We start from the raw sequence: 135,002 nt of genomic DNA on the forward strand, positions 1-135,002 counted from the left end.
TGTTATCCAGGTTTAAGGTGTCTTTATGCAATCTTGATTTGACTCGTTTGAAACAAATACATCGGTCTTTTAGTGCAAATGACTCAAACTTGTGGCCTGCCCTTTAATACCAAGTTATAATGAGAACTGGCCCACTGTGACCTCCTCTATCTGTAGTTAGATTATAGATAGAATATCACATTAAATATAATTGTTCAATATTATAATTATAGGTTACATGAATCACACTTTTACATCCACCCAATGCAAGGTTTATGCCACAGCTGCTCTAAATTAACAGCATTGGTAATTATCAAACTAATCTTGTATGTTTCTGTAATGGTTAATACACCAGTATGTAGAAGCTCTTTAACTAAAATATTATTATTTTAAAGCTAAAATATAATTAGTCTAATTATGTTAGTTACAAATGTTCAAATATACCGTTTAACAAAAAACAGAAGAAAATTAAAGCACATTATAATTTATTGATTGAGTTGTCAAATTATAGTTATTTACTTGCATTCCTGAACAGAAAAGTGAGTATTAATGGTTGAATGTAACATTTTTATTTTCGTTTTTATGACAGGTGGTCTAATAAATGTGTTAAGCACTGTATATATGAGCATGTTAAGTGTTTTATTACAATTGTGCATATGTTATTAGTTAATGTTCTATATCATAAAAAAAACTTTCACTCTGAAATTCTGTGAAATATTCATGAATATTTTTTATCGCGATTGAATATCGTGATTTCAAGCCAATTTCCCAAATATGTGATTTTTCCCCCCACAGATTGTTGTATTTTGAGAGACCTGCTCTAAGGTTCTGTGAGCTACGCACGCCCGGTGCTCTGATTTATTCACAAAACCGGTTACGTCAGCTATTCAGCGTAGCGCAGTGACGCCGTGTGTCGCTGGGCTTAAAGAGACAACAGCGAAATCATAGCAACTTGAGGGCAAGAAATGAGAAATATATCCACGAATGACAAGCCATGACCTCCGCCGCGCGTCTATAGCTCCACTTTAAAGGTAACCCTCTTTCCTTTGGTGATAGAAATCCATTCGAAAGCTGCCGTTTGTGACGACACCGCCGCACATTAACGTTCTCGCTCATGTTTCGTGTGCTAACTTGCTAAGTGACTAGCTAACCGAGCTAAGCGGTAAGAGATCCCCGGCTGCTGCCGCTGGAGCTGGAGTAGGCGGTTGTTGGGGATTAAGGAGTTGCCCGGCGGCAGTGGTCAGTGAAATGAAAATCGCTGGAATCGTACCTCGAAGAATGATTAGGTGAATCATGAAATCCCTTTTATTATAACGCTTGTATGGTTGATAAGAGTTACGACGTCGCCAGGGACATTGTTATTAAGCGTTTACTAACCAGCTAGCATAGGTAATGTCTATCAATTAATATTTGATGCTATGTCCTGCTTCGACTTGGTTAGTTGTGCGTTAATGTTGGCTCCTTTAAAGAGATGTTTTGTTTTAACAGACTGTTTGATGCCACAGCGGGTTTTAATTTGGCGTCGGGCCGAGAGAAGCGGTGTTTTTGGTACGTGCTAGCCAGGTTAGCTGTGGGACTTGGCTACAACATGGATGTAATTCTCTACCTTACAGCAGAGTTTGCTACTCTTGTTGCGGGTTCATGACACGGGGGGAAATGCGCAGGCGTTGCGAAATTGGCTACAACTGAACGATACCAAGCGGACTTGGTACTGCTAAATAACGCAAGAATAGTCTGAGTGGCCTTGTCCGCCGAACCAGTGACTGCAACGATACCGCTAGATGTTATGAACACATTCATCGGTGGGGGTTTGTTGCAAGATTTTAGTTTATTTTTTTTTACAATTTTCTTTTGGAGGGGGAATGTGGCTTACGTAGAGGGGACGCAGGTACGTGGGATCACCCCATATCTGACGCTAAATGACAGCTGCCAGCTAGTCAGTTAGCTATTAGCTATCATTAACATAAGCCTTAAGAAAGGCAGGTATTTGGCACCACCGACCAGGTGAACGTGGTCGTGTGGCCAGGGTGCAGCTGTTGAAAGTCCACCTGAAGCTTTAATTGTCGATGAGATTATTCATATTTGAGTTGGAAATCAACTTGCGTCGTGTCAATGCTAGCTTGCTAGCTAGTGGCATTGATCATAATTGTAGCAGGTTGTTCGAGCCACTGTCGGCTTCAACGTATAGTTATAATACTCGTCAGTGTTGTTTTATCCTTATTTGTCAAGGCAATTTTAGCACTTTTGAATGTTAAGCTAATCAGTGTTTGCAATAAACGACTGACATAAAAAATAAAAATAAAACACAACAACAACGTCAAAATGCTATGAGAGGCAATTCATGTACTGTAGATCTTTGTTTTTTTCCCTCGGTAAACATCTGTGTTGTCTTCCTGATAGTTTCTAGATACACGTCTCCGGAGTGTACATGAACATAACTGTACCTGCTTGAGTCTAGGTTGTCTGTTGGGGGTCCCCATCAGCCTCTTTTTAAATGGATTTTCGATTTGCACATAACATACCAATATAATTTGGCTTGTGCATGCAGAGATGGAGAAGTTAGTGTAATGGAAGAAAGGTAAATGGGAGTAAGCTCAATGGAAGTACAGTATCCAGAAACAACTTCTTTTAATGGTTGCTGGCAGGCTGCACACTAAGAGGAGTAATGCTGCCCAAACTGAGGAAATGCCAAGAGTGTGCAAAGCTGTCATCAAAGGGAAGGGTGGCTTCTTTGAACAATTTAAAATGTAAAATTATGATTTGTTAAATGCTTTTTTTTATCACAACTTGATTTCCTAAGTGTCCGTTCATAGTTCTGAAGTCCATCCATCCTTCAATATTAATTACAATGTAGGAAATACTAAAGGATAAAGGGAAAAAAACACAAAATGAGAGGTTGAGACCAAACTTTTGACTGGTACTATATATATTTTGATCTTACTCCCAGTATTTGCTTAACAGCGCTGAATGGAAAGACACACACTTGTACAGTGGTAAAATTGAATGGAAAACGGTTTTATATCCACTCTCCTGAGATTGTGGTGACCTGTAAGACTGAGAACCTTCAGATATGTGTTGTCTTGTTTTCCAACATGGCTATAATTCTATTTGAAAAATAAATGACCTGGATTAGTTTTAGGTTGTTCTTTTCTGTACCCTTTTAAAATTGTGATGCTATCTGGTAGACATGACATTGTAATTAATGCCTGTATATCTAGCATGGCAATCAGAATATAGATCTATGATTTTGAGTGGGTCTTTCTAGGCTGTGCCATGTTTAATTTACTCGACACATTTCATACTTCTGCTGCAAGTATAATTTAAATATAGGTTTAGATCCTCAAGGCTATTGCCTGCAGTATAAATCTGCCTGGAACATGTTGAATGCACAACAGTATTATATGTGTGAATGATGATATAAAATACCTTACAGTAATGTGCACCCATAATAGTCATATGTGTGACTGCCAGTGTTGTATTTTAGTCTATTTACTACAGTTATTTTTATTTGTCTGTCGGATTCAGCTGAGCTAGCAGTAACCCAGACTGTATGCAAATACTTCCAATAATATTCTTCCCACTGATGCTAATGTTATGATAAGATGAAGCATTACAGCAGTCATTGATCCATGTAAGTGCCTTTCCATAGGAAAAAGTAGCTGCTCATTGCTAGTGCCTGCATTACCTGCTCTTTTCAGCATCACCAACATCTTAGCTCATGGACATGAGGGAGTTGGCTCTCGACAGAGACGTCTACATGTGATTGTTTTCAAAAAGCTGTACAGACATGGTCAAATTACTCTCATTACAATTGTCTTCTTGTTTTTTGTGTGCATAGGTTTACATGTATAATACCCCTTGAACTATTAAACAGCTTAACATTATGGATTGAACATGTAGGCACTTGTTTCTAATTTTAGCATGTACTGATTTTTACTGGTTTAATTATGTGTAACGGAGTATTCACACACCTGCAAGAGCTGTTGAAGTGCAAGCGTGAAACTTACTCCTACACATGACTTAAATGCAATGTTATGATCTGCTTTATATCTGCTATGCTCCATGTTTTGGAATTTCCAAACTAGTTTTATTTGCAAAGTAGATTTGTTTTTCCTGTTTTTCTGAGGTCCACTGGAGAATATTAACACTCATATTGATTGCTTTACTGAATTTGCCTTGCACTGTCTGAAATAAGATCTCATTGCAGCTATTGTAAGGAATAGTCATTGTAGAGGATATAATTTGATCTTCAAGTAAAAGGTTTCATTTTCTTCCTGAAAATATTATCCATTAATGGCCCATTAGTGTTATGGGAACAGACAGTGATTTATTTATATGTAATGGCCAGTGAAGTTAATCTGTTGAGCATGGTGTAATGCTGACACACACTTGTACCTATATACATGGCATACTGTTAACTAGTTTAACTTCCTTTTAACGTCTTTTCTTGTTTACCTTTTCAGATCTCCCAATACCTCAGAAACAGACTTTCTCATCACTGTACTCGCCTGTCGTCGCCTTGCAACATGGAGTTTGCCTACCATGTAACTGAAGGCTGACCAGAAGAAAGAAGGCTCCACTGAAGATGTTCGCAGTTAGCCTTGTGGATCCCGTAGCTGGGTTTTGGAGTGCTTTTTTATGACTAGTATTGTATGTGTGTCTTTGGGCACAGCCTAGCATAACCTGCCTAATCCTCAGGCAGGGAAATGCTACTCTGAGACTTGTGGTGGAGAAACACGAAAGAGGAGACCCTTAAGGAACATAAAGGAAAAAGGGAAACCCTCATCTAAATAGCTGTTTTGATTCACACACAGGGATCTTAAGCTGAAGATTGGGCTCATTTTCCCAATGGTCTTGTGAGCATTGCACATTTTTAGCAGCAACATCTTTCCTCTGTCCTCAAAGATTTGTCTTCCTCCCTCTCTCTGAAGTGTCATCTCTCACTGTTATTGGCATTTCTATGGTTTGCATGGCTGGACAATAACCGTGGAGAGGCCAGGGTATCACAAGCTTATGGATTTTGATAAGAGAGGGGGCAAGGGAGAGACAGAGGAAGGGAAAAAGATGTCTAAGACAACAGGCAGCAGGACTGGACATGGGGGCCGGAGTTCAGGGACCAATTCTGGAGTGCTAATGGTTGGCCCAAACTTCCGCGTGGGTAAAAAAATTGGCTGTGGGAACTTTGGAGAACTGCGGCTGGGGAAGAATCTCTATACTAATGAATATGTGGCCATCAAATTGGTAAGTACATCCTCGAAGATGGTTTATAAACTGGGAATTCCCAGTTACCACACCACTGTTCTGATACATCTCCAATTACAATTCATATCCTACATGAATAGTAATACTATCTATCTACTGTTATTTACGTTTGCAGTTTATTTTGTGCTAAATGTTTTTTTTTGTCTTTTATCTCAGTGACAGATACAGGAAGTAAATTCAACCATGTTCTCTTTGTGTTTATGAAAAAGGTCAAGAATAAGCTTAGATTAGCATGGACATTTCTCTTATTGGCTGTTTTTTTATATATGGATTTCTCTTCCTTGTACAGCATGTCACAGTAAGCAGTGGTACTTTTAGTTCCTTAAATTTCATTTAAACTGATGATTTTAAAGTTTTGATAAAACTATTTCCTTTGTAAAAACTAAATCTTTTAACTCCTTATTTCCTCATTCAGTGGTAAATGTAAAATCACATCAAGCCACTCCTATAATAGGCTTACACCAGACCACCTGTTCAATCATTAATCTGCTTTGTCTTTTTTGTCAGTATTTGCTTTTTTAGTGTTTTGATTAAAAAAACATGAAACGTCAAGGTAGATTTGTTTGCTAATTTTTAGGGTAGCTTACTTATCAACTTTTTTTTGCACACAGACCTTTCTCTTATTGGGCAACGATTGATCGATTATTAATCGATTGCTGAATGAATGGTCAACAATCGATAGTTGATTAATTTGTTTGAGGATATTTTTTTTATGATTAAAACAAATTGGCAAATTATTCAGCTTCTGAAATGTGAATATTTTCTGGTTTCTTTTGCTCCATATATCATATAAATTATTAAAACTGGAATAATTCCGATTTGTGGACAAAATGATCATCATTTTGAGGTTTTGAAAACACTGATGGACATTTTTTGACACTTTATGGACCTAATGATTAATTGATTAAGTCCAAAAATAATTGATGGATTAATTGATTATGAAAATAATCGTTTGTAGCAGACCTACTTTCTCTCCATATCTTTTCTTAGCAGTAAATGTGCGTAAGCAGTTGTTTGCCCTTGATTACTGGCAGATGTTTTTTTTCTTTCTCGTGATGCCTCAATGTAAGTAAGGCCTTACTCAGACTCTAGTTAAGTAGTCATACTGCATCCAATGGAAGCACGGCGTCATCCTCACCACAACTACACTGGTCTGTGTATGATTATCCTTACATTTGTATCTCTGAGGGAGGTCATTATCTCTGAATGGGCATCCATTGAAGGTCTTGCTAACCACATAGAAGTCAGGGGTTGGCAAACAACTGTAATTGCAGTTCTTCTCTCCTCTGAAATCTGAAGTTGTGCTGCTTGCTGCCTCTCCCCCTTGCCTGTGAACCTCCCATCTGTTTGGGTATTTTTACCCTCATGGTGTCCAGCTATATCTGGATCTGGCATTAGGACCATAACACTGCTTCATGGATTTCGTGGCCCACTGATCCCAACATTTATCTAAATGTGTATTGGTGACAGGAGGAAGTGTGCTAATTGTGTAAACAAGCTCAACAAGGCCTGCCCTTGTAGCAGGGACTGTTGACCATTCAGGATTATTTACAATTTCAGATGGAGATTCATGTTTTCTTGATAATTTTATTGTTGGACCCAAAATGAAGAGTCAAATTTGCTCTTTTATCTCTATTTGACTGTCATCTCGAAAATGATTTCAACTGCATTGTCATTGTTTTAATAGTTTAATGGGCTGCTGTTGCTAGGCCTCACATGGATATGGCTTCTCCCTTTTCACTCTCGGGCTAACCCGGACTTGAGCACAATTGCCTTTCCACATGTTTCTCTCTGTGCCTGGTGTCAGAGCTCCCTGTGGTAACTGGGTGAATGTCACTGCCTGTCCAGTATGGCTCCTGTTTTGTTAGAGGCTCTTATTTAGATCCTACATATGGAGTGAAACAACTAACAGCTCTGTTATCTGTGTCCATCATGCGTGACGTGAGCAGCGTGTCCTCTGATGGCTGTCGTTGAGTCGTATCTTGCTTTTTGCAGTACTCTGATTTCGATCAGTGTATTTTAATAGTTATATTTTGCCTCAAATAAAGGCAAACAAAACTAACAAAAACAAAAAAAACTGTTGTTGTAGCCCTTATGTTGGACTTGTACTCTCCCAGTCAAGTCAAGTGGGGCAGTATAATGTTAAGTGGAAGTAAGCCAATTGATTCTTTGTGACTGGTTGAATGAATCTTGTTGACCTTCAAGAAAATCAATAATATTGTGATATCTAATTTTAGTTAAACAGTAAATTATCTAGGTGATTGAAATAGTGTACATTTTGTTATAAAGTAAGGAATTGTAGGAACACGGTGAAGTGTTGAAATCATGATAATCTCACAAACTAAATTTATACTGTTAATTAAATGCTTTCACCTTGTAAAAAGATGTCTGCCAGCATTACCCTGCTTCATTCCATGATCAGTGAGATGGAGATATATGGTAGGCCAGCCCAGTGCTCCAGCTCCTCTGTTAGTGGATCTGGAACTGCTGTGAATGTTGGTGCAAAGGGCAAGTGAGAAGGGGGAAACTGAAAGGTTGTCTTTGTTGGCAGGCCTTGTCGACACACAGTGGTTCAGTCTTTGGTTCAGCTGGGTACTTTCTCATACTGACAAACGCTTGTGTGATGGAGGCAGGACCATATAGCCACTCCTGTAAGTGCACTGTAGGCTTTCCTCCCAAGGGGAGATCCCAAGGCCTTAAAGAAATAGCATCATTTAATTTCTGCTGGCTGTCATGGCTCTCTCTTTAAAACTGCAACTCATCAACACCAACATCTCCATCAGTACAATCCCTGGCTTAGTGTTTTTTCAAAGCTTGGACAGATTTTCATCTACCCGAAAATACAATGTATTTCAGGCATGCTGGATTTAATCTGCAGTCTTCCCTTCTCTGGCCACAATGACACATTTCACATGTGGACTTCAGCTAATTAAGGTTATTTCCATGAGTTTTCAAGTTGGGTGTTGTTTGGTTTGTGATTGTGCACTGCAGATTTCCGTAATATTGAAGATAAGAACAAACGCATAGAGAACAAACAACAAATTATTGGGGATGTTTGTCAGGTTAAATAAAACTCTCCTCCGGATACTGAAATTACTATCGACATATTAATATGTTACTCATGCCAACGGTTTACTATGATTTATGTAAAACATGTTATCATTATTTCATAGTATTTCAAATTGATGACACTTTGGAGTTTTCAAGACGAGACGCATTTCAGTGTTTTTGCTTCTTTATGCTGAATTAAATAGTACTAGCACAAGGCCGTCACGGACTGTTAATCTTAGATCTCTGCAATCATGAGCATCAGTTTCTGTGCCACCATGCCATCTCTCCCTCAGATACAGTGGTATGCAAAAGTTTGGGCACCCCTGTACATTTTCATGATTTTCCTTTATAAATCATTGGTTGTTTGGATAAAAAATTTCAGTTAAATATATCATATAGGAGACAAACACGGTGATATTTGAGAAGTGAAATAAAGCTGGCATACCTTTAGCACTAAGTATTGGAAATCAAAATTGGTTTGGTAACCTCAGTGACCCTTGACCTCAGGTGACCACAGGTGAATCCAATCATGAGAAAGGGTATTTAAGGAGGCCAATTGTAAGTGTTTCTCCTCTTTGCATCTTCTCTGAAGAGTGGCAACATGGAAGCCTCAAAACAACTCTCAAATGACCTGAAAACAATGATTGTTAAACATCATGGTTTAGGGGAAGGATACAGAAAGCTATCTCAGAGATTTAAGCTCTCCAGTTTCAACTGTGAGGACCATTGTGAGGAATTGGAAAACCACAGGCACAGATCTAGTTAAGGCCCGAAGTGGCAGACCAAGAAAAATCTCAGATAAGCAGAGGCAAAGGATGGTGAGAACAGTCACAGTCAACCCACAGACCAGCTCCAAAGACCTACAACATCATCTTGCTGCAGATGGTGTCACTGTGCATTGTTCAACTTTTCAGCGCACTTTACACAAGGAGATGCTGTATGGAAGAGTCATGCAGAAAAAGCCTTTTCTCTGCACCCGCCGCAAACGGAGTTGCTTGAGGTAGCTAAAGCACATTTGGACAAGCCAGCTTCTTTTTGGAATAAAGTGCTGTGGACTGATGAAACTAAAATAGTGTTATTTGGCAAAACAAAGGGGTATTATGCATGGAGGAAAAAGAACACAGCAATCCAAGAAAAACATTTGCTACCTACACTAAAATTTGGTGGCGGTTCCATCATGCTGTGGGGCTGTGTGGCCAGTGCAGGGACTGGGAATCCCTGGAACAAATTTCTGGAATGACCATCTCAGTCCCCAGACCTGAATATTATTGAACATTTGTGGTGTGATTTAAAGCGGGCTGTCCATGCTCGGAGATGTTTTGTAAAGAAGAATGGTCCAAAATACCTTCTGCCAGAATCCAGACTCTAATTGGAAGCTATAGGAAGTGTTTAGAGGCTGTTATTTCTGTAAAAGAAGGATGCCCAAAATGTTTCTTTTGTGGTGCCTAAATTTATGCACATGCCTAATTTTGTTTAGATAATTCTTGCACACTTTCTGCAAATCATATAAACTCTAGTTCACTTCTCAAATATCACTGCGTCTGTCTGTGTCTATATGATATATTTAACCGAAATTTCTTATTCAAACAACCAATGATTTATAAAGGAAAATCATGAAAATTTACAGGGGTGCACAAACTTTTCTTTGGTGCTTTGACTAGTGACTGTCTCCATTGCTAAAATGTTTGTACCTCTTTACTTGAATGTGCAACATTTAGGTCTTAAAGTTTGTATTAAAGGGGCTAATGTGGGAAAAGTATAAAATCATTTTCAAAATTTAAAAACAATTATTGTTATAATTGATTAATCTATCGCTTGTTTTCTTGATTCATTGATGAGTTGTTTGATCCTTGAAATTTTTCTAAATTAATTGATTATTAATCGATTACTAAATTAATCAAAAATTTTGATAATCGATTAATCGGTTTGAATGTTTTTTTTTCTCAGATTTTTCAGTTTCTTAGATGTGAACATTTTCTGGTTTCTTTGCTCTGTATAACAAAAATCATTCAAACAATCATTTTTTGTTTATGGGCGAAGAAAAAGACGTTTGAGAACATCATCATTTTGAGATTTGGGAGACACCAATCAATGTTCAGTTCAAAATTTTCTGACGAATAAACAAGAAAGTAATCGACAGGTTAATCTTTCATGAATATAATTGTTTGTTTAGCCCTACATTTTTATAATGATTATTCCTGAGATGAGGCTTGACTCATGTGTACGCGCACACGACTTCAGTATATCTGTGAGGATGACATTCTGTTGGCCAGAACTTTATAATCACTCTTGTTATCACCTAGTTTACAGTTTGCATTCGAGAACCATGACACTAGCAAGAGTGTGAGACCGTGATCTGTAGTGTGTGCTCTGCCTCTCAGAGTAGGCAGGTTTCTGGGAGTTGTTTTTTAGGGAGACGGTCCTAAAAAAACTTGCAGGTAATATTACATGTTTTAGAGTTGGAGGCTAAAGCGGGGAGTTTCATAACAGGCACTTTGGAATAAATAAAAGGTTTTTAAACAACTGTGAATCACGCAAGCTACTCCAGGGAGTTCCATAACAAAAATAAATGAGCATAAAAGATCCTGTTTCACTAACACTACAGTAGAGAGCTACTTTTTAAAGATGACAAATGTGTGCATTATACAAGCTTTCTGAACTTAACAGCTAATCCTGTTATGAATATGAAAAACAGTCGTTCATAAGAGATAAAAAGCAGTGACCCATTTGTGGATGGTAATGGCTGTTAATCAGTGTTGTGGAATGCTCAAGTATTTTTTTAACACTTGACTTGTCTCTCACATTTTCTCTTTTTCTGATACTCGTATGAATTTACACTGCACCGTTTTGCTTTAACAGTCTTTGGCATCATAATTGAAGTGGCAAACTAGAGCCAAAAAGAACCAAACCAGAATTGAATAATGGTAACTTAAAAAGACCTGAAGCCAAACTGGCCTTAAATCAATTTTGAGTTTGCTTTGCTAGACAAAATGGCAAGGTTTGAGGTTATGACTAAGCATGTGAGAAATTGTAATATATTACTGCATGGTTATATAGTGCAGAATAGATGAAACGGCATCTTAAGCAGTTTAGATATAGGCCGCTGGACTTGTTTTATTTAAGCGCCAAGTATTAAGAACTGAAGAGGCCTCTTGCTTAAGACATGAAATGTCTTCAACTTTACTAACCTGACCTGAAAATATAAGAGGCCTTTTTCCACAGCAGCTATTATGCAGTGTGTTATTACTCTTAATAAACTTTATTGTGTGGGGCTTCAATAACTTTCTCAAAGAAGCAACTATATTGTGTCATGGCTAACAGACATGGCGTCGTAGAACACTTGAAAGCACAAAGCCATAGTGAATGGTCATATATACACCTGTGCTTTTCCTGCAAGGATGAGTCCAAATTTATGTTGTAAAACCAGCCATGTGATTTTCAGCTTTAATTTCAGGGTGCTAATGGTCACAACAGATGGATGATAGCATTTCTTGCCTGTTTTACACAAAGGTACACCCTGTTTGTGGGAAGTGATTATATGGGAGGAACACGTTTCAGATTAAAATGGCCTTCATACATTGTTCATCTTTTTAGGTGTGACAGTTGAAGCTGAAATTTAGGACTGTAACCTCCTAGTTCAATTTAGAATGTCACATATAATATTTAACAATAGGGGAATTTTCAAAAAATCCCAGATTTCTTTCATTTGTTTCCATCTAAATTTCCCAGGATTTTGAAAACATTGAAATGGACTGTTGAATGCAAGATGGTTGAATTCGTTTTTTTTAATTGTAATGTCATGAAAACCAGTGGTTTAATAACATTAAATGTTGTACATTAGGTTGACATAGACTAGGCTTTTTCCTAGTCCTACGATTGATACAGTCGCAGTGAACATTAAAATTGGAACACGTCTCTAAGATCCAACCAAGGCCTCACTATGATGCCAACCATACGTTGTAATGTAATTGCAGTGGAGGCCATTATGAGTGTTGACAGTCGGTATGTTTACATGCACTGTTAATTTGAGCCCTTCAGTTGGACTACTGCCCTTGTCCTAGAATACAAGCACTAGTGGGTAATTGGTTTATTGAAGTGTGTCCTGCTCCACTCTGCTGTTTTAGTACAATTTCTTTCGTATTAAGTTTACAAACATATTAAAGGTCAGGTTTTTAGTTTGGCTAACATTTTTAATTCAGTTTATAATAATTATTTTAATTTTTAGATGTAGTGCAAGTGTATGGAATGAGATAACATGGTACACCACAAATTAGCCTACTGTACAGGTAGAACTCTTTGTATTATATGGCCTAAATCAAAAATTCAGAGTTGCCTATGAAGTGAACCTATGTCCATAATTCCCCCACCCCATTCTGTACAAAGTTGCTGCAAAACATAAAGTTGATGTCTTATTCCGTAAAATTGAAGTAGTAACTGACAGCCACTCTTGGTTTCGGGGGCAGGTGATGGCTCATCTGGGTATGTTGAATCTGAGCTGAAACTGGAGAAGTGCTGGACACAGGCCAGCTGTTGCTCTTCCACACCACTCGGTCTTTAACGCCACCGTTCAACCGTGGACACCTCGGATCATCAGGACAGCTTAGAGAAACACACACTCACTCTGCACCCCCACCTCCTTTTAATTTCCATTTGTTACTGTCGTACAGTTAGTGTCATTAATACCCCATGAAGGCTACCAAATGGAGATGTGCTATGTTGACATTTGAGTTGTTCTAAGATGAGATGAGATGAGTCACACAGCCAGTTGTGTTTTGTGAAATGGTTTACTGGGAGTCAGGCAAAGGTCAGGGTCTATTCTGGTTCTTGTGCATAATTCCAGGTTTGTTACCTTGGACATGGCACATGTAGTTAGTCATACATAGGCACACAGTGATCATCACACTGGCTTTCCATAAACTACAACACAGATATTAATTGGTTTGTCACATGATATGATGTTACAATACCACACAGTTTATATTTGACAGTATGTCTGTGTGACCTAGTCAAGGAGAATGTCCTGTATTGCATCACAGCATAGCATCATGTCTCTGGAAAGATCTGACAAATGAGTGTGAGAAGTCAAGTTCTGTTTTTTTGGTCTTGCATCGACAGTGTGTGTTTGCTTGTAGTCTGATCCAGTATGTGGATCAAATGTGCATGTCTGACACTGACGCTATGTATGTAACTCATAGCAAGTGTAGCTAAAGCTGGCAAGATGTTAACTATAGACTACTTTATTGAAAAGATTAAAACATATTGGTTTCATTAGATGCAAAAGTGAAGGAATGATTATATACAGCACATTTTCATCTCCAATGTCCCGTTAATGTCCTGCTATCTATCCGGAATGTTGGCAACCTATATTTACTAACTATACATGACATCATCGGCAGTAAACCTGCTGGAAACTTCCTTCAGCAATATTGCACTTGTAATTTATATTTTGACTGGATATTAGATTCGTTAAGTATTTAGGCTGTGACTTTACTGTTGTGTCTTGTATTTGCCACCCTTTAATGTCCTTCTACTAACATGTTATCACAGTATATTTTTTGTTGTTGCTCTCTTTGCTCATTTTAGTCTGGCTTTGCAGTCATCAGGGTCAACTCTTTCTCAACTGTGTTGGTGCAGAGATCAGATTTAGACTAGATGACATCATACGCAGAGTTGGATAATCCTAGCAAGAGGACTTTGTGTGATGCTGATGGCTCACTCCATCCCTACAAGTGTACAGAGGCCACCAAAGGTTAAAATACAGAAACCATCAGCTAATCCGCAATGACATAATCACATATTTGTACAAGCTTCAAGTGTTTTTCCTCTAAGCAGGATAGTTGAAATGGCATGTAACATTTCCTCTCAAACCATCCCCAGCGACAGGATTGAATCTAGCCAGAGAATTATTTGCTGGTAGCACTATCAACAGATCTATAAGCCTTTTAACTGCGAGTACCGGAGAGCAAAGTCCACTATGGGTCTTTCCATGTTACTCTTGCCCATTGTCCCTGCAGGCTTTGTTGTAATTTGATTGAGAAGCTGGTTAATGATGGTGGCTGTAGAGGTGGACATATCTGTTTGGTGGCCTTTGTACTTTGCAAATAAATAGGGCTCCGCGTGTTTGATTAGATGCAAGAAACAATACTTCTGGTACCATTTAATTTCTCATAGTTTAATGCTAATAAGAGTAGCAGTCAATTATTGGCTTGACTAAACATATGAGATGTTTAATAAAGTGTAAAACTGCATGATGCAATTGTAGTAGTTGTCATAAGTCAGAATAATGTTTTTTTCTTTTTTAATTGAAATGATATAGACACTTTATTTATATATTTATATTAAATGTATATTTTGAACTCAAAAGACGGACCTTTTGTCTGCATTGAAGGTCAGCTTGGTTTCACATACATTGAATCGAACATGCACAGAAACGGAGACAGCTGCAGGGTGAACAGCCGAGTTGGACAGGTTATTGTAGCAGCAGGTCAGACAGGAGAGGACCCTTCTAGCCTGTGGGTCAGCTGTCCTGGACACTTGGCAAAAAGCTGTTTGCTGCATTATAGCACATAGACCGACTGCAACTCCCCCTTCACTTGAAAATTAAAATTTTTCCTGGAACAGTTTTTCATGATCTGTAGACATAAGAGTGCAGCATAGACTGTCGACAGTATGTGAATACAATAAAAATTGGTAAAATAAACCCTGGTGATTTCCTCAAGCCATATTACTACTGTGGAATTGGTTGTGAGGTAACTGAGAAAAGTCCTTGTCATATACAATGATGTGACATCAGATATTTGCAGCATAGCGCTGGTCATTTACACAGCCATAGCTTAGTCCATCTGCTGGGAATAGAGAGGACTCCTAAGTACGCAAAGCTGCCGTAAGCCTCGGTTTCCTGTTGTAAGCGGTTATAAAGCGTCCTGTGGGTTACTGCCATCTGCTTTGAATCATTATTTATATATTTACAATTTTTATTCCCTTTCCTCCCCGGCATGGCCTGACTTGTGTGAGACGTGCTCATTGACCATCGTTTATGTGGGAGTCAGATGACGCTGCAGTAGTTTCCCACTCCGCCTCTCAGATCAGTCACATGTCTTCCTCCCACCGGCTTCTACCCCTCTCTGCTGCCTCCTCTCTTCCACTCAGTTTGTACTTCCTCCCATGCACAGTAGCACCTTACTTCCCTGGCAGGCTTCCTTGTTGGCATTAAAATGCTAAAATGATCTTTCGATGGACTGAAGAGAATTATGTTCATACTGAATGTGAGAGGTCACGATAGTAGTTTGTAGGGCAGGTTAGAAACCACTTCAGTTAACATCATCATCATGAGGAGCATGTATGTGCTCTTTCATGGATTGTAGAGAGATGTGTATCTGTTGTTTTCAGGGCGTATTAAATCATACATAGGTGTGCACATCTGTGCAAGCACAACACAAAGTAATAAAATATAATATAACCATCAAAGGCTTGTTGTTGCTTTCACACGCATTTATTGGCCTTTACAGTGTTGAGAAAGATCAACATATTACAGTAAAGTATATCAGATATATGAGTCATCATACAGTCACCACCCGCCAGTAATGTTGAGACTCTGACTTCTTGTTACAGTTTTTTAGGAAACGGGCAGAGAGAGAGAAATTAGGATTGTATGTGGAACGACTAAAGCGTCCTCTGAAGAAAATCTAAAGTAAAAGCAGAGAACAGATTATATCAGATTGCGGGTATTTATAATAAAAGGATTAAAAGTCCCTCATTGTGTTGAGCATGGCACATTCTCCGTGTGCTCTCCTACATCATAATAGAGCGCAGGAGAGAAAGTGATCCTGATTTGATAACATCCTAATGGAGTGAATGTGGGAGCAGCCTTTCAGCTTTTAGTTTATGCAATTTAAAATACAAGTGCTTTGGAGTAAGATGCACATGGGAAACAGCTTTTAAGATTAAATCTCACGTCGGGCACCTCTTGAGAAGTTGCTAGGCTAAATAAAGTTGTAGGCGTTTTCATGTTCTATGTGGTGAAGCAAGCTTAGTACACAGAAGGTGCTGGCTTCACTCCCCTTTTCATTAATATTTTCTACCTTGATCAATGAATGAGGAAGTTTATGGAAGGCAGTGAACGAGTGAGCTTTAATTCCACTCAGCCTCAGTTTTCAAATGTCTAGTTTTATTTGACAGTTCAGAGCAACGGTGGATATTGAATGAATGAATATTTGTTACCTTCCACTGGAGAAACTTGAACCTGCTGTGTATGTTATGCTATAAAAGGAGACTGACATAATTACTGGATGACTATAATAACCATTCATTGATCAATCCTTGTATACTTGGATATAAAACATCAGTGCCTTTTACTTGTTACTTAACCCTCTTATGACCATTATGATATTCAGGCCACCTGGATTTATTTTGATTTTATGTGTGTAGAATTGTCAAAACATTTTCATTGAGTGAGTGCATCTGCCCTTTTTTCCAAGAACTCTTTCACTCTCAATATCGGGCAGTAATTCAATTGTTTAGGAATTATGGTACTGGGAAGCTGACGTCACAAACGTGTGATGCACTGGTGAATCTCGTCAGTGATAGGATGGTTGTTTAGTCCTGAGGGCTTCCATAATGACAAGTATATGGGCGCAAAGCTCTTTCTCTGATTTCGGGTATCTTCTGTGCTGTGCCACCCTGGACAGATTGCCAGTCCACAGTTTTTTTTAATTTTCTATATATCGCAAATGGTCGAGTAGTTATGGTTATGAGTACACATGCCAAATGGTAACAGAAGGGTTAAATCCTATGTTTGGTTGTTTTAATGACATGCCATTCAACTTAATTTGTCAGTTTAAGAAACAAGAGAGGATAATGTAAATCCCTGAAGTTGTGTGAAGCCAAAACTGGTCGGCAGTGTTTAAAAAGAGGGCAGCACAGCGAGCACTGACATTGTAGAAGAGGGCTTTAACGCAGGCTGTGGCACGGCCATTGAAGATTAAGCAAAGGAATTAACTGGGTGTGTGTTTGTTCTCTCCTCTTCACGTTTGTCTATAATGCCCTTGTCATCATGAGAGTGGGGTTAATCAGATAACATTTTAGGTTGGAAAGCTGAAGCTACCAATATAATAAACAATATGTCCAGTGGGTCGATTATCAGCCATGTCATCAGTAAAGCCTGCTAACATCCTCTCACATCCCACAGGTCTGACCCGAGACTTAATTAAAGTTCTATTAAGGAAAACCTTAAACTGCAGCTTAATTGTAGGCCGAGATAATTGTGTTGACATATATACATTGTTGTATCGTTGTGTTGTCTATAAATGTTCCTTCATTTTGTGAAAACCAATCAAATGTTGCTATTTCAAAATAACCAAAAAATTCTGTAATATTTTTCTGATTTCTTCATTGAAAATTACTTTCTTGGTAGTAAACTATTGGCTTTTAAGGTTTCCTCAGTACTGCAGCCTTGATACAGAAATTATAAGTTTAATTGTTTAATCCATCCATCTATACTTTGCGGTTTGTCATGTTTCTTTTAGGTCATGCTTAATAATTACTCATATTGTCAGTATTTATTGTCATGCTGGTAATTGTGGACAGTAATGTGATAAAATTCATGAATTAATTCAAATGATTACCAGACTTTTATTCATTTTTATTAATCAATCGTTTTAATTTAATTCTTGGTGTGTTATTGTTGTTTTGAAAAACATATAATAATTGAATGTAGAAACTTCTATAATAATGTATACATTGTGTAATAACCTTTTCTCTATTTTTTCCTCTTCTCTCTCAGGAACCTATAAAGTCGAGGGCGCCGCAGCTCCATTTGGAGTATAGATTTTACAAACAGTTGGGAAATTCAGGTAAGAGATGCCAACTGAGTATTAACCGCTGATGAACAGCAACATGACTGTAAACAGGCTCATTTACAGTAGATGCCTTTGTTGGAAACAGAAACTCATACTTGCCACTGCTGTTCTAATAATGACATCATAATGTAGAAATACATGCTTTGTACAAGTACATGAATAGAAGATGGCAGAGATGTAATAGTATAAAAGGGTCAGACTCAGTTATGGAGGTGGTTTAGTCAGTTGATTCGACTTGATTTTTTGTGCTTCTTCATCATCAACAGACATAGCTGGTTTTGGTTTGCTCTTTTGTCCAGTTCTTGTAATTGAACATCTTATTCAGGAATGCCTTGGTGACATAACAGCAAATGTAGCACACATTTAGGTTGTTTAGGTTGTTTTCTCTGAAAGCAATGGTCTTCAGTGAGTACTTGATTTGACCTTTATGTGACGGTTATTGCACAGCTATTGTTCAATCAAGTTTCCCCATGTTGTATAAGGGTAAGAAAAATATTTACCTTCTTGTACAGTTGGTTTCATAGTACACGTTATATTCATTTTTGGTAAATCACCTCAACAGATGGCAGAGGCTTGATTGTTCCACAACAATTTTCAGACCATGCAAATGTGCTATGATGCACAGCTGTGGCTCTGATGCAGCAGCTTTTTGCTCTGCTCTGCCTGGTCAGCTTGTAACAGGAGGAAGTCTGACAGGCATATTTTAGTTTTATAGAGTGCTGAGTCCCTTTGAGTTCAGAAAATGCAGAAAGAAGTTAACTGTGAAACGGGGCCACACTTTGAGGGCATGCCATGATAACTTATAGCTCAATGCTTGGCAGGCAGAACTCGACATGACTGTAGCTCGCTTCAGCTGTGTGCATTCCCACAGTGGGCATAGCCAGGCAGACTTCGTCTTGCCCCCTCTGTAGCTTGCACATGAGCACATACACATTTACTTGGCCAATACTTAAACCCTCAACAGTCAGTTTTTTCATCAGGAAAATTTTATATGTGAGTAAATGTTTTGTCCTTATTCTACAAATTTCAGAAGTTGCAGTGACCCTCTCTGTTCAACAAGTACAGCTGTAGTTTAGTGACACATGCCAGATTCTTGGGTCCTTGTGCCAAAAGCCCTCCACTGTTGATAAGGAGGTTGGGCGTTAGGGCAGTCCTTGACTATTTATAGATGTCCCTGCAATTGGCCTGTTATGTTGTGTCTACTTCGACAGAGAGCCCCAGAGCCGCACTACCCTCCTCCTCCCTGATTGAATGTGTGCTACCTGCAGAAAGGGGGAAACTCTTGATAGCAGGGTGTGGCTTATTTGTATTGATGGATAAACATGTTTTAATCTGGTCTCTTGACATTTCTAATCTCTCACAATGCATGCCCACACATACACCAACCCATGTGTAACTGCAGTTGCCATGTCCTGTGCCAGTTTCCTTGATAATAGAACAGGATTTCTCCAGTACAGGCTTGCCTCCCTCTGCATTTGTTTGTTTCACGCAGCTCCACCAAACAGCTCGTCAACGCCTGTATCTGTCACACGTGCCGTTGTTTCCAATCATTTTCAGACCTTTATTGTGGAATATTTGCATGACCAGCAGATCTGTGCTTTCGCACGTAAAGAGTCCTGGGATTTTATTGAGTACAGAGGTGCATTAAGTAGAAGTTTATTATTTGCGGCAATTTTCAAAGCCAATCCCTTTGTAGAACTGCAGCAGCACCGTCAAGCAGATGACCTCATAAAAAGATTATTACAATCTGTTACCCTCAGTTGAAATACACATTCAAAAGACTGTTGACATTTTTGCCAGAACTACTCAAAAAAAGTATAAAAAAGTTTAGATATTTGAATGCTTAAATTGTACATCTTTTAAAGATAGTCATACTTCTTCAGAATCTATCATGAGAAACCCCACACACATGAGTATGAAAGTAGTGTCACAAAGGGAGCAGGCACAAGGCAAATAGCAGAAAAGTGTATTCAGTCATTTTTTTTCGTTTATTTGTTTTCCTGATGGGAGTTGCAATAACCACTGCAGCCCAAGTTAAAGGCTGTAAATACTTGGAATAATCGGTAACAATAAGTCAAGTATTGACATTTCCTTCCTTTCTCGATGAGTGCACAACCCTAAGGCGTCTTGTGGGATTGTTGGACTTGTGAGCTACTCTATGTTGCATTTGTAGCTCCAGGCTCTGTCTGTGCAAGCCTGATCACATTTCAGCCTTGTGAAAAAATCTCCAGAGCACTAGGCTAATGGAAGTCACTACTACTGCTCCTCCTCCTCTCAAGGCACTCCCGCTCCATAATCTAAATCTTTAATACGTATTCCCTCTCCACTCCTCGTCTCCCTGGTCTTCTCTCTTCATGTCGTCTTCTTCATGGCCCTTAATTTTTTGACATCTCAACTTAGGACAACATTGTCTTTCGCTGTCATGATGCAACCTTCCCACTTGTTATGTGTTGTTCGAGAGGGCTCGCCTCGTGATACAATGGGTTAGATTGTCTCAATTTGTCAAGGCGGCAGCGGTCAGGGCATCGTTATGTTGGCCTGCAGAGAAAGGCTGACCATTGTCCACAAAGCTGAATGCAGCTTATAAGATTTATTTTCTGACACAAAATGTAATATGTAGCTGTTATTCCACACATGTATCCTGAGAGAGGTGATCAAGTTGGTGTTTTTGAGATTATCCGCTTGCTAAATTTATCATTTAGATTTTGAAAAGAACATAAATGTTGTCGGATCAAATATTTGATTTTGGGCAAGTAATGTCACAGTATATGTTGGGCTTTGAACTGGAATCACCACAAGATGTTCTTTGGGCTTTTTACCCCACCAGTCAGATTGCTGCTTACAGCTGCTGTAAAGCATAATCTTTATTTACATCCACTAGCAGAAGATTATAATGCACTGTACTCTCTTATGATGACTATGTTTTGGATGCACTCTAGATTAGGGCCTAACTGTGATGAGTCAAGTTCCCGGTGATCCTTTTCTCTCTCTTTGTCATCGTTATCATTACCAGGAAGATCCTATAAACTGGAGTATTTGTATGCCCATGCACACATAGTGTATCTTGTTGCCCTATTGGACCATTAGGGTAATCGGATAAATGTACCTGTAATTCCGTTTACATTCCAAATCTAGACAGACAGACTGTTGTGGAAGACGGACTCATTTCTATTCTCAAAAGTCATTTATCTTTAGCTCACACCAGTGTGATCAAATGTCCGTTCTCTCATTTCCTTTTTTTAATCTGTATTTTAATCTCTCAGACTCTTTCAGTCTGAGTCACCGTCTCTCCTTCTGGACTCTCACACCACATGAGTGCTGGTGCCACAGCGGGCATAGCAGCATTGATGTGGTGTCTTCTGGTTAGTTGGGTTCCAGGGATATGGTTGGCTTGTAGATACTGTGCCAATGCTGATAGGAAATGGCCTCCGGATTGCAGTATTGGACACATGACACCTGTGTGTGGCTGTGGCTTTGATTTTGTCAGAAGTTATTGGATATTTTCTGTTATTTTCTAACCCTTTACTGTAAGTAAAGATGTATGGCAAAGTTGAACCATCTGCATTCCTCAGAAGACATACACACAACTAAGGAGTGGGTGTGGAGGTTTATAATAGCAGTAACCCTTTTTTTTGACTTGGTTTCATTCACCTTTTACTACCGTTTGCTGCTTTACTTTGGTAAACCACACCTGCCTCTGTCAAACCTGTTGAGGTTAAATCATCATACTCTCCACAGTGTGAGCGAAGAGTCTCCTCCCATATTACATTTCTTAGCAACACCATGTTGTTGATTCATTTCAGTGAATGAAGCACCCTTACACTACTATGCCAATACTGTACATCATTTTAAATGAATTACAAAAAATAGCAAGTCAGGTTTGTGTGAGGCAGTGATGAAACTGAAGCAAAAGCAGATTCTGCTATATATGAAAACTGCACTGACCACATCACATAGTATCTATTATATCTTATTAATAATAATAAGATGATGAAGAAGTCATTAAACCAAAATGTAGCAGCAACAAAAAAACGATAAAGGGAATGTTAGAATAGAAAGTAAAAGGGGTAAGTTAAATAAACATCAATTAAGGAAATACAAAATAAACATTCAAATTAAATTATTTGATTTCATAAAAGGAAGTGTCAGAATAGTAATGGTATTGATAACTGTAGACATGACACAGCCAACTGATTGTGTTTGTGTTGGTGTGTGTCTCCACAGAGGGAATCCCTCAGGTGTATTACTTTGGTCCTTGCGGGAAATACAATGCCATGGTGCTGGAACTGCTCGGACCCAGTCTAGAGGACCTGTTTGACCTCTGTGACCGCACCTTCTCCCTCAAGACCGTCCTCATGATAGCCATACAGCTGGTAAGCCCGGGAATTGGGTGACATCATTGCCATGGATTCGGGATGATCAGGAATCAACAAATGCACTGACTAAACATTACTGTCATTACTGTCTAATATTAAATTCAGCTTTTGCAACATCCACTCTATAGTATTTAGTAATTTAACTTTCTAATATTGTATAAAACTATCAAAAACGTTTCCTCAATTATTATTATATTTAATTGAATGGAATGCCTTTTCTTTTCTTGTTTGAAAACTGCTTGATTTATAAAGTAAAAATCACTGTAGGCCAATCTTTGCTCTTTTCTGTTCTTGCCTAGATAACACGGATGGAGTACGTCCACACCAAGAGTCTGATATACAGAGATGTGAAGCCAGAGAACTTCTTGGTTGGGCGGCCAGGAAGCAAGAGGCAGCACACCATCCACATTATTGACTTTGGTCTGGCCAAAGAGTACATAGACCCTGAGACCAAAAAACACATCCCCTACAGGGAGCACAAGAGTCTGACTGGGACAGCACGCTACATGAGCATCAACACACACCTGGGCAAAGGTAAGAAAGCTACAAGGAAGTGCTTCAAGTTTGTGTTGCACACTTGTTCTCTTCATTGTACAAATATGATATTACCGCACCTAAGGGGTTTCCTTATTATGAAAACTTTCATGGTCATGCTGTAATGATTAATTTCTCTTTAATGCATCTTTCAGATTAGCCTTTTTAATGTCCTTATTTCCTAGATATTTTTGAAAGAGACTTTGCTATATGCTATTCACCATGTGCCACAGAGAGTTAACGGTGTGTACATTTTAAATCCAGCCTGTCACCTCAGGAGGCGATTCATTGATTAGTTCTTCTAGTTCTTGAAGGAGAGTGAATGAGTGGGTGGAGAGTTCTGTTGAAAACAATGGGAAGAAAACCTGCACACTGTTGCTTCTCCACTACATATTATTTGGCCAAGCCTCGTCTTTGGCTCATTTTGGGTTTCACTCTATGTAGTTTATTTTAATTCTTGAAAAACTGTAGATGTATGGTAAACATCCTACTGTACAGCTGCCTGTTTTTCTTGTCTGCTGGTTACATGATGAATTTGTTTCTCACATCTAATCTAATTTTCTCATCTTGTTCTCTTAATTCCAGAGCAAAGTAGAAGGGATGATTTGGAGGCACTGGGTCACATGTTCATGTACTTCCTTCGAGGAAGCCTACCGTGGCAGGGCCTTAAGGTAATGTTGTAAATTGTTTGACGTCAGGCATGTTTGCACATAAGGATTTGCATCACACTGCTGTAATCAACCTGGTGTTTAGCTCATTTACCCTTTTCTTGATGCACTTGGTTCTTTTATATAGAACCAATAATATCTACAGGAGAAAGCCTAGTTTTAACAACATCTTCTTGTGGGGATTGTTCACAGTCTCTCCATTGATGTGCCTGTCAAATGGGGAGCATTATAGTGGTGTTTATTTTCCACATCACTCTGAGATAAAAGCAAGGAGTGAAGAAAAACAAATATTCTCTCACCGAGTGAGCTCTATGTCCTGAAGTAATCCTCACATTTTTGTGTTTCTTATTAAAAGTAATTGTGAGCTGTGGTTTTCTCGTCCTCCCTCTGCCACTTTTTGTTTTTTGTCGTACCAGCTGATTTGGATGATTTTGCACTCATTCCCCTTGTATTATTAATTTCTCAGACAGTTTATCTTTTTTAAATGATTTTAACTCATTTATCATGTCCGCTGCAGTAGTGCTGCCTTTTTCCTAATCAAATATTCATTTACCAAATTGAATATTTGTATTGTTTTTGATTATATAATAAGATTTGGAATCAAATTTGATAACAGCCTTAGGTTCTTTTTCCCCCCCCACGTACACCACAACTACTTGCCAACAAACTGCCATATGCCATCACTTCACTATATTTGCAGTATGATTTGTCTCTTCTGTCGATGAAAATTTGTAGGACACTGTATAAACCGGGTTGCAGTGTTGCTGGGGCTTTTTGAAGTGTTCAATATCAAAGGTGTATGTAGAATAGACTAGAAAGACAAGGTGCCTCATTCTGAACATTTGTTATGTGGGAGGAAGCTCTCGCTTAGATGAATGTGGGGGATGTTTGGTGGCTCAGGCCAAAGCAAGTTCTCACCAACACAGTCAGCATTTAATCATAAAAGTATAGTGACCAGATATGGATACAACATTGACTGTTTATTTCTCTTCAAGGCCGACACATTGAAGGAGAGGTATCAGAAAATTGGGGACACCAAACGAGCGACGCCAATTGAAGTGCTTTGTGAAAGCTTCCCTGGTCAGTAGAACCAGCTTTCACCATTTTACTGCACATCTTCCATGTTTGGATTCTAGTTTTCTCTTATTTGACTATGTTCCCTTTTGTTACAGAAGAGATGGCCACCTACCTGCGCTATGTGAGGAGGCTGGACTTCTTTGAGAAGCCTGATTACGACTACTTGAGGAAGCTCTTCACTGATCTGTTCGATAGGAATGGCTATGTCTTTGACTATGAGTATGACTGGGTCGGCAAATCACTTGTGAGTGCCTCTCACTGAATCCACTCATCTCCCTCTTTGATTGGTCCTCCAAGTCTAATCACTGCAGTTGCTTCATTTCTTTCTCTCTAATCATTATGATCATGACTGAGTCCTGTTGCAAACCCTGTTATCCAAAATCCTACACATTTTAGGCCATAAGTACCTAGGGTGAAATTTGATGGTTCACTGTTTGCACTAGTGTGACCAGAAAGGATGTAAGCACTTTCACAACTTTCTTCTCTTTTCCACTCTCTTTGCCATTTCCCCCTTCTTCATTGGTTTATGTGACAGACAGAGCTGTTCTTCATTTGTGTAGTAGTTTTAGCATTTCGTCTCCAAAATGCGAGACGCGCATCTGTTAGCAGTTCAAGTTGGTGGCCTGGCCGAAAGTACATATGAAGGGTTAATTCTAAAGCTACAAAAACTAAAGCATTAATTTAAAAAAAGTGATAATACAATTTCACAAACATGCTCAACTGGTGAATTTTCAATTTCTGCTACTAAACATTAGACATTAGATCGGATCTTTTATCTCCTGTAACGAACAGTTGTTATCCTCACCTTTCAGCCCACACCGATTGGCCCCATCCCCAGTGACACGCCCCTGCCGCCCAGCAGCAGAGACAAAGCACAACAGCAGACCAAAAACCAGGTGAGGTCATCAACATTAACAACACAACAAACACCGCACCCATTCACCGGTCTGTCAGTCTAAGTGACTGACCTGTCATCCAACCAACCCTGTCATTCAAGTTCCCCTGCCAGGCCGCGTCCTACTGTAAGCACCTTCCTGGAGAAAATGGCTGCTGTTCACTTCCAGTTTTCCTTCATTCCTGGTTCTTTTTATCTGCTGTGGCAGTGAAGTCATCTTTGCTTGAGGAATTGTCAGACATCATGACTTGGAAAAAAAAAAAAGTTGCCTAGTCATACATTAACTGACGCCGTCATGAGACACACCCACAGTTTCTTCTGTGAAACAAATCCAGTTTTTGACTTCCATTTATTCTTTACACCATGCCACTCTAAGCTCCAGTCATTGCATGCATGAGGTGAAAATGCAAATTGCATTGTTCATACCAATGACACGCTATATATGCTTAGGGTGTGACAGGTGTAGGTTTTTTTTTTTTGCATGCTATCAGCGTCTTGTGATATAAGTTTGAAGATACTGAATATGATAGTTTTATTGTAGAAGCAATGTATGATATATAAAATCGTTCTGATTAAAAATCATAGTACAAGTCATGCTGAGGGGTCACTTTTCTCTGTAGCGCCATATAGGTGGTGCATTAAATTTATGACTGACTTATTACTGTGGACTCTAGCCTTTTTTTTTTACTGCTCTTTTTTTTTTATCAAGATTGGCTCGGTAATATCTTTGCCCTTTCTCTACCATGCTTATTAACTGTGAAACGTCCAGGTTGAACGGTCAGTCATATCATCGATAAATATGTACTGTAGACTAAGTATTGTAAAACAATATTGCCTTTGTGGATCACAACAGATAGATGACTGTTGTGTTAATATTCAGTGCTAGCAGAGGTGAACGAGGCCAATTTCTTTTACTCCTGCATGACTTTATCAGTGTGTCGATCTGTGCTTCACATAAAATTGTTTGCTTCCCTCTTCTTCTTTATTAACATAGTTTGTCTTAACGAGCCTGCTTCTGCTTGGGAGATGTCTTCTATAATTTTTTTTTATTCACTCCCTCCACACCTCTGCCCACACCCCCCCTCCCCTCCCACCACATTGCCTCACCCCTGACCCCACAACCCTCGTTCCCCTCCCCCCTTTTCCTTCTCACCACACTGCCACCACCTGCCTCCACCCTCTTTGCTCTTTGCATCAAGTCTCCTGAGCCCAAAGGAAGTGAGTCTCAGCCCACTCCCGTGACCAATAAGGAGACTCTGGGGTCGCACCTCACAGCTGAACGGCTGGGGGGTTCTGTTCAGGTACTGCTGCTGCTGCTGCTCAGATGGCTAATGCATGAGGCTATATATTTTTTGTCTGATCCCCCTCATTCCTCACAGACTTCACATTGCCTGCCCCTTCAGGTGCTTTTTGTCACCTCTGTGTGTGCATTGCACTGTTTGAATCCCAGCGTGTTTGTGTCCTGCCTGCTCTGTTTGCTCTCATTCCCCTCATCTGCTGTAGGCTGCTCATAAGAAGGGCCACGCAAAGATGACAGCCAGCAATCATTGTTTTGCAAGAAAAAAAAGAAAGATGCCAGTAGATCTTTTTAATTTCTGCCTTGCAACAAATATTTGAGATCTATTAAAATTGTAAATCTTATAAAACTATACTATTAAGTTTTGTAAATGCCTATTTCTGTGGAGTTCAGTGGCCTCTAAAATAAATATGGCACTATTATGCCACCTACTGTCTCATGATGAAATTGCAGCTTTTAAACTATAAGTTCACATTTTTTTTCCAAGCGTACATACATTGGAGTTGATGATGTCTAAATTTGTAATCATCAAAATGTTGAAAACATTTTTAATTATTTAAATACAAATGAATAGGTTGCTTTTGCTCTCACCTTCTGTCCAGTTCGTCTGAAACTGCTTTATGGAGTTAAAGTCTGGAGACTCTGCTGCTCTTCCATTATGTGAAGCCATTGTCTTGTTCTGGTCCAAAGTTATGAGTCATTATTTTGTAGATACACTCCTAAACAACCGGTCTGTAATCCTTTTGTTATTTTCCTTTTCATAAGTTTGAAAGAAGTAAGCAGAGTAACTTCCTGCAGTACAGTATTGTTATATAATGCACTAGAAGGCGTAGTGAAACAGTTTGTTCCAACGCTGCTAGACAGAGTAGGGTTGTGGAAAGTGATGATAGAAACAGTGTGATGATCAGAAAATGTATTCACAACAATATTTTTGATAAAATTGTCACAATTTTCCATATAACACTCATGCAGGCAGAAAATCAGAACTTGGAAGAGATTGAGCCTGACGCAGAACAGATAAACTGTGAACCAAAGAAAAATAAGAAAATCAGAGGGACTACTTCTGTTCCCTGTACATTGTTTGGATATGAAACGTCTGACATTCTAATTCCCACAGCAAACGCAAACACCACAAACTTTAATCACCTCCACAAGAATTGTGTCAAACATTACAGAGAGAGGTGCCACTAATAACACAGCCCAGGTATTGATGGTGCAGGAGGTTTTTTTGCTCACTCTCTGTCAAACAATTGTGATGATTTGCTCTGAAATGGAATATGAACCTATGTAGGGATATTGTATGTGACATGTTTTTATCATATTGCACAGCCCCATGACAGGGCCGTTGTAAATTATCAGCACCTAAATGAATTGTTCATGTCCAATTGTCTCATTTAAATTTATCAACTTATTTCAATTTATGTGACTTTTGTGTTTCCACACAGTTGCAGTAGAGAACCAAAATGAAAAGATATTTACTAGTTTTTTTAGAATTACATCCACTGCATCTGTGGTGTTTGTGAAAGGAATTTCGTCTGTTAGAAACAGCAGGAATACGAACAGCAAGCACAGCTTGTTTCAGTTTCCATGTGTGCATGTGAAGTACCCGACCTTTTTATTTTTAAAACAGACATGGAGAAATGTGGACATATCCTTTACATTTTGTTGAAGTTGCTTTATTGGGACAAGGCTACACGGTTACTGCTTTTCTCATTTGAGAAGGTCAATAGATGAAGACTGCATATCTCACATGATTGTTCATCTCCACCCTGCACAGACTCGGTGTACGTGTGTGTGTCATCAGTGTGTTGTGCTTTTCTGTTAATGCAGGTGATGAGCTCAACGAATGGCGAGCTGAACACTGATGATCCCACAGCCGTACACTCCAACGCTCCCATCACTGCTCCCACTGAGGTCGAAGTGGCTGATGAAACCAAGTATGAAAGTGTCTCCATGCACAGAAAACATCATTCTGTCTTATCTGGGAACCATGTGCATTTTATTGGATCTAGACCCAGCTGTGAATTGGAAGCTCATTGAGTCTCATTAGCTTTTTAAGTAACTCCAACTGTGTGTGCTGTGTCATTGTGAGCTTAGAAAGAAGACGGGAAGTCTTAAGGAACAAAAAGCTGAAACGGAATTAAAAATAGTATTGGTGTGTAAGAGAGTGTATAACCTCTGCGAAAACAGTGTATTAACATGCATGTTAAAAGTCCGATTTTAGTCGGACTAAGACAGTAATTTGGTTTTCTAATGTAAATCTGACTAAAATAGCGCTAGTCTTAGATGGAGTCCGATTACTCCTGCATGTATACGCTTAAAAGGTCTGGAGTTGGACATGGCGTTCTGTGCATCCAACAACATTTCCTCCCAAGTCCCAGAAGTGGGAGATGACGTATAAACTGCAGTACTGTTGCTTTCTTTGGACAACACAACAACCACAAGAGCTATGATCGATCTAATTTGTATCACGATTAACATGTACAGCAGGTACCAAACATACAGAACCAAAACGGGATCCATCTCGTCGTTCAATGTGTGTTTTTATGTGACGTAAAGGTCAACAGGAAACTGATTCAATACACAATAGCTTATAGAGCGATACAGCGCCACCTACACAAGGCGGAGTCGGACATACGCGGCCAATTAAACTGTGCATGTTAACATACTGAGCGCTACCTCAGGTGTGCCGGAACTTTCTGAAAGGATGTTTCTCGGTTGATATTCCAACTGTTCTCTTTTGTGGGAAAACGGGTAGCCTGGCTTTTTTGTGTTTTAAAAAAAAAAAGCATGCCAGTGATTTACATGTACTGTCTTCACTTCCTACAACAAAGTAAATGTGAAAACAAATGTTTTCCCCTGTATTCCTACCTTCACATCACTACTCTAATGGAATTGTTGCTGTGTTTTCCCGCAGGTGCTGTTGTTTCTTCAAAAGGAGAAAGAGGAAAGCCCTCCAGAGGCACAAGTGAAACAAGAGAATGGAGAGAACTTGAAAACATTGTGTCACTGTCAAGTTTTAAATGGAAGCAACTTCACAGATCCCCTTGCCTCTTGTCTCTTTCCAGCTTCCCCTTCACCTCTTTACTCCTCTCACCTTGTTCCCCCTGTCACTTTGTACCCTGCCTCACCGCCCCACTCTCTCTCTCTCTCTGTCCCTCTCTCTGTCTGTCTCTCGATCTCAGTGCTCCCCCCCCAGCTACTGACGAGTTAAAGGAATGTTGCAGTCCTACTGACTCCACAACAGACTCTTGATTCCTTTACTGACGAAAAATGAACGTACCTACATTACAACGGGGGGCTTGAGAGAAAAAGTAAAAAAGCTGTAACAATGAAACTCGAATACCGTGGCGTGAATATGAAAAAAAGATACTGTTTGAAACAGTTGTTGTATTCTAGATTCCATAAAGAACGTGTATTGTTCCAACAGCCAACTGTTGATCAGGGGAATCATGGAAGTGGTTCAAGTGAAAGAAATCTGCTCCTTAGGAAATTTCTTGTTTTCTTGTTTTCTTGTTTTTTTTTTTTCTTCCTTTGGTGTGTGTTTTGGGATCAAGGTAAAGAGGAAAAGGTGAACTATGCTGATGAGAGACACGGGAAGCATTTCATCTACTGTATAAAACAGAATTTGGAGGATTTTATGTATTATTTTTTTTCTTATTTTGTAATTGAATCCTCAGTTTTTGAAGTCAAATTCCTGCATTGAAAAACTTAATTTTATGTTGTAGTGTTCTGGAGTTCCATTCTTTTCCTCACTCTGGCTTTCTTTATGTTTGTCAACATGGACTTTGTAGCACAGTCACTGGCCTCAGGTACTGTGGAAGATTGAGAGGAACAGATATTAAGCTCTCTTATTATTATTGCACTTTTGGAAAAAAAGAAAAGAAAATGACGGTGGAAAAAACTTTAGGTTTGAAATTAACAGTTAAGAAAACGACTTAATAAAGACTGATCTAGGAAGAGTCCTTCACAACACTTATATCTGAGTTATGGCCGAAACATGTTGTTGATTTACATGAAAGGAGAAAGATATATCTTTCAATTTTTATTTCTTACATCAAAAATAATTTACCAGGAAATCATAGTTTGTGCCTTTCTAAGTAAAATGTTTAAAGCTCATGCGAGTGTCCTGCAATGACATGGATTATTCCCTGGATTATTGTGTGTTTGTGTTCGTTTGTGTGTGTGTCACCTGACAAATGCTGACCTTGTCGGGACCAGTAGTCCTCATAGAGACTAAAACCTGGTCCTAATGGAAAGGAAAGTATCTTATTGTCATTATACAACTGAAATTGTGAGGCCAGATGGAGGGTTGATCAGAGCTGATACGTCTGACTGAATGTGTCTTACGTTCATGCTTGTTTTGATGGGAGGAAACCAGAAAGCCCAGAGGGAACCCACAGAGACGCGGATAGAACACACAGGAAGATCCCAGACACCAGAGCACCTTCTTGCTGCGAGGCAACAGTACTAACCACTAGACTACTGTGTTGCCTAATGAGGCAGAGGCTCATTACTGAGGAACTGCTTAAGTTAAGGGCTAAGATTTTAACTGTATTTGGGTTAAGGCTATGGTTAGGCTTTTAGTGGTTAAGGATCACTGTCCAAATGAATGGGAGTTAATGCAGTGAAAGTAATAGCCGCGTGTGTGTATTTAAGGTCTGCTGTTGACGAGGTCGGTTACATTTTGTCTGGAGGTCACAGACAGACATGTCGCCCATTGAGGTTTTTTTTGATTACAAGGTACATCATGGAACATGAATGTGCTATTTCTGACCCTGAACAAAAAAAAAAGAACCTTGGATTCCAAAGTCAACGTGCACAAGACACACAAATCTGAAATGTTTTGCTCCTGTGAATATTGATGATCATCCTTTTGTCTGACAGCTTCTGTGTCCAGGATTGTTTCACCTGAAATCTGCCCTTTAATCTTGTAGGTCATCAGGGCTTGCAGTTTCTTTGGTTGTGTGTTCTTTAAAATGATACTCTGCGAGTTTCTATTGTTTTTTATTTCCTTAAAGATGAGGGTGTGGGTGTGTAGGAGGCTTATAAAAAAGGACAAGTAAGGCAGCATGAGCAAAGATATCAAGGATTTTCCATCTACACTGCATCTACTCGGTCACCGCTGATGGAGACGACCTGCAGCCACCCACTGAAGACGTGACCATACCTAATCCAGGGTAGGTGGGTGTATCTGTGTTCAACTGAATTCATCCAAATAGTCTAAAACTGTTTTTTTTTACAGTCCTCTGATGAGGAGCTAGTTGAACAGTTATGTGTTTACTCACACAGAGGTGAAGAGAAAGTGCTACAATGGGTTTGTGGCAACTTGTAAAAACCATGACGTGGTTATTTTTATTCTTCCAGACTGCTGTACATGGGGTAGTGTCATTGATCAGTTTGACAGTGTGGCTCGTAATAGTGGGCTGCATTTAGCAGCTGCCCAAACCAGGGTTTAATCGAGTCTGTGCTCAATGTCTGTTAGTTTGATCCTCTCTTTGCATCACCAGGGGCGTTTCAAGACACTTTGGAGGCTCCAGGCAAAATGGACCAGAGCAGAATTGAACAGGAACAAGCTGGTGGCATTTTTTGCCCGCTTAAGGTGTGTCATTGCAGTCTTTTACAGCCACAAACGTTAAGGGAGATCTCACAAAGTGGACGCGGACAGCACAGAGTATGACTGTTCACACCCGACCTTAAAATCCGTAATGGATGTATCTCCTGTTTTATATTGTGGTGGAGGCTGCAGTTAAATGAACTGATTCATGTAGAATATTATGAAACCGCAGCAGGTCATGTGAGCGGTAGGTGTCTAGTTCATCCTTAGGGTGGATTGTAGTTCAGGAATGTGGTCACATGCATCCAAATGTGTTTTTTTGTGACTGAATCTGAGGAGTTTTCAGACCTGGTCATGATGGGATCACTCAGAACAGATGTTAATACCAGGTCTGGATGGGATAAAAATCAGCTGTTCTCAGGGGCCTCTCTCTCAGCTCAGGTCTCTGTACAATTGCTTGCTTTGCTTTTCCATTTATGATGCCCCTGCGCATCAGAGGCCTAATTGGCCTGTTATGGAAAGAGTTATACACTATGTGTGTGAATAAGAGAACTTAGTCTCATTCGGTTTATCTGTTGTTCGCTTCTACTCTGAGTTTGGCCTCCAGAAAATCTGTGCAGGTGTGATGATCACTGTGAAACACAGGGGTGTCTGGGGGACGAGACCACCCTGATTAACATTCGAGATCCCCTGCAAGCCTCAAAGGCTAAATTTGAGGGGGGTCTAAACATGTTACAGTGTAATTGGAAAACATGTTTTTTTTTTTCCTATAGATTTTTGTAATTTCACTTTTACATACAGGATGGATACATGAGCTACATACATAATACACTTTGCATGCTTTCTTATCCTTTATGGCCAGACAAAATATAAATTATTTTATTTGTAATTTTGTATTTTAATTTTTAAGTTTGAATTATTTGCCTTCCAAATGGCGCTGTGGAAAAGGCCCACACAAGGCCACATCTGACAGGGAAGATAGCCAATACTGCAGAGTGGCACCTGTGGTGGTGACACAGTATTATTAATGGGTATTTTGCACTCTGGTGATATATTGGATGTACTTTACACCTGTGGTTGCATTGCACATGAATTCTACAAGACAGTTGGTGTGCTGAAGGAGAAGCAAGACAAAAACCTGGCATTTCCCAGGTGTCACATTTAAACGTGTCCTACAGTATGTAAGTGTTTGTCTTTATCGGGTGTTTTCGAGGTAAAAGTCTTATAATAAAAATATGAAATGCTCCAGATAAACTACTGTAATGTGGAACTTATGTAAACAACAAATGTCAGTTATAGTCAAACAATCATCCAATGAGTCCAATGACTATGCTGATGATTAGCTCCACGTGGATCTCTTTATTTCTCATGTTTTGCAATTTTTGGTTCCCCCAGTGACTTTCTAATCCTGCACACAGCATTGGATTGAAATTGATTAAGAAATTCTGAATTAAGTGATTTTGAACGTGGTGTGGTTGATGGTGCCAGAGAAGCTGGTCTGAGGTTCCTTGGTAGGAACTTGTTCTAGCCCAAGACAAACAAAAAAAAGTCCATTTGGACCATGGCCTCAACTCAACAGGAAGTCAGCCATTTTGAATTTGGCATCCATCCTGGCCAATTGCACACAATTGTTTTTGTTATTTGCTTAATTTTCTACACACTCTGGTCACATTCCTCAGCTCCACTCTGACCACATATCCTAGTATTTCTGATTTTCCTCCAAGTACCACAAGAGGAAGCTTGTGTACAAGTGGTGGTACACGTGCCATAGATCTGAGGTAACACTACTGACAGTACTCAGAGCACCTTCTCTGAACCACACCAGGAGCCGCCACTGCCTCTTTAACAGGTGTGTACCTAAAAAAAGTGGCTGGCAACTGCAGGTGGCCCCCAACACTCGGAGCCTGAGGGCTGTTTTTACTGAAATGTGCAGTGACCAGCCGCATCCCAGTCCCCCTTAAAAACAATGGGTGATTTGCAATGACATCTCAGTAGGAAACCTCCCTAAAGGGGCTCCACCTCACTTTAAAGGTACAATATGTAGTATTTATGGGTTTATATAACCCAAAATCCACTTTTTTATACATATTATGTGCTCCTGCATTATCTAGTCGCTGTATAATAGTTTTTGTTTCATTTTCGTAGTGTTTCAAAAAGTCATGTAAAATAACATGACCACGGACCGCGGTTGCATAGCCACTGTTAGCAGCGAGACGCCATGTTTCTACCGGAGCCTGTAAGGACAAACGCGAGAGAACAAAACAAGCGTCTCTTTACTTGTAGCGGAAGTCCCGCCTCCTCTCTCTCCGCTTCGTCTGCTACGGCCGCGGTAGCTCGCCCTCTCCCTCACCTCACGAACCTCATCTGCTGACACGGAGAAAGACGACGAGGACGACATTTGACCGGCTGCGGATACCGTAGCGCTCAGGGAAGGGAGGGGGTGAGCAGAGCAGCAGGTCTTTGTTGTAAATTTCAGCCTCTCCTCTAGATGGCACTATAAACTACTTATTTCCCCTTTAACCGCCGTGAAGTTATAGTTCTGCAAGTTGGCAAATTAAGAGGATTATTTGCAGTGTAATGCATATCTTTTTTACTCAGTTTATATATGTTTTTTTCCAGTTATTTACAGTATTTTATTGTTCTATATATTTATATTGTTTTATAATGTGGGTTCTTTACAGTGTAATGTATTGTTTTTTTACTAAGTTTATATAGTTTTTTAAAAGCTATTTACAGTATTGTATTGTTCTTTACATTTATATTTTCACATACTTTTTAATTACAAGGTTTTTCCATGTTATTTCATTCATTTCGAGAAAAAATTATTTTGAACTCATACATTTTTCGTTGGTGTCAGATTATCTGTAACATAATGGTGATGAACACTGGTTGGAAGGGCCCCCTGGGAATTTTTGCTTAGGGCCCCTACAGACTCTAGACTCGCCTCTGAGCGAGAGGGTCCAGGGACATCATGTCACGTCCCTGTTGTGAGGACACTGACCTGTCCTGTCTTATTGTCTCTCATGTGTAAACACGGGAAAGGCTGCCCTCTGGCGGCGGATGCGCGGCGCTGTGACGGTGTGGTCAGGCGGGACAAAGCACTTGTTCAGAGGATTCAGACTCACTGTTCGACACCGACCGTTAACTGTCTCTGGTCTCTGCTCGGGACTGGAGCTTCGAGCGGAGACGCGGCTTTTTTGACAAGTTGAACCCCAGATAAAGAGCTAAACATTAAAGTTTACCGTCTTTCTAGCGGACGTTTATTTTTGTTGGTGTTTTTTTTCTTCTCAGCGGTTCACAAACTTTGAGTGCAGCGAGGAGAGTTTTCACAGGAAACAGGGACGCGGGCCAGATTTCAGCCTCTTGCTCCCCCTCAGTCATCCTCAGGTAAGAAGAAGAAGAAGAAGACGACATTACAGGTGCATTATTATCTAATAACACTGCTCAAGCTGCTGCGTACGTGTGTTTGACTGAGGTTTTCACCTAAATACTCGACACAGGACAGGACAGGTGAATACTTATCAACCACTTTTAAACAATTTAGCTAATATCTCACTATGACAGGGCTATTCAACTGAAGCTTTTCTGAAGTCTGTCCAGCCAGTGGACCGGTCAAACCCCTGTACTACTATTTTGTGTTGTATGTACAGTAAACGCATACACAATGTTATACATTATTTAGCACTTATTTAATGAAATGGCTGCTACTATAGTGCAAAAAAGGTAAGTAACAAAACCACCAACATTCAGGTACAATACAATTTGGTTACAATTACAGTACCGCCAACATTTGGGTATAACAGTCACAAATGGCTCTTACAAAGTTAGAGGTAACAATATAAACAACATTAATGTTCAACGGCCGCAGTAGGCTGTTTTTGCAGAGATATAAGTAACAGTACCAATAATATTCAGGTACAACTGCTACAGTTGGCTCTTAGTGCAAAGTATTCTGGTACATACATAGGCTACGTACAGTTACAGCTGTACTAGTATTTGCCTAAAAGGGATGCAAAGTATCACAAAGTGTCCCGAAGTGGGAGAAATCGACAAATCTATGGGTTTTTTTTTTTGCTTTTTAATAACACATTCATTATTTATGGGTTAATGGACCACGGGCCAGTCCAAATTGCTTGAAGGGCCGGTTCTGGCCCCCGGGCCTTAAGTTGAATAGCCATGCAGTATGACCTACATGAGTATGACATACATTACATTGCACTGTACTGAAACTAATTCCTGTTAAACGCAACATTATATCACATATGAATCAATTATAACACTGGTTTCTTACCTTTCTCAGGTGATAGAGGTGAATGTAACAGTAAACACAACAGATTTAGAAAACACATATACAATTTTTGTTGTAAGTATTTACACTTTAAGAGTAACCTACACAAGGTTGGGAATCGGTATCGGTCCAGTTCTGCTCAAAATCACTGCATCAGCTATCGAAAAATATATAAATGTCAAATCTGATACAATCCAAATATCGTATATATATATCACATGCTTCACTATGCGCAGACAGTAAACATGTCAATAAAAACCAGCAAAAACGCATTTTAGCTGAGTCATGTTTGGGTTTGTTTGTTTCTTCTTTTTGGGAGAACTATATTTTTTATTGTTTGTTAGTTGGAGAATTATGTCTTTGAAATGACTCAGCACAAATGTGTTTTTAACAGCTTCATAGACCAATATCGGTATCGGCAGATACTTCAGTTTTTGATATCAGTATCGGACACAAAAAGTGGTATCCCTACTAATGACAGAGAAATGGTTAATTCTGACTTCTTGATTACAAAGCCCTGTTGTTGTTGTTGTTATAGTGATAGTTAGAGTTGTTGAGTCATAGTTACAGTAGGGACTTGCTTTGACTCCATACCACGTTTGCTTATCCGATACAGAAGCTGATATCAAAACCATGAGCTACATACAGTACTACATGAGATTACTGTAGTTTGTAAGGAATGTTGAACTCCTCCGCCCCCTTTCCCACCTGTGTCAGGTAACTACGGTGGCCTTTGCATTCCATAAAGGATATCTCTCTGCACACTCTGGCTTGTTTGTTTGTTCGGGTTGTTGCATGAACAAAGTGGTTCAAGATTGTAAAGCAAGGTCCTCACCTTAAGTACATATAAAACCTTTATTCTAAAGCTACCAGAACACATAGTACGTTCACTTCCTGTCAATAAATGGTTGCACACTGCGCTGTGTTGCATTTGTCCTCCAGACATGTGCAGCCTCACTCATGTTCTGGTCACATGATGTCGGGTGCTTCATGTCTCTCTTTACACCGTGACTGTTTTTGGTATCTGATCCAGTGACTTTGACCAGCGTCAGACTGATACTGAGCTCTGGACCGGCTCATATCCAGTCAGGACTGATTCATTACACTTAGATGCCAGATTATTAGGTACACACAGTTCACACTAGTGCAGATCAAGAAACTTTTTGTTTTCATGTGCAGTTCTTTTTTAGTTATGTATCTGTGATTTAATCCATAAGAAACACGTGTTGTGCTGCCCCCTGCGTCTCCCAGTCTACATGGAGCTGGAGTCTTATTGTTTTTGACAGATGTCAGACATGTGACTGTGTGAGTAGAATTCCATTATCAGCAGCAGATGATAGAGTCTCTGTGTTGTATTTGAGCTCAGGCTGCGGCTGGTGGGTGTGTGACCTGACCTGAGACTGTTGTCCAAATGCTCAGCTCTCTGCTCAGCATGCAGTTTTAGACAAACACCAATTGGTTATTACTGCTACTACTACACTGCTGCTGCTGCTACTGTCACCCCTTCTTTTTCACTGCACAGCAGGTGCGTTAAGTCAAATTACACTAGGTTTGTCCTTAATGAGCAAATTTATCTTTAGACAATCAGTGAGAAAAACACTGGTATTTTTGGTGATTTCAATGTAAAGTTGCCTGCTGGTTATTATTTAAACTTTTCTGATAGTTTCAGTCTGACAAACTGTCCAAAAGTTACAATATATTTGTTTTTGTTAAAGTAATTTAAAGGTAGTTGCAGCTCTAGATGGATTAAAACAGTTATTCCTGAGATTTCTGCCTCTACAGATTGGCTCTGCTGTTGACCGCTCCCTTTATTTTATTGCATTCTTTTTTTTTTAACCCCAGTCGACCATTATGTTTGGAAGGTTTATAGCAGGGATGGGCATGAATCTTCAAGTGTTCCTTTTATTATTAGATATTTTTTCAAAGATTGCACTGATCAAAATAATTGCTGTCCTATGTATTTTGTGTGTATTTTTTAGGTATTTATCACTATGTTCTTAGCCAGGGCAGTTTTTTATTCCCTGTGTTTTCATTTATTTTTGTATTTTTGAACCTTGTCTTTAGCCCAGTTGTGCTCTGCATACCTTAGAGCACACTCTGGATTTCTGTTTTGGTTTCATGTGGAGCGGTGAAACTGTGGAAACTGAATTGCCCTGAGTGGATAAATAAAGTTATCTGTATCTGTATAAGATGTTTTTAAGCCTCAGATCTGTGTGCACCAGAAGAGTTGTGGGCTTTAAAAACATATTTCCTAAAGTATGAATTATTGAAGTGGGAGTTTCACGTTGGTGTGACCTCTGTCGTTTGGCCTTTTTTTTTGGTAGAATTTCATTGCTCTGAAAGACCTTGACCCTCAGATTGTTTCCTGCTAGTTAGCAATAAAAAGCAAAGACTGCAGTAGTAAATAAACTACAGCTCAGTGGCTCGTGGGACAGCCTGTTGATCAACAGTGGACACCTGATAGCCCTCCACCTGTCCTCCCTGCTTTTCCCACCTCACTCCACTCTGGAGCAGCACAGAGGAGCTCTTGTGTGATCCTCTCTGGACAGTGCCCCAATTTTCCTTTCTCTTTTTTCTGTTTTTTTCCCTTTCCCCTGACTCCATGGCAACACTGTTCCTGTGACTATAGCAGCCTTGACTTATGCCCCTCCTGCTCCCAAAACAAAGGCAAGAAGTTATGGAGGGATGGAGAGAAGGGGGAGGAGATGAAGGAGATGAAGGATATGGAGGAATGAGGGAGGGAGGGAGTAATGGGAAGGTGTCTGAGATGGAGGCTCTGAGGCGAGGCCTCTGCTGCTGTGTGTGCCAGAGTCCCATAAAGAGCAGAGAGTTATAACCCAGGACTGTAGACTTGTGGGCAGTGCCAGTGACTGACTGTCTCTCTCTGTATGAATAAACCTGTGAATGGCCAGGCGCCTTCCTCGGTCATTACCTCCCTCACAAGATGCCTGATGAAAAGGAAGCAAAATGTGTTTTTGTTTTTAAAAAAAATCAGAGCTGTAGTTGTGATCGACTACTTCATATTTAAATGCTACTAACTACTACTTTACTGACAACAATATATAGTTAGTTTAAATATCCCTTAATGTCAATAATACACATGTTTAGAGACACAACACATAACCGCTGTGAATGTTTTCCCTCAGATATGTGACGTGTTTCTCTGTTTAACACCTGGTTATGTTTTCTGCCCATAAATTAAAATAAAATAAAATGATTTGCAACTTTTATCATGATCATGATAAAGTCGTCCCTGATTGGCCATTAGACTAAAATATGCCTTCCTCTAAACAATTAATTGGACATATTAATTTTATGTTTTGTGCAGCTGGCATTTCAAAGCTCAAATATTTAAATGTATTGTAATACAAAATGGAGAAAAGCAGCAGATAATATGCCTCAGAAGATCCACCACTAATGATTATGTTTAGAAGCTTCAATCTGCAAATGGAAATCCACCAGCATTACATCATTGAAATAATAGATGAATTAGTTCCTTTATTGTTGTTGTTGTTGCTGAATAATAGTTGTTCATGTCAGGTTAGGATTTCATATTGAAAATAAGGAAAAACTGTAACTCTTCCTTGGTGTTCTTGTGCCTTTTTCACTACATTTGTTGCAGCCCACGCCCTGTAAGGCTCCGTGCAGAAGAATGAGCATTGTTAGGTTGTGTACATTGTGTTTATCCTGTGACCTCCTCTGTGAGATATGTGACACAGAACAGGCAGGGACAACATTTTGTAGCTGGATGGATGGAGGGATGTGAAATGTTCAAAGTCTGGCTGCACATTGTGGAGGCTGGAGAGACACTCCTACTGTCTGTGAAGAGGCAAAAGAGAAAGTATTGTTGTTTGGCTGCACTCTCTGTCCTGGTACGGACTTCTCCACAGAGACTCAGATTTTACTGGCTCAGACCTCAAAGCTAAGGTCATTCCTTACAAACATTTAATATTACAGTATAGTACAGTAACAATGTAGTGATAGTATGCAAATTATTTTGTAATAGGAAGGAAATATTATTATGATGGTTTTATGATCTCTTATTTCTAATGAAATTTTCAGCTTGATGATATCAATGTTAATAGTGTGATATAATTATAAACCTGCTAATGAAAATGAATATAGGTTACTATCAATGTCATACCTTCACATGAATAATCACTATATTCTAAATGTGAAATTCACCCTCCTGTATAGCTCATACACATTTTCTATTCTTATTACCAAGCAAATATGTGCTAATTACTACAAAACAAGATAGTATCACCATAATATTAAGTCCCAATGACAAACTCATTACCATATTTTTACTGTGCTGTAATAATGCACAGTGTTGCCCATTCCTCTAATACTTGTTTTTCCTCTTTACATAAAGCAGGTACGCTGTGTGTGTGATAATCCTTGTAAAAACTGATTTCACTGAACCTGACAGCAGGAGAAAATTGCACAAACAACCCTAACTTGTACCGTCATAAATCACACTCTCTTGGAAATAGTAAAACATTTACACTGTTCTGTTACTCAGCCTCCTTACCAGAGTCGGTCACGCCTCACTTTCCCATATCTCTCCACGTACGAGTTATTACTCATATCAGTGCTGCTGAAAAACAGAGCCAGGCAGTTTTCAGCTGTTTTTCTTAAACTCTTTCTTTTGATCGTGTTTGTGTTTACAGTTCCCGGCGTCTTTTCAGCGATGTTCGACAAACAGCACTATGAGAGTCCGCCTGTTTACAGTCCTCCTTTCACCCCTCCATCCAACAACGGCTTTGGCCCTCCCGGCAGCTTCCACGGCCCTCCCGGCAGCCTCCATGGCCCTCAGAGCGATTTCAACGCCTACCCGCCTCCGCCTGGATCTTACTACATCGAGGACAAACCACAGCTCTTCTACAAATGGCTGTCACCTCCTGGGATCATCAAGGCTATGATGGCTACAGTGATCATCCTCTGTGTGGCAATATTCGCCTGCGTGGCCTCCACCCTCATGTGGGACATGCAGTATGGATACGGTATGGGAATGGGCTATGGCTCTGGGATGGGCTACGGCGGTGGATACGCAGGGGGCAGCTATGGCTCCGGATATGGAGGTTATGGAAGTTACGGAGGCTACAACAACAACAACAACTACTATGGCTCCTACATTTCTCCTTACTCGGCCAAAACCACCATGATTGCCATGGCAGCCATTAACTTCATCGGATCGCTGGGATTCTTCATCACCAGCTTCTCTAAATCCAACATGTTCCGCAGCAGGAAGTTCTTTCTTGCACTCTTGATAACCAGCATCATCATGGCCGTCCTGCAGGTAAACCTTATCTATAACTTACCTGAGATTTCTGATGGGTTCACATTTGTCTTAGTGATCTTGAGGGATCTTGTGGATTAGGGAACTCATATTCACCATTAACTATGTGCTTACTAACATATATAAGTAGCATACTAGCCATATATTATTAATCATTAAGCACATATTAACAGCTTATTCTACCTCTATTTCTTATTAAACAGAAAACAAACAAAATTCAGGCTGTGCTGTCAATACACATCATAAAAAGGAAAAAGTGGAAGTATGCCGACTCGTCAATCAAAGCCACACAGATTTCTCAACAGTGAAGCTTACGTCATCAGGAGTGGTTGTCAGATGGTAGAATAATCTCCTCCCACATCTTTGAATGTCACCGAAAGATAACCTGAGAGGATTCAACCTCTTGTCTCTTGGCAAATCTTTACACACACAGATAGTATGGTTTTTGCACTGCTGTTATGTCATTTGTCTCTGATCCGCATTTTAGTATTAGGTGTAAGTCCATGTGGTCACAGCATAAAACGAACACATCAACAGGATAGTCCAGGTTTGCACGACCCCCTGCCGTAACTTGGAACCAGCCTAAAATCAGGACACTTGCCCTCACTGAAAGCACAGCTGCCATTGGGGAACACAAGCCACTTAACAAAGACTCACCTACCTAACTAAACATGTAGCTACTTAAGCTTACAGTGTCTTAAGAATATGTTTGCCACTTTTTCTTGCTTTTAGACAGCCCGTTTCAAGTGGAAACTGAAGATCTCAAATTCCATAGAGAAAATAAGCTATTTTGTTGATTCTCTGCTTTCTCAATCACTTCTAGAGGCAGAAGTGTTCCTGTCAATGTGAGCTAAAAACAAGGCAGTCTAACGGCAAAATATTATACTTAAGAAAGCATAGATTTAATTTGATTAGCCTTTTGTCCATCCATCCATCCATCTTCTACCGATGTATCCTCCCCATGAAGGCCACAGGGTGCGCTGGTACCACTCCATAGTGCTGACATAGGGAAAAAGGTGGGCTACACTCTGGACAGGTCGCCACTCCAGGGCCAAATGGAGACAAACAAGGATCCACTCTCATATTTACGGTCAATTTAGAGTGTCTAATTTGCCTTATCTGCACGTATTTGGACTTTGGGAGGTAACAGGAGAACCCAGAGAAAACCCACGCACACACAGGGAGAACATGCAAACTCCATGCAGAAAGGCCATTATTTTGACTGGGTCTTGAACCCAGGTCTTCTTGCTGCAAAGACAAGAGTGTTTTCCCTTGTGTACCTGCTGGCAGCCATTCCTGGTGATGACTATACAAACATACTTCTAAAAACCACTTTAGGTTGTTACTTCATATTTTTCACTGTAGTGGTTCTGTGATAACATAGGAGGACATTTCATCTGAATCTTACATTTGCAACACTGAAAATGCTGATGTCCAATATTTAGAGTTCAACATTCCCACCCTGCTCTAAAATGAATGGTATTTTAAATGTGCATGTTTAAAAAAAAAACATCAGTAACAGGAATACAGGAGTCTTCACACAGCTGCACTATGTTCAGTAAAAGCACATGATACCGCTCAGTTGTTTACTCAATGTTTAGTATGCAGGGTGAAGATACTGTGTTTTTAGTTGTTTATCTTCTTATGTATGTGGTAATTTTGTCTTCTACTGCTCATATTTTTCTCTGCACACCATCACATTCAGTGTAGATGAAGGCATAACCATGATGTACCATCATAAGCAGCATCCATTAAATATGGAGAGATATGTTGTACTGAACCCTTTGCACTTGTTGAATGATAGGATATGATGTGTTGTCTTCACATTGATTTAAATACTGAGGAGAATAACCAGTGCACAATCATTAGAGATTGACATAATTGTAAAGATTAATAAATCTGCCTCTTGCTCAGGGAATCATAAACATTGTCTACATCGTTGGAGTGAACCCGATGGCCCAGGGCTCCTCCAGCATGATGTACAACCCAATGCTCATGATGTGCCAGAACATGTACCAGACCGGCTACTCACAGATGGGAGGAGTGGGAGGCTTCCCCATGTACAACCAGTACCTCTACCATTACTGCTTTGTGGACCCTCAGGAGGTTTGTAGTGTTCCTTGTTCTCTGTTAGCAGATAACAAAGGTTGGTCGAAAGAGCTGTGAAGGCCACAAACTATAACATTTAAACGTTCAACTATTTAGACTGCAGGACTAATGTTAATGACCACAGTGTTAAGGTTTGTTGAGTCTATAAGTTATTATTAAAATCAGGATAGTGTTTTAAATTAGCCAATATCACTAATTAGAAATGTAGAATGACATAATTCCTGATTAAGTGTAGCTCCTTACTCTTGAGTCCTCATGGGTGAAAAACAACACTTGTTGAACAGAGAAACCTTTCACACATCTGAGGTAAAGCCTTCAAAATGTGTATTTGTGTTATATCACATAGTGTGATACTGAACAAAATGTTATAGATCTCAATTCATTGACTATTAAATTACAATTTTCAGCATAAAAATTACATTGATGATGATGTAACTGCTCTATTTCTGTATAAAAGTGTTATAATGGTGCCTTTTATGAAGCATTTCTTACATCTTCAGCACATGTAATGTCAAATATGTCTGTATCTACTTGAGATTTTTCCAAATTTCACGCCCCATGTTTTTGCACTTTTAGGGAGTTGCTATGGTGTGTGGATTCCTGGTCGTTATCGCTCTGGGTGTCGCAGCCTTCTTTGCGTTCAAAACTCGAGGGAAGATCTGGCGCTACGGGAAACCAAACATCTACTGGGAGGAGCCTCTTGTCGCGGGGAAGGCTTCAGAAGGCCGAGATGTGGAGGAATGGGTAGGAGACAATAAGATGGTAGTGGCACTTAAATATGACTGGATTTACAGGGGATTAATGGAGAAAAATCACATTTGAAGTGAACAAGGTCACAGAGAGATTAAAATCCAGCTGAAGGACGGTTGGGTGAATTTAATGCCCATTTGATTAGATGATGAAATGATCAACTATGATTGTTTTTTCTGACTCAGCCTCTAAAGCAAAATGACAGACTTTTATTTTTGCTGCCTAACTGTTTGACTTGTTGCCACATGTCCAAGTAGTTTTTACCCATTTGCGAGATACAAAATAGGTAATTAGGTAGCCCATTAGTGAGGTAGTCATCTCACTTCAGTAATCATCAGTTATAAGGACAGGTTAGGTGATTGTGGTGATGCAGACTCCGTAAATACCCATGCTCACACTTGCACATTCTCTACTATTTTTAACATATAACTATCGTCTGCATCCAGATGGACTTTTTGATGTTGTACACCACTGTACGTGTCTCATATGTGTTCGTCGCACATCTTTATGAGCTGAAAGTCCAAGAGGATCCTCACGTAACATATCGATCTTTATCAGTTTATAGGATCAAGCAGGGAAACAGTCAGACATGAGCATTAAGAGCGTTTCCCCTGACTGAGTCACTTTGTTCAGGGTCAGAGCTGATAGCAACCAGGGTTTGTTTGCGCCAAGCCTGCCACCTGGTTTCACTCTGAGTAATCATTAACCACCTGAGAAGATAGGACGCAGTCAGGTGGTTTCTACAGAGCCTGCATTTGGGTTTTTAAATGTCAACAACACTCCAGTCATACTGCTCTGTTAGCTGAGGTATAGGCTAATTATTGATTACTGTTTTCAAATGTTGTGTACAATGAATGACAATGAGGTAGTTTAACTGAGGCTCAGAAACAGCACCAGCAGCATGTCTGGGCACTTTATCTTCAAACTAAATGTAACATAGTCCTGAAGATAATATATATGTTATGTGAATAGTTATGTTATATTTTCTTATAGATTATATCTAACATCCACAAACATATTCTGCAGCATGTAATACTTAACTTTGCTCACTAACGCAACTTAGAATTACTAGCGTAGCTCTATTATTTGATCACATTATTTAGATAAACATTGAGTCACAATTATTTTGCGCTCACTGAGAAAGGAACCACTCACTTACTCTGAGCTGTTTGGTATTTTTTGACAGTGTCAGTGTTTGTCTGTATGGAGAACTCGAAGGTTGTGAGTTCGATTCCTGGCTCCGCTAGTCTACAAGTCGATGTGTCCTTGGGCAAGACACTTAACACCACATTGCTCCTGACAGCTGTGCTGGCAGCGTGTGAGTGAGTGAATATGAAAGATGAGTGATAGAAAAAATGTATGAAAGTGTGAGTGAATGGGTGTGAATGGGTGAATGGAAACTGTAGTGTAAAGCAGCTTTGAGTGGTCATCAAGACTGGAAAAGCTCTATATAAACACAAAACCATTTACCATTGCCATATAAACACAGAGTCTAATAATGGAGCAGTCACACACAGTGATACACTGAAAGTGCACAACCCCAATGCTGTAAGGTCGCAGGTTTGGTCTTTGCAAACATGTTATTATTTTACAATTTTGTCAAATGTTCTCGAAACACCTCATGTAGGTTTTCTAATCATCCAATAGCCTTCTAACACGATTAGCAAATACAATGTACCATTAGAACACTGGAAATGGGCCTCTATACACAAATTCCATTAAAAACCAGACGTTTGCAGCTAGAATAGTCGTTTACCACATTAACAGTATACATACATAGAACTGTAGTGTTTCAAGTGTACATCTGGTGCTTTATAAAAAAATATGGCTTATATAATATTGAACCGGGCCAGGATTATTTTCCCCCGAACTTTTGATAGTTTACAAGTATAACCTATAAGAAATAAGTAACTAATGAATTATCTGTAACTTTGGCTGCAGCTTTTTCATCAGTAAAGGCAAAAGCACTCCTTTATGCAAACGTCCTTTAGCTGCTTCACCTGGCACTGTTCTTTGCTGTAGCTGCATCTTATTTTCTTTGCTGTATTTTTCATCATTTTTCCTCGGAAATCTTTTTAAAAATCTGTATAATTTGTGACTGACACTAACTTTACACCCACAACAAGAGGGAGACAGCGCATATCATTTGACAGGTTGATACAGTCATTACATCAGACAAAAGCATCAGTCTAGAGCTGATTAAAATTGTTTTGGTACGTGGAATGTGGGACAAATGAAGCAAATGCTGATACCCGATCACACATCACAGGTCTGGGAGATGATTGTTTATTCAAATATTTGAATTGTATGTGGACTATATGTACTGTAGATGGTGACATGTACACACTAGGACTTTGCTGCCTGAAGAGATCTGAAAAAGCAGGTCAGGCAAAGTGTGTCATCATTGTATCATGATGGCCATCACAGATATTTTAGCTGATATCTGTAACAGCTTACATAAGCAGATCTCTTTGTGTGGACGTTGAACCACTTTGTCCTCAGTTTCCTGATATAATTTCCACTGATTCCATGCAACAGTTTCTTTCCTTCCATGTGGAACTACCTGAATCTGTGCCACAGAATGAGTCATCCGGTTTGTTTGGCTCCTTTAAACACTGTGACAGTGACAGTCTCAGGCAGTGGTTGGGTTTGAGAGTTGACCGTCTCTGTTGCTGAGCTCGGGCAGGCCTGGCTCGCTCTGATGACCTCACACACTGGCCTCATTCAGCTCACCCATGGCCTGGTAGGGGTGCATTGTATCTGCTGCATGAGGTCATCAGAGTCGGGTTCTGCAGGGCTGCATGTAAGCACATTCTTCACATGGATTTATAACATCAATTTATTGCTTATGTATCTCTAAGCAGTAGCATAACAATTATTTGATAGACACATTGGGGCTGCACTGAATAATCAATTGATTATGATTTTTCAGCTTCTTAAATGTGAATATTTCTTTGCTCCATATAACAAAGAAATCACTGAAACTGAATAATTACTTCACTCCATGGAGTGGGAGTGAAGTATTGTTTTTTGTGGCTCTGTGTGTGCTTCTGCACTTGCACTTGCCAATATGACCAACAGAGGCCGGCAGAGGCTTGTTTTGCGCGAACTGGGTAAATTCTACCATCTCTGATTGCATTGTTTTGGTTTGTGGACAAAACAAGACATGTGAGATCGTCATTGAAAGGTTTGGAAAACACTTTATGGACCAAACAAATTTTACTTGTTATTTGCAGCCCTAATATACATAATTATTTCTTTCATTTATATTTTATTATAATATATTTATTATTATTTATATAACTGCTAGTGATCGATGGATAGGAAAGATTTTCTGAATTTTTCAAGTTGATATTTCTGGTTTGACACAATGTGTTATCTTAAAGGGGACATATGCAAAACCAACTTCTTAATCATTTAAATCCTTGTATTTGGGACTCTGGAGATCCTATCAGTTGGCAAAGTGTGAAAAAAGATGACTCACTCATGTTTTTGTGGTCCTCCTCAGTCTAAGTACAGGAGATAAAACACATTTACTTCCTCGCTCACTGGGACATCACAATGCGCTAAATTCCTGGAATTGTTGTCTCGCAGAGCTCCGCTTTGTCCGTAAAACACGCGAGAGTGCTGGCGAGGGCAACTTTATCCGAAAACTGGAAGTCCTACACAAACCTCCAGCCTCAGAGGATTTATCTGTCCAGTGGATACATTTTATATATGACAGCAATGTTCCTGATAGAGCCTGCAAATGATCACTTTTACAAATGCTAACTGCTGTTAGCTCCCAGTAGCCTCTGTGGCTGATGTCATTTCCTGTCCCATAAGTTTCTTATTAATTTTTTTTAATTATTTTTTTAATAAAGGTACTACTAAACACAGTGTTCTGAGCAGGGCTGTTTTGGCAGGATGATTGAACTGCTGTGGTGCTTCATCCTTATGGTATTTTGACCATGTTCATTAGGACACCAGGGAACTAGTTTAACTTGGAGAAATAGGGTATAATATGGGACCTTTAATCACAGCTGTTTAAGAAGGGATACGTTCTTTTGAGGAAATGTACACTTTATTAGGTGTCCTGTTTACCTAATAAATTTGTGGCGGTGTAGCAAAAGTGGCACCTGTCTTCTTCCCATCTGCTTCAAATTGTCTGCAGACCTTGTTGGTTAGGAGAAGTATCAGGGTAACTGTTCTTATCTGTGTTTGGGCAAAAACAAGACATTTTTGCTCAGATATTTTCTCTCTTTTTCCCCCAAGCATTTTCTGTAAACACTAGAGATATTGAACTTTTTCCTCTTGTTGAGTCATTAGTATTTTTAGTCTCCAGTGTTTCCACATCTCACCTCTCTCAGGTTGGTATCTGACTTTTTATCTGTTGCATTTGTTAGGGGTCGGTGTGGAGTGATTGGTGGGTGGGGAAGGGATTTTTTTGTTTTTATCTTATAAGTTACATCACTTTGTCTGAAAACTGATAGATCATCAGTTTCTGAAATACTCAGAGCAGCCAGCCCATCTTACACCAACAACTAAACCACATCATTTAGGCACGTGGACATAAATACAGTTGCTGTAGCATGTGCCATCATTGGATGCCATCAAGTGCCATCATTGTGATGTTAAATTCTTTAGTTATAGAGTTATATAGTCTGAGAGAGTTGTTTTCCAGTTACGCAAATCTCAATCTTTGCTTCACAGCTTTAATTTTTACCTTTTTCATGCCATCCCTCCTTGCTCTCTACTGGTCTCTCTCATACATGACCATCACCACGTCTCCCTCACTTGTCCTTTCTCCAGATTTCCTTTCAACAACATATGCACCGCTCTGTGTCTCTTTTCCGCCCTCTTCTCTTTGTCTCTGCAGGTTCAGGACTCACAGACATTCTTCCTGTGCGTACATACAGCTGCTGCTGTTGTTGCACACCCGGAGAGCATTTTTGAGATTCTCTCGCAGCTGCGAGCTGTGGGGCAATTCTCCCCCGCCCAAATACTCCACCCACCATGATTATTGTTTTGGGGGGCTAGGCTAATCTTCTGCTTCTGTCATGCTTCACCCGAGAGAACAGAGGAGAAGAAATTATCTTTTGTAAAGGTTCTGTGTGGTTGTGGAATAACATTCTCACCTCTGACCGATTACAAAGAAATGTTTGATTCACTTGAAAAGGGCTGGTGCTGGAGTTACAGATACAGATATTTAACTTGAGCAGAGGCAGTACATATCCTGCCTTGCAGAGTAAAAACATTTGTCATTTACTAACCATTTTCAATGTTATTTTAAAGTACAAAGGGAAAAAAAGAGGCTATTATTTCTTCATTTTAAACCCACTCACACACAGTAGTCCTTACACCAACATTGTTGTGGATCATGTTCTCTCTGTGTGCAGCTGAGGTGGAGAAACAATGGTGCTAATTTAAAGTTCAGATGAAGAGTCAGTGACCACCAGTGAGGCCTTCATTGTAAAGAGTTCAGTCACGCTTGACCTTTGACCTCACAGGAAGTGACCGTGATTAGATTTTCGTTTGAAGACACAAAGGAGGAATACATCCGTTCAAGGTGCTTGTGGCAAGTGAACAAAGTGAAGCAACAGAAAAAGAAGTGAAAGCAAAACATTTGTTTTATGTGCGTGTGTAACAAATGCCCATGATTAGTAATGGATGATATAAAAAAGCCATCATAAAAAGATAGAAAAACTTTATTAGAGCATTAAATTAGTTTTTAGCCTTTTCCTCATGCATTTTCTCACTCTGGATTAAGCAGCTATTCCACACTTCACTGTGGAGTTATTGGACTGCCGTTCAATGACATGCCTCACGCTCTGTGTAACTCAAAGCGCCAAGTCACAAACTTCCTGCCGTCGAGATTGCTTTACTCCACTCTTGAAGTCGATGGCTTTAAGGAAAGCGGAGAAAAATAATGTCTCCTTTGACGCTGTCCTGCTGCTTTGTGGGTCCTGAATTGTTTGTTTGTTTGTTTTTGCTGAGTCTGTTCCTCCTGTTTTTTCCCCTCTCGCTGTAGGTGAACAATGTGGAGGAAAGCCACAGTGTTCATGACGCACCCACCCTGCTGGTGTCGGAGAAGGGAGCTGGGCTGCTCAACGCCTCGGTGAACAGTGTCATCTCCTACACGCCGGCCAAGACGGACAGCAGCTTCTATAACGGGGACACTTACCACCACAATGAGTGGGTGATGTTTTCTCAGTTTGCTCTTTCCTTTTTATTCAGGTTTGATAAAGGTTACTGTGTATACATTCTCTTTTCCAGATATTCAAACAGAAAATCACTTCTATATGTTAAAAATAGTTCTGTGTCTTGCATTGTCACAGTCATTGTTATTTTTCTTAGTGGGGTTAACAAAAGGTCCAATCCATCCATCTTCTACCACTTTGTCCTCCACATGAGAGTCACGGGGGGAGCTGTGCCAATCTCAGCTGACATAGGGCGATAGGCGGGGTCACACCCTGGACAGTCCATCACAGAGACACAAACAACCATCCACTTTCACACTCACACATATGGTCAATTTAGAGAAAACTGGAGAACCTGGAGAACACCCACATACACATGGGGGGAACATGCAAACTCCATGAAGAAAGGTCCTTCTTCTGACCAGATCGTGAAAACCCAGGTCTTCTTGCTGCAAAGGCATGAGTGCTAACCACTACACCAACTGTGTGGCCCTTATAGCTTAAATCTTATTTCTTTAATAAGTAAATATGTGTGTACACCCACACTCATAAGCTCAAGATAAGCCATGGGAATGAAGAGGAAATAAATAAAGAAGTACTTTTAATTTAGTGTATTTGAGGTCTCTGAAGCAAAGGTACAGGACTAGATATCATACATCTGTAGATATTACATTTACAGTAGTTGCAGAATTTGAGTTTATTCTCTAAGTAATATCTAATAAAACATATTGTCCTTCCCACAAAGGAGAGCTGTGTGTGTGCGTGTGTGCGTGTATTTGTTACCTCTTTAAGACCTTTTTCTGGCACAAGCACTGATGTCAGGACCAGTAGTCCTCATGGAGATCAAAACCTGGTCCTAATGAGGCAGAAGCTCATTTCCAAAGCTCAGGCTAACGTTGGGATTATAAAGTGAATTGTGGTTAAGATTGAGGTTAGGCATTAACTGCACCACGTTAGGTTTAGGTTTAGGATTAGGCTGTCCAAATGAATGGAAGAAGAATAGCACAAACGTGTGTGTGTGTGTGTGTGTGTGTGTGTGTGTGTGTGTGTGTGTGTGTGTGTGTGTGTGTGTGTGTGTGTGTGGGGTGTGTGTGTGTGTGCGTGTGTGCGCGTGTGCGCGTGTGCGCGTGCATGTGCATGTGTGTATTTGTAAGATTAACTTTCCCTTGTTTTTTCCTCATGATCACTGAATTCTCTGTGGACGAGAAATGAGCAGAATGTTTACGACCTGACGTGTTTGATTTTCTTCAAAGGATTTTCTGTAGCACCTTATTTTTGTTGTCCTTAATCCTTCAGTGTGTGTGTGTGTGTGTGTGTGTGTGTGTGTGTGTGTGTGTGTGTGTGTGTGTGTGTGTGTGTGTGTGTGTGTGTGTGTGTGTGTGTGTGTTTGTGTGTGTGTGTGTTTGCACGCAGAGCAAACCGCTCTTTGTTAATCAGTGAAAAACAAGTCAGTCACTTCAGAAAGACTTCAGCGCTGCAGAGGAGAGCAGAGTACAGAGAATTATTATTATTATGCCGCTGATTTCCACTCTGTAAAGTAAACAGAGCCCATGTTTTTCATCAGCTTAAGAATGTTAGCCTGAAGACCTGCTGTGTCCTGACATCATGCTGCCTTCCTTTGTAAGAACTTGTAATAACTGCTTCACTGGATTTGGGTTCCTCCACAAATCCCTACAAATCTACAAAATAGAGTTTGTTATTAAAGAGCTGTACCTGCTTCCTGGTCACAGGGAGGCTTCTGCGTAGCACATGGTGAAAATTGTAGGGCATGAGCAACAATAATGATTAGTGGTTCAGAGTGTCCTTACCTTTCTCAATATTGTCTTGGTCATATCAGTGAATAATTGTTTTGTTTGTATTACATTCTGTCATTCTTATAACTCCTCCCTGATGTTCTTGGAGGTTAATTTTCTTTTTTCAATTTCTTTTTTCAAAACTTATGTTTCCAATTTTCTTTTATTTTATGTATACATTTTTTGATTGTTGATAAAACTTTAATCATAACACACCAAACAGTGTCTGGGTTCAGCAGCATATTTAATGCAAAGCATATGATCGGTGCTCTAAATCACGGATTCTCAATCCAGGTCCTGAGGACCCTGCTCCAACACACCTGATTCAAATTGACAGCTCATCAATAAGCACTGCAGACGCCTGATAATGACCCAATTTATTTGAATTCGGTGTGTTGGAGCAGGGAAAAATCTAGAACATGCATGGCAGTGGGTCTCCAGGACCTGGATTGAGAAACCCTAGATATTTTTCTCTCAAAGTGTCGACTTTTCCTTGAAGACATGTGTTTTTCCCGCTGTAGAAGAACTGTAGGAGTAACGTTGATGTATTTGACAGTGTAGAAAACATGGACATGCACGTTTCTTTCAGTTAATTTGTGTAGAGAATCAGTTTGTCACTGCCTGTCACTGTGTCTGTTTCCTGCAGGTACTCAGAGAGGGCCAGCCGACCATCAGAGGCCCTCTCCCATGAAGGAAGAACCAGCTCCAGCCCCTCAGAGGAGATGAGCGGAGGCCGCAAACCGTCAGCCAACAGGGGCAAGAGACGCAGACGTAACCCCGACATGGACGAGTCTCAGTACGAGACCGAGTACACGACCGGAGGAGAGACGGGCAACGAGCTGGACGAAGACGAGTGGGAGAGGTGAGCGTCGGTCGGAACAAGGCTGCACTTTCTTTCTCTGGATTACAGATAGAAATGTCATTAACCGTGACCTCAGATTGTAGATTACTGCAGTGAAATTCTGTGGCTCCCCTAGGACCAGACCTAAATTCACGTAATCTCAGGACATCAAGCTCATAAGGATGACTTGATTGAGAGGAGAACGCAGCTTGAAAACCTTGTATTTTCAATCCTTTACGTAAAAAAAACAGTGAATAAACAGATGCTTAAACAACAAAGAGTAGAGAAGGCTTCACTATTCACCACTCTGTCCGGCAGAGACGCTAATCCTCTGAAGCATGCCAGTTTATATGGACTGTACACAGGGATAACCAGAGAATTGGGCCAAAGGTACAACACATGCAAGTCCATGTAGTTCATGACAAAGAGTAATTACTTATTTGTACTCTCAATTTATCAAAACCAGCTCTTAAAACACACATCACTGACCTGTGCAGTTTTTCTCAGCAGGCTCAGCAGTGAATATGACTGATATAGTGAGTTTATCTCTGATGCTGATGTTTGTTTCTTTCTTTACGTCCAGTTTGTACCCAGTGATAAAATCTGATGTGCAGCGTCACAGCTACAAGGCAGAGTTTGATGCTGACCTTAGGGACTACAAGCGCATGTGTGCCGAGATGGACGACATCAACGATCAGTTGAACAAACTCAGTCGCCAGTTGGACACGCTGGACGAAACGTCCGCCAAATACCAGGTAAGACAGAGCTTTGGTTAAAGCTGCAGTGTGTAACCTTAGGTGATTGTTTGTTACCGTTGTTATTCTACCTCTCTTTTCACGAAAAGATTCTTTGTGTGCTGCGTCCTTCATCTGTAAACAGCAGTCAGACCTAACTTAGGGAGCATTTGTGTTTTTATACACCAGCAGCGCAGGGGCGGGTGGGGCCAAGAAGTGCTGATATTATATAGTTTAAAAGTTCTGAGTTCACAACATTGAAATGGGAAGAGACAAGGTTCATTTCACCATTCAGTTTGAATGTAGGAGATGTAATCAAATGTTTTACTCTCTGTTTTTCCTCAGATCGCCGCAGAGGAATATAATCACCTAAAGGATCTGAAGCAGGTGAAAAAACTTACTCAAGTTCTACATTTTGCGACACATTTCATGTTACATGTTCTATTTTTCAAGGCGTAGTTCGTAAGTTCTTGTTCATTTGAAGCGGCGGTGCATAAGGTGCTCACTCATAAGAACTGAAACACAATTCACACATGGTAATGATGTGACTGAGATGAGCCAGCTGAAAATGATCAATAAACTGGGTATCACTGTGGTGATTCACAGGGTTCTGGTTTGATTTGATTTGATATTCATTCATTTAGGTATATTTCAGTTTTACATACTAATTTGGCTTGTTTATGAAAGAGGTTCTCACAGAACTAATCCTGCAGATTGTATAAAATGTGAATCATGGTCCTGCTGTGGATGTTCACATCCACAATTGGTCTCACAATACAGGGTGTCCGCGGGGTCTTAAAACATATTAAAAGTTGATAAATCAATTTTGGGCAAATTAAGACCCCTAAAAAGTATTAAATAGTCTTAATCGTGATTTCATGAGGTATAAAATTTTGTCCATAGAGTTTGACTGCAAAAAGTATGCATGAATGCATTTATTTCCTTCCATGCGTTTGTTAAAAACAACGTTACGCAGGCATGCTCGCCCTGCAAGTCTCGGACCGATGACGTTGTGCATCTTGCGACTGCGAACGCACTCCTCCTGGTGCAAAATAATATCCGAAATCGTCCGAAATTGTGCTCTATAGATTTCATTGCAAACTAAAATTGTTTTGTAAGTTAAATATGTGTTGCTGATTACAGCTTGAAGTGATACGGTGTTAAAATATTCAGAAAAGGTCTTGAAAAAGTCTTAAAAATGTATTTAAATTTACTTCAGGATTCCTTCATATACCCTGGAAAAATATAGTTTTCATGTAAGCACGTTAGTCCGACTAAAATCGAGCTTCTCTTAGTCGGACCAACATACCTGGATGATGCGATTCATTGTCCGATTACTCCAGCTTAGTCAGACTGGAGTTGGACTTGGCATTCTGCACATGCACCAAATTTTCCTCCTCGCTCTTTAACCCGGAAGTAGAAGGAAGCGACGTGTAAACTGCAGTACTGCTGCTAAAAGAGCAGACAACACGACGTCGTTGGCGAGAGACAAAGCTACTGAGAAGACCCATTTTTGGACTGATGTACAGCAGGTACTAAAAACATACAGAACCACAGCACCCGTGTATGCTCAACCTCGCCAAGTTGTTCGATTTCCTAGTCAGACTATGGCCTTAGCTTGATTAAACTGTGCATGTAAACTAACTGACTGTCTCTGTATAAGTACATGTTTTGTGTTCTTTTCCCTGTCTAGTTCCAATAACAATCTCAAGTGTGTTATAACGTGTCATGTGCTCCGTCTCCTCTGTAGACACCGGACTACCAGTCTAAGAAGAGGGAGTGCCGCAGGCTGAGACGCAAACTGTTCCACATCAAACGCATGGTGAAGAACTACGACAAGAACCACTCATGAATCCACTGAGTCCTGAAAAACACTCACAGACTTGGCCCAAGACACACTCCAAAAATACCGCAAACTGACACACACACGCACGTTTCCATACACACGAGCATATTGGGAATGTAGCGCATGTTATAATAGTTCCCTAAAATGTGTGCTTCGTCTTTCTGATCACTAATAATGTGTCAATAACTACTTCTGTGGTAAGGAAATGGAAGCAGGACCCTCTCAGTTGTAGCCACTTCCCCATCAAACACTGCCAGCTCGTTTTGTGTCATGTTTGCATTCACCTTCAGTCACCTGTGATAACACAACACTTTGGTTTCAGTGTGTGTGTGTGTGTTTGCTCTCCAGACTGGTCGGTCACCGTTCTTTGTTTTATCTCCACAGATAAGAGGTGGAACAGTATTGTAGAGAGCGTAGTAGTAAAGGGGGTCGACTGTGTCGCTACAATTGATTACAAGCAGATATGCAGTTTGTTTTAACCTTTGTCACGGCGTTATTATCTTTGTCGCAATGGATTGTGCTTTTCTCACCTCTTGCGTCAGTGTTAGTCAAGTTTAAATGCTCTCTGCCACAACCATGTGTGTTTCTCCCAGAACTATGATATTTATATTGTTTGTGAGACCAAAAAGGGGATAAACTGGCCAATGAGACTCTTGTCACATTGGTGTTTTCTGTGTGTGTGTGTGTATGTATATATATATATTTTGTACACGTTTAATGAATCTCATTCATTCCACGTAGCGAGAACAAATTTACAGAACCTGTTTTAATAGACTCAGCAGACGTCTTAACATGTGTCATGTTGTTATCTGTACATAGTAAATACCTATAGTGGCTTGTTTTTAATCAGTGGTCATTCAATGTTTCAACTATGCAAAAACTTTTTTGAAAAAAACAAAACATTTTTACCTTATTTATCATGTAAACAAACTGGAAAACCACATTGAACTGTTTCTGACTGTCGATAAGCTGAGCACATCGTTTCATTTGATTATTTACCAGTGAAAATAATCGCCATTAGTGTCATCAGTAAAAAAAAAAAAATTATTTGTGTGTTAATCCACTTCATGTGAAAAAAGTCTTATGATCAACTGTAGTTTTAGACACACTTTTGATTTGTCATACATTTGTATTTTATATGGGGAGCATTGCTGTCATTTTACAAACCATTTGCGAGCCATTTATTTTTGTATGAATGTTTTCTTTGATGCTCTTTATAAAATACCATTTTTTTGTAACCACATGCTTCCATATGGTAGGATGTCTTTGAAATTGTTGAATACAGTAATAAACATTAATAATTTGCTAAAATGTTGTAAAGTCTCCTCCTTTTGTTTTTGTTGTTTTGATCCACTCTGGTTTCAGTATATGTAGTTGTGTGCATCTGCAGTGAGAGTCCACTAGAGGGAGCAACAGAACCTGCTGTGAAGCCACAGCTGCCCTACATTAACAGCATTGGTAATTATCAGATGATATTTTTAATGCTAAAATACAATTATTATTGTTATTCATGAATTTTCAAATGTAATGTTTTACAAAAAACAGTAAATATGAAAATGTATTAATAATATTAATATGTATATTAATATTAACATATTTATAAATTAATTATAACTAAATATTACATAGTTTGATATAGTATTAATATTAAAATATTTTTATTCATAATATAATAAATATAAAAATAAAATAAAAAACTGTAAACATAGTAAAGCATGTTATTACTTTTTGATTAAGATGTCAAATTATAGTTATTTACTTGTATTCCTAAACAGAAATATTTTTTTGTGGTTAAATGTTATTCTCGATTAATTTCTGACTTCTCAGAGAAGAAGCCCAGTGAGCCGGCTCCAATTTGGGTATAAAAAAAGGTGAACTCAGGTTGTTATTTACCAAAGAAATAACACGTTTTTGAAAGATTTCTCAAATATTTATGTTTCCTTATGTTAGACAGGTGATCTAACAAGTGTGTGTGTATGCATAGAGAATAAATCAGTGTGTTCACTATGCTTTGCGACTGTTTTATTAAATATGTTTTGTTTATTCCGTTACATACAGTGTGAACGCTGCAGACACTTGAAACACGGACATACTCGTGAATTAAAACGTTCACAGCTTCAAACACGTGAATACTCGAGTCACCCAGAGAAGGAATGTGCATACATTTATTTTTCAGTAATGCAAAAATAACCACCGGTTGCATTTTTCCTCTCACTTTGGCATGATCAAAAGGAACAAACAAATGTTTTAAATGTGAAGCTAAAACAGTCAAAATCACTAGAGTTTTACATTCCAACAAATAACACAGTGTGAGATTCAGGGAAGTCGCGGGTATCACAGTCACCATTGCCTCTTTTTTTTTTTTTTTTAAATGACACAGGTGACATTAAACCTCATAACCACAACATTGTCTTTCAGTCAACTTGTTTTTTGAAGACCTGCGGCGACACCGAGCTGCAGTTCATGGCAATAACACTCATGAACAGTAGTACCGTGCCCTTTGTCTCAGTACCAACAAACACACAAAACCTTTGCACCTCCACACATTCATGGTCTGACAACGACTGCTGTCCATTAGGGGCGTGCTTGAAACAGTGGAACAAAAACATGACAAAAAGAAAGAAACCTCTATCCTTATAAAATCAAAATACACAGTTGACTTTTCTGTCAGTGAGTCTGCAGTGAAACTGTGAAAGTCCTTTACATTGAAAAACAAACAAACACAATTTTGGCATCAGTCTGGTGGACAGACAGGACTATAATTGTTTCTGTGGTAATGATAACTTGATCCCTTTATATTTGTCTTTAGTACACTAACTGTTCACTATACAAACTTTTATATATATATATATATATAAAACACGAGGTAATAATGTTACACAGGGATGTGACTGATGAGCCAGGGGGCCTGAGCATATTCACCTCCGCTTCTTTTTTGTTTCTTCCTACTGCAAGAGCACAATGTTGTTCACTGTTAAAGGCGTAATTCATCATTAAAGGACATTAAGTTGTTTGCATTCCTCCTTGATTTTTGTATTTCGGGGATTACATCTCTGACACAAACTAAAGGCATAGAACAGTTTTCTTGGCCAGGATCAGCAGCCACTGGTTTCGCATAAACTGTTGTTAATGTCATTTTTTTCCACATGATTTTTGTGTGGATTAAAAGGGATGAAGCATGTTCCGCTACAAGGTTCACAGTTGCTGTGAGGTGGAGTTTTCTTGTGTCAGTGACAGCTTTCTTATTTTTCTTACAGTCTTTATATTCACTGTTAAGACAGGAGACCAGTACCAAATAAGCATGATCACCAATGTCGCTTTTCCACTCCATGGTCCCAGCACACCTCGCCTCGCCACACCACTGTTTTCCATTACTATAGCACTCGATGTGGGCGGAGTCATGAAACTGCCGTGACTAGTGACGTGTAAAGCAAGTTGTTTTTGGTGATACTGAACCATTAGAATCAGTTCATTAAGAAGATTTGCACTCCGTCTGACACAGTCACTGACCTGAAATACAGCGGCAGGGTTGTGATGTAGCTCGTCGCTCAAGATCGCCGGCTTTCAGCAGCGCTGTCACCAAACACACAAGACTCTTCTGTTAAATATCGAGATTTTAGACGTTTCCCTGCTAAATGTTGGAGATTAACGCAAGTTTTCAGGATTTTGATCGACAGTACTGTATTGTTCGACTTGATTCTCGTGTCAGACGCTCATGACTCTTCCAGTGATGACACTCGAATTGAGTCGTGCCGGGACCATGTAGCGGGAAAAGCGGCGTATTCCTTTAAGTACATGACATGCAAAATATTTGTTGTACTTTTCAGAGTACAGCACATGTCTTTACAGAATACATTTGGTATCACATCACAAACATGACACAGGCTGCACAACGCGACCCAGCTGTGACGACGTAAAGCTCCGTCTGTAAAAGTGGCACTGCTATGGCTTCATGTTGACTCAGAGACAGAGCAGAGGGGAGAATGCGCAGGCCTGGATTCAAACGGAATCACATATGAGGTGATATGGGAGGAGGTAGTACAGGCACACGGCCTCATGTCAGAGTCTGTGTTTAAATTAAAGCCCTGTTTTATGTCCAGAATGAGACAAAGAGCGATCAGATAAAAGTCATAGAAAACTGTCAAGTGCGGAAAAAAAGAGAAAACAATCAAAAAAAAAAAATAGGTTCCCTGAAAGCAGCTTTGGTGTTAGTACCACCAACTTCATGGGGGCCAATGAGGGAAAAACTGACCTTTACACTCAAACATGTTCCCAGGTTGTATTCAAAACATTCAGGTTTGTATTTGTTTCTAATCTTTGTCTCCTCTCCCATCTGATCTCAGTCCATCTTACTCTGGAGTCGCTGGGGGTTTACTGTCCTGGTACGTACGGCCAGCTGATGGAGCTCCCCGATAGCTGCATGTCTCGGATCAGCGTCTCGATGGGCGTCTTGCCCACCAGCCGCATGAAGAAGAGCTGGGAGATGAGGTTAGCCGGCACGGCGCGCAGAGCAGGGAGACGCAGCAGTAAGCGGCCGAAGCGCTGAGGCTGGTTGGGGTACTGCATCCTTTCGTACTCTGTCAGGGCAACCTGGGCCTTCTCCTGCAGGGACTCCACGTGAGCCGGGTCAGTCAGTCCACAAGCATCTGCAAGACAAGCAAAGTTTAGTGTCACAATATTGTCAGTTTTGTATTTTCATTTAGAATTTGTCATTTTTGCACACACACCAATTAGTGATAGTGAATTTGCCATCCTTATTACACACCAGTATTTCTTTAAAATAAAGCAAATCAGGATGTAAACTGACATTGTAAATGTCCTTGTTGCTGGGCTTTCTCTGAACCCAGAAACAAACATCACACATTCATACACAGTTTTATTTGTGCTCTGATGTAATGAAACAGTAGAGTCGCTCAGGTTGACTAACGTACCAGGTGAAAACAATGCAATGGCTTTGAGGCAGCTGTACTCGGCCGAGTCCACCTGTAGTCTGTTCAGCTTGTCCACCTGGTCCTGGAAAACCCTGACCTGGTCCATGAAGGAGACCACGCGCTCAGCGGACATGGGGGACGAGTGGAAACCAGCCGCTGCCAGCAGAGGAGCCATGTGCAGAGGCAGAGCAGACTGGGCAGCGTTCAGGATGAAGAGCTCGCTCCAGCTCAGCCTCAGCAGCGCCACCTGGAGGAACGATTGGAAATGAGCAAAGCGTCACTGTAAGTCTGTCATTTGTTTTATTTATTTGGGCCTAATGGGTTCATTTATTTCAACATTTTTATTGCTGTCCTCAAAGCACTGACTCCACCACTGTTTCAGGCAGAGTCTGGGGAATGTATGGAGATGTATGTACTGCAGTGCAGACTGCTCATGGACATATTTCCAGAATTGTTTTTCCCCAGACAGACTACAATCACTGATGTCTGTCCAGACATTCAGAGAATCTCAACAAACAACATGTTTGAAAAACAAATTATGAGACATGAGTTTTAAAGTAGTACTTTCAACAGTTCCTAGTACTGTAACTGATGTTTGATTCAAGTACCTTATTAAATATGACAATGAGATAACATTTACAGAAGCAGCTATCTCAGTCATAATGTCAGGTGTCATGCCTTTAATCTGTAAACTGGACTAGTAAATTCAAAGGGTTAGGATTAGAAGGTATGATTTTAGAGCCGTGGGAAAAGATTGAAAATACAAGTATAATTTGACTTCTAATCTGCAGAAACCCCTGGTTTTCAAAAAGGAACAAAAAAACATGCATACTTCTTTTTTTTTAACTGACCTGCTCTGAAACTGGCAGCTCTGGAAAATATGGGATGTTTCTGGCCCATTCAATAGTGCTAAAGAGGAGGCGTGCGGCCAGCTCACAGATGCTGTCGATGCCCATGACGGATGCTCCGCTGACAGACGCCTGCATCTGTGTCTGGCTGTAGGGAGGCCCGTAGCGGCTGCTGGGATACGGCTCGGCCCGCAGGAGCTGGGAGATGAGATCTGAAACCGGCTGCCCGTTGAAATAGTCGGAGCCAATGTGACCCGGCCCGGCACCTGCAACCCCGCCTACCATCGAGTTTGGACTGATCCCTGGGTGAGTCGGGGGGACCCGACCTCTCTGGACAGCTGCAGGAGGAGGAACAGGACAAGTGAGAATCTGGTTGTTGTGACCTTTCACTCCACAGAGATACAATCATGTTTTTATGAAGACGACAGTTGAAGAGACGAGAGAAGTGGAAAAACACGTATACACGTATTTCAAAAGAGTAAAACTTAACTGTGATTATTACACAGACACGCGTACAGTCAGTTACTTTAGAGGTAGAGTTTACACAAAAACAAAAAGATCACTTAGAATAGTATTTGGCTGAACAATTAATGGAAATTCTATCGAATGGCAATATTAAGATTTGACCTACACTCTAAGAAATAAAACTACTAAGTAGAACATAAGTAGAAGATAAGATTCTTCGGCTTGTCCTCATAGGAGAACCCTTTTTGGCTCCAGTTAGAACTTTTCATAAAGGTTCCACCTGGAACCCTTTTGGAGGGTTTCAGATGAACCCTTTATTCAGGAAAGGGGTTTTAAAGGGTTCTCTGGATCAAAATGGTTCTTACTGGAACCATTAGTGTTACCAAGAACCCTTGAAAAACCCTTTTCTTTGTGAAAGAGTTTCTCAGAAGCAAATGGTTCCAGGTAGAACCTCAGCCCTTGACCCTTTTGGAACCCTTATTTCTTACTTTTTATAAGAGTGTACTGCTATTTTCAAATGGCAGGAGGCTTTGTTAAAGCCAAAATGTGTGTCAAAATAGATTGAAGAGAACATTTTAGTTTCTCACAGATCCGCACAAATATGTTTTTTGAATGAAAATTAGAATAATGGTGTAAAAATGACCGTTCCTTCTTCATATCGCAATTGCAATTCCTGTCAATAGGAACATTTACCTGCAGCAACGACAAATTATAAGAAAATGTGACATTAAAATCACTGTATTTGTTACATAATTCCAGTTTTGTACAATAATTAAACAGCAAAACACCTTTGCTCTTGCAAAATGTGAATTTATGTTGAAATTGGATTGTTATGGTTCACATTTAATACAATTAATTACTAGTTAAATAGTTACTAATAGTGAGGTGCCCTATTCTTCCAATCACGTTAATGCACAACCACCTTTTTCGTGAAATATTAATGAATAGTCGTGAATATTGTGACTCCACCTCAAAAAAAAAAAAAATATGCCCACTGAAGCTGTCAACGTGGCAGTTTTTGCTAAAGGGGTTAAAGGTGAACCTGACATTTCCAGGTAATGTGGAAACAGTGTTGCCTGCGTCACAGCCACGGTCAGCACAGTTCATTAATAACCAGGCCCAATATAACCGCCGGCACGCTGTCACCTCTGTGCACGTTATGTGGTTTCCCCTGACACAGGCTGAAATACAAGCAGGGCCGGGTTACGCTAGAATACAATTACAGACGTCACTGTCAACAGAGACTTTATACTGAGTCAATGTGGCAGCACATTAGAACACTGAAATACACTGTGGTGTGTTACATTAAGACCAGATGGTTCATAGTCCTTAAACAATGATGCTGGAATCAAGAATTTTTTGCTGTGTGTCATTTTCACCTAAAACTGACCTGAGTTTTCTTTGACTGAAATAATCTTGTGTGTTTTTCCTGTTGCACAGATAAAGCATGGATGCCACCAGTTGCCCTCTTGTCCCTGAAGCACAACAGCTGCAGGGAGTCGAGCACCAGGGTGAAAACATTCTGTGGTTGACAGTATAAATATTGTTGTTGGATCACTCACTGGTGAATGTCATTGTTTTCTCTCTCTCTCTCTCTTTCAAAAGTGCTGTAAAATACTAATATTTTTTTGTGAGTCCGTTTCTGAATAATTGTAAATGTGTGTATGTGTTTTCCAACAATTTGTTGTTAACCACTGTTACCATGACATTTCATGACTGTAGTCTTATTTCATTTATTTTGCAGTATTTTACTTGCCATTGAGGACATTACACTTCTTAAACTTACATATTTACATTTTTGGTCACTGATAACACTTCAAATAACAATACAAATAGGTTACTTATTATTTACACACCTATCTGTTCTGGAGCAATAATAAATATTCATTTGGGGTTGGATTTGTTTTGGCCACCTCTAAAACTTTGTGTTTTAATCTCAGTCTTTGTCCTTGACTGCTCTTGAGGGTAATAAGGATATTTTTATATTCACTTTACTAATGCCTAAATACGTGCTATAACGTAAGATGTGGTCCTGTATACACCATTTATACTGTTTTCATGATTTAGAAAGAATAAATGGACATAACATCATGATTGACGGTTTTGTGGACACAGAAATCTGATTGTAAATTCCAGCTTTCAACTCAGACTTGTGTGGTTCTGTATCGGACACACAATGTCTGATATGTTGCTATGAAACATATGCGGTCATATTAAAATCCATGTGCTGAGCGTTGTCAACACTTGGAGCAATGAAGTCAAACTGGGGGTCAAACCGACCTACAATTGAGCTGTGATCAAATGCACAGGGGTCTGTATTGGGTCAGAAATGAATTCAAATTGATCAATGAGAACATATAGATGATTGAATAGATTGAATCCAGTGTTTAAAAAAACAGCAACAGCGAAATAACCATTTTTTTTTCTGTTATTTTATTTTCTCAACTTGCTTTTTATTAATAGTTGGTTGTGGTTTCTGAGGATGATGAGGATGACAGAACGCTGCCAAGCGAAGGAGTCGACTGTTTGCTTTTCCAACTGCACATTTCTCTGGGCAATATTTGATAAGTTTAAAATATTTATGATGCAGCTTTCTGTCAGTGGCGCAGGGAAACAAGCAAACTCACACTTAACATCATGCTCCCCTTGTTTTCTATCCTTTATTTATTAATTTATTTTTTTAATTTAGCGTTGTTTACAATGATAACTTTACTACTAGTTTAATTCCTGTGAGAGTTTCTGAGCTTTAGGGCTGTGGTTCATGATTATTTTAAGTAAATAATATCAAGTAAATAACCTGATTGGTCTTAAAAATTTCAGAAAATTGTGTAAAATGTTGATGACCTCCTCACATGTTTATTTTTAAAATGTGTTTGTATGAGCACTTGGGTGAAGAATGTCATCTTCTTAATCCTTCCTAATCCAAAATGAACGCATAGACAGAGACTGGGAAACATTTTATGTAATTTTAAACTAAAACATTATGGTTCTGCTCAATTTTGGACCTTTTCCACAACAGCCACGGTTGACGTTTTCTGTGTGTTCGGGTTCCTGCAGGTGAGCAGGGTGTGAAGCTAAATGGAACTGGGCCATCGTTAACTTGATTATTTACACCTGTGTTGTTGTTTTTTCCACAGCGCTAACGGTCAAAATGGCTGCTGTTCGAAGGAGAGTTGGATTAACGTCCCGTTTAAGAAGGCCACACAAGTCCGGGAAAGAAGTCATTACGGTGAGTCACTACATTCTCTAAAAACTTTGACTCAAACACACAACATTCCGCTAACAGTCATTTCGACCTGGTTTTTGAGCGTAGTTGAGTTCTGTGTGCTGCTCTGTTCACCTTGGACCTTTAGCTACGTCACATTAGTTTCGGCTCAGCTCGTTAGGAAGCTCCACAGAGCAGGGACTAAAAAAACACCACCTACCAGGTACTATCTCATATTTTAAAGCAAAAAACGTGTGTGTGGAACAGGGTTATAATGTAAAAACAAAACAAAAAAACATGGGTAGAGTCGAACTGAGCCGAGCCGAGCCGAGCCGAGCACGCATACAAGCCACGCCTTATTTATTTGTTTTTGTTTTAAAACTTCGCCTCCATTGTTTGGATCCAGTCTAAAATCTGTCGATATTGGTAATTGTCGTGATAAATGTAAAAGAAGCTAATTTAAAAGATGTTTCATTCTAAAAAATATTGTTCACTGTTGATCATAAGCTAGTTATTATTATAATGTTATTGTATGTGTAGAGCAATTTAATATTTATTTTATGGTCAATTTTCAAAATTTCACATTGCTGAGTAAAAACATCCACAGCAATAACTGTGTTGTGTCTCAACATTTGTTTGCACAGTACATCAACATTACATCAATATATATCTTACTTTGTTGTAATGATGTTGAGGGAAATGATATTGCTATAAATATTGTTACTGAATAAGAACGGCTTACAGATCAAATAAAAGTTGATTGCCTGTAACTGAACTACAAGCTCTCAGTTGTTGCTGTGCAGCTAAAGGCAATTTCTACATTTTGAACAAATGTAAATATTAAAGTCAAACTCTCACTTTGTTTTCAGTAGGAAAGCACAGCTCTCATTCAAACCTTATTTCCTGCAACAGAAAATATTTGACTTTTTGCTCCAAATGTGATATTTCCAGTTAATGCTAAGTTAGTTAGACCCCCTGGCATTGTCTGTTTTAACTGTGTTGTTTAATTGATCATTTTATTCCTGTGATACATTATTTATTATAATTAGTAGTTTGTTGTTGCTTATTCTTTATTTTCCATGCTTATATATTGTGTTGTCTAATATGAATATTAATTGACATCTATCTGATCTTATTTCATAAAGAAAAAAGCATTTTGAAAAAACAAATGTGCCTCTATTGTGAGTTTGAAAATTGTTGACAATTTATAGGAGGCGGTGATTTTCCTCTTGTTGTAAACTGGGGATCTTTAACCTTGTTGCAGAGGCACTTACATGCAGGTAGAGTATTCAGTGGTTTATTTTAGAGCCCTTTTACACTAAAAACTGCTACCTATTACAGAAGGAAGTGGCATTTGTGGCAAGTGAGTAAACCAAAACAATAAAATTGTGGGCTTTGAAACCAAAGCCATGAGCTAAATGATGCAGGAAGCTCTGTACAGCACAAAGACGGCTATAAAGTCGGGGCATCCCTGTCACAGTGTACAATAATTTGACTATTTTTAACATAAGGCATTTTAATTAATATAGTTTTGTGCAATTTCATCAGTAGCCTTAGATTTTGCGGCCTAGGTGACATGAATCACTCATAGACTTCTTCCCGCATTAATGAGTTTACCCAATAACCCTTAAAAACCCTTTAACCTGTTGTAGATGTGGACAAAAGGGTTTTGATACCTTCTTTGCGCATCCCAACTCGGAAACACTTCTTCAGCCGACAGTATTGGCACTGGTTGCGGTGATGCTGGTCGATTTGGCATTCTCGATTTGATCTGCAAAGGAAACATACCAAGGAAACATAAAACAAACATAGTCTAGTATTTCACAGTAATCTGGAAACTAAATTTAATATTCCCATGAATAAAGCGTCCCCACCACCACCACTGACCCTGTGATGTGTGAGCTGACAAGCTATCAAGGATGTGACCTTTGTAAATCATCAGCTCTACACACACGCACTCTGTTCTGCCAACATTTCAAACTGACATACAAAGACACCTTCAACTCAGACACAGTGCATTATTATGGTGAAGAAACGACTATATTCAGTAGCTGAGAGCTCTGTACGTCAGAGTAGAGAAGTGAGTTGCGACATTGTGTTCCTGTGGTAAAAGTAATGGGAATGTTGACCTTCTGAGGCAATCCATCCTCACATGACTGACCTTCAGGGCTTTCATTTCTCTTATTTGTTTTCTAGAACTGTTTGCTAGACACATCCAAGGTTGGAACAAATCATCTGTTGTTTCCCTCATGAATGTAAATGCCTTTTTAATAGCTTGTGGGAAATTTTTTTTTTAACTTTCTTCTGAACACTCAGCACACCATAATTTAGCTGTTGGCTGATTTAAGGACATTTCATATTATTGGTTAATTCAAAATGTTTTATTATTACACTTGGGTTATAATATATTTTACTTTGTGTTTTAATGTAGATTAATACGTCATCCAGTGCCTGTTCCTACAGCAGCATGCACTTGCGTCTTCCCAGAAGTGATAAATGTTGTCCGATCTATTCATTAACATTTATAAGTACTTTTAATTCATGAAAAGAGGCCTGTTACTGTAACTCACTAAACCAAAACAAAGTATGACATGAATATGAATCTCTGGTCAGTCCTCACCTGCAGGAGTAGCTGAGGTTTCGTCTGATGCTCCTCTTGAAGAAGCTCTTGCAGCCCTCGCAGGTGAACACGCCGTAGTGCTTTCCGCTAGACTTGTCCCCGCACACCACGCAGTCCACCACGCAGGCCTTGTCCTCATCTCCGACATCCACGTCGCTGCTCCCAGCCTGGGGCGATCCCTCCTCTACCTCTCTCTTCAGGTACGCCTTCTCCCCCAGTCCATTAGTCTCCCCATTAGGGTTGCCCCATCCCCCGCTCACCATGGCCATATTTTCTGAGACGTGCAGTCCTGTGACTGGATCATACATAGACCCGCCTGGTCCCCCTGGTCCCCCAGATCCCAACTACCCTTAAAGTGTAAAAATTGTTCCCAGACCTAAAGACAGTGGCTCCACGTTTGTAATTTAAAGCAAGTTTGGTCCAGAAATGTGATCAAAAGATGTCCCAGGCTCCACGGTGTTGACCTTACTCCCCTTTGCCGTCTGCTTAGACTGACCTGGAGGTCCTTCCCACTGCTGTTTTCTCTCTCTTCTTTAATCCCTCCGCTCTGTGTTCTTGTCTTTCACCCCTCTGTTTTCTGTCCTGACCTTTGATCAATGGCTCCCAAGGTCTGAGAAAACTTCAGACACACATTTAGTGGTTCAGAGTTCAGGCAAGAGAAAAGGGTGCAGCCTTGCTCTTTTCACAGGAAACAATAAATTACTCTCTCTCTCTCCCTCTCTCTACTTCTCTCTCTCTCTGTCTCCCCAGGAAAAAAGAAAGAAAGAAAAAAACTCCTCACCTATCCCTGAGCACAGTGGTGAGGGACAAAACAAGAGTCACTGCTCAAATAAGAAAGAAGGTCAGCCCCTCACTCTCAGCGCATGACTTTCTCCAAAAAGGACAAGCAACTGGGAGGAAAAAAAACACAGCTCCCCTTCAGGCAGGGTTAAACTGCCCTGCCCTCTCCTCCAACTTCTAAACTAGTTCAACCAGTTCCTGCAGTACAGAGGTGTTATCTGCTAATCTGAAGCAGTTCTAGTCCAGACGCACTCTTGACATGTCAAGGCTCTTAAAGAAGTTATAGCAAGGAAGAAGGGAATTGGGATGTTATATCACGCTGGAAATGTTTGCACACACTCCCCCAAAAAAACGGCAGTTATAGAAGGACAGCCAAGGAGTTTTTGTCCTTTCTTTTAATTTTCAGAGTGTGACTTTGGTTTTTACACACCACTGTTGTTTTTGGCTCAGGAACACCTTTGTGCACTGAAAATAAGCACGCACAGACAGTGGTTCCACACTTGGTATTAAAATGAGGAGTGTGGTGAGAAAGACAATCCACTCCTACTTCCCTCCAAGAATATGTGTTGTTTTTGCAGCAACAGAGTTCATCAAAGAAGTCCTGCCCTTATGTTGCTTGTGGTGAAATGATGTTTTCTTGTGGCTCTTCCAACTCCTCAGAGTCTGTGGTGTTAGCGGCTCAGATGTCACAGAAAAAGAAAACAAGCCAAAACAAAAGCAGAGTAGAACAATCTCCTCGGTCTCGGTTGCTTCTCTCTTTCGATCAAAGCTCCTCAGTGTTGTCTCTCTCCCCCCTTCTCTTGTTTTGTCAGTGCTTGTCCATCCACTAGAAACAACCAGAGGCCAGAACCTCTCTGCATTCCCTCTCAGCGAGTCACGGTGTACAGTTGCACTCTTTACTATTCTGCCTGTCCTTTTTTTCTTTCCGCCTTTCTTTCTGCTGGCCCTCGCAGGAATAAATTAGGCAAACAAGAGCAGGAAAAACATGGTCACAGACCTTTTAGTGAAAGCCAGACACTGCAGTGGAGAGAGCAGCTCAGAGATAGACTCCTCTCCAGCTCCTCTTGATCCTCTCTCTCTCTGGCTCTGTGTGTGTGTCTCTGCCTCGTTCCCTCCTTTAGAGAGAGTGAGCTGTGTCTGTGTGCTGAGGGATTTGACACTGCTATTCAAGCCCTGCCGTTGCCATGGCACTGGATCCCTTATAAGGCCAGAAGAGTCAAAGAGCACAGAGTGGGCTGCAGCCATGTGCACACACGCACACACACACTCGCGCACATACACGTGCACACACAGAAAGAATGCCTGGCCGCCTGACTGGCTGCCTGGTTCCCCCCCTGACCTCGGGCCAGCCCGGGAGCAAGGGGTAGTTAACCTCAACACTGCCATGAGACAAAGGGGGTGGCGGCCTCTGGTCGACGAACAGCGAGAGCATGGCACTCACGCTCATGTTCTCCACTCGGCTCTAATCCGTAAGACTTCCTCTGACTTTGTTGACCCAATAATAAGAGGGAGCGCCTGCTGTTGTTGAGCAACTTGTCAAAAAGGTCATATGATACGCCACCGGCTCCTTTTCACACCTGCTGCACACACTCACAGGTCAGTGTGAAGGAATCAAAAGGTCTCGGTGATGAACTGCTGGGTCCTGGGTGGTGCTGGCCATACGTTTTTATGCGCATTGTAAGTGATTTAGTATCACTTTTACAGGATGTTATTGGAGTTGGACGACCGATGAAAAAAGGGCAGTGAAAATCAGCAAATCCTTCCAAACAACTCAATTGAATTGCGGTCATAGTGCACAATTCTGTTTTATTTCTAAAATGGTGTGTTTAGAGCAAATGGAAAATGTACTGTGTCCTTCATGCAGTGTCTTTTAAACAGTGATTGCATCTGTATTCACTGCAACCACAGTCTTTTCGTTGCCTATATTTTATTCATCTTAACCAGGTTTTATGTCCTGGTTTCATGTTTCTGTCTGAAGTGGGTTTATGCAACACAGTCACTTGAGAAACGGCGAACTGAGAAAGGTCATTGTACTGGTGAAATGGTTATAAAGTTAATGTTTTGTCATGTCCCAAGTATAGAACACTGTCCACTGTCTTTGTCTACTCTATCTAAATTTCAGCCAAACACAGCCACAAACGGTTATCCACAAATTAAATATACTGTCAAAGAGGAACACATCGAGTCATCCATTTACTCAGTATCTTGATTTTTATTTTTAATTAAAACATTTGCTGCAAGCTAATCATACACACCCACGTAATTCACAGGAGACTGGCTTGTTTTTGTTTTAAACGGTGTACAACTGCTACTCTTATGTTATAAAACTGGAAGAATTCCCCTTTTAATTTAGATTAAGTACATTAATCAAGGTATAAACAAATGCAGGGTAGGACTTCACAGTGTGTGTGTTTTGAAACGTTTGAATAATTCCCAGTGTAAGTCCTCTATCGTCATGGCAGCAGGCAATGCTGCTGTGGAATCTTTGGCCTGCTTTGTCTGTCATACCAACAGCACCGTCATGTGAAGATCTCCACAAAAAAGGGAGGACAAAATAAACAATCAGAGCCTGAAACCAAGGTTTCCAATAACAGGCTTCCAAACGCAGCAGAGAATACCCACAGAGGAAGTATACACTACTGCTTACAAGCATGCGTGCCTATAGGAGCCTTTATGTACCAAAAACTGTTTGGTCATCACTGGGTTTTACAGGAATTCCCACCGAATGACAAAATGTGTTGTCCCTCGGACCTCTCTCTCTAAAAATGCGCAACTATCAAAGGAACACAAAGATCTGATAAAGAGTTGGCAGGAGTCCTGTTCCTGTCCAGGTTTTGTCAATGGGGTTAATTCAGCCTCCTAAATGTGAGCGTAAGGCAACTTTAGCCCACATCCGTCACAGTGAGACTCATTGTGCATGGTTAGGCCTTTTGTTTGGTTAAGAGGTTATGAGAGGCCAAGCTAAGCTTCTGTAAGTTGAGTTAGTGCTTTCTTTTAAGCCTCTGTCTGTGTATTTGCAGATGTCAGACCATGTGGAGTTGTGTTTTCTTAACAGCAACTTTAAATATGTGTAGAGGTGTGTACGGTGTAAATTAAGTATTAGCGCAACTGTCATATGTTCATACTTTATGTGTTGCAGTGGCTCTCTTAATTTTGGTGAATGAGAACAGTGTGAAACATGATCCTGCTTCGAGGAGGAGGGGAAAAAGACCTTTGAAGATAATACAAATGTTCACCATTGCTTGTATACAGACACTTTAGAGAAACGTGGTAGTATTAGTGATCTCTAGACAGACTTAACACTAGCTAAGTTAGCAGTTTAATTGCGCTAATACCGTAGTCCAACTAAAACAGGCAACCTTTTTACCTATTTTAATGTAGCTAATGAGTCTGAGTCAAGTCACCAGTCCTGGATTTGAGTACGACAACACTGCTTGTGTGTGTGTGTGTGAACTGTTGTTTGTGTTTCTCAGTTCACTTCACTGATAAACAAAACTGAAGACCATCTTGTGATGGAGTCACACTGGTTGTGACGCTTGTCAGCAGATTGATCATCCCATAATGTAATCTTTATACTTTCATTACAGAAGGTGACCATGTGAGTCCCTGTTTGGGGTAAGATGTGAATTATTTAGTTAAAGTTGGAGTGAGGGAAAAGGTTTTGGTTTGTCTCTCCACAATGGACAGAAGGTAGTGGTAGGTAGGTAGTGTCTAGTAGTGTAAGAATAGTTGGTGTGATCATGCCAAAATACTTTCTTGGAGGCACCAACTGTAGCAGGTATGACTTCTGAGGCTGTTTACTTTGGCACGTGCTCATGAAAATACACTGAAAAACGATCCAATACGCTCAAGATACAACTGTTATTTAATGTCGTTTAGAAATGTTGCTGTTTAACAAGCACAGTATGCGTTGCAGTTGTGTTCCTCTGCTCATCATAGAGTTAATGCTATCTTGGAGTTTAGGAAACAAAAATGTTGACACAGTAACAGGGAAGACGAGCCTCGCTGCTTTTGCAGCTTGAAGACGTGAGGAATAAAGTCAATAATAACTGTGACCGTGACATTTCGACACATCGCAGACCTTTCGCTCTTCTCATGTGGATGTATTTTCTGTAGGTTTGTAGTGAGATCACAAAAGGTCTGTTCATGGCGTTGCTGCTGCTGCAGCAGCTGCAGAGTTTTGTATTTGAAACATGTGTGTGACTGTTGTAGCAGTTGTATCACTGTGACCCCCCCCCCCCCCTTCTTGACATGTGTCTGTGCATATCTGGGTGTTAGTGAGAGTGTGTGTACCTGTATTTCTTACCTTTTAAGACCTTTTCTGGCATAAACACTGACCTTCTCAGGACATGTACTGTAGTCCTCATGGAGACCAAAACCTGGTCCTCATGAGGCAGAAGCTCAGTTCTGAGGAACGGGTTAGGATTTGATTTGCGATTGTGGTTAAACATAACTGGTTATGGTTTAGGTTAGGATAACACTTTGTTTTGGCTGTCAAAATATGGAAGTGATTGAAGTCGATGTGGTGTCCCAAAAAGACTAGCAGAACAAACCAGTGTGTGTGTGCGTTGCTCTTTGAACTGCAGGTCAGGAATGCAGCTGCTCTCAGCATGAAGTCGACTGTGGCGCAGTCTATACGTTTTCTCAACAGTCAGTGCAGAGTGAAGCAGATGAATGTTCACTGACACTCCCCTGAACACTGCATGCACATACTGTATACACAGAAATCTGAACATACTGACCTGAACCCACTGTTTTAGCCAGACTCTGCTTACATTTCTCTTTAGGTTTAGTTAATAATAAAATGGTGGCTAGTTATTTGTAATTTTTGTTTCTATTTGTTGCAACAGTAATGTTTGAAGCTTGTATTGACATCACAAATTAACATGTTCTGCTTTAACTGCTTTTACTACTTATACTGAGTGAATGACTAGAAAGTTTCTTACTGTGGGAAAACAAGATAATCAACTCTTTCTTCTGTTTAACGGTGCATAAACATTAGCTCCCATGAGTCCCTGATAAGGACAACCACATGGTTTGTCTTGTGTGTTTTTAGCTCCATTACGTTGATATGCTTTGTCAATGTGAAAAGTGAATTTCCTGGTCATGGAGGCAACCTTGTGCTACCAGATACCAGATGTTGGCATCATAGTTCAGATATTTATTAAAATATTCAACTTTAACCTATAGATGTAGCTTTTTTTTGTTCACAAACACAGGCAGATGTGATCTAATCATGACACATCACAGACAGACAGAGATGCTTTCATGAAAGGATGCATGTGACATCTCTAGCAGAGATTTTAAACTTTAAAGTCATGCTTTCCATTATATGGATGTTTCAGTTAAGTTTATGTCTTTTAAAACCTGGAAAAACACCAGGAAAGTGTATTGAGCATTAACATTACTTGTTATGTATGTTCTGCTCTGGCTTGCTGGGCTGTATCTGTTTAATAATAGAGTGTTTGTATGCATGCTTGGGCTGGACTTATGACACAGTAATCAAAAATGTAGACAATTAAGTTAGTCATCATCTCCACAACAGAGAGCTAAGTGTAAATTACAACCAAAGCTTTAGAAAACTATAAATGTGTACAAATAGCTGCTGGCATTTCATGTTTTTTTTGTTTTTTTTACATTCCCTGAGTTTGACCCCAGTTTGAAAAGATGAAAGCGTTCTCTGTACATGCTGCAGTGTGTATGTGGTGTGTTAACTGCATGAGCTTAAGTGTAAAGGAATTTGAAAACTGGGGTTAAAATTTAACTCTGGGGAGTAACTCTGCGTGAACAGGCAGGAGCACATGACTCCATGCTCCTTCCTCATTAGCCCCACTGCCCTTTGGCCCACAAGCCAGAGGAAAAGTCATCTTCCCCTCTCACCCTCCTCTCTCTCTCCCACCTTCTCACACACTCCATTTTGGGGCCTTTGACCTCGAACGAATGACGGAGCAATTTAAAATAAACAGGGCAGTGGGACCTGCCGAATAGAAAAACATCTGCTGGGGTGACTCCAGAGCAACGCACGGTGCAATCAATATTTGCCCTCCTCTCCACCCAGGACCTGCTGGAGGTGGTGGGAAACTTCCCATTTGGTGTGTGTGTTTTTGTTGTCATTCAAATCAGCTAACCAGTGTTTCCTGTGAACAAGATATCAACCCATTGTTTGTTGAGGAGTCAATAGGAGCAGTTACTGTAATGGCAGTGAAACCCCTGTTCTCCATGTGTTTGCTGAAAAGATAGGAAAGCATTGAAATGTGACTGGGACTGAGATAAAAGAAGAAAACAAGCCCTGGCCTCAATGTGACTCAACTACTTGATCCCTGACATTTAAATGATTCCACTTTTTATTTCTCTACATCAGAGGTTCCCAACTTATTTGATTATAGAGGCCAGGCAGCATTTTTACAAGACAAGGTGGTCATAGTGTGATACATAGTGACAGGCACAGCAGATTTTAAATGTCCAGTGTCTTGGTTTGGTACTTGCAAATGAATTCCCATATGAGTTCCAGATCCAGAGGTTGGAAATCCCATTTATTCATTTTCTGTTCTTAGATCATTTTAGCTTAAAGGTCCCATATTATACAAAATCAACTTTTGAATCCTTATATTTGGGACTCTGGATGCCCTACCAGTCGACAAAGTGTGAATAAAGATGACTCACTCATGTTTTTGTGGTCCTCCTCAGTCCGAGTACAGGAGACAAAATATGCGATGTTGACTACCGCATTCATTGGGACGTCACAAGACCGAAAACCGGAAGTCCGCAAAAAGTTCTATTCTTGGCTCCACAATGCAGCACAGAGTTCTACACAAACTTACAGCCTCAGAGGTCAGATGTAATTTCCTGTCCCTCAAGTTTCGTTTTACTTTTTTTTTTTTTATATACTACTAAACAGAGCGTTCTGAACAGGGTTGTTTTGGCAGGGTGACCTGCTGTGGTGCTTCATCCTTACGGTATTTTGACCAAAGCATGTCACAGACATGTTCATTAGGACACCAGGGAACTAGGTTAACTTGGAGAAATAGGGTATAATATGGGACCTTAAATATGTATTCGACTTTTTGACATAAACCTAACTACTTTCCAAGAAGGAAATGGCCAGTTCTGCCGCACAAATGAGCTTCATCTAGCTCTGCGGGCGGAGAGTGGATCTGACTGTAGACTCACTCACAGAGAAAGAGAGAGGAACAGACACAAACGAGCTGTGGATGTGCAGAGCAGCTGACTGTGTGGAACAATCACTCATCTGTTTTGTTCATTCAAGTAAAAATAGCCCTTTTATTTTACGATTCAGTTTAACTGTTAATCTTTAACTTGTTTTTTTTCTTCACTTCTGTGTTTGAACTTGACGAGGACAGGACCTGTTCTAGCCACATCTAGTGTCTTGTCAGGCCTTGGTTACTTTTCATTGACAGTAGTAGGCAACAGTGAAATGGCGCCATGTTAAACCTTTAACAGTTACAGGGCTCTCAAAACATTTCCGTGCGGAAGAAACTCCAACGCGATACACCCGTTTCTGTGTGGATAGAGCCTAAGTTTGTAATGATAGACCAGCTGAAAAATCTATTGCTTTGAGCTAAATGTTTTGCCCTCATTGTAAAATGATTACCATTGACAAGCTGTCAGTAATGTCAGCAGATAAACCATTTGAAAAATTAAGTTCTTTGCTTTTAAGTATCCAAGCAGCTGGACGTTGTCAGACAGGGCATTATCCTAACACTTTGCGCAGCCACAACAATTTGATCAAGTTCCCACTCCCAAACTTCAAGCTCTTGTAAATCTGTGTCCAATCTGTTGCTCCTGATGTGGCCTCCACTATCGGCCAGACATTTCCTATTAGTCGGCTCAGATGCTGAGGATGACAGAACATTAACCTAATCAGCTCAGTGAAGACGACTCAAATGCTTTAACTGGATTAGGTGGAGGCCACTCCCCCCCCCAGCCATCTTTCCCTTCTAAACACCTTACTGCTGTAATCTACCGCACACAAGCTGACGAGCTGAGTGACCTTATTAGCTCATGTGCTTGGTGGGTTATTTGTTGGTCTGGTTAGAACACTGATCTGTGGCACATTTAACCTCACCAGGTGCTGAACAGGTTGGCTATATCTCAGTTGGGTGGTAAGTTTTATTCAGGTGTAAAGTGTAATGGAACAGGGCCGGTTTTTTAGCCACATTAACTCTATATTTAAGAAGCTGTATTTAAGAAATGTATTAAGTCATAAAATGACCACAATATGTCATCAGAGATTAAGAAAACATGTTAACTGGAAGTACTGGCATCACAACAATGGTGCAGCCAGTTCACATTTCAAATTTCTGGACAGGGAGTGTAAGTGTAGCTCCTCGTAGACCCATCTTTTGGTTCATGTGGGTTAGCTTCTTCAAATACCTGGCAACTTGCACGTTCTGGGGAGAAGGGGGAGGGATGACAACACTCTCCAGTATGTTTTACTTTGGATTGCAGTACGTGTTTTAATTTTAAGTCTATACTTAATTCTCAAGTAGTTGTGAAAACCATCTAAAATATCTTAAATCACTGCTTTGTGTCTGGCCGGGAACCATTGTTGCCATTCACCACTGCCATTTCCCTCTTTTAGTGTTATCTTTCTAATATTATACTCTCTAATTAAGTCATGAAAGATCATAAGAAAACCACTATAAAACATTCTGCAAAATCTGCTTCACACATGGAGGTTTAATTTGTGTAATTTGCAGGCATGCGGCAGAAGTTGAGAAATGTTACATTTTCTAAGCTTTAGCGCTAGTGTCAGCCAATCAAATCATATAATACAAATATGCCAGTTTATTTTAATTGCTACGCAGCTCAAATTAAGCTCTTAGACAAGGTGGTTCACCCCACCGCCATCACTTAAGAACTCTTCAACACTAAACTGAAGTTATACTGTATATTTTATTTCTCGATGCTGGACTAACACAGAAAGAAGAATATAAACGGCACAAAACATGGCAAACTTTATGGCGTTAAACCCATTTTTTAGACCGATGAGGAGACACATTTGGTGATCAGTTTAAAGTGGATATTATATAGATTTTTGTTTCTTGTCAGATGATGACCCCATTTTGGTCCTCTGTGTTTGATAGTCTTTCATGCACTTGTAGTATCCCACTTAATCCTTTAACTGCTCTATTTGGAGTAGCTCCTGTCAGAATACTCCTGTCAAACTCTTTATGTAACTCCCTTACATTTGCTTCCCTCTAGCCCGCCGGCTCATTCTGCTTCAGTGGAAGGACCTGGGCCTCGTCTTCACATGCTAGGTGGATCAGAGAAGTCGTGACACATTTAAAATTGGTAGGAAATACAATATCGTACTCAGGGCTCCGCTGCAAAATATCATAGGACATGGCAACACTTCCTGGACTATTTTAAAGGTCTTCCATGTAGACAGTCTAAGGTAGAAGCCACCTAATAACCTAAGGCTAAAAGGGGGCGTTCAACCCCCAAGCAGAACGGAGACTCTTCATTCAATAAAATTAGTCCCAACTAGTGCTTGTATAATTGGACAAGGGCAGTTGTCCAATGGAAAAGCATGTGTGGAAACGTACCAACTGATCTGCTAACCTCAATAGCTTCCCCAACATCAAGCCCAAAATCAGACACGTCCACTGTCGAGCATTGACGCAATGCCTACCTGTGAATCCGGCTTGAGACCTGAGATTATGCTCACTCTGGCATTGATCCAACAGGGTTCATTTCAGGCATCATTCAAACGTCTCAATGCTGACAAGCAAGCATGCAATCCCATAATAGGATCTTAAGCACGCAAAACATCACCTCAATTGGACTTGTGCCGTTTCACCACCCGTCAACATTGATATGTAAATAATATGTAATGTGAGGTTTCACAGTGGAAAGCTGAGAGGTGGTTATCACTGTTTGAGGCGTTTGCTGTCATTACTTGAGTGGGTGCGAGCACAGAGCTGATGTGATAAGCCGCTTAATTGAGGTCAAATCTCTTTTGCACTGCTCCATGCCAGCAGCACCCCATCGTCCTGACCTCTCCACGGACAGACTGGGGTCAGAGAGCTCGAGCGAGAGGCAGCAGGTCAGCATGTCCGCTTCCCGCAGCACGGAGCAGAGAACAGAGGCAAGTATAAGGAGGAGGAGGAGATGAGAGTGGATATGGAGTGGTTGTGACAGGTGAGCTAATGGCTTTGAGAAAGAAAGGGCACAGGGATGAAGGTACAGGCTATGATCTCTTTATACAGCTTACACAGGAACATCTTATTAAAATGAGGAACGGACACAGAGAATAAATGACTTGACCCAAAACCCCTAGGTCACGCTCCCCCCTCACTTGTGCTTGTGTGTGATTCCTTCCACCCCCACAGTGATTGACAGCCTCTGTCGTTGTTTGATAATGCTTTGGGTAGTTTTCCCAGGCACTAAAAAGCTCAGAGGACTTGCGGTTACATGTGCGGGAAAGACTCTTTGAGACTTTAAAACTTTCACCAAAAACTACAATCATCCAGTTTTCATGCGTTTTGTTTAATTTGCTTATCTGACTTAGTCATTTGAGCACGTACAAAAACTGTACAGGTATATCAATGGACATTTTATCACATACATACAGTATCTGCACAAACTTAGACAGATTAGATTAGACCTCTTACACTTTCATGTTGGGTCAAGGTTAAGTTAAGGTGGTGTTAATTCAACACAGAACTTTTGAAGCACTCAGTTATATTATTGTAAAATATTTATTGCACTCCATTTATATATATTTAAGTTAAGCTTACTATGTTCATTTTACAATTGTGATAAAAAAAGAAAAAAAAAAACTCAACCAAACATAGTCCTCGGTATCACACACAGCACTTGAGCTACATATTGGATTGTGAAATCACTGTTTTAATTAAAGTGAGACTGTAATAGTGAACACATGCAGTGATTAAAAGTGACTGAATGCATTTAGGAGAACAACATTTCTTTTCTTGTTGCCTAATCTAATTCTACCTTCGATGTTTTTTCCTCCTTTGATACAAGAGTCACCCTGAGGTTACAACAGTCATGTCATCTAAAAAAAAACAAAAACCTTTGATGAACTCTGAGGCTCAGCGCAGACCTTAGAGAGAAGCAACACAAAATGGGACGATAATTGTATCATCTGCTCTAATGGCAGCTATTACAACAATAGCGACGGTGACCTGGAGGTATGGGGGCAGTGCAGAGGACAGGCCCTCTGCACTGACCTCTGCTCGGGAAAGGGCAAGCTCAGGCAAGAGTCAGGGCGACAGGGGCTCGCCACCTCGTCTGGCACTCTCAACCTTCCATTCACGGGACAACACAACAGCCAGGCATCGTTGTGACCCTGTGGGCGTGACACTCAACCTTTGCCTTAACCTCCTGACCACTGGTCACAGCTGCAGCTGACCGGCTCGAGTAGGTCAGGGCACAGGGTCGGCTGGAGGAGGGAGAGAGAGGGGACAGATATGATTGAGAGATGAGTGAGGACAGAGAATAGGCGACAGGGGAATAGCAGCCAAATTGATGTATCGGTGAGATGTGAAGAACAGACGATGGGTATGAGGGAAATTTTATATATATAATGAAAGATATAAACATATAGAAGGTGGATTTACCCAAATTAATTGCATATTTCTTTTCTTTTTTTTAAGATTTATCTGTGTTAAATTTGCACAGGATTGGGCCAAATTAAATTTTTTATTTATTTTTTAAATATGATTTTCTTAAATATATTTAACATTATTCAGATGGTGTGGAGTAACTATTGTGAACTTGAAGATGATGGAACTGAATTGTTTAAATTAACCCGACTGTATAACACCCTGTTAAACCTGCAAGCTTCCGCTGTGAAACAACCTCTGCTGGGAGAGCTAAAGGATGGATGGATGGATGGAATATGTTTCTTTTTGTTTTACTACTTTGTATGAACTTTTTCTACATTTTCAAACTCCCTGATGTGTATTATTCATGTTAACCGTTCATTATCACATTATCTCTTTTACATTTTCTACTTCTTTGAATGAAACAGTCTTGAGTTGCACAGAATGCATCCTGTAATGACACCAAGGGCTCAAAAGTAGACAAACTGTCGGCATTGCTAGATACGCTTACAAATAAGAGAACATTTTACTAATTTAACTTTGGTAAGGTGACTCCAAAAGAGCGAGGAAAAAAGGCAGCGAGAGCGAAGTAGTGATATCTATGAAATTACAAAGGGGACAAATGGACTGGCCCCACATTTTGTGTGCACATCAACCATTGTTCTGGCCCCATCCCCCTTCTCACTCAGCATGGGCAGCTAGGACAGGCTTTGAGTCAGCTTGTATGGGAAAAAGCACATGTGAGTCCCTGAGGTCAGTGTTGAGGTTCTCAGCAGGTTCACTCCATGAGTCTGCCTTACACATTCATGACTACAGGATTATTTCTCTGAAATAAGGCATGGATCTTGTTCTGCTGTGTGTGTCCTGTTGAACAAGTTAAGCCCTGGAATCCTGTTCAATTTGAACAGGGGGTAGTTCATAGTGTTTCAAATGTTCTTCTGCCCTACATACTCTACATTTACTCCTCCAGAGACTTACAATGAATGCCTGGACTGACAGCTCCAGGTGTCACTGGCATCGTTGACAGTGGCAATGCAAAGACTGTGGATGCTGTGTAATTACCTAGTTTGTGTATAGTAGACGACTCATCAGATATGTTAACCGGGCTCTAGCGATTCATTTCAGCTGTTACACTGAGCTTGTTTTAACATCCCTGTCCAATCTGCTTTTAGCCCTTGGAGCCATCTGGGGACAAGCTCTCTTCCAAGGAGAGTTGCCATGACACTTAATCATCTCCATTTATAAACAGTTTATGTAACTGTGGACAAATGACTGTCTACACTCAGACTAGACCCCAGTTCTACTCACTTCTGGTAATGCTTTGTGTGGTTAGATGAAACGTGTTTGCTCATACAATTGCAGGTAAAACCTCAATAAGGTATGTGAAAATGGGTTATCTAATCATTAGTTAATAATGAACTGATTAACTGATCATTGTTTTTTTGCTTTTAATTTACCAACATTAACTTATCTTTTAGTCATATATTCTATGTTCCCTGTCCAAAGACTCATTTTGCTCATGCTTCCCAGCCTGACATTCCATTTATACTTAAATACTTAAATGCATGTTCATGTTGGAGTGGCCTTTTTGCAGATGCAGGCAGTATGAATCAATATTTATAAAATATTTAGTACTAAGAAATAAACCTAATGATGATTAATTGATTAAATTACCTTACCCAATCTTTACAAATGAATATCCTTTTCTATTTTGTTATTAAGCAGAATTCATCAGAGCAGAGAAGCAGTTAAAACTCTATACTTTTAAATGCACACTGTATATGTATGTTGATATGTATAACATTTGGCCATTGAAATGATGGATCCTCTGACCTAAGAGTCACAGAATCACAGCACAGTCTCCTCCCTCCTCCACTCCACGGCCTCTCCTGCCATTTTCGCTGCTCCACTCTGGTTGTGGTAACTCTCTGTCATGGCTGCCACTTTCTGCTCCAGCCTCCATACATGCTCCCGGTACTTCCTGCGAATCTGCCGGTATGAGCTCAAGGCTTTGCTGCAGCAGTGGGACAAAAACCAAATGATCCCAATCAGTTTGCTTTTTTGGTATCAGTTTGGGTGCAGAAAAAAAAGGCGAGGGAGACACTTCTAGACACTATTTACCTGTGAGCTTGAGTGAGCCGAGCAATGTGCTCTCCGTTGTTGTTCCTTCTGTGTGAGGCAGTGTCGGGGAGAGCTGTGCTCAATGAGTCCTGAACTAAGGCTAATCTCTTCTTCAGAACTTGTTCTCTGAAAAACAACAACAACAGATAGAACAGGAACATACTGTCAGCACTGTTTTTCTGTTTTTTCTTGAGGTATTGAAGATATGTCCTGGCAGATAATGCAATATCTATGTAAAAACAAAAACAAACAAAAACTTAAAAGCTTTAAAGGTGTCACTGACCTCAGACGAGAGTGTTAACATAGCAGTACTTTATTTTGAAGTACTCATTAGACAAGAGGAAGGATGCTCTCTGAACCATCAAGTGGAAAGAAAGAACTAGAGGCTCTTTATATGTGCAAGGTCTGCCTTTCTGCTGATATGGTTCCTAAGCAACTGGTCAAACTGTGTCTCCATAAACCAGACTTGGAAAGGATTCATGTAACATAGACTATATTCATCAGGTACCCGTTTCAAATCTTCATCAGATTTTTCCACGTTATTATATTGTATATAATAGATGCCATAAAGACTTTTGTTTAGTGGTGATCAGTAATCTGGCGGAGTAGTGACTAGCCCTGGTCAGCCTGAGGACATTTTTTGCATGGAGTTTGCATGTTCTCCTCGTGTGTGTGTGGATTTTCTCGGGTTCTCTGGTTTCCTCCCACAGTCCAAAAACATATAGAGGTTAATTAGACACTCTAAATTGATCATAGAAATGAATGTGAGAATGAATGTTTGTTGTTTGTGTGTTGGCCCTGCGATGGAGTGGCGACCTGTACAGGGTCTGTCTGACTTAATAGTAACTGTCTCTTCCATCAAGAGAAATTCAAATGTTAGTATAAGATTGAACATGTTTTTGATCTCTAAGACCTCTGGGAGTTTTCCCTCACATCCAATGCATCATCAGTTTATATTTATGTATATATTAATATATTTAGTATTCTACACCATCTGGTTTGTGCACATCCTTTTTAGAATGAGGACATGTTTAATAAAGTGGTTTTACAGGATCTCAGACTGAATATCTCACCTTTGCAGGACGACCTGCAGCTCTTTAAGAATGGGTCTGGTCCGAGTCTCGGCACTGTCTCCGTCACTCGCCGCTTTAGCTGTGCTCTCACAGAACCTCTGGAATATGACATTAAATACAAATGATCTTATTCTCCATAGAGAGAGAGAGAGAGAGAACATTACACAGTCCTCACAATCATTTAAAATGAAGAAGTGATGGCTCATACCATTTCACAATATAACTGAATTCTGGGAAAGACATATTTTGCTTTTTTCCACGTGGTCTTTTGACCCCAAAACTGTATCTTGTGTAATACTTTTGTGAGGCCTCAGCCTTTGAGGTGGGAACCACTGATATAGAGGTTGAAAAGGAACAGTGCAGAACATTTTCTAAGCTGGGTAGGCTGATACTATTTAGCAGAACAAAGTAGGAATCAGGCGTGTACAGGAGTGCCTTTAGATAAATTTGTCTTTTAGGCCAAAAAATATATATTGTTGTGTAGAAAAAAAAGCCACATTTGCAGGGAAACTATAACCTTTTTGTGCAAAACACCTTGAAGTTTCCGGATAGCTAAACATGTGAGCTGGACAGAGAACTGTGTTTACCAAAAAAGCTTTTTAGTTCTCATCATGACAATGATGCGTAGAGCAAAATATAATCAGAGCTGCGGTGACAGGACAGCCCAGCTGAAGACCTTGCAGAACCAAAATATCCATCTGAGCCTGAAGGGATTCTGCTTTGGTGTGATTTCCCATGAGAAACACCCAGATCTGAATCGGGTCGGTCACAGTAGACCAAAGTCCTGTTCCCTATTGGCCATTTCACCTTGACTTTGTATTATTTTATCATTTTAAAAAAGCCTCTGTTGCCGCTGTACGTGTCTGTCCTACCTGTTGTTCAGTCTTACAGTCCTCCAGCTCCTCTCTGACACTTTCAGGGACAAACACTCCAGCTGCTTCCTGAGCTTTTTGGGCCATTAAACTCCACTCAAGACACCTCAGCTCTTTCTCTTTGAGGCGGATTAGTGAGCGCAGATCTGACATTTCCTCCTGAGCCAAAACAATGAGGACATAAACCATAGTGTATAAACAGTTGAAAGCATAAACGGCAGAAAGTAAAACTGTAGACAAAGAAATGTCAAATAAATATATATACGTTGAAGATGTTAAAGCTGTAGTGTGTACATTTTAAAGGCAAATAAATGTCTGCTACATTCGACAATTGTCCAAGTTCACACAATGCAAATCAAGACTATCAGCTCCATACTACTCTCTGTTTTTCACAGTATAGCAGTGTTTTAGCGACATTCCCTCATTGCACATAGAGTGATGCATTTTATGTAAAAGTCTTTATGTAAAAAGGTTATTGCTGAATAATCTTGCTAACATAAAGATCAACAGTATGGGGAAAATCATTTTGCACTTGGCTGAGATAAATCAATAAGTAAAGATGATGCAACATACAGTATGACGATTGACCTAAGGACAAAGGTCACCTATCTGTCATCGTGTCCTTCCTGCTAAGTTTTTTTCCCCACTTCCCTACTTTAAATGTTTTCTGCACATGGCTGGATTTTGACCTTTCACTATACACAAATATAGACACGCACAACACAGCTGAGCTCCTACCCGGACTGAAATGAGTTCATAGAAAAGGGAAGCCTTCTCTTTCTTGGCATCAAGAGGTCTGACATTATCTTTAGTCACATGTCCTCCTCTCGACCCAGCCGAGTGACCCATCTCGGGGCTGAGATTGCTCTCCGCTTCTGGACTTGGTTTAGGAAGACAAATGGCTGCCCGCTCCCTCTTCAGGCTCTCAATTTGCTGACGCAGAACATCCTCTCGGTTCACCGGCTCAGATGTTCTGCAGGGTTACACATAATTTGAAAATAAATGAGGTCCAGGGAAAGAATTTACATACATTACATGGCAAAAAAGAAACCATCTAAATGGAATATGGAAATATTTTTCGAGGTGTTATTTTTTTTATCTAGCTGCACCTGTTATGATGCTTAATCATGTTACAGCACATAAAAACCATCACCTCTGCCCTGCTTCTGTCTCCTCTGTGACCCCTGCTGTTGAGAAGGAGGTGGACAGCTCTTCACTTTCCATATCTCTGTGCTGTGATGATGGACTGTCAGGCTGCTGCTTGTCCCCAGCTGCCTCTGGTGAGAGGAAACACACACAATGTATGACATTTAGACCTGTTGCATATATAAGTGTGTGAGTGCACACACGTGAGTGAGTTTTAATAGTATTAAAAAGGTGCTATTTGCACACCTGCTGGGTCTGTCGACAGAGGAAAGCTCTGCTGCTTCTTGGCCTCATAGAGTGACAGGAGCTCGCTGTAGGCCTCTTCACAATCCTCACTGTTGATCATAACCACAAAGAAAAGAGGGCGTGTCCACACAATGAAGCCCAAGCATACATTCAATCTTCACTCAAGGTCTCATTCACGTTCTTGCAGCTTTATTGTCTTCTTGTGCACTGTCATTGTGTCTTCCCAGGGTGTGAGCACCACAATCGGCTGATCATCAGCTGCCTAGTAGCGCTGCAATGCACCTAACTTGCTAGTCTGTCTTTTTGTGGCTGTCCTTTTAAAATATGTTGTCTCTTTCTGCTCTCACTCTGTTGTCATGCACACCCTCGTGGCATTTGATCATGACATCACACATAGGAATCTGAACTCCTATTGAACCAGTAAGTCCAACTGCAGCAGCTCAGGAAAACACGTCCCCTGTGAAAACATGCCCACTTCATGCAGATTAGGTCTCACAAGACACTGGACCTAAAATGTTGGGGTTGTAAGGGTTACAATTAGTGGGGCAGTATTGCAGTCAATCACACTGTTGTCCACTCATATATGAACATAATTGACAAGAAAGACCTACAAGTTGTGGTTGAGCCCATTAACTCTTCAGGAAAATGTTTATGGACTAATTTTCCTTTAGACTTCCATTAAAACTCAATTATTCTTGCCAGTAGAGTCGCCTCCTCGAGGCCAAACAGTACATTCATTTGTCCTGGTTGTCTTCCAAAGTAAAGCGATATGTGCAGGCCCTCCACCACCCCATTCCCACCAAGTCTTCATCATTCTTCATCTTTCATCATTCTCATCAGGTCACCAACAACCATCACCACCAGTGTCTGGACCTCAGGGTTTTTCCTAGTCGCTGATCAGAAGCAGATGTCCTCGGCTTAGATGTCTCCCCGATGTCTCCAAGCACCAAAGGCACATATAGACTTTCAACAAATTGTGTTTGATCAGCACTTTATTTTGCTCAGTTTATGTCTTTGACTTGTCTCCCACCAGACCTGTGCTCATTCATTGCTTTGAAACATGTCTGACGTGATTGTAAGTCTGACAAAGAGTACACATATACACTGTGCATGTATGTGCAGACAGGTGTTTTTGATGTGTGTGTGTGTGTGTGTGTGTGTGTGTGTACCAGTTTTTGAGAGCCATCTGCAGAGCAGAGCAGTCAGACTGGAGTCTGTGCAGTGTAATAATAATCTGGTCCGACTCTCCCTTCCTCCGCTCCAAAGCTGCAGTCAGACGTTCATTTCTGGCCTTCAGCCTCTCGATGTACCTGCATAGAAGGAGGTATTGAGAGTAAATACTAAAAAAAAAGAGTAATACAATTAATAAAGTGGCTGTGGAAAAATACTGGTTGTTAAACCAAAGCCAGTCAATGGTGTATGGCTTTGTAGATGTAGTCCTATGTCATATTCCAGTAATATTCTTTTAAATTTACCAGGTCATAAAGGCATATTTTATGCAGGTCACATGGAAAGAAGGTCCACAGGCCAAGGGCCTTTCTGTGTGTTCTCCAAAGCAATACAGATTAACAATGTAGACTTTACATGTGCCCTGAATGTGAATGTTGTTTGTTTATCTGTGTATGTTGACACTGTGGTGATATGTCCTGAGTCTACCCTGGCTGCCGCTCACTCTGTATCAGCTGAGATTGGCTCAAACTCTCCCTGTAATCCTAAAAGGATAAGGAATGAGTGTGGACTCATTTTTGTTTGCAATGTATTGCGTCTGCCAAAGAGGTTATGTATTTGGCCATCTGTGAGCAGCATAACTCCAGAAGTAAAGGACATATATGGATACAATTGTCTGAGGACGTAGTTTAAGGCTCAAGGAAGAAATTAAGATTTTGTTGTGAATTTTCTTATAATCAACTTTGTGAGATTGTGAGAAGTGTACTGACACAGAGGGAAACCTTAGAAGATATTAGGTGAATAACTTTTGTATGATCTACAAAAATAACTGCAGGCATGAATAAGTTAACAATCCAGTTCACCTGCTATTTGTGAAAACACTTACCTTATTAACCTGGTGATTTAAATACAGCTTTTAAAACCCTGAAGCTGCTCTTACTTCTTTCTTCTCAAAATAACTTCCCTTTGTTACAAAGTCAAATATGCCCCAAAGTGACCTAAACATCACAGGTCTCTTTTCAGACTCACCTGTTCAGTCGCTCGGTCTCGGGCTCTGGGCTGACGGGGCTGGGACAAGGGCTGCCTGAGTTTACGGAGCCCAGCGGAGATCCATCTCCACCTGTGGACAGAGGTGTTAAAACCCTGGCTGTTCTTCTGTGGAGTAAAGGAGAACCAGGAAAAGGAGGAGAGCCCACATCTGGACTGAAAGTCCCAGCAGTGGGCCGGTAGGAGGGTGAGCAACTGCCGGACCTCCAGGCCTTATGGAGACCCACCAGCTGAAAGAGAAGACAAAACAGAATCAACCACAACAGTAAACACAGATTGGTCAAAGTGGATGTTTTAGCTCCATGAACAAGAACATATAGCTCCTTGATGGATGATCTTTTCTTCTAGAAATGAATGTTTTTGGCATTTATCATTAAGAACACTGACACCAAAGTAACCTCCACCTTGTACTTTTCTTCCTCCATTTGGCTCATGGCGTTTTGTGCTCTGCCCAGTTCCTCCTGGTGACTGTACAAGGTGCTCCTGAGAGCATAGTCATGTTTCCCCAGGTCCAGGAGTTCTCCCTGATACTGGTCCTTTGGCAAGGCTGATATCCCCAACTCTCTTTCCATCTCTTCCAGTATCTGCAACCAGTGAGCGAGTGTCACCAAACAGGTGGATGATAGTATAAAGCGAAACCTGAACATTTCCATTGTTTTTCATTCTGAAACCTTAAATGTACTGTATTATCTCTCTGTCATGCCGACCTAGCGATGACTAAATATCAATGTCTTTGTTGGGTAGTTCATTTTAATTACAACATAATTGAACATATGTGTATGTTGGCACCTGAGTGGATTTAAACCAGCTCTCATGGGCTGCTCTCAGATGCTCTCTGTGTTGGTCCAGGTCAGAGGCTGTGATGGGAGCAGCCCAGGTCCTTCTACAGCTGATGGAGTCCTCCACTGATGATAAGACCTTCTGCAGTTTTGTCCAGACTACACCACTGCCCCCTGAAGGATGAAAAGAAGAAGTGCAGTCAGTCATTTTGGACAAAGAGGAATATTTGACATGCGGGAATAACATGTTATTATGACAAAATATAAAATTGTCTTATAAATATTCTCTTTAAGATAACTTGTGGTATTTTATAGACTTGGATATGGAGTATAAAATGAGTTTTTGTCTTTTCCTGGTGGAAGGAAAGATGCATAGCACCGCAGTACAGGTGTACTGAACAAGGACAAAAATGTGCACCGACTGACCTCGATCAGTCAGTTGGACCTTAGATGTGGCAACAGAGGCGGTTTGACTCTCTGGGCTTCGTCTGACCAGCCTGTGAGACAGAAGGTCAGGAACCAAAGGTCTGGATGGTGCTGATGTTCTCAGGTCCCCTGGGTCACTGCAGAAGATGAGTAGAAATCTTTATGACATGATGCAAGACCAACATAACACTGTATTGTCCCCATACAGGTATTATTTAAGGACTCAGTGGTGCAGTATAAATCATAATCAATGAATAAAGAACATACATATCACAGTAAGTAAATAAATAAATGCTAACTGCTGATAATGCACATAATCCTGTAATGCACTTATATTGACAGTTCTTTATGCCGGTGGCACTATATAATTTAAAATGCTGATAGAAAACTGTACAAATTGGTTTTAATGTTGTATAAATGTTGCTACTCTGTTTCTTCCTCTGGATGGTAAAACTTGTATACATTGTTCATAGTTTATGTTGAGACTAGGTATATTCTGAATATGATGGTGATTGTAAAGACAATATGCAGTAATCATGGTCCCACAAACATTTTAATCAGAATGAAAATCCAAAAATAAATAAATCAAATCAAATCAGACAATGTTTATAATTTGACATTTCAGTGTTGTTACCTCGGTGCCTTTAGTGAGCCCATCTTCTTGTTGAGTTCAGCGATGATGCTGAGCAGTGTGCCCACCTCAGCCTCACACTGAGCCAGTTCTGCTGGTGAAGGCTCTCTGCTCACAGTGGGGTCAGAGACCTCGGGGTCAAAGTTCATTTGGTCAATCATCTCCCGGTCATACCCTGAGCCAGCATCCAGGCTGTTACATCTCACCAGGAAGGAGTCCTGTAGGAACAAGGTGGAATGCATTAAAATAATTTAGTTAAAGTAAATTAACTCTAGATCTTTTTTTTTTTAATGGTTGTACTTGTAATTCCTGTAAAAACATATCCAATAGAGGGTGGTTCTTAATCAGACATTGTTGCTGTGCTGTTTAGCAGCTATTGTTTTGAGCTGCGGAAAAGGGGGGAAGCTAAAACATCCTGATATCCAACTTCCTGCCTTGCAAATATTTGTGGACCAAACCATCTTTTGTTTTACACAAAATGCTTAGAGAATGAAACTTGACGTTTGACCAGAATACCTCTATATTTAACACTCCTGTAAACTCATGTCTATAAAAAAAAGATTAAGAATTCACATCACCATTCTTTTATTCCTTATTTTATTCATACAATATACTGTTCAGATGATAGTCTCCAGTGCATTTCAAATTTCCTATCATTAACACCCAACAATTTATGCTAAACTAGCACAGATTTTTAGAATTCAGTTACAAAGAACTGCAACACATCAGCAAAGAGAAGTTAATTTGCTGCAAATTATGTTGAGACCATTTTCACAGTGTGACAGATTTGTCCCACACTCCTCACTAAGATGTTTGTCACAGTCAACTTTAGCGGACTTCAGGTCATGCCTCTCATGTTCAACGATATTATTCTCAATACTTCATTATAACTTACCTCCATACTTGAATCCTGTGGCAGTGATGTTCCTGTTTTTCTTCACTGACTTGCAGTTAAACCTTTGACAACATGAAGAGGTCCACTATGTTTTCGGTCAGACACTGCAGTGAGCTCCTTTCTGCGTGTCTGCCTGTTTCATGTGATTAATGAAGTGAATGGAAAACACTTAGAAAGTCATCCCCACCCATTCCCTGTCGCGCCGTGTCCTTTCCTGTTTTGTCCACAGTTCCCATGCCTTTTCAATAGTTGCCTGTGTCTGATAGTTGACTATGCTGTGAACTCTGGGTGCTCTACACACACAAAAATGCCAAATATTTCTATGTAACGTGATTGGAAACTGGATTCACACTGAGTTTGGACACTTGAAATCACAGCTGGAAAGATGAGGAATTGGAGCAACTCCATTTACTGTATTCCATCCATGCTTACAAGGGATTCATTATTTTTCATTAATTTATTTATTTAATTTTAATTGTCATCCCTGCAAGGTATATAAGGGATTGTTGTCATTACCTGTTTAGCTTTGGAAACAAATCAAGAAATAGTTCCTCGTTCATATATATATATATGAAAATGATACCTATTTCTAGCCCTTTTCATTCAAATTCAATCCTTTACCTCAATTTCAACCTCAATTCCTATAAAATGTCACTCTCAACCATAACATATGTGATTCATCTACCAATAACCAACGTTTATAAACACATAAACTCCATTACCCATAACCCCATACGACCGCGCACTTCCGGATTTGATCATTTCCGATAAGGAAGTTGTTCGTTCAAAACAAATGTTAGCTCGTAGTTGATTTTTTTCCCCTGCAACTTTAAATGAGAGTTACGTTAATTAAGTCCTAGAAGTGTGGTGTCCGTCATCTAGGTAGGTGTACTTACTTCTTCTTGAAAAGTCAAAACATTTCCCTTTTCACAACTCGTCTGCCTCGACGTAGTTTAAATAAGAGCTAACTAATGCTAACAGCTAAGACGATACTGCGTTGTCAACATGACAGATAAGCTAGCACCTTTACAGTGCTATCCTACTTATGTTGTGTTATGTATACGATATGTTTCATTCTTTACTCATTGAGTGTGGCAGTAAAATGGCTGTGTTTGGCTTTATTTATGTTATTTGTTGCTGGTGTTGGTTGCATTATAATTTACATGCCAGATGATGTGAGTCAAGTTAAATATTCATTAAATTCTGACTTAACATCCAAATATAATTCTAATTAATTAATTAATTTCTTGCAGGTTTATCCGAACACATGTGTAACGACAAATTCAAAACATGTTGTTGTAATGAGGTAAAAACAAATAGATAAAGCGAATAAAGAATAATCTGCAGATTCAAAAGTGATTTTGCACCGATTTATATTATATTATATATTATATGTTGAGCATTTTAGGAATACACAACACAGCATTTAATTTTTCCGTTTGTGGGATATTTATATTTGGTACGTTTGGTACGTGTGGATTAGATTAATAATCGCATGCATGTCTACCTCATTCTACTTTGTAAAGCTGTGGCAATACTGGGCACAAAGAATTTCATTACTGATAATAATGCTGCATCGTTACGAGTACATGACGAATAAAGAATCTTGAATCTAGCACAAACAACTCAGAGTAGTAGTTGCCAATTCACTTCCAAAAGGAGTGGAAGTTTTTGAAAATTAACGTTACAATACACGGGTTTGAAAATACATTTTTTGGAGCATATTCATTTCACGGCTCACATTTGTGCTGTGTCCTGTTCCTGTTTCATTTAGACCTATTCTTTTATTGCATGTTCTTACAGCAGTAGCTCAGTGAACACAAGTAGTCAGAGCTAAAAAAAAAGAAACAAAACAAAAACACTTGATTTTTTTACTTGGTCTGATATAATATGTTATGTACTACTCTCCCATTCAATTTACATAAATGTTTGACCAATCGTTTTCCACAGCCAAACTAGCTCCTGAGGCCATCATCTCCACCTCCTCAGTAGACCTCTGTATCCATGGAGACACCAGAGCCTGGTCCAGCAGATGGAGAGGAGCGTCTGGTGGAGCTGCGGCCTCGCACACGCTCCAACCCTGAAGGTGCTGAGGATCGTCGCAGTAGCACAGGGAGCCTGGGAGGCAACAGTAACCCAAACATATCTCAGCCTGCAGTGGGCAGTCGCGTGGAGGGCGAGGGCGAGGCATCGACCAGTGACAGTCCTCCGAGCTCCACCACCACGACTGTCTCGACAGCTGCAGCTCAAACTGTAGTTCCTGTTGCAGTTGCAGTACCGGCTACAGCCAGTGGTGCAGTGTCTTTGTCTACTACAGCCGTGGCAGCCAAAGAGAGGCCGAAGCCCACACAGCAGCAGCAGCAGCCCCCCACACTCACTACCTCCATCCCTCCACCAGCAGAGTACCAGCTGCGAGTCCCCCGTGTCAACTGCCCTGAGAAAGTGGTAGGTTTATATCACAGTTACAATCCCACATTAACTTAAAATGATCAACCTAAGGTTTATGTTGTCTGATGTTGTCTCCTTTGTAACAGATTATCTGCTTAGACCTTTCTGAAGAGATGTCTTTGCCAAAGTTGGAGTCTTTTAATGGGTAAGGGAACAGAAAGGTGCATTGTTATCTTACATTTCTATTGTTTCATGTCTCTCATCAGTGCCTGATTTGATTGCATTTCCATTTAGGTCTAAAACCAATGCCCTGAACATATCTCAGAAGATGATTGAGATGTTTGTCAGAACTAAACACAAGATTGACAAACGGCATGAGTTCGCCCTGGTTGTAGTTAATGATGATGCCCTTTGGGTGAGTCCAGGAGATTTTTAATGTCCTCCAGATATTACATCATGCATAGCCTTTTTGATGTTCTGTGCATATTTCCATTTGTTTATGTTTTAATATTTTGTCTTATATTTCTTTTTTGTATGTAGCTGTCAGGCTTCACATCTGACCCCAGGGAGCTGTGCAGCTGTCTGTATGATCTGGAGACCAATGTGTGCGAGTCCTTTAGTATCCTTTACTTCAAAACAAATTATTAGACAATAAAATAAATTTCATAGGACACATACACTATATGCACAGGGTAATAAAGACATTATAGTCGTTTTATCCTTAACTTTGCTCTGTAGACCTGGAAGATCTTCTTAATGTAATGTAAGTGGTGTTTGATACATACCTTTTTATTTGTTTCATAACACACATAAAACATGCAAATGAGTGATATTTCCTCTTGTCTTGTCCTGCAGTCGTCAGAAGATTGAACTTCCGTTGACAGAGAATGTTCAGACCATTCCACCCCCTTATGTAGTGCGGACAGTGCTCATCTACAGCCGACATGCAGGGCAGCTTCAGTTCAACTCCTCTGAGGCCGTTAGTGTAAGTACAATGCTGCTGTCTGTACTTATCACATGTTCAAATGACAGATATAATACTACTTGACCAGTCCAACTGTCCACTTGGATCCACTTTTTAATTTTGGCCTGGTCTCCTTCCTCTTAACTGAAATAGGCCTTTTTTCCTCCTACAGAAAATGCTACAGTCTCCATATTTTTTCTTTGATGTGGTTTATCTGCACAATGGGGTGGATGAGCAGGGCGATGAGACAAGTTGGAGGGTGAGTGGAGCAGCTGCTGGAGTTGTTTTTTTCAGTTGTAGTTGTATTTGCGTGACATGGTCTTATAGTTAAGATTACATTTTTCATTAGATTACAAGAGAATTGTAAAACTTCAGTTCAACATCTGTCTCAGTGGTAGCAAGTCTTGCCTGTTGGAAATATCCTCTTACTTGTCCAGGTTCCTTCCACAGTCCAAAAACATGCAATAGTGTGATTAGGTAAATTGGTCACTCTAAATTGGTAGGTGTGAGAGTGGATGGTTGTTTGTCTCTATGTGGCCCTGTGATCGACTGGTGAAAATGGATTGATGTATTTAAGTATAGTAAGTGGAGTTAAATCATTTCAACTTTATTGCTTGATATAATCTGAATGTCTGTCTGTCTGTCTCTGTCTGCAGGACAACTATACCTCTTTCTGTAACCTGGACTCCAAGGGCATGTGCTATCGCTTTGAGGTTTCCTTGTGTGGACCTGCCATTGAGCTTCACAACTGCATGGCCAAACTTCTGGCTCACCCATTACAGAGACCTTTCCAGAGTAATGCATCTTACAGCCTGCTGGAAGGGGAGGACCCCCAGGACGTTGAAGCAACGGTCTAAAACAGACACATTATGAAGCACTGCCTCTCTGTGAAATGTATACACTGTAGTTTATCAGAGAAAGAGACACATTTTTTTAAGTACAACTTATTATTTGGGTGTTTTTTCCATTTACTGCTACAGAGCAAAACATTTTGAGAATACCTTGGAAAATCAGCAAGTTACTCACACGATCATTGTGTTTTAGCAAAATAATGAATGAGTCATTTGTTGTTTTGAGCTGTAAAATAAATAAATGTGATTGTTAGTGGTTAAGTCAGACATTGCTGGTGTCTCCTGGGGAGGGAGAGATGAGGTGGCATCGCCAGACTGTCCAGACGCAGAGCACTACTAAAAAAATGCAATTAAATAAGAATAAAAAGTAAATATGATGGTTAATTTATCAGTTGTCTTAAACATGCTCCCTTACTACCTTGTTTTTACAAATCTATCCCACTCTGATTTTTCTTTCATCCTCAAAAGGGAAAAATCAATCAATGCCTGTGCCAGTTTTGCACAGCAGTCTTTGGGGACTGTGAAGTAGTGCTCTGTAACATGATGTACACAGTACACTCTGTACTGTGTTATGAAGCTAAAACCTTGGTTTGATCTCCTTCCACATTTAGTTTGTAATTTTCCAGCCTTGTTACCTTTTTTTTCTTTAATACTTCTTTTATTTTGAAGTAGCTGTTTTTAATTATTCAACTATGTTTGACAGACAATGAAAGAATGTACAGTAATATAGATGTGGCCTGATTTGATTTAAATATTTTGCTTTGCGATGGTGATGTCTGTGGTGTAGGCTGTTATTTTGGATAAGGCCTCGAGAACAGCCGGCCAAGCTGCACTTGAATCAAAGTATGAGGTAGCATTTTGAAGCTTCTTGTTATTAAAAAATACTTTTTTAATATAAATAAATTAAATATTTAAATATTTAATCATATTTTCATGGTCACAAAGAGTATGTGTTCAACTTTTCTGGTTTTGCTTTCTACATTCTTGTCAGGAGATGGCAGCAGAGTCCCTTATGAAATAAAGCCAACTTCGAAGTAAGAGATCTCCTCATCACCTCTGCAGTCTGAGTGAGTGGGGAGAAAATACATGTATTTTAATATTTAATACTTTTAAGTTCTTTTTTATGATAAGTAACTTTTTAGTTTCAGCCTTTATTGTGTAGAGGGCTGAATCTACAGGACTGTATGACAGAGTGATTAAGCGGGTATTGTCGCTATTGTCGAAAATATAATCTCTTATCCGCTCAAAGCTTGAATATAACTTATATTTTCCTGTCACTTTAAAGGCTTCTCAACTTATAAAGTGTTTGTTATCTTAGTCTATAGTCATTAGGTTTCCTGTTGCTGATCCAGAGACTGTCCTGATTCCTGATAGTCACCCGTTTATACTGTCACTCTAACATGCCTTCATAAATTAGTCTTTTTCCGGCGACGGCAGGTTGTCAAGGAGACAATGGGGAGCAGGAAAACCCTGGGCTCGGAGGACCTTTCCCCTTTCACACCCTTCCCCTGAAGAGCAGACTGCTCCTCACGTCATCGATGCTGATAACACCGCAAGAGGGGAGATCTATTACATCTGTACTGCAGGGAAAATTTGTTATTCCCTCATCCCTGAAGAATGACAGGTCCCTATTGTTTTCATTCTTTCACTCCTCCACAGCCATGACTCCTTTCCGTGCTCACTTGGAACAGGATATGGTGGAATTTCTTTTTTGGCTGGTTGTTTTTTTTCTGCTTTTACTTCTTAAATGGTTTACATTGTTCGTCCTCAAACGGGGGGGGGTATTATCAAGGATAGCTATATTTAAATATCGCACTCATGAGTGATCTGTCCTTTTTTTCATATTATGTGCATGCAATGAAAAATAACTAGGTACTGCACTTTAGTACAGCTGTGTCATACATGTCCTCATATGTGAGTATTTACATTTGAGGCTGCTTTATACCACGTGTCAGAGCTCAATATGGTCCCCACTACAATTATCTATTATTATTGTTATGCCCCTTCTTCACTGGACTTTTATTTTCCATGATCTAGATAACAACAATGATCATTTCATAAGGCAAAAACAGCCATCCAAATATACAAAGTTGCACCTGAGATGGTTGGTCCTGCTGGGGGTTTAGGACGCTGAAGCAGGTGCCAGTGGGAGCAGGGTTAAGAGCACATGTGGATAAATCATCTGGGTACTTTCCAAAGATAGTCTTTCCTTTGTTCTTTTCTTTTTTTATGCTTCCTCAACATCTCAGGATGGACTCACGGTGGAAACAGAAGACTAACTTTAGAAGATGCCCAGCTGACTTGAGTAACTCATGCTACCTCATGTTAGATTCCTCTAAACCTATTCCAATGAATTCAGACTTATGATAATGTCCTATAATCACATGCATGGTAAAGGACATTAAAAGCTTTTATGACTGATAGGAATAATATGCTGTCACAATGATTGAGGGCGCAGTAATAGGTCGTAAGAAAAAGGTGCAATAGTCCATTGGTTTGAGTCGATGTTTATTGTTCTTGTTTTAGAGTGGAGAAAGAAAATAAAAGAGAGTGAATTAAATAGGTAACTAAATTAAATCATTCATGGGCGTGTATTCAGCAATATGCCTTTGTTTCAAATAGTAGGAAAAAGTAGGATTGTATTGGCTGTGGTGGATCAGGAGGCTGTAACCGTGACAGGGGTCAATGAGGGAGGAGAGTGAGGAGGGAGGGGAGGTGAGGACTGGGCCAGGATGCCCTGGAAGTGTGCCTCCAACAGCATTTATAAACATGGCCCTTGACACACCTTAGGGTCATTGTTTACATCCATCTTTACATGCCACTTCTGCCTGTGTGTTCCTGCACAGTGGAGCTGTAGAAGAGACGGAAACATCTCAGTGTACAGCATCTTCTTTTTGTGCTCTGCAGGACAGAACCAGACGGGGAAACCTTGTCGGCTCTACCAACCAAGATCTTTTTTTTTTTGTTCAGACCTTCAATCAACCAGCTGCCACCATTTCACCTCCAGCAGTCATGTACAGCTCAAGCTACTCCCAGGGCAAGTTTGCCCTGGATGCAAGGGAGCCCCTGCACAAGTCCAAAGGAAAAAGCTGTGGCTACTACATGAGGATTGTCTTCTTCTTTTCCTCCTTGATCCAGTCTCTGATCATCGTGAGTCTGGTGCTCTTCCTCATCTATGGACAGCCAGAGAAGTCTGCAGCGGAGAAGATGGTCAAGGTCAGTGGTTTCTTCTTATTCAGAAAAAGAAACTCTTTACTAAAACAACCCTAGCTTAGATTTTATCTTTTAAGACACCAAATACTTGTTTTTTTAATCATAATTTATGTCTGTTTTAGTTAATCTCAGAAAAATGTTTTTTAAATGTCCACATTTTCTGTAGAAAGGATCAGTAAGAGACTTCAAAAATGTATTCCACTGCAGTTTGCCATCACTTCGCAGTGTTGTGTCCACATGTTCAGAACAGTCGTGACGGTGCTGAGTAATGTGAATGTTGTCTGTGAAGGACCTGGAGCAGAATTTCAACCAGGTGGCTGACCAAAACGTCCAGCTGAGGAAGGAAAAAGGCGAGCTGGGAGCACAGCTGGCAGCTTGTACTGCTGCGAAAGCTGCACTGGAGAAAGAGATGGCGAGTTTCAAGACGGCTGCTAACCAGACAGAAATGCTGCTCAAAGCAAAATTAGTAAGTGAAAAGAAGCTGTTGTGAGAAGCAGGTCATGCTGCAAAACTGTATCATAATCCTTTAAAAAGTCTCTACATCAAGAAGACATTGAGTTTGAAGGGTAACCTAAACATTGGCACCCCTGTTGTCATTTTAGTTTTCGTCATAATGGAAAAATAAATAATTCATACACAAATCATGGTATTTTGTAATATATATATATATTTTTTTACCATTTACAGCTCAACTGTGTGAAAATGAGTGCAACAACACTCAGCGTGATGGGTCGTCGTCCCACTCCTCCAATCCAGATTCCCGTTGTTCCACCTCCCAATAGTACGTACTCAAAATATATATTTATCTATATATCATTAAAACAGTGTCCTGTTGTGAAATATAGATACTGTGGCAATCATTAATATACAGGCAAATTAACATTTAGGTTGATTTTAAGTCAAAAAAATATTATTACTGATTCATAATTTGCAAATAATGCTTAATAAATCCTATAAGACATTAAAGCATTTTTGAGGTTATGGTTTAGTTGTTATTATAGTTTATTATACACATGCCATCATTACATTACATTACAGCACAGTCACAACATGGTAATAGTATGGTAATACAGAGGTAATAATTAGGTAATGCAATCTTATTTCTAATGCTATTTTCTGCTTGGCATAGCAATAATAATAAGGTGGTCGTGAATATTACATTAACAGTATGTTATTTCCAAAGTAAAATTCAAGAAATTAGAATTACTGTAGGCTACCATCAGTGTTATCCCTTCCCGTGAAAATGTTAATGAATCAAAATGAATAATTGCCATATTCTAAAGATATTCTAAAGATGAAATCATCCTCTTTTTTTCACATTTTTTGACACATTTGTCTCAAATGTGAAAGTGAAAGAATGAACCAAATAGATTAAATAATACTGTATTTAATGCTGTTCCTCCAGATGAATTGAAGACGTTGCAGAGCCTCAACGCTCAGCAGACGGCTATGATAAATCTCATTAAATCAAACTTCAGCCAGACGGTCCAGTACCTGGTCCAGGAGAGAGACAACGCCCTCAAAGACCGAGACACGCACCACCAGGATGCCATCAACCTGCGCAGGGACAACATCATGCTGAAAGAGCAGTTCACAACCTACACCAGGTACAATCCTCACCGTTTGTCCGTCTACAACGACACACGCACAACAGAAAACACACTCAGGGCTTTTTTTCTTTCACCAGGAAGTGCAAGGAAGACTTTGCTCAGTCGTTGGACGGCATCTCGGCAGTCGCCCGGGACTTTCTGAACCGCATCAACAACCTGTTTCCACACCAGCTGACCTTTCACCTCAGCTGTAACAGTCAGCAGGAGCAGATGGAGAAGATTAAAAACAGCTGCACGAACTTGTCCAGAGACGTGGAGAATAAGTTCCAGGTGTATCTGGACAACGTGGGCAACAAGGTGTGTGTTTTATGTGTGATTGTTTTATTTATATAATTAATGGATGATATTTTTTATAAATTCTGCTCAGTGAATGAAGGAATACGTATTCCACACATTCAGTTACAGTGAAGTCATTCAGTTTATAGATCTCCATTTTTACTCCGTGGTGGCAGAAAGATGTAGAGATTAAATCCAGCTTTTAAAATCCTCCTTTACTATGAAGCATCAGCACACTGCACTTACCCAGTGTGTCACTTTGCCCTCCGACCACTGTTTTTGTGGGTTTTTAGTATCGAGAGCGAACACTGAAGTTGGAGGAATATTCCTAATTGAATAGGGAAACCGGTTTATCTGGGGAGGAAGTCTATGTGCTGCATCACTCGTAATAACTCCAGCTAAAGAGAAAGATATCCTCTGGAGGTGAACGTGGGGTCAAAGCAGAGGTGAAGTCTGCTGATACAGCAGCACCCTGCACGTCCCTGCAACAACAAAAACACTCACTCAGCAACTCTCTGGACTCAACTCAAGGGTCAGGGATCACAGTTTTGTTTTATTCTTCACAGTTTTTTATTTGACACAATCTTTTACAGTTATTTTCATTTAAATATAATGGTTTCTTAATATCTGATCACACTTCATGGTCATTTTATGTCCTAATATACTGATTTTCTGACATAAAGCACCTTTCATATGTTTAGCTCTTGAAATATAGGATCACCGGCTTCCTAATAAATGTTTCAATTCAAGATTTTGTATCACAGTGGTGAAGTGGGGACCAGTGGTGCCTAACAGCAACATGGTTCTTAGTTTGATGTGGTTTTTTGGTGGTTTTTCTCTGGGTACAGTCCAAAGACTTGCATGTCTGAGTTTGATTAATTAAGAGACTGGACTTAAGAGACTTTTCTTACCCCCACCCACCCCTGCGCTACTGGTGGATACACACAAACGCTCTCTGAGTTAGGTCTGATAGTTTTGCTTGACAGACACAGCACATAAACAATGTTCCATTGTGTATACTTTGTGTACTTTATTAATTTAAATGTGGAAATGGATTTTCCATTTAGTCTTGTTTTTCTTTTTTGTTGCTTCTCTTTCTCAAATGATAACTAAGGCTAATGATATTAGCATTTCAATATTAATCATTTCATTAATATTTCATTGAATGTTCAACATCAGACTAGACATAAAACTGTATATTATCTGTATCAGTACAAAACGGGGCCTCAAACTCAAATGACTTGTGGGGCTACTGAACGTTTAAAACGGTCAAAATAAGTGATTTTTCTTCTTCACAAAGGTTGCAGAGATCCAAGCCCTGTCCAGTCGCCTGGAGGTGCAGCATTTACACTTGACGTCGGACCTGCAGCAGTGTGAACGTGATCGCATTGAGAAGCAGGCTGAGGCGGCCAGACAGCTGCAGGACAAGCAGAAGACTCACGATGACCAGGTAGAATAAGTTTGAGCATGACTGACATTAGTTTGCTGTTAGCTGTTGATTGCCAAAATCATACTGGAGACCAGGGGTCTCAAACTCAAATGACATGTGGGCCTGTGTATTCCACATAATTTCAAAATAAAAGTGTTTCTTCTGATATGGAATGATTTATAGTTCACATTCTAAATGTAAGTTTGATACCTCTGCAGTACAATAAGAGAGATGGTGGTGTAAATGGATCCTTTTCACATTGTTTAACACAATTAACCGTGAATATATTTGTTCAGGTGGAAAGATTACTGATGGAGCAGAACCGCTTGAGAAAAGACAAGACGCTGCTGGAAGACAGTGTGGCCCTGAAAGACAAACAACTGCAGACGCTCCAGCAAATGGCACCTGCGCAACAGAATTCAAAGGTAAACACACACACACATTCTTGTACTTGTTGCATACTGAGGACTGGGTTGCTGACAAAGTGAGGACCAGCATTTCCACTTTATAAATCAACACAATAACAAATATCTACTTCATGAATGACATCTATATAGAATTACTGGTTGCAGTACCATAAAATGTCTGCAGGTGGAGCCCCAGAGCAAAAAGGGCTGGAAAACTTTTTCGATTTTTTTTTTATTTTTGGTCCAAAATTTGACAAAAACGTCATACTATACTATGTCAACCAAAATTTGAAAAAATCTTTGTCAAAAAAACTTTGGTCCAAAATTTGACAAAAACGTCATACTATACTATGTCGTCCAAAATTAAAAAAAAAATTTTTGACCAAAAAAAAAATTTGGTCCAAAATTTGACAAAAAAAATTTGGTCCAAAATTTGACAAAAAAAATTGGTCCAAAGTTTGACAAAAAAAATTGGTCCAAAATTTGACAAAAACTTCACACTATACTATGTCGTCCAAATGTGATTTTTTTTTTTGACAAATTGAGTATAGCATGTTATAGCAACCTAAGGAAGTGATTTCAATGAAAACAAAGTGAGGACCGGCCAAAATGTCCTCACTCCGTAAAAATGTCCTCACTTTGTTGGTTAAAAACCCTCACTGGTCCTCAGTATGCCGCAAGTACAAGAACACACACACACACACACACACACACACACACACACACACACACACACACACACACACACACACACACACACACACACACACACACACAGACACATGTGGATAATGTATAATATGGACAAAAGAGACACAGTTCACAAAATACAAAGATTTCTGACTTCACAGTTGTTCTTGTACAGTCAGACGAGGCAAATACAAGTGTGGTGACTGACTGAAATCATGCTGACACACTCTTATTTTGCGTCTCACAGCAGGACAGACAGACTGTACCTAACTGGCCTTCTCCTGGTGCACACGGCATCAACAAAACTCCAACGGTAAGATTCAAATCACAATACAAACCTATTCACTGTCATTGTTTGGTGGGTTTTTCCACCACAAGAGGAAGGAGATCAAACACAAAAAGCACAACAGGGAAGGGGCAAAATTCACATTTTGAAAACCTCATTACTCATTATACTGTCATGATTGTTTGTGACCATTAATGTTTTGCCTTTCAGGTGAGATGATGATGAGGAACCAGTGGAATAATAACTGAAGGAACCAGAGGTGCATCAACAAGTGTTAATAAAGTAAATGTATATATTCCAAACACAACACACTTCATCAAACAGACACTGTAAATAAGAACGACTCAATGATGACACAGTCACTGCTGTAGGTTTGTGCATGCTTTGTTTTGTTTTGTTTTGTTTGAAACTAAAGATTCATTTGTGTTTTTACTCCAATCTGAGTTCAAATGGTGACAGTTTAAAGAAAAAATAAGTCTTACTTTCTCCTCAGGTAAATGTAAAAAAAACATGACACTGGTGTAAATATTTCTCTTGTGTGTCACTCACTGTGCTTTATGTAGAAACCTAACACTGGAAAATCATTCTATTGCAATAGAAGTAAAAATAAAGTCAAAACAAAAACGATATTGTCTCCAGAATTTTGTTTATTTATGGTTTGAATTTTTTTTTTACAATCAGCCTCAGGCTTTGGCGCAGCAGCTATTATAAATAGAACCCTCTCCAAATAGCAGCATTTATATTTCCTTCCAGTTCACACGCACGACAATACACACATCCATCAAGCCATAAACATGTCATCGTCACACAGTCATTTCATCGTCGTACACAATGTACAGCGTGACCGAATGAAGGGAAGGAACGACGCGTGGAGACGTTTAGACTCTGAGTTCATCTGCTGTCATGGTGCATTTTACAAGTACAGTAGTTGTAAGAACTGCTCTCTTGTTTAACTGCTTCCTTTCCTTTCATAAGCACACACACAGTGCTGCTGTGAGAAGCTATTTTCACTTGGTGTCCATAAAAAAAGAACAACTTCCTGTTGCAATTGTGTTCAGTATGAAATAACAGCAGTAAATATGTATAGGCTAATGAGGGTGGATATTGTATTTTATTAGGGTCAAGGCATCAGTTGATATGGTGTGTATACTGTGCACTTCAAGCCTAAAGAAAACGTGTTTTTAATGACTTTAATAACCCACATAAGTAATATTCCAATCAATACTTTTTTATTTTGAAATCTGTGGTAAAATTCCATCTGGTGTGGTCGTTAAAAACATCCCAAATAACACAACTGAGAGTTAAATTCAGACAATAAAACAACACATATTTGAGATTCCTTCCATGTTAGATAAGAAAACACATGAGGATTAAAGTCTCACATGGCTGCTGTATCACAGGTGAGGTTAGTGGTCAGTCTCCGCCTCCTCCTGTCCTGAGGAAATCCTTTGTTTAGCATGAAGTGTTTCTGGTCACATCACGGACCAGACGGCACACACACACACACACACACACACTCGCGCACACACACACACAATTTAAATAGGTACAGGGTGGAACCGGCTGTGCTGGACATGACATGTCAACTCCACATCTCGGGAGAGACATTCATCAAAACCGGAAACTGACAGGATAGAAGGCTGAAAGCTGCAGTTCTGACAGAGTCTCACACAAAAATCAGTTAAACATTCAAGGTTAGAACTCATAACAACCATTGATCTTTTATAAAATGTGTAAAAAATGTTACTTTTTATATATAAACAAATAGACTGATCAGCTCCACTCAACTCTCTCAGGATAGGTAGGTGTTTTTAGATCTTGTGTCACCTGGTGACATTCCCTCCCTGCACACAGGAAGTGTTTTTTTTACGTAAAGTGAGAAACTGCAGTCAGTTTAGAGTGTGAGTGAAAACACAAAAAAGCCATCACAAAAAGTCTTGTAGCAGTTTGACAAGATAGACTTTTCTTACCCCCACCCACCCCTGCCCTACTGGTGGATACACACAAACACTCCCTGAGTTAGGTCCCTATCTCCCTGAGATAGTTTTGCTTGACAGAGACTGTTTTCAGGACACAGCACGCAAATAATGTTCCATTGTGTATAATTTGTGTACTTTATTGATTTAAACGTGGAAATTGATTTTAATCATGTTTGACTTGACTGATTATTTTGGGTTTATTCCATTTAAGCGTATTTTTTGGCTTCTGTTTATTTGGTACAATATTAATCCTGTTATTTGTAGGCTGATATTTTTAAATAATCGCAAATGATAACGAAGGCTAATAATGGTATTAATATTTTAATATGAATAATTTTATTAATATTTCAGTAAGAGTTCAACATCAGACAGACATAAAACTGTATACTTACTGGTCAGTAAGGGGCTAAAGGGCTAACATAAATTATATTGCAATATGTCATCATGATTATTGCAAAAATTATATTTGTGATAACATTTCACAGTTTCAAAATAAAAGTGTTTGTTTTGATATGCAACAATATTTATTGTGCAAAATTAATCTGTAAATTATGTAAATAATGCAGCTCATAACAGCTCATGATATTGATATTAAGTGGCGGGTCACATTAAATTGATTCTCTATTGTATTGTATAAACAGTCACTGATTTTCAAAGTTGTGGTTTTAACAACACAAAGTACCACGGCCACAAAAGGCAAACAAAGCCACAAAAGTCAGCATCTGTAACTTGCGTGTGAGGACTTTTAACATGAACTTCCCCGTGTTGTAATTAATCAGTGAGAACATGAAAGAACACACACAGAAAAAAGGGCTGACACAGCAGTGAGGAAAGATTAAAGGTCAGGTAGCAGAGATGGAGTGGACTGAGATAAAAAAAAAAAAAAGGCAGGGAGACGGGCAGTTTCTCTGGCGTACAGTCGGGTGAATGTCGTCAGAGGCTAGGAGCGGGGAGAAGGGTGAGGAGGTCAACAAGGAAACATAAATATTTTGATCAAGGCCAGATTGACAGGCGAACAAAGGGCACACGGAGCATTGCCCTCCAAAAACATACCTTTTCCCACAGAGCTGAGGAGGGACATTTCTATACTGTACATGTACATGTTCATATTTTATGAAATGGTTAATATTATTCTGCTTTTTTTTTGTTGGTCTTTGTGAACAGAAAACCTTTTGTACGCTGTGTCCTTCATTTGTAACCTCATGGAGGATTTACAGGGGTGGGCGAAGCAAAAGGACATATTTCCTGTTCAAATACTGAACGAGGTTTTTATGTTTTGAGTCGTGGAATTCTCCTCTGAATCTGTAATGGACGTGTCTTTGTGTTTTCAGTTGAACCCTCACCAAGCCTTTCCCCCGAACGAAAAAGAAATCTGAAAATCCTCTAACGTCCAAACCTTAAATCACAACTCTGATCAACACACGAGACTGAGTTCAATCATTTCCCTGCATGTATACAGTGCTCGACAAATTTATTAGACCACCTACCACAAATCTTTCAAAACCTTTGAAACTAAACTGCAGCAGACTTTACTCACAGTGTTGTGACTTTTGTGCCGTGGCCCAAGAGCCCAGTAATCGCCTATCAAAAGGTTTCAAATCTTATTTTTATATCATGACTTAAATCTTGCCAAACACTTGTCCAGCAGATGGGGCCTCTGAGGCACCTGTCATCACACCAAAACTATTTCAGTCTCAGTTTTAAAAAAGCATCAACAGATAAACAAACATGTTTGTGTCTTGGGAGCAGAGGTCATTCCACAGCCACGAACACAAATATCATTCTCTTCACTCTCGAAGCCTGGCACCGCACCGAGGCTGTGCCCTTTTGTCCAGTTTTCTTTATCGATGCTCTGGGACGTCATGAGAACACCACAGCCCTGCTCTCCAAACAAACCCATCATTTATTACATGTTATTCGTGTTTACACTCTCGCTCATCTGACTACTTCCCAATGCAGAAGTCTTTGAAGATTATATCTAAGATCTCCTCTGCCCCAACTCTTCCAGTGATCCGGCCCAGGCTAGTGAGAGCCAACCGGACACCCTCTGCTGCTAGAGCAAGGTCAGTGTCACGGTGCTGTTTGTACTGAGCCAGAGCAGCCACGCACTGCTGCAGGTGGGCCCTGTGGCGGGCCTGGGTCAGGGTGGGGGCTCCAGACAGAGGGTCGCCACACCTACAGAGGAAGTGAGAGAACAAAATGAACCAGAGCAATAAAACTCCTCTTCTGACTTTGTGCTTTCTTTTTCCAAACCAAAAACACCAGCACCTTCTACACAGTCTTTCCATTTGCAGCACTAATGTAAAGCTTAACATTGAATTGGTAGGAAATTATATGTTAACGCGTCATTTACGTTTAATTGTGTACGACAGGTGTCATGCAGCACAGTCGGACCGCAGACGCACTGCAAGTGGTGGAAATCCGGCATTCAAAAAACGTTACGTTATACGCAATGTGATGTCCGTTTCATTTCTATTTAACTTCAGACCTATGGTCTTATTTGCCTTTATTTATTTATATTTCAAAAAGCAGCTATACACCGCAGTGAAATTAGTTTCAGGTTGGATATTCAACGGGCATTCGCTCCAGATCTAGCAGCACCCTCCTCCGTCTCCACCCAGGGATGGGTGCACATTTTTTTTCAAAAAAATTGTCAGATTTTGGACAACATAGTATAGTATGTAGTTTTTGTCAAATTTTGGACCAAAATTCTTTTTTTTTTTAAATGGTCAGATTTTGGACGACATAGTATAGTATGATGTACTACATAGTATAGTATGTCGTTTTTGTCAAATTTTGGACCAAATTTTTTTTTCAAAAAATTGTCAAATTTTGGACAACATAGTATAGTATGATGTACTACATAGAATAGTATGACGTTTTTGTCAAGTTTTGGACCAAAAAAATGTTTTTCAAAAAAATGTCAGATTTTGGACAACATAGTATATAGTATGTCGTTTTTGTCAAATTTTGGACCAAATTTTTTTTTTCAAAAAATTGTCAAATTTTGGACGACATAGTTTAGTATGATGTACTACATAGACTAGTATGACGTTTTTGTCATGTTTTGGACCAAAAAACTGTTTTTCAAAAAAATTTCAGATTTTGGACGGCATAGTATAATATGTCGTTTTGGTCAAATTTTGGACCAAATTTTTTTTTTCAGAAAATTGTCAAATTTTGGACGACATAGTATAGTATTATGTACTACATAGAATAGTATGACGTTTTTGTCATGTTTTGGACCAAAAAAATGTTTTTCAAAAAAATGTCAGATTTTGGACAACATAGTATAGTATGACGTTTTTGTCAAATTTTGGACCAAAATTCTTTTTTTTTTTTAAATGGTCAGATTTTGGACGACATAGTATAGTATGATGTACTACATAGTATGGTATGACGTTTTTGTCAAGTTTTGGACCAAATTTTTTTTTCAAAAAATGGCCTGATTTTGGACGACATAGTATAGTATAAAGTACTGCATAGTATAGTATGACGTTTTTGTCAAGTTTTGGACCAAAAAAATGTGTTTCCAAAAAATTGTCAGATTTTGGACGACATAGTATAGTATGTCGTTTTTGTCAAATTTTGGACCAAATTTTTTTTTTCAAAAAATTGTCAAATTTTGGACGACATAGTATAGTATGATGTACTACATAGAATAGTATGACGTTTTTGTCAAGTTTCGGACCAAAAAACTGTTTTTCAAAAAAATGTCAGATTTTGGACAACATAGTATAGTATGTCATTTTGTCAAATTTTGGACCAAATTTTTTTTTTCAAAAAATTGTCAAATTTTGGACGACATAGTATAGTATGATGTACTACATAGAATAGTCTGATGTTTTTGTCAAGTTTTGGACCAAAAACATGATTTTCAAAAACATTTTCAGATTTTGGACGACATAGTATAGTATGTCGTTTTTGTCAAATTTTGGACCACATTTTTTTTCCAAAAAATGATCCCATTTTGGAGACATAGTAGAGTATGAAGTACTACATAGCATAGTATGACTTTTTGTCAAGTTTTGGACCAAAAACATGATTTTTTCAAAAAAATTGTCAGATTTTGGACGACATAGAATAGTATGACGTTTTTGTCAAGTTTCGGACCAAAAAACTGTTTTTCAAAAAAATGTCAGATTTTGGATAACATAGTATGTAGTATGTCGTTTTTGTCAAATTTTGGACCAAATTTTTTTTTTCAAAAAATTGTCAAATTTTGGACGACATAGTATAGTATGATGTACTACATAGAATAGTCTGATGTTTTTGTCAAGTTTTGGACCAAAAACATGATTTTCAAAAACATTTTCAGATTTTGGACGACATAGTATAGTATGTCGTTTTTGTCAAATTTTGGACCACATTTATTTTTCAAAAAAATTGTCAGATTTTGGACGGCATAGTATAGTATGTCGTTTTTGTCAAAAAAAAAAATTCAAAAAATTGTCAAATTTTGGACGACATAGTATAGTATGATGTACTACATAGAATAGTATGACGTTTTTGTCAAGTTTTGGACCAAAAACATGATTTTCAAAAACATTTTCAGATTTTGGACGACATAGTATAGTATGTCCTTTTTGTCAAATTTTGGACCACATTTTTTTTTCATAAAATGGTCCCATTTTGGAGACATAGTATAGTATGACGTACTTCATAGCATAGTATGACTTTTTGTCAAGTTTTGGACCAAAAACATGATTTTTTCAAAAAAATTGTCAGATTTTGGACGACATAGAATAGTATGACGTTTTTGTCAAGTTTCGGACCAAAAAACTGTTTTTCAAAAAAATGTCAGATTTTGGACAACATAGTGTATGTAGTTTTTGTCAAATTTTGGACCAAATTTTTTTTTTCAAAAAATTGTCAAATTTTGGACGACATAGTATAGTATGATGTACTACATAGAATAGTCTGATGTTTTTGTCAAGTTTTGGACCAAAAACATGATTTTCAAAAACATTTTCAGATTTTGGACGACATAGTATAGTATGTCGTTTTTGTCAAATTTTGGACCACATTTTTTTTTCAAAAAATGATCCCATTTTGGAGACATAGTAGAGTATGAAGTACTACATAGCATAGTATGACTTTTTGTCAAGTTTTGGACCAAAAACATGATTTTCAAAAACATTTTCAGATTTTGGACGACATAGTATAGTATGTCGTTTTTGTCAAATTTTGGACCACATTTATTTTTCAAAAAATGGTCCCATTTTGGAGACATAGTATAGTATGAAGTACTACATAGCATAGTATGACTTTTTGTCAAGTTTTGGACCAAAAACATGATTTTTTCAAAAAAATTGTCAGATTTTGGACGACATAGAATAGTATGACGTTTTTGTCAAGTTTCGGACCAAAAAACTGTTTTTCAAAAAAATGTCAGATTTTGGACAACATAGTGTATGTAGTTTTTGTCAAATTTTGGACCAAATTTTTTTTTTCAAAAAATTGTCAAATTTTGGACGACATAGTATAGTATGATGTACTACATAGAATAGTCTGATGTTTTTGTCAAGTTTTGGACCAAAAACATGATTTTCAAAAACATTTTCAGATTTTGGACGACATAGTATAGTATGTCGTTTTTGTCAAATTTTGGACCACATTTTTTTTTCAAAAAATGGTCCCATTTTGGAGACATAGTATAGTATGAAGTACTACATAGCATAGTATGACTTTTTGTCAAGGTTTGGACCAAAAACATGATTTTTTCAAAAAAATTGTCAGATTTTGGACGACATAGAATAGTATGACGTTTTTGTCAAGTTTCGGACCAAAAAACTGTTTTTCAAAAAAATGTCAGATTTTGGACAACATAGTGTATGTAGTTTTTGTCAAATTTTGGACCAAATTTTTTTTTTCAAAAAATTGTCAAATTTTGGACGACATAGTATAGTATGATGTACTACATAGAATAGTCTGATGTTTTTGTCAAGTTTTGGACCAAAAACATGATTTTCAAAAACATTTTCAGATTTTGGACGACATAGTATAGTATGTCGTTTTTGTCAAATTTTGGACCACATTTTTTTTTCAAAAAATGATCCCATTTTGGAGACATAGTAGAGTATGAAGTACTACATAGCATAGTATGACTTTTTGTCAAGTTTTGGACCAAAAACATGATTTTTTCAAAAAAATTGTCAGATTTTGGACGACATTGTATAGTATGTCGTTTTTGTCAAGTTTTGGACCAAAAAAAAGTTTTTCAAAAAAATGGTCAGATTTTGGACGGCATAGTATAGTATGTCGTTTTTGTCAAAAAAAAAAATTCAAAAAATTGTCAAATTTTGGACGACATAGTATAGTATGATGTACTACATAGAATAGTATGACGTTTTTGTCAAGTTTTGGACCAAAAACATGATTTTCAAAAACATTTTCAGATTTTGGACGACATAGTATAGTATGTCGTTTTTGTCAAATTTTGGACCACATTTTTTTTTCATAAAATGGTCCCATTTTGGAGACATAGTATAGTATGACGTACTTCATAGCATAGTATGACTTTTTGTCAAGTTTTGGACCAAAAACATGATTTTCAAAAAAAAATTCAGATTTTGGACGACATTGTATAGTATGTCGTTTTTGTCAAGTTTTGGACCAAAAAACAGTTTTTCAAAAAAATGGTCAGATTTTGGACGGCATAGTATAGTATGTCGTTTTGGTCAAATTTTGGACCAAATTTTTTTTTTCAAAAAATTGTCAAATTTTGGACGACATAGTATAGTATGATGTACTACATAGACTAGTATGACGTTTTTGTCATGTTTTGGACCAAAAAACTGTTTTTCAAAAAAATTTCAGATTTTGGACGGCATAGTATAATATGTCGTTTTGGTCAAATTTTGGACCAAATTTTTTTTTTCAGAAAATTGTCAAATTTTGGACGACATAGTATAGTATTATGTACTACATAGAATAGTATGACGTTTTTGTCATGTTTTGGACCAAAAAAATGTTTTTCAAAAAATGTCAGATTTTGGACAACATAGTATAGTATGACGTTTTTGTCAAGTTTTGGACGAAAAACATGATTTTCAAAAAAATTGTCCCATTTTGGAGACATAGTATAGTACAACGTACTACATAGCATAGTGTGACTTTTTGTCAAGTTTTGGACCAAAAACATGATTTTTAAAAAAATTGTCAGATTTTGGACGACATTATAGTATGTCGTTTTTGTCAAGTTTTGGACCAAAAAACTATTTTTCAAAAAAATGGTCAGATTTTGGACGGCATAGTATAGTATGTTGTTTTTGTCAAATTTTGGACCACATTTTTTTTTCATAAAATGGTCCCATTTTGGAGACATAGTATAGTATGACGTACTTCATAGCATAGTATGACTTTTTGTCAAGTTTTGGACCAAAAACATGATTTTTTCAAAAAAATTGTCAGATTTTGGACGACATAGAATAGTATGACGTTTTTGTCAAGTTTCGGACCAAAAAACTGTTTTTCAAAAAAATGTCAGATTTTGGACAACATAGTGTATGTAGTTTTTGTCAAATTTTGGACCAAATTTTTTTTTTCAAAAAATTGTCAAATTTTGGACGACATAGTATAGTATGATGTACTACATAGAATAGTCTGATGTTTTTGTCAAGTTTTGGACCAAAAACATGATTTTCAAAAACATTTTCAGATTTTGGACGACATAGTATAGTATGTCGTTTTTGTCAAATTTTGGACCACATTTTTTTTTCAAAAAATGATCCCATTTTGGAGACATAGTAGAGTATGAAGTACTACATAGCATAGTATGACTTTTTGTCAAGTTTTGGACCAAAAACATGATTTTCAAAAACATTTTCAGATTTTGGACGACATAGTATAGTATGTCGTTTTTGTCAAATTTTGGACCACATTTATTTTTCAAAAAATGGTCCCATTTTGGAGACATAGTATAGTATGAAGTACTACATAGCATAGTATGACTTTTTGTCAAGTTTTGGACCAAAAACATGATTTTTTCAAAAAAATTGTCAGATTTTGGACGACATAGAATAGTATGACGTTTTTGTCAAGTTTCGGACCAAAAAACTGTTTTTCAAAAAAATGTCAGATTTTGGACAACATAGTGTATGTAGTTTTTGTCAAATTTTGGACCAAATTTTTTTTTTCAAAAAATTGTCAAATTTTGGACGACATAGTATAGTATGATGTACTACATAGAATAGTCTGATGTTTTTGTCAAGTTTTGGACCAAAAACATGATTTTCAAAAACATTTTCAGATTTTGGACGACATAGTATAGTATGTCGTTTTTGTCAAATTTTGGACCACATTTTTTTTTCAAAAAATGGTCCCATTTTGGAGACATAGTATAGTATGAAGTACTACATAGCATAGTATGACTTTTTGTCAAGGTTTGGACCAAAAACATGATTTTTTCAAAAAAATTGTCAGATTTTGGACGACATAGAATAGTATGACGTTTTTGTCAAGTTTCGGACCAAAAAACTGTTTTTCAAAAAAATGTCAGATTTTGGACAACATAGTGTATGTAGTTTTTGTCAAATTTTGGACCAAATTTTTTTTTTCAAAAAATTGTCAAATTTTGGACGACATAGTATAGTATGATGTACTACATAGAATAGTCTGATGTTTTTGTCAAGTTTTGGACCAAAAACATGATTTTCAAAAACATTTTCAGATTTTGGACGACATAGTATAGTATGTCGTTTTTGTCAAATTTTGGACCACATTTTTTTTTCAAAAAATGATCCCATTTTGGAGACATAGTAGAGTATGAAGTACTACATAGCATAGTATGACTTTTTGTCAAGTTTTGGACCAAAAACATGATTTTTTCAAAAAAATTGTCAGATTTTGGACGACATTGTATAGTATGTCGTTTTTGTCAAGTTTTGGACCAAAAAAAAGTTTTTCAAAAAAATGGTCAGATTTTGGACGGCATAGTATAGTATGTCGTTTTTGTCAAAAAAAAAAATTCAAAAAATTGTCAAATTTTGGACGACATAGTATAGTATGATGTACTACATAGAATAGTATGACGTTTTTGTCAAGTTTTGGACCAAAAACATGATTTTCAAAAACATTTTCAGATTTTGGACGACATAGTATAGTATGTCGTTTTTGTCAAATTTTGGACCACATTTTTTTTTCATAAAATGGTCCCATTTTGGAGACATAGTATAGTATGACGTACTTCATAGCATAGTATGACTTTTTGTCAAGTTTTGGACCAAAAACATGATTTTCAAAAAAAAATTCAGATTTTGGACGACATTGTATAGTATGTCGTTTTTGTCAAGTTTTGGACCAAAAAACAGTTTTTCAAAAAAATGGTCAGATTTTGGACGGCATAGTATAGTATGTCGTTTTGGTCAAATTTTGGACCAAATTTTTTTTTTCAAAAAATTGTCAAATTTTGGACGACATAGTATAGTATGATGTACTACATAGACTAGTATGACGTTTTTGTCATGTTTTGGACCAAAAAACTGTTTTTCAAAAAAATTTCAGATTTTGGACGGCATAGTATAATATGTCGTTTTGGTCAAATTTTGGACCAAATTTTTTTTTTCAGAAAATTGTCAAATTTTGGACGACATAGTATAGTATTATGTACTACATAGAATAGTATGACGTTTTTGTCATGTTTTGGACCAAAAAAATGTTTTTCAAAAAAATGTCAGATTTTGGACAACATAGTATAGTATGACGTTTTTGTCAAGTTTTGGACGAAAAACATGATTTTCAAAAAAATTGTCCCATTTTGGAGACATAGTATAGTACAACGTACTACATAGCATAGTGTGACTTTTTGTCAAGTTTTGGACCAAAAACATGATTTTTAAAAAAATTGTCAGATTTTGGACGACATTATAGTATGTCGTTTTTGTCAAGTTTTGGACCAAAAAACTATTTTTCAAAAAAATGGTCAGATTTTGGACGGCATAGTATAGTATGTTGTTTTTGTCAAATTTTGGACCAAATTTTTTTTTTCAAACAATGGTCACATTTTGGACGACATAGTATAGTATGACGTACTACATAGTATAGTATGACGTTTTTGTCAAGTTTTGGACCAAAAAACTGTGTTTCAAAAACATTTTCAGATTTTGGACGACATTGGTTCTCAAAGTGCGGCCCGGGGGCCAATGGCGGCCCGCAGAAACATTTCTGGCTATGACTTTTTTGTCAAATTTTGAACGACATACAATAGTATGAATATTTTGTCAAATTTTGAACACACTCTAGTATGAGTTTTTTGTTCAATTTTGGACAACAAACTTTACTATGAGTTTTTGTCAAATTTTGGACGACATACAATAGTATGAACTTTTTATCAAATTTTGGACCACATACAATAGTATGACTTTTTTTGGTCAAATTATGGACGACATACAATAGTATGACTTTTTTGCCGAATTATGGACCACATACTATAGTATGACTTCTTTGTCAAATTTTGAAAGACATACTATACAATGACTTTTTGTCAAATTTTGGACGACATACTATACGATTACTTTTTGTCAAATTTTGGACGACATACTTTTGTATGACTTTTTTGTCAAATTTTGGACGACATACTTTTGTATGACTTTTTTGTCAAATTTTGGACGACATACTATACGATTACTTTTTTGTCAAATTTTGGACAACATACTTTTGTATGACTTTTTTGTCAAATTTTGGACGACATACTATACTATGAGTTTATCATCAAATTTTGGACCACATACAATAGTATGAACTTTTTGTCAATTTTTGGACGACATACAATAGTATGACTTTTTTGTCAAATTTTGGACGACATACTATACTATGACTTTTTTGTCAAAATTTGGACCACATACAATAGTATGAATATTTTGTCAAATTTTGGACAACACACTCTAGTATGAGTTTTTTGTTCAATTTTGGACAACAAACTTTACTATGAGTTTTTGTCAAATTTTGGACGACATACAATAGTATGAACTTTTTGTCAAATTTTGGACCACATACAATAGTATGACTTTTTTTGGTCAAATTATGGACGACATACAATAGTATGACTTTTTTGCCGAATTATGGACCACATACTATAGAATGACTTCTTTGTCAAATTTTGAAAGACATACTATACTATGACTTTTTGTCAAATTTTGGACGACATACTATACGATTACTTTTTTGTCAAATTTTGGACGACATACTTTTGTATGACTTTTTTGTCAAATTTTGGACGACATACTATACGATTACTTTTTTGTCAAATTTTGGACGACATACTTTTGTATGACTTTTTTGTCAAATTTTGGACGACATACTATACTATGAGTTTATCATCAAATTTTGGACCACATACAATAGTATGAACTTTTTGTCAATTTTTGGACGACATACAATAGTATGACTTTTTTGTCAAATTTTGGACGACATACAATACTATGACTTTTTTGTCAAATTTTGGACGACATACTATACTATGACTTTTTTGTCAAATTTTGGATGACTTACTATAGTATGACTTTTTTGTCAAATTTTGAACGACATACTATACTATGAGTTTTTTGTCAGAAGTTGGACCACATACAATAGTATGAACATTTTGTCAAATTTCCGACCACATACAACAATAGTATGAGTTTTTTGTACAAATTTTGGACAACATACTATAGTATGAGTTTTTTGTAAAATTTTGGACCACATACGATAGTATGACTTTTTTGTCAAATTTTGGACGACATACTATTCTATGAGTTCATGCTCAAATTTTGGACCACATACAATAGTATGAACTTTTTGTCAAATTTTGGACGACATACTATACTATGACTTTTTTTTCAAATTTTGGACGACATACTATAGTACGAGTTTTTTGTCAAATTATGGACGACATACTATAGTATGACTTTTTTGTCAAATTTTGGACCACATACAATAGTATGACTTTTTTGGGTCAAATTTTGGACCACATACAATAGAATGACTTTTTTGTCAAATTTTGGACGACATACTATACTATGACTTTTTGGTCAAACTAAGGACGACACAATAGTATGACTTTTTTGTCAAATTTTGGATGACATACTATAGTAGGACTTTTTGGTCAAGTTTTGGACAACATACTATAGTATGAGTTTCTTTGTCAAATTATGGACCACATACAACAGTATGAACTTTTTGTAAAATTTTGGACTTTTTTATGTCAAATTTTTGGACTACATACTATAGTATGACTTTTTTTCAAATTTGGGTCAAGGTACTATAGTATGAATTTTTGGTCAAATTTTGGACGACATACTATACTATGACTTTTTTGTACATTTTGGATGACACTTTTTTCTCAAATTTTGGACCACATACTATAGTATGACTTTTTTTGGTCGAAATTTGGACAACATAATATAGTATGACCTGTGTCATTGAAGATGAAATAATGAGGGAATAGCCCACAATTGTCCACGAAATAGCTTTTCAGTCAATTGTCCAATTACTTTTGGTCCCCTAAAAAGTGGGAGGCACATATAGAAAGTGTTGTAATTCCTACACCGTTCACTTGATTTGGATGTAAATGCCCTCAAATTAAAGCTGAAAGTGTGCAGTTAAAGCACATCTTGGTCGTTTCATTTCAAATACATTGTAGTGGTGTATAGAGCCAAAATAAAGAGAACTGTGTCGATGTCCAAATATTTAATAGTCCTAACTGTAGTTTAAATGCTGTGGAGGAAATCAGTCCTCCTGATGGGAACTTTCAAATGAAAACATGTAGCATGATAAATAATGATTATTTCTGCTTACAGAGTTTTGACACTGCTGTGCAGCATGGCCAGAAAGTCCTGCAGTCCTTCATTAGTGTGACATGAGATCAGACAGACAGGAGGAAGTCCAGAAACCTGTCTCATCTCCCTGTCCAGCTTCTGTCTTTCACACTCAGGCAGTAGATCACTTTTATTCAACACCAGCAGGCACCTGTCTGAAGAAAACACAAACATCAATAAAGTTTTTTTTAATCTTTTTTACACCAATGACTCAAGTATTACTTACTCACTCACTTACTTGTTATATTTTACTAGAGAAGCTCATGTACTTTGTTATCAGGTAATTATGTTGCATATTTAAATCATGTGTTTTGTGGAGCTCTACTACTACTTTTTCTACTACTACTACAACTTCCATACTACTTCTTCTACTACTTCTACTACTACTTCCATACTACTTCTTCTACTACTACTACAACTTCCATACTACTTCTTCTACTACTTCTACTACTACTACTACTACTTCCATACTACTTCTACTACTACTACTACCGTACTATTTCTACTACTACTGTACTACATCTACTACTACTGTACTACTTCTACTTGAACACTGCAATTTCTATACAGACCTGCTACTACTACTTCTTCTACTACTACTACTACTTTTACTACTACTACTACTACCATACAACTTCTACTACTGCTACTACCATACTACTTCTACTGCTACTACTACTACTACCATACTACTACTACCGTACTACTACTGCTACTACCGTACTACTTCTACTACTACCACCATACTACTTCTACTACTGTACTACTACTACTACTTGAACACTGCAGTTTCTATACATAACTACTACTACCACTTCTTCCACTACTACTAGTAGTACTTCTACTACTACTACCATACTACTTCTACTACTACTTCTTCTAATAATACTGTACTACTACTACTACTACTTGAACAGTGCAATTTCTATTCAGAACATTTACTATTGTGAAATACTCCACCACCCAACATTTTAATGATGTGACAATGATGTAACAGATTCCAGTAGATGACCGATGACAGGATAAATTACATTTTAGAGCCAAAAACTGAGTGGTTGAATTTCAGGTCATAACACAAAACTGAGGACTGAAAACAGTGCAGGTGAAAGAGACACAGAAGTTGGCTGGACATGATACCTGTCTCAGGCTGCTCCTGGGAGGACAGCACACTCCTCAGGTGTGTCTGAAGGATGTCTACAGCCTGCTTAGCATCAGTGGGAAGGTGAGCACAGTCCACAACTACAAGAGTCAGATCTGCCTGCTCCACCCTGACACAAAAAAAACCCACACACAGATAGATGAATGTTTTAAGGATTTGGAACAACTGTGTTTTGTTGAATTGTACTGCAGAAGAATAAATAAGAACTGCAGTCTATGTTCCACAAACAGTATGAACAGTGATGTTTATATCATTCATGCTGAATACTCTACGGTGCTGCACCTCTATCTCTCTGTGAGCTTTCAGCAGCAGCAGCGGATGCTTGTACTTACCATGTCCTTCCTGTAGTGACCCCGGTCACAAGCCTCTGGCCTGCTCTTGGCACAAAAAAAATTCCCTGACATGCTGTCCACCCTTCCTATACACTTAAACAAACAAACAACATTTTTTATTCTATCATTTTTCCTCTGATTCTGTTATGACTCAAACGATTTCGATAAAGTCACCGATTTACAAGTGAATGATTACAATCAATTATCCATGAATACAACTGGAGGGAGTCATTGTTCCACTTGAAACTAGTTGGAAAGCAGTCATTTAAGATCTTATTTCCAGCTGATGAACCTGCCAAGTACTTTGGCAAATATTCACCATCACAGGGCCACATGGAGACAAACAACCATGCACTTTCACAATCACACCTATCGTCAATTTAGAGTGTCCAATTTACCTAATCTTCAAATCGGTATGTTTTTGGACTGTGAGAGGAAACCAGAGAACCAGGAGAAAACCCACACACACTGTGAGAACATGCAAACTCCGTGTAGAAAGGTCTTTGTTCCGACCAGGTTGCAAACCTGGGTCTTCGTGCTGCAAATGCAAGAGTGCTAACCACTTCACCATGTGGCCCCCAAATCACGTCAAATCCAAAACAACGTCATTCTGGCAGGAATATGTACAGTTTAAAGCCACAGACACATACTTGCAGAGTCAGTTCACCATTAGTTTTGTAGTTTTAGCAACACTTTTATGTCACCATATAGAGTCATTATTTCTGAATTACTTGTTAGATGTTGGAAAACAACTTGTTTGCATTTTTAAAATAATAAATGTTTTCATGTTAAAGTGTCAAGTATTTAGTGTGACCTACACTTACACTTGAACAATGGCATGGGCCTGGCTCTCTTAAACCTGGAGTGGAACCCTAATTGACCCTGGGAAAAAGCTCTAATAGACCAGCTTTACTAGAGACAAGCTTGAGCAATACATTGAGTTAAACTGATTGAGAGCTGATTGTATAATCCTATCATTTCTAGACGTGTTCTGCATATATTCACATTATTGATAATTTATTTATGGCACATACGCTTGTTTCCTCATATGTCGCTCTCTTTTTACTGTGACACACACGCACGCATGCACACACACACATCCTGCTACTCGACTGAGCACCTATACCCCCACGCAAATTTCCCAGAACAACACCCTCACTCCCTCGGACAGGAGTGCAACCAGCTGCACACATGTGGCCCTGCCCATGCACACGTGATGCGTGAAGATGAGATAACACCTGATGAAGATGTGCTTTTACGTATGCTCCAGCGAACAAACGAGGCTCTTCTCTGACCATCCTGAGTGGTGAAAAGAGCTTAAGACCTCGGCCGAAATTTTTCAACTTTACCTGTGATTCTGTTGATAAATCTCTAACCAGTCCTCTTCTCTGAAAACGAAACTGAAAGAGTTTCCCTGTGTAATCAACAAGGACTGCCAGAATCTAAGACTTTTACTCTGTACTGTATTTACAAGACAACATACAGTGTATGTTAGGCAACTCATCTCTTTGTCGGCTAGGGAGAGGTAGAGCGTTTTTACCAGATCCTCAAAGATCTCAAAAGATCTTTTACTAGCTTGAATCTCTTGTTTATATTTTATATTACACACTTTTATTGTAATGTCTACACACCTCTGGACTCATATATAATGTAAAGTTTACCAGAGTGAGTTTATTCAAGTGAAGATACTGGAATACTGCATGTCTGGCATAATGTCTACTCTGATGGTTGTGAAAAGCACTGCTGGATATATACAGTGTTTCACCAATTTATTAGACCACCTGTCATAAAAAAAACAAAAAAACATATATTATAGAAATCTTTCAAAAACTGTTATTGTTATTTATTCGTCTAATACATTTGTTAAGCACTGTATTTTTTTTATTTCTAATATATCATTAAAGTTGTTCTGAGATATTCTGCTTGATCTCTGTCAATTTAAAGTGATCAGTAAAATGTACTGTAAATAATGGATAGCCATGTTACTGCCGTAGCTGTGGTATTTATGAACAGTTCTTACAAAGACAGGAAACGTTCAGTCATAAATCAGTTATTAATCAATGTATGGCGTGAGCTGTAGGCGTAATTACGTTTCCTTATGGTCTCCAGAAACATCTCAGTGCACATGGACAAGTGTGTGTATCGGGGTTGATGCTGGTATGAGTCAGTGAGTCTGCCTGTTTGTATATGATGAAGTGGTGATGACGACCGCTACCACCGCTGCTATTCTTCCCTGGTGTAAACAGTGGAAGTGGCTGTTAGTAAATGGTTGTGTATGTCCAGGCTCTATATTACACATGAAGAACCTCTTAATGGTGGAAAAAAATATCGTTACACAACCTCCTGAGTGTGTTTGTCCCATGTATTTATAAACGTGGCTCAGTAATAAGAATAAACTCTGGAGGTTACATAGACATCACAAAAATATGACTGCATGTTGGAGGGAATACCGCTGACTTATTTCTTCCTTTCTTTGTTTCCAGTGACATAACGCACTGGTCCCAAGCCTAATTTGTCCTGTTACTCATGCAAACAGTGGCTAACGCAGCTACGCAGGACTGCGTATGTTATTGTTTTGTACTGATAAGCAAAGTTATAAAACGGAATTAAAATTTCCTCCCTACCTTTCCCGAGCTCGGCGGACTCCCTCTCTTTCGACCACGTCTGGGCTGTCTCTGAGGCCCGCTGTGTCACTCAGCAGGACGGGGAAGCCGCCGATGTCCAGTGCCGTCTCCACTATGTCCCTGGTGGTCCCAGCCATGGGAGACACAATGGCAGCAGGTCTCTGGCCTGTATTTAAAAAAGCACAAAGGAGGTGACGTTCAGCATTTTTCAGCAAATCACAAAAAGGCCAAAAATCCCCAATGTGTTTGTCAAACTCAAACTTGATGACTTCCCCAGCAAATCTGTGGTTAAGACATGTTCCTAGTGAAGACAACACCTGAACAGCTAAGTAATTTAACTAAGTGATTTCCCTGAACAAACAAACATTAGAACCCAAGTAAATAGTCAGTGTCTTCAGGGCATTTTTGCCATGGAAATACAAACTGAGATTACCATTTGCTCTAGAGTTGTAATGATGATTTATAAAATTGCTTCAAATTATATATTTTGTTCAGCATTTTATGAATAAGAAATTATTTCTCTGCTCAAACTAAATGACATAACATCCCTGACACTCTTACCTTTCTAATATTGAAAGCTCTATTGTTCAGAGTGGATATAAATAAAGTTGATACAGTACTTAAGTTCCACACTGTCCAAACACTACAGGAGATTTTTCTTCTCATGCTTTTCCTTATTCTATACACAGGGCCGTTTCAATGACTCTTATGCCAAGTAACTCTCATTATTACTTGAAAACTGTCTGGCCAGACTGAAGACTTATCAGAACAGGAACAGATAACGGGGCTTTATCTTAAATTTGATAAATACACCTATTATTCTGATAGGAAGCCGTGAGGACCCACAACTGAGTCTCCACTCTGGATAGTTTATGTAATGGCCTTCTTAATGATTTCAGGATACAATTTCATAAACAAACAGAACTCCGTGCCATAAACAACATGGGATTCATTAGGCTGATACCAAATGACCCTAGAGAGTGATTTATAATCAGAGAGGAAAAGGCAAACACAGATTACATAAAACACATGCAGTGTTTGCTTAGATCTACTGTATATATGTGCCAGTATGATACACAGTAATGACTTTTCATTATGTTCTTTACAATTTTCTAAACTGTGATTCCAATAGCATCTGGTGCATGGCAAGAATCAGCCTCGAGAATCGGTAGAATCTGTGTGAGGAAAACTTAAAATATTTGAATTAAGGAGGAGTTTCAACTGTTCACAGGTAGCTGTTTCTGTGGTCATTCTTTAAAATTATACACGTTTTTACCCTTTCTGTCTCTACATGAAAATATTTATCTTCCATTAGTAAGTATAGTCCAATAGTAACACGGTCAAAAGCAGGATAACTGGTATTTTCCATTCTATGGTAGAAATGTGGTAAAAAAAAAAAATGGAAATATGATCATCTACAATTGAACAAACTCAATCTGGTAACTTAATAAGAGGAAACGCTGGAGGACATTTAGTATAGGACACTGACAGTACTTGATTTAAAACTGATTTATTTCAAGGTCAGTGTGTGTCTCTTTGTTTAAAATTGACCCCCCTTCAATATTGTTCCCTCTGCAGCCATTCTTTCTTTTCTTAACCATGGTTGATGCAATAAGAAATGTGTATGTGTGTGTGATATTTCTTAGGTCCTCTTACAAAGTGTGTTGAGCAGACTACTTTTTCCCGCATTCGTAGCTCCTGCGATGACCACCTGAACGCCACTGCGAAGCCGCTCGCCCTTCCTCTCGTCCTTGAGGTGCCGCTCCATCTCTGCTTGCAAATTGCAAACCGATGTGTCCACTGCCGGTGGTGAGAGGGAGACAAAGACAGAGAGGGAACAGGACATGACGAGTGGGTCGTGTTTAATCTCACTTTCATGTCCTTGAAAAGGGAATTTCTGTCCTTTGAGGGAAAAAGACCTGTCGCCCTGCTCCTGACACTCTGCGTCTAGACAAAAAATGGGTCATGGACGTGTCTCTTTCCCCTTTGACTGAAGCGGAAAAACGTGTTTAACAATACAGTGCGTCAGCAATTCATCATTTTTCTGACAGAAAATAAATTTTACCTGTCAATGGTCCTGCAGTACATTAAATACAACATATGTGGAATGACTTGAGATGAAACCTTTAAAATGTATATATAACAGAAATCATGTCACTGCTGTTTCTTTGTCAGTGATAATGGAAGTGAAATTATGCCAGATTTTCTATTTTTGGGCACCAGTCTATTATTATTTGCTCAGAGGCAAGCGCCAACATTTCCTGTCACCAAAACAAATAGGAGTTCCCAGGGTTTATTGTGTCGAAACTTCACAACATCTGAGGCTCTCTGAAGAGCTCTGCCAGTGCCAGACGCTAGGCGACAGGCTCAGGGGGGACATCCCTCATGTGCACAGACACACACGCACACACAGACACAACCTTATAGGGACTGTGAGAATGACAAAAGTGGCAAGTGAGACAACATTTGGGCTGTAGATGGTGGTGCTGGCAGCACTATTTCTGTGAGTGGCATGGCAGGTTGTCTTTGAAGGTAAGACGAATGCTTTTACCGTCCCCCTGGTCTTCTATCCACACATCCTTAAGGAAATTGCCTTTTGAGCAGTCCGATGTCTATGGCTTCTCCCCGCTGTGCAGCAACCTCACACGAGAGCGTTAGAAGATCCAAACAGGAAAGAATTCAGGCTCCTCTCTCTTTAGACAGCGACAGAACCTTGAGACCCGCACACCTCCCCTCTAAAGCCCCAGAGATCACTGTCCTGTTATTTTTCTGCAGCACACAGGACAAAGTTCACCACACATACGTACCTTGGTTTAAAACCCCATCCTCAATTAGCTCATCCTCACTGAAGTCGATGAAGGCCTCAACATGAGCGAGACACTGTGAGACATGAAAAATAGAGATTAGAGATTCAATTCAATTCGAATATATCTATTTATATATAAAGAATATAAATACAATTACGTTAATTTGAAAGAGCTAAAAACACAGAAAATGTGGATGCAATGAACTGGAAACAATTGTACAAAACATATCAACAAGTAATACAGTCAATATGCAATGTAAAGAATAAAAAACAGTTGCTTATAATAAAAATGAGAAAAACAATTATATCTTACAGCAGAAAAATATACAGACAGACTTAAAATCAATTCCAGTAAGATTTCCATGCTTATTTGCTTATGATTGATTTTGTGTTGTCTGGTCCATCATTATGCCTTAAACTGTCACTGTTGTCTGTTAACTTCTCCATCAATAGGATTAAAAATGTATATTTAAGGATTTCTTAAGCGCTCACCCATAAATTTATTCACTTTAGATACCTTTTATACACTGATATTAGATTAAATTGTTCTTTTACATGCATATTTTTGAGACAGACTAAATCAAGAACATAGAGTGTGAACCACACCACTGATCACTATCGTGATTGACACAGCTGAACATAAACACAATAGTAGTATAGCTGCACAAAAACAGGAAGCGTCAGATGTCCATACTTTAATCCTTCCACAAAAGTGGGAAGCCAACTGTGACAAAAACAGCATTGTTTGAGTGTCAGATAAGCGTTTGACCCAAAGCATCATACAGATGGTATACCTCTGATTAAATGGATTTCCAGAACTCTGGATACAAAATAAAGGCCTGTGCAAATTGCTTCTAGGAACTGCCTGAAGAAAGCTGCTGACAAGCAGCTAACCAGTTTCTCATGGGAGAAGACCAGGCCCGGTTTGGTCTGATCGGGTGCCAAAGTGTTGCAAAATCACTTGTCCACATTTTCTAAAACCGCACGCAGTGGAGGAAGATTTGGCTCAAATCCACTGAGGTGAAGTGGTCATGTGCGGTTAGTGACCCGCTGCTCTGTACGAGATGCAAAAAGGAAAATGCAGCCTCTGTCAGGATTGGATGTAAACAGGATAGACATAAAATCACAAATGCCACCACAATGTGAGACACAACCTTTAGTTCAGTTGGACTTCTTTTGAATTAATGTAAGAGGATAAAAGTAAAGTCTTTACAGCTTACCACTTATATCCATGAAGTGAAAACTGTACAAACAAATCCAACAAATCCCATAAAGTAAAATGAAGCACTGTTTAGATCTTATGTCGCTCAGATACATTGCCCCTCTCCCACAGTAAAGACAGAAGAGGGCAACAACAACTCTGCTCTAGTAAAGTGAGATATGGCAGCAAGCAGGTTGGGATATGACTGAAAACAAAAAGAAGAGCCCACTAAAACTTTTGCAAGTGAATTATACTGATAGGAAAACCTGATCGTTGAGCTATTTGATGAGATAAACCCTTTTTGGCCGCAGCCGCCTCTGTACAAACAAATGCTCCCTCAGTCTGATAGTTTTACTTCACAGAACCTGTTTTCAGATTAAGGACGAAAGATACTCAGAAGAGTGGAAAATACTTTATATGGTTGTTATTTGAGTGAATAGCAGCATGTTACAATGCAGACAATGCCTTTAAGTACGTCTTGTTCTTTAAAAGTCAAAAATAGAGCTGCCACTCTGAACACTTACTAGCGGCTTTCCTCAGGAAAGTCCAAATTAACAGCTCGACAGCAGTGACTCAGAGTAAACAACCTGACGGAACATCTAACATTCTCAAACTGTTCCTTTACAGAGTGACATAATCACATAGTGATAGCAATGGTCTTAGGGCTGCAACTATTGATTTTCTTCATCAATTATTTGGATTGGATTGAATTTGGATAGGTTAACAAGAGTTTTTGAAGAGTGCAAAAATCACAGAAGAGGTACTGGGCCCCTTCGGCATGACTGCACCAAACTGGTTGGTAAAATAAATGTTAAAAAATAGAACACTATAAAGGATTAAAACACTTGGTTCACATTAACATTGTACAGTTACAATGTATAAGTATAACGTAAACTTAGTACACACAAAACCTAATAGTTGCGTGTGTGTGCGTGCATGTGTTTGACAGCTTTAGTATTGAAGCTGTTCTTCAGTCTCATGGTGTGATATTCCAAACATAAAGTAAAGGTGGCCACTAACCAAAGATATTCAGTTTACTGTTAAGAGGAGAACATTCATTCTGAAATCAGAGAACTCAGAGACTAAAACTAATTATTGAATCACTTTACCAAAATAAATGGTAGGTTCCAAACATCTTCAAAATGATAAACACCAACAAGTTGAAATTGATGATTGAATGTTCATGAACTAAACTTTGACTTTTGTTTTCCCAGAGCTGAAAGTGATGCAAAACAAGTATCTACAGTACATCGATATTTTTGATCCTCAGTAATGAGCAGAAAATGCACACGCTGCACGTGCTACAACACCATGGAAAACAGGAAGCCTCAGGTTCCCAGAGGTTAATCCATCATCAGTGTGGCAAAAAAGCAGCTGCAGAAGTACAAAAAAAACGGAAAGCATTGTGTGGGAGTGAAACCACTGAGATGTGACCTACAGCCATAGTACCTGCGGGTTGTTTCCAATATTGTTGTCGGAGAAACACTCGATATGATCATGGACAATGTTTCTCCAGGGAGAGATTCAGGATTCAGGATCGTGGCAGCTTGTCAGGATCTTGTCAGGATGCCACAACCCAGGCTAATTCATAGCAGAACAGAGCATTGTTTTTTTTAAAAAAAGGATTTTCTGTTGGAGCCTGGGTCCACCTGTCAGTTTGTAGCTTTGGTGGTATAAAAAAAATACAAAATCGACGAACATCTAATCACACTGAAGACTAACGCAAATTGAGCATGATTATAGGTCAAAGTTCAAGTTCAAATGTCGTTGTTTTTATTGTTATTATAACAACAAAAGAACAGATTAGATGAATAAAGTGAGCTCCAGTGCAGATGTAAACACCTCTTGTTTGCATGTTTGAAAACCTGTGTCACTCTGTCAGCGCTGCATGTATGAATGACTGGTCAACGTACCCGTTTTAGTTTGCGGCTCCAGTTCTGATAGAGGCGCCCCAGATCTCCTGACATCTGCCTGAGGGCCTGTCTCCTCTGGGCTTCTGTCTCGGCGTGGATCAGGTCCCCGAGTCCTTCCACCTTCACAAATCATGATACAACTTAATATTTAAAACGAACTACAAATGGTGCATTTTTATGGTGAAATACTGTGAATGCTTACAGTACATCTATTTATTGTAATTGCCCCTTTTTTCCCATTGATTATGTGTGCAATATACAGTATGTATACTGTATAATATATAAGAAAGAAATTTTATTTCGGTATTATTTACAGGACATTATCACAAAAAATATCACATGATTGAATACAGATTTGTATTCCTGAGTGATGGTTGAAGAAGCTCTAAAAGAAACTCATACTGGGATAATTATTGTGACTAAATTACAGTACTGCTCATAATAAAAAGACACATTTGCAATATTTATCTTTTGATAAGTTACTTGACTCTTTACTGCTAATATTTCCCTGAATGATAATAAAATATAGTATTTTATATACACAATATCCAGTATAGTAAAGAATACACTCAATGAGTCCCAAAGCTGTATTCACACGTTTTTGCAAAAAGAGGGTGTGTGTGTGTTTAATGTTCTTCTACCTCTGTGAGACCCAGTTTTCCTGCTTGAAAGGCCCTTCGCGTGAACTCTCCAGCTTCAGCAGGCCTCATGCCAGGCACGCTTCCTGAGAAGCACAAACACAGCATACAAACATGCAAAAATGTGCAAGGTACAAGGAGAGCTTGCATCATACACACGAAGTGCGCACGAACACACACGAAGTGCGCACACAAACACACAAACACACACACACACACACACACACACACACACACACACACACACACACACACACACACACACACACACACACACACACACACACACACACACACACACACACACACACACACAGGAAGGAGGAAAACGTGGGTTCAACATGTCACTTGGGGTTCACGTGGTATGAAAAACAGGCACAACTGTGTGCAGGTTAAAGAGGTGACATTTTTCATTGTCTTCTCAACACTTTTTCAAGTCACATCAGCGAGAGACAATGGTGAGCAAAATCATTTAGCAAATGGGGTCATGGTCCATTCACAGCAGCCAAAATAATTATGTAATTATCATCTAAATATTACTGACAAAACCTTTCAGGTACAAAAACTGTCACCAGCATGTTGCTGTATTTTCTTTCCCCCTTTTTCTTATTTAAAGCGGAACTAGACCGGAAGTTCCTATTATCGCTGTTTTTTTGGTGTGTATCTGCGTCATTACCTTGTTTAGCCCTGACGGTTCAAAACAAACAGTTCAGCCATTGCTGAGAACGTTGTGTTTTATTGTAATCTCGGGGCTCAACGAGATCACTGAAAATCCCGTAAAAGTTACGTAAGCAGCGGTTCTCCTGAACAACCGATCGTCCTGCTCCGGGCGGTAGTCCGGGCACATCCGGTTACGTACATTGAACCGCAGAAGAAGAATAACGTCCGTTGTGGAGGTGTTTCACGAGCGACAGTGTCTTCTGACTCTGGGTCTGACTCCGGTTTAAAGTCATAAAAGGGACTGCGGCGGGGAGTCGTGACGAAGCTATTTTTAAACACTGTTAAAACAATGTTTTGATAATGAGGAGCAGTGCATCCGCCGTTCCAGAGGGGGGCGCTGCGCTTCTGAGAACGGATGTGCTGGATAGTACTGGCCAATCACAAGACTCTGTCTTCTGGGGGTGAAAGTTCACTCTGAAATCTCGCAGCAGAAAAACACTGACAGAAAAGAGGATTTCTATCGGCTAGTTCACAGCAACTAGGAGGTTTTTGACCATAAAAACAAGTTAATATATGTAAGTAGACCTCCATAACTAACATTTATGTGCAACAGGACCACTCTATGTGACCTTTAATTATTCTAGAACAGAAATGTATATTAACTGGTGACAAGCTCTGTTAACATTTCTGATTATGTAATACTGCCCCCTGGTGGATCAGAGGGAGAACTGCAGGAACTGCAGTTGGTTTTCTCTTTTCTCGTTTTCTTTTTTAAGTCACAGTGATGCACAGTTGCTGAACTGGACCATATTCTATGTTTAAAACCTGTATGTATGCTTTAAGAAATCAAGTTTATGAAAACAATTATACAATAAAAACCCTGTAAAGTCAGTGGATGTACTTAATTATCAGCCTACAATCGTCATCTGGATGTTACCTAGAGCCTGAAGAACAGCAGTAATGACAGCAGTACCACCATGGATGTGGAACTCCACACTGTCCTCTCCTGTGAAACTGTGAGGAGCTGATGACATGAACACAAGAGAGAAAACAACAAAAAAATGTGTTAGGTGCCAAGTGACAGGAAACAAAACAAAATGTGTCATATTTGTACTGGTCTCTGATTCTTTTGTTTTATCTGATTTACATGGAGTAGGGGTGGAATGATGAGTGATTGGCAGGTGGGTGGTGGTAAGGAGGCTCTGTTTTTATCTTGAGAAGCATTTTGAGTTGCATGGCTTTTTATGAGACATGCTATATAATAAAGTCTGATTGATTGATGGCTCTCAGAGTACCATACTATAGTTAAATTGTGAAATTTGCAACATTCTGCTCACAAGATATCAAGAAACAAACATCCATCCATCCATTATCTACCGCTTTATCCTCATGATCTTAGTAAATACATAGTCAAGCAAAGTCATGAGCAAAGAGTCTTCTAAAAGCTCTGATTTGGGATGTCCTGTATATAATGGGTATGTCATGAGATCACAATTGTGTGTGTATACACTGTAAGAAAGAAAACTGACCAGGAAACCAGAGAACAAGTCCACGGTCCAACACTTCTTTGCCTTTGGCGTCTGTGATGCTTCTTAACAAAGCTTTGCGTGGAGGAGGCAGGCTGCTGTGTGTGAGCCCGGCCATACGCCTCAGTGCTGTAGCCGAGGCTGGACCACTGACTCGCACCACCGCAACACCACACCTGCCATGACCCGATGACAAGGCAAAGACGGTATCAGCATCAGCCAGTCCAGCTGGAACGCCATCCCAGGAGGACAGGAGTCTGCAGGGCAGAGTTCCTCTGCTGGGGATAAGAGAATGATACACTGTAACTAGTCAAACATATACAGTGCTAGTACTCTCTTTTTATATATTTGTTCTTATGGATGCATTGTATTATATTGGCAGACATTGGCCTTAAAATGAATTATCCGATATCAGTAAACAAGCCAAGATCTGCCGATATGACTAATGACTAAAACAGTAGGCTGAAAAAGCTGCCTTGACTTCTATGCTAGTGCCCCCTACAATTATTATTATTGTAATGCTTGTTTATTTAAATGTAAATGTTATATATATCTGCTGTGAAATAAGTATGAAAAATATTATGGTAATTTTACTACAGAAGAGACTAAATTATATCTACAGTTCGACAAAAGGAAAGACGTGCATATCGGTATCCGTTATTGGCCCATGCACTCTGGATATATCGGCATATTGGACATAGGTCAAAATTAGCATCATACACATTATATTGTATAAATACAAATCTGTTGAGTGTGATATTGTAAAAGGACAGCTGAAAAGTACACACCTGAATATGAATAATAAAAAATGCACTTATAAAAAACAGTTATGTATGAAATAAGAAATACAGGAGAGTAAAATACATGAAATATGATACCAGGTGATTTAAAGTTAATGGAGGAATCTTCATACTTTAGTCCATTTGAAAATATAAATACACGGAAAAAAGTAAAGAGGCCAGTAAATAATAGTTGAAATTGATATAAGCTGACCAACCTGATCCTATGCGTGTGGACGGCAGCTCTCATTATTCCACGACAGACAAATGAAAACATAATTAAAGGACAGTGATACTAAATATTTCACTCATGGCTCATTTGTTAGAGACGAACGACGGTACAAAAATATGTTCCGTCCTTGACAAAATCATGATGTCAACCGTCAGCCACTGTAAGTGTACATTTTCGACGTAATGTTATCTCGTGAATGTCGACAATTAATAATTATGTGATAAGTTTTCGCATCCAGTGTGGAGAGTCTAACCTCACTTTCATGCATCTAGTCGTTACTCCCTCTGCTCATTGTGATTGGTAAACATTTTCCATAACCGCCACTCTTTCTATGTTTCTATTGGTTTTTAACCTGTCAATCTCGACTAAGTCACGCCTACGGTACGTGGATAAATGTGGTCCGTGTAGCAACTGAAGGAGACAAAAACATTGACTCGATATATAAATCTATACTCATTTAGACAACAAACTCAGACTATATTGACTTTTATTTAATCACTTTGATATATTGTTAACTAAACATCTGTACGGAGGGCATTCAAATTCAGCGTCAGATAGCTTGACCACGGAGAGACGAGTGTCAGATAGTTTGACCGCAGTTGATAAACACACTTTTATTATTTATTTTCTTCAAGTCAATTTATTTTTATTTGTTTACTTTGTATTTGCTTACATCCTGGTTTGATGAAAATAAGTTATTGTTATATTTGTAAAACAAACCTAAGTGTGTGGTTCCCCCTATTGGCGTGTGGGCGTAACGGTTAGATTTTAATATTGAACTGAGGACAGTGAGGCAACCTTAAGAATTAAGTTTGACCACTACAAACAAATGTGTATTTGTGTTCTTGTTGTAAAACTCTCTCAAGAAAATTATTAAAAGTGTTGTGCAAATATTCTTTTAGTTTAAAATAATGTATAAAGCGAAACAAATGAGACAATGTGCACCTGAAACTTATGTAAGAATGTGGCCAAAAACGGTTACTACATTCAAATTCAAAATACAGAGGTCTTTTAGGTTTTGTTTTCTGATGTATAACTGGCAACCCGTGGTTGCTCGGCAGCTGAGACTCTACTGACTGCAATGATTGGTAGATGGCGGTAGGTGGCACCACATGCCAAAACATGATTTCAAAACATAAACATGATTTGCAGTCTGCAAAAAAAATGTTTTTAATGCAAATATTTTGTCTGTACTGTTGTTGTTGGTGAGTTCAGTTTGTTATATGAACATTATTCCTGAGTCTCTGTGACATATTAGGAGGATTTTATGGCCAGTTGCTTTAGATTTATTACATAATGCACCTTTAACTTCCTTGTGTTTTAAGGGGCATGCAGGCAAATCATAAATAAGTATAACAATTGTATTCTTCTAACTCTCCTTTCCAATCATGAAAAGTGTCTAATTGAAATATGTATTGTGAATGTACCCCTATCATAACAGGGGGCCCACGGTTGGTGTAGTGGTTAGCATTATAGCCTTTGCAGCAAGAAGACCCGGGTTCCTGGGTTCGAGCCCCGTTTGGAACAACTTCGGAACAAGGGCCTTTCTGCTAGGAGTTTGCATGTTCTCCCCGTGTGTGCGTGGGTTTTCTCCGGGTTCTCCGGCTTCCTCCCACAGTCCAAAGACATGCGATATGGGGATTAGGTGAATTGGTCACTCTAACTTGACTGTAGGTGTGAGAGTGTGAGTGAATGGTTGTTTGTCTCTATATGTGGCCCTGCGATGGACTGGCGAACTGTCCAGGGTGTACCCCGCCTATCGCCCAATGTCTGCTGAGATAGGCACATTGATTGCTTGATTTATTGACAGTTGATTTCTCTGTAAAATTCCATCACACTTACACAAACTACAGAGTATAAACAAAATCTTATAGACTGCACTTGTCCACAGACCTGTGTTCCCTCATGCAGCTCCTTGCAGCTGTCAGCCCATCGCGTGGTGAGTAAGCACAATTTCTCACATATGAGGTGCTTCTCAGCCAAGAGCCATACAAAAGAGGGGGGGAGGGCGGGTTGCCAGAGCATATCTGTGGCTGCACCAAAGAAACGCAGCATCGTGGAGGGTTAAGCCAAGGAGATCGACTACGTGCATGCTGAGGAGGCTTGTCCTGAGGCTCGGGGAGCAATCTTTAACCTGGGATCTCAATAATTCATGGAGCGCTCAGTGTGTGCACAAAGCATGACAGCAGCCGCCACCTCGCAGCTGTTGAGCGCCATCAATACATAACAACCATCTCTGTCTTCTGACCACAGAATGACTGTTAATTAGGCAAGTGATCTCATTAAAGATGACTGATCATTTTGACTGACAGAAAGTCTTACACACATAAACTGTGAACCATTACGCACAGTGGTAATTCTTCATTAAACTGTGTTCATAACATCTGTGTTTATTTTGAAGGATGTGAGTTTGTACAGGGTGTAGACTTACTTTGGTATTGGTTGACTTTTGTTTGCCAAGTTTGAAAGATATATGACAGCAGCGAGGAGGCGTACGGCAACACAGTGAACTTTAAAGGAGGATGTCAGGCTTCATGTCATCAGTTTGTTGGCGTGTGTGACGCCTTTAATGGGCCTAAATTTGGACATTTACAACACATCTGCTGCCTTTCTGCTGTGTACTCTGGGCTGACAGGGGATATTAATTGTCCCTAGAGCTGGGTGTCAATAAAAACTTAATCTATGCACATGGTTTTTTTTGCCTTAATAAATCATAATGTATTGAATCTTCAAGGACGGGGTGGAGTGCAGTTACACTCAACGGCAGTGGTCTGGACCTGCTGCATTCTATAAGGCTGTGTGAAAACCTATGTTCTCTGTTGCTGCCAGAAGAACGACTGTTTTTTAAATCAGTAAATCCCTATGATTCATGAAGGAGACAAGAGGGATTAAGAGCAATTTGTAGTCATGCAAATGGACGTACTGCCAATGCTTTTCTTTACTGCTCAATATCACTCTAACATGCAATGAATCAGGGGTGTCAAACTCAATTAGAGAGGAGGTCCAC

General features: G+C 39.2%; 7 protein-coding genes across 9 annotated transcripts; 4 read left to right on the forward strand and 3 right to left on the reverse strand.

Moving 5' to 3' along the window:
• Nucleotides 1–894: 894 nt before the first annotated feature.
• Nucleotides 895–31,082, forward strand: csnk1g2b (casein kinase 1, gamma 2b). Of its 3 annotated transcripts, none has more exons than XM_083888473.1 (11): nt 895–1,010; nt 4,443–5,220; nt 18,074–18,143; nt 22,374–22,522; nt 22,825–23,059; nt 23,645–23,730; nt 24,723–24,807; nt 24,900–25,048; nt 25,617–25,700; nt 28,827–28,933; nt 29,914–31,082. In XM_083888473.1, the coding sequence occupies exons 2-11, from the start codon at nt 4,993–4,995 to the stop codon at nt 29,966–29,968; spliced, it is 1,248 nt and encodes a 415-aa protein (XP_083744599.1). In that variant the 5' UTR covers nt 895–1,010; nt 4,443–4,992; the 3' UTR covers nt 29,969–31,082. The 3 variants fall into 3 exon arrangements, with proteins under 3 accessions (XP_083744599.1, XP_083744601.1, XP_083744600.1); XM_083888475.1 differs by having other exon boundaries at nt 24,903–25,048; XM_083888474.1 differs by lacking the exon at nt 895–1,010 and adding an exon at nt 1,180–1,265.
• Nucleotides 31,083–35,818: 4,736 nt separating this feature from the next.
• Nucleotides 35,819–57,609, forward strand: LOC310926440 (occludin). Its single transcript, XM_083888566.1, has 9 exons — nt 35,819–35,940; nt 41,515–42,143; nt 44,058–44,249; nt 44,829–44,996; nt 51,013–51,176; nt 53,621–53,836; nt 54,399–54,570; nt 54,895–54,936; nt 56,300–57,609. Exons 2-9 carry the CDS (start codon nt 41,535–41,537, stop codon nt 56,399–56,401), a joined length of 1,665 nt encoding a protein of 554 aa, XP_083744692.1. The 5' UTR covers nt 35,819–35,940; nt 41,515–41,534; the 3' UTR covers nt 56,402–57,609.
• Nucleotides 57,610–58,539: 930 nt separating this feature from the next.
• On the reverse strand, nt 58,540–68,798 carry nr2f6b (nuclear receptor subfamily 2, group F, member 6b). The gene is made up of 5 exons (XM_083888433.1): nt 68,465–68,798; nt 67,521–67,615; nt 62,178–62,512; nt 61,327–61,573; nt 58,540–61,041 (listed from the first exon to the last, which is right to left on the reverse strand). The coding sequence occupies exons 1-5, from the start codon at nt 68,770–68,772 to the stop codon at nt 60,767–60,769; spliced, it is 1,260 nt and encodes a 419-aa protein (XP_083744559.1). The 5' UTR covers nt 68,773–68,798; the 3' UTR covers nt 58,540–60,766.
• An 11,591-nt stretch (nt 68,799–80,389) lies between these two features.
• On the reverse strand, nt 80,390–91,374 carry ushbp1 (Usher syndrome 1C binding protein 1). Its single transcript, XM_083888687.1, has 15 exons — nt 91,239–91,374; nt 90,347–90,561; nt 89,713–89,849; nt 89,297–89,460; nt 88,912–89,091; nt 88,490–88,737; nt 87,463–87,603; nt 86,294–86,382; nt 86,055–86,178; nt 85,640–85,874; nt 84,902–85,060; nt 84,030–84,127; nt 82,957–83,082; nt 82,669–82,849; nt 80,390–80,672 (listed from the first exon to the last, which is right to left on the reverse strand). The coding sequence occupies exons 1-14, from the start codon at nt 91,242–91,244 to the stop codon at nt 82,684–82,686; spliced, it is 2,088 nt and encodes a 695-aa protein (XP_083744813.1). The 5' UTR covers nt 91,245–91,374; the 3' UTR covers nt 80,390–80,672; nt 82,669–82,683.
• A 636-nt stretch (nt 91,375–92,010) lies between these two features.
• Nucleotides 92,011–95,466, forward strand: babam1 (BRISC and BRCA1 A complex member 1). The gene is made up of 9 exons (XM_083887540.1): nt 92,011–92,120; nt 93,189–93,683; nt 93,773–93,831; nt 93,921–94,041; nt 94,167–94,245; nt 94,365–94,389; nt 94,482–94,611; nt 94,763–94,849; nt 95,247–95,466. The coding sequence occupies exons 2-9, from the start codon at nt 93,243–93,245 to the stop codon at nt 95,445–95,447; spliced, it is 1,143 nt and encodes a 380-aa protein (XP_083743666.1). The 5' UTR covers nt 92,011–92,120; nt 93,189–93,242; the 3' UTR covers nt 95,448–95,466.
• A 2,862-nt stretch (nt 95,467–98,328) lies between these two features.
• plvapb (plasmalemma vesicle associated protein b) lies at nt 98,329–103,804 on the forward strand. The gene is made up of 9 exons (XM_083887448.1): nt 98,329–98,657; nt 98,944–99,120; nt 99,342–99,435; nt 100,060–100,261; nt 100,342–100,561; nt 101,841–101,990; nt 102,266–102,394; nt 103,314–103,379; nt 103,563–103,804. Exons 1-9 carry the CDS (start codon nt 98,454–98,456, stop codon nt 103,569–103,571), a joined length of 1,251 nt encoding a protein of 416 aa, XP_083743574.1. The 5' UTR covers nt 98,329–98,453; the 3' UTR covers nt 103,572–103,804.
• A 3,075-nt stretch (nt 103,805–106,879) lies between these two features.
• On the reverse strand, nt 106,880–132,040 carry gtpbp3 (GTP binding protein 3, mitochondrial; the record flags this gene model as incomplete). The annotated part of the gene is made up of 11 exons (XM_083887427.1): nt 106,880–107,506; nt 118,106–118,280; nt 119,263–119,393; nt 122,241–122,406; nt 123,897–124,040; nt 125,048–125,120; nt 128,161–128,280; nt 128,802–128,884; nt 130,396–130,482; nt 130,988–131,262; nt 131,982–132,040. The coding sequence occupies 11 exons, from the start codon at nt 132,038–132,040 to the stop codon at nt 107,275–107,277; spliced, it is 1,545 nt and encodes a 514-aa protein (XP_083743553.1). The 3' UTR covers nt 106,880–107,274.
• Nucleotides 132,041–135,002: the final 2,962 nt, after the last annotated feature.

This window comes from Microchirus variegatus (genome assembly GCF_963457635.1).
Source record: "Microchirus variegatus genome assembly, chromosome: 4".
Taxonomy (NCBI): domain Eukaryota; kingdom Metazoa; phylum Chordata; class Actinopteri; order Pleuronectiformes; family Soleidae; genus Microchirus; species Microchirus variegatus.

Bases quoted from the DNA above. Each gene is read 5' to 3' on its own strand.
- plvapb (XM_083887448.1), top strand. From the start codon at position 98,454: ATGTACAGCTCAAGCTACTCCCAGGGCAAGTTTGCCCTGGATGCAAGG. The intron at 99,436-100,059 runs GTACGTACTCAA...CTGTTCCTCCAG, and splicing joins CGTTGTTCCACCTCCCAATA to ATGAATTGAAGACGTTGCAG. The intron at 102,395-103,313 runs GTAAACACACAC...TGCGTCTCACAG, and splicing joins CTGCGCAACAGAATTCAAAG to CAGGACAGACAGACTGTACC.
- csnk1g2b (XM_083888473.1), top strand. From the start codon at position 4,993: ATGGATTTTGATAAGAGAGGGGGCAAGGGAGAGACAGAGGAAGGGAAA. The intron at 23,060-23,644 runs GTAAGAAAGCTA...TCTTAATTCCAG, and splicing joins CAACACACACCTGGGCAAAG to AGCAAAGTAGAAGGGATGAT. The intron at 28,934-29,913 runs GTATGAAAGTGT...GTTTTCCCGCAG, and splicing joins GAAGTGGCTGATGAAACCAA to GTGCTGTTGTTTCTTCAAAA.
- babam1 (XM_083887540.1), top strand. From the start codon at position 93,243: ATGGAGACACCAGAGCCTGGTCCAGCAGATGGAGAGGAGCGTCTGGTG. The intron at 93,684-93,772 runs GTAGGTTTATAT...CCTTTGTAACAG, and splicing joins TCAACTGCCCTGAGAAAGTG to ATTATCTGCTTAGACCTTTC. The intron at 93,832-93,920 runs GTAAGGGAACAG...ATTTCCATTTAG, and splicing joins AAGTTGGAGTCTTTTAATGG to GTCTAAAACCAATGCCCTGA.
- nr2f6b (XM_083888433.1), bottom strand. From the start codon at position 68,772: ATGTATGATCCAGTCACAGGACTGCACGTCTCAGAAAATATGGCCATG. The intron at 67,616-68,464 runs GTGAGGACTGAC...TTTCCTTTGCAG, and splicing joins AACCTCAGCTACTCCTGCAG to ATCAAATCGAGAATGCCAAA. The intron at 61,042-61,326 runs GTACGTTAGTCA...CTTGTCTTGCAG, and splicing joins CATTGCATTGTTTTCACCTG to ATGCTTGTGGACTGACTGAC.
- LOC310926440 (XM_083888566.1), top strand. From the start codon at position 41,535: ATGTTCGACAAACAGCACTATGAGAGTCCGCCTGTTTACAGTCCTCCT. The intron at 42,144-44,057 runs GTAAACCTTATC...CCTCTTGCTCAG, and splicing joins TCATCATGGCCGTCCTGCAG to GGAATCATAAACATTGTCTA. The intron at 53,837-54,398 runs GTGAGCGTCGGT...CTTTACGTCCAG, and splicing joins GACGAAGACGAGTGGGAGAG to TTTGTACCCAGTGATAAAAT.
- ushbp1 (XM_083888687.1), bottom strand. The intron at 89,092-89,296 runs GTGCCAACATAC...CACTGGTTGCAG, and splicing joins GCTGGTTTAAATCCACTCAG to ATACTGGAAGAGATGGAAAG. The intron at 88,738-88,911 runs GTGGAGGTTACT...CTTCTCTTTCAG, and splicing joins TGGAGGAAGAAAAGTACAAG to CTGGTGGGTCTCCATAAGGC.